Source organism: Eleutherodactylus coqui, chromosome 1 (genome assembly GCF_035609145.1).
Source record: "Eleutherodactylus coqui strain aEleCoq1 chromosome 1, aEleCoq1.hap1, whole genome shotgun sequence".
Classification (NCBI taxonomy): Eukaryota; Metazoa; Chordata; class Amphibia; order Anura; family Eleutherodactylidae; genus Eleutherodactylus; species Eleutherodactylus coqui.
The window spans coordinates 49,119,027-49,263,205 of record NC_089837.1 but is presented as its reverse complement, the minus strand read 5'-3'; the positions used below and the strand labels follow the sequence as shown (position 1 = coordinate 49,263,205).

The window sequence follows — 144,179 nt, the reverse complement described above, 5'->3', positions numbered from 1 at the left end:
CTAGATGATTAAATGGTTCAGCAGTAATACTGACCCAGGCGGATGAAACGAGCGGATGTTGTGTGATGGCATGGTGGTGGCAGATGGAGGCAGCTTGTTTTAACAACGACAAATTTTTGCTAAACAGAAAGAACAGTTGCATTATTTCACTCCATAGGAGGGTTCGGTATTAGAGATGAGCGAGCATACTCGGTTCGGGTATTTTTGCACTCTAGCACCGCTTTTTCCGAGTAACTGACCACTCGGACGAAAAGATTCGGGGGGTGCCGGGGGTTGCAGAGGGGAGTTGGGGGGGGTTGAGAGAAAAATGAGGAGAAAAAGGGTCCGCATCCCTAAGGGGGTAAAGTGACAGCAACTGAACATTCACTGGAATCCAGACTATTGTTCACAATACTCAGCATACTACATTAGGGCTCTTTCACATTAGCACAGGTGTTTTTACGTGTGCCCCCCACCGCCATAAAAACTTGTTAACAGGCGCACAAATCTGCCGTTTGTGCGCCCATTCCAATGGCCAGGGCCCGGTTCATAAACACCATGCCCGCAATGCCATCAGGCGGGGGGAGACAGTTTAGCTCTACTAAACTGCCTTCCAACCTTCCTCGCCGGCTCCTGGCAAGAGGAGGAGACGGGACGTGGTGGGAGCTAGTGTGCTAGGCCCCCGTCCCATCCTATTGCTGGCTGCGGACAGGCGGTGGAGAGTGGGCGCTTAGCACATTAACTCGGCCCCATCCCGCCCCCTCCCATTGCAAACAGCCGTCAAGGGGCAGAGAGGAGGAGAGAAGGGGGAGGGAGTTTAGCAGTCACGCTGCAAAACTCCCTCTCACCGCCCTTCTCTGGACACTGTCATTGCCTCCCATAGGAGTCTATGCAGCGGTCAACATATTCCTGCCAGGAAGATAGTTTCAGGACTATCTTTACTGTCCAGCGTAAAAGCACCCTGTGATATATTGGCCAGCCGGGGGCTTTTGCGTGTGAATAAAGCCTCACTCTGTACATCTGCTCTCGGCCTCAATGAAGTAGAGGCACAATTGCAGTCAGGGTGTATTCACACAGGCGATTTTCATGAGCGATTTCTGTGGACTGTAGATGTGAAGAATCAATAATTTTCAATGGGTGCATTTACACAAGAGATTTTTCACTTGCAACAATGCTGTGTGATAGAAAAATCACAGCATGTCCTATATTTGTGCAATTCTGTTCAAGTCTCTTCCATTATTCCCTATGGAAGTAAAAATTATTTGTATCGCACTCACATGTAAATGCCAGTTTCATGCGAGTGCAATGCAGTTCTTCTATTTTTACTTTTGAAAGAACATGTGATTTCCACGCATGTGCTGCAATGCAAGTTTTTTTCCGCAAAACACTGTCATGACAAATTGCTTGCTTGCAAATAGGATACCTGTTTGAGTTTCTCAGGCCAATATTGCACTCGTCTGTGTGAATACACCCTTAAGGACAGAAAACACAACACAGTAGAAGCCATGGTTACCCCAAAACAAACAGAGAATAGGCAAACAACTCATTCTGCCCATGTGGAAGATCCCTTGTAGTACGTAGAAGCCTCGTCAGGAATATAGCCAACCACGACTTTAGCACTGGCCACATATAACTCAGAACATGTCGTGCTGCTCATGATCTGACTTTACTTGAGCTTTACACCAGATGCCTCGCTGCATTATAACAAGTGTAAAGGCCCATTTACACGGAGCAATGATTGCTCAAAAATCGCTAAAAATAATAATTGTTGCATCAAAACATGCTGCCATCGCGTACTTTTCGTGCACTGCTAGCTGATCGTTAAATTCAGGTCAACCTAAAAATCATTTTGCGGTCTTATCAGGACCACACGCTGAGTTCTCTATGGGTAGTGCTGATAGCATTGTTTCCCATCGGTGAACAAAGGAGCTGAAAGCAGATAAGAGCCCTCCAGCTATTAACTGCATTCAGCTAATGGCTTCATTTGCATGCTAATAAGCATTTAGGTAGCTGAGTACCTACCTAAAAGTTTATGCAAAATGATCACTCAAAGCTGTCACTCAGGGTTTCCCACAGGCATATATCAGCTACCGTTTTCACGGCTGGCTTATATACGCTACGTTGGGAGAGATAAAACTGGTGAACGGGCGCACAAATCAAACGTTTGCGCATCCATTCAGACAGCATGGAGACTACCATGCTGTCGCCCCTTTACCCTCCCTCCCCATCGCAGGCTCACCTATGCTCTCCTCCCCACTCATTATTTGCAATGGGAGGGAGTGGGGCAGGGAGAAGAGCAGAGGTAAGCCTGCACAGGCAGAGGAGAGCAGAGAGAGGGAGTTTAGCAGCCACGCTACTAAACTCCCTCCCACCTCCGGCTGCTGCCATGGGCTCCCATAGGAGCCAATGCAGCGGCCGACATATTATGGCTCAAAAGATAGTTCCAGGACTATCTTTTGGGCCCAACGTAAAAACATCCAGTGCTATATTGGCCTGGCCGGGTGCTTTTACATCTCAGGAATACGGCCATGTAATCTGATGCACTGAAATCCAATGCATCAGATCACAGTGTATATCAGCCGGCCGATATACGCTCGTGGGAAAGAGCCCTTAAACTGTCATGTTGAGCGATCTTTGAGCAATCATCGCTCCGTGTAAATAGACCTTAACAAACAGAACATTACTAGAGATGAGCGAGCACCAAAATGCTCGGGTGCTCGTTACTCGGGACAAAATTTTCGCGATGCTCGAGGGTTCGTTTCGAGTAACGAACCCCATTGAAGTCAATGGGCGACCCGAGCATTTTTGTATTTCGCCGATGCTCGCTAAGGTTTCCATGTGTGAAAATCTGGGCAATTCAAGAAAGTGATGGGAACAACACAGCAACGGATAGGGCAGGCGAGGGGCTACATGTTGGGCTGCATCTCAAGTTCACAGGTCCCACTATTAAGCCACAATACCGGCAAGAGTGCCCCCCCCCCAACAACTTTTACTTCTGAAAAGCCCTCATTAGCAATGCATACTTTAGCTAAGCACCACACTACCTCCAACAAAGCACAATCACTGCCTGCATGACACTCCGCTGCCACTTCTCCTGGGTTACATGCTGACCAACCACCCCCCCCCCCACGACCCAGTGTCCACAACGCACACCAAACTGTCCCTGCCCAGCCTTCAGCTGCCCTCATGCCACGCCACACTCATGTCTATTTATAAGTGCGTCTGCCAGAGGAAAAGCAGGCACACACTGCAGAGGGTTGGCACGGCTAGGCAGCGACCCTCTTTAAAAGGGGCGGGGCGATAGCCCACAATGCTGTACAGAAGCAATGAAAAATATAATCCTGTGCCACCGCCATCAGGAGCTGCACACGTGGGCATAGCAATGGGGAACCTATGTGCCACACACTACTCATTCTGTCAAGGTGTCTGCATGCCCCAGTCAGACCGCGGTTTTTAATTCATAGACACAGGCAGGTACAACTCCCTATTGTGAAGTCCCTGTGGACCCACAGCATGGGTGGCTCCCTGGAACCCACCGGCGGTACATAAAAATATCCCATTGCATTGCCCAACACAGCTGAGGTAGTAATGTCGTGCTTAATGCAGGTGGGCTTCGGCCCACACTGCATGCCCCAGTCTGACTGGGGTTCTTTTGATGTGGAAACAGATGCATTTATAATTCTCTGTGGACCCACAGCATGGGTGGGTGCCAGGAAGCCACCGGCGGTACATAAATATATCCCATTGCATTGCCCAACACAGCGGATGTAACGTCAGCTGTAATGCAGGTGGGCTAACAATTCATTTGATTACACTGTAGGCGAGGGCCCACAAAAATTGCTGTATCAACAGTACTAATGTACATCCAAAAAATTGGCCATGGCCAACCAAGAGGGCAGGTGAAACCCATTAATCGCTTTGGTTAATGTGGCTTAAGTGGTAACTAGGCCAGGAGGCAGCCCAGTTTAACGAAAAATTGGTTCAAGTTAAAGTTTCAACGCTTTTAAGAGCATTGAAACGTATAAAAATTGTTTAGAAAAATTATATGAGTGAGCCTTGTGGCCCTAAGAAAAATTGCCCGTTCGGCGTGATTACGTGAGGTTTCAGGAGGAGGAGCAGGAGGAGGAGGAATATTATACACAGATTGATGAAGCAGAAATGTCCCCGTTTTGGATAGTAGGAGAGAACGATGCTTCCATCCGCGGGTGCAGCCTACGTATTGCTTAGGTATTGCTGCTGTCCGCTGGTGGAGAAGAGAAGTCTGGGGAAATCCAGGCTTTGTTCATCTTGATGAGTGTAAGCCTGTCGGCACTGTCGGTTGACAGGTGGGTACGCTTATCCGTGATGATTCCCCCAGCCACACTAAACACACTCTCTGACAAGACGCTAGCCGCAGGACAAGCAAGCACCTCCAGGGCATACAGCGCGAGTTCAGGCCACGTGTCCAGCTTCGACACCCAGTAGTTGTAGGTGGCAGAGGTGTCACGGAGGACGGTCGTGCGATCGGCTATGTACTCCCTCACCATCCTTTTACAGTGCTCCCGCCGACTCAGCCTTGACTGGGGAGCGGTGACACAGTCTTGCTGGGGAGCCATAAAGCTGGCAAAGGCCTTGGAGAATGTTCCCCTGCCTGCGCTGTACATGCTGCCTGATCTCTGTGCCTCCCCTGCTACCTGGCCCTCGGAACTGCGCCTTCTGCCACTAGCGCTGTCGGATGGGAAGTTTACCATCAGTTTGTCCACCAGCGCCCTGTGGTATAGCATCATTCTCGAACCCCTTTCCTCTTCGGGAATGAGAGTGCAAAGGCTCTCCTTATACCGTGGATCGAGCAGTGTGTACACCCAGTAATCCGTAGTGGCCAGAATGCGTGTAACGCGAGGGTCACGAGAAAGGCATCCTAACATGAAGTCAGCCATGTGTGCCAGGGTACCTGTACGCAACACATGGCTGTCTTCACTAGGAAGATCACTTTCAGGATCCTCCTCCTCCTCCTCTTCCTCCTCCTCAGGCCATACACGCTGAAAGGATGACAGGCAAGCAGCATGGGTACCGTCAGCAGTGGGCCAAGCTGTCTCTTCCCCCTCCTCCTCATCGTCCTCATGCTCCTCCTCCTCCTCCTGAACGCGCTGAGATATAGACAGGAGGGTGCTCTGACTATCCAGCGACATACTGTCTTCCCCCGACTCTGTTTCCGAGCGCAAAGCGTCTGCCTTTATGCTTTGCAGGGAACTTCTCAAGATGCATAGCAGAGGAATGCTGACGCTAATGATTGCAGCATCGCCGCTCACCACCTGAGTAGACTCCTCAAATTTTCCAAGGACCTGGCAGATGGCTGCCAACCAGGCCCACTCTTCTGTAAAGAATTGAGGAGGCTGACTCCCACTGCGCCGTGCAAGTTGGAGTTGGTATTTCACTATAGCTCTACGCTGCTCATAGAGTCTGGCCAACATGTGGAGCGTAGAGTTCCACTGTGTGGGAACGTCGCACAGCAGTCGGTGCACTGGCAGATTAAACCGATGTTGCAGGGTCCGCAGGGTGGCAGCGTGCGTGTGTGATTTGCGGAAATGTGCGCAGATCCGGCGCACCTTTCCGAGCAGGTATGACAAGTGGTGGTAGCTTTTCAGAAAGCGCTGAACCACCAAATTAAACACATGGGCCAGGCATGGCACGTGCGTGAGGCTGCCGAGCTGCAGAGCCGCCACCAGCTTACGGCCGTTGTCACACACGACCATGCCCGATTGGAGGCTCAGCGGCGCAAGCCAGCGGTCGGTCTGCTCTGTCAGACCCTGCAGCAGTTCGTGGGCCGTGTGCCTCTTCTCTCCTAAGCTGAGTAGTTTCAGCACGGCCTGCTGACGCTTGCCCACCGCTGTGCTGCCACGCCGCGTGACACCGACTGCTGGCGACGTGCTGCTGCTGACACATCTTGATTGCGAGACAGAGGTTGCGTAGGAGGAGGAGGAGGGTGGTTTAGTGGAGGAAGCATACACCCCCGCAGATACCACCACCGAGCTGGGGCACGCAATTTGGGGGGTGGGTAGGACGTGAGCGGTCCCAGGCTCTGACTCTGTCCCAGCCTCCACTAAATTCACCCAATGTGCCGTCAGGGAGATATAGTGGCCCTGCCCGCCTGTGCTTGTCCACGTGTCTGTTGTTAAGTGGACCTTGGCAGTAACCGCGTTGGTGAGGGCGCGTACAATGTTGCGGGAGACGTGGTCGTGCAGGCCTGGGACGGCACATCGGGAAAAGTAGTGGCGACTGGGAACCGAGTAGCGCGGGGCCGCTGCCGCCATTATGCTTTTGACAGCCTCCGTTTCCACAAGCCTATACGGCAGCATCTCTAGGCTGATCAATTTTGCAATGTGCACGTTTAACATTTGAGCGTGCGGGTGCGTGGCGTCGTACTTGCGCTTGCGCTCAAACTGTGGCGCTAGCGACGTCTGGACGCTACGCTGAGAGACATTGCTGGATGGGGCCGAGGACAGCGGAGGTGAGGTTGTGGGTGCAGGCCAGGAGACGGTACTGCCTGTGTCCTCAGAGGGGGGTTGGATCTCAGTGGCAGGTTGGGGCACAGGGGGAGAGGCAGTGGTGCAAACCGGAGGCGGTGAACGGGCATCGTCCCACCTTGTGGGGTGCTTGGCCATCATATGCCTGCACATGCTGTTGGTGGTGCCTCCCCAGCTGATCTTGGCGCGACAAAAGTTGCATACCACTGTTCGTCGGTCGTCAGGCGTCTCTATGAAAAACTGCCACACTGTAGAGCACCTTGACCTGTGCAGGGTGGCATGGCGCGAGGGGGCGCTTTAGGAAACAGTTGGTGGATTATTCGGTTCCTGACTTGGGCCTCCGCGTCCTCGCCCGCGCCCACGTCCTATAGGCCTACCCCTACCCCTCAGCATGGTGTATTAGCAGTGATTTGATTTCCCAGGCAGGAAATAAATTGGCGCAAGCCTGCTGTTAAACGTAACTGGCTGCGTATGATTTGTTTACTATCTCCACCCACCACACACGTACACAGAACGCTGAGGACTGACAGAGGCAGGGCACATAGAATGTTTCCCTTTTTTTAAAAAGAAAAGGCCCACTGACTATATTCAATCAGATAAGATATGTGTTGCACAGAAATGCAGTTATATGAAGTGCAGCACAGCGGTTACTTTTCCCAGGCAGGAAATAAATTGGCGCAAGCCTGCAGGACAAATAGAATGTTTCCCTTTTTGGGAAACGGAGGGCCCACTGACTATATTCAATCAGATAAGATATGTGTTGCACAGAAATGCAGTTATATGAAGTGCAGCACAGCGGTTACTTTTCCCAGGCAGGAAATAAATTGGCGCAAGCCTGCAGGACAAATAGAATGTTTCCCTTTTTGGGAAACCGTGGGCCCACTGACTATATTCAATCAGATAAGATATGTGTTGCACAGAAATGCAGTTATATGAAGTGCAGCACAGCGGTTACTTTTCCCAGGCAGGAAATAAATTGGCGCAAGCCTGCAGGACAAATACAATTTTTCCCTTTTTTGGAAACGGAGGGCCCACTGTCTATATTCAATCAATAATATATGTCTTCTGGCCCTGCCTACACAATTCTCTCCCTGTAGTATTACTGCAAGGCGCAATGCTCTGCAGACAGCCGATTTTGAAAAGAAAAAAATATGCAACACTGCTAACAGCAGCCTGCACAGTACTGCACACGGATAGATGTGGCCCTAAGAAGGACCGTTGGGGTTCTTGAAGCCTACACTCACTCCTAACACTCTCCCTGCCTAACCACCACTTCTGTCCCTGGACTATTACTGCAGGGCGCAATGCTCTGCAGACTGCCGATTTTGAAAAAAAAAAAATTTGTGCAACACTGCTAACAGCACCCTCCACAGTACTGCACACGGATAGATGTGGCCCTGAGAAGGACCGTTGGGGTTCTTGAAGCCTACACTAACTCCTAACACTCTCCCTATAGCAGCTCCGGCACCAACAGCACTTTCCCTCAGCTAACTCACAAGACATCTGAGGCGAGCCGTGGGAGGGGCCGACTTTTATACTCGGGTGACATCTGATCGCCCCAGCCACTCACAGCAGGGGGATGGTATAGGGCTTGAACGTCACAGGGGGAAGTTGTAATGCCTTCCCTGTCTTTCAATTGACCAGAAAAGCGCGCTAACGTCTCAGAGAGGAAACTGAAAGTAACCGGAACACCGCGTGGTGCTCGTTAAGAGTAACGAGCATCCTGAACACCCTAATATTCGCACGAATATCAAGCTCGGACGAGTACGTTCGCTCATCTCTAAACATTCCGTCATCCTATCACATATCTATGCTAGTAATTTACTAAACATAGCTAGTTTTACCCTTATGTAAGGCCTTGCACTAACTTTGACTAACACTGCTCAATACTACTCACCTCACCCTCACCAGGGATTTTATATGTAATAGCAATGGGCGAAAAATATACTTACGTCTCTCGTGAATGCTTGCATCCCACCATGGTTCACTCTTTTATTTGTTAATGCAGCTATCACTGCACAGACCTTTACACAGCCATTCCATATTTGTCATAGGTCAATGGCAGAGAGCAAGGGATTCACTCTTATTCATGCGCTGTGGGGTCCTCGGCCCCAATGCTCAAGCAACTTCTTCACCTGGTGGCATCTTTGCCTAGTGTAGTCTGCGCAGCAATTTGCAGTCCTAAATTATTAGAACGGTTCGTGGCATCCTCCTCTGACCTTTTTAGTAAAAGAGTTCTTTACATTCATAGGATCCCCTTTTGCCGGACGGTTTTGCACAATCACACCATTCTCTGTATACTCTTGTATAGACTTGGCTAGACTAGCATTGATGATCAGGCCTCGAAAGTAGCTCAGATTGATGGATTTTGCCATCTGATATGGATTCACACTGAAACTGATCCACAGAAATCTTGTCACTTGATTTTTATACTGCACTCCAGGGTCACTGGTACAATTTCTATACAAGGAAGCTTCAATCACGAAAAGGCAGAAATCTCTAATACAAGGGCCATTCAGTGTAAGATTGGCTTATGTCATCTGCTTCATTATTAAAGGAGTTAATCCATTAGAAAACCCATTCTCATATCCTATTAAGGAATGATGGGTTAATGGAGGAAGGGGGGGGGGGGGTCTCTGGTCAATATATGATGATCGAGAATAGAATGTAGTTACAAAGAGTGTAATGCTTCATTTACCCTGTAGGGGTGCTGCAGAAAAATTGGACACTACTGCCAAGTTTCTGGCAGATTACAGCTGATCACTGGAGGCCTCAGAAAGCGGGCATTGTGATCTGCTTATTGTCTTGTAAACCTTCTAATAGGTATGATTGCGTAAAGTAGATAACCACTTTAATTGATTTAATGGATACAAATAATAGGACACATTTACTTAGACCGTGCTTCTTACAGCATTAATTGCATCTACTAGTCCACCTAAATATGCCATTAACCCACTACATTTCACTGCATGGTGACCATTTGCGGCCCTTCATGGACTTCCTGCACCCCCACAATGATGGGATATTCCAGTAGGATAATGCATTGTACCATCAGCCCAGCTTGTTGAGGAGCATTCTGGAGAGCTCCTACAAATTGTGTGGCCTGCATGTTTGCCCAACATGAGCCCAATTAAGCATTTTGGGGATGTTGTGGAGAGGTCCATTCATACCTAATGTTCTGCATCTGCAGTACAAATGCCATAGAACTGTGGGCGGCTATCCAGATGCCATGGCTCAACATTCCTTCAGATGTCTTCTGTCCACTGGTGTAATTGATGCCACATCAATTTGCCGGGCAAGAGGAGGTCCTACACAATACTTGTCCTTGCCCATGACTTTTCACATGCTAATTTACGAAAAATAAGAGTGGCTGAGGTATAATTTACATAAATGGTTTCTCAAAATTTATGTTGCCATTAATATAAATAGAACATCTATATATATAAAGCTGAAAGCCCTCACTGACTCACTGACTGACTCGCCAAAAGTTCTCCAACTTCCCAATGTCGTAGAAACATGAAATTTGGCGCAAGCATAGATTATCTCCAAAATAGGAAAATAAATTGGGTCCCAACTCGATTATTCAATTCTAGCGCAAAAGAATTGGCGTCAAAATTTAACGTAGATAATCGAAATCACTCACTTACCAATGTCATAGAAACGGGAAATTTGGCACGAGCATTGATTATGTCATAAGTAGGAAAAGCTAATGGGTCCCAACTTGATTATTCAATTCTATGCGCAAAAGAATTAGCGTCCAAATTTTACGTGCGGAATGTAATTTCTTCACTTTCCGGTGTCATAGAAATGGGAAATTTGGCACGAGCATTGATTATGTCATATATAGGAAAAGCTAAGGGGTCCCAACTCGATTATTCAATTCTATGCGCAAAAGAATTAGCGTCCAAATTTTACGTACGGAATCTAATTTTCTCACTTTCTGGTGTCATAGAAACATGAAATTTGGCACGAGCATTGATTATGTCATAAATAGGAAAAGTTAATAGGTCCCAACTCCATTATGCAATTCTAACGCAAAAGAATTGGCGTCAAAATTTTACGTGCGGAATGTAATTTCTTCCCTTTCCAGTGTCATAGAAACAGGAAATTTGGCAGGAGCATTGATTATGTCATAAATAGTAAAAGCTAATGGGTCCCAATTCCATTATTTAATTCTAGCGCAAAAGAATTGGCGTCAAAATTTTACGTGCGGAATGTAATTTTTTCAATTTCCGGTTTCATAGAAACGGGAAATTTGGCACGAGCATTGATTATGTCATAAATAGTAAAAGCTAATGGGTCCCAACTCGATTATTCAATTCTATGCGCAAAAGAATTAGCGTCCAAATTTTACGTACGGAATCTAATTTTCTCACTTTTCGGTGTCATAGAAACGGGAAATTTGGCATGAGCATTGATTATGTCATAAATAGGAAAAGCTAATGGGTCCCAACTCGATTATTCAATTCTAGCGCAAAAGAATTAGCGCCCAAATTTTACTTGCAGAATGTAATTTTCTCACTTTCCGGTGTCATAGAAACAGGAAATTTGGCACGGGCATTGATTACATCATAAATAGTAAAAGCTAATGGGTCCCAACTCGATTATTCAATTCTATGCGCAAAAGAATTAGGGTCCAAATTTTACGTACGGAATGTAATTTTCTCACTTTCCTGTTTCATAGAAACGGGAAATTTGGCAAGAGCATTGATTATGTCATAAATAGGAAAAGCTAATGGGTCCCAACTCCATTATTCAATTCTATGCGCAAAAGAATTAGCGTCCAAATTTTACGTACATATTCTAAATCTCTCACTTCCCGGTGTCATAGAATCGGGAAATTTGGCACAAGCATTGATTGTGTCATAACTATGAAAAGTTAATGAGTCCCAACTCGATTATTCCATTCTAAGCACAAAAGAATTAGTGTCCAAATTTTATGTACGTAATCCAATTCTCTCACTTCCTGATGTCATTTTATATAAAGAAACGTTGCATGGTTGCCTCCAAGTGGTGTTTCCTAGGTAACGCAGAGAACTATGCAAAATGGTGAACATATGTTTTTCCTCAGTATCTCTAAAGTAACCACGACTTCATAAGATTTTCCGTGTGAACACCAGATAAACACCAGTACCAAATTAACTCGGGTGAAGCCGGGTATATCAGCTAGTTTATCATAAGGAACAGTAATCTTTGCATAGAGATGTTCCCTACGCAGGACCCATCCATAAGCTAGAATGGAGTACTGCTCTGCACAAGCAGATCCCACTCTGGTGGACTTAACCTGCCCTTGTACTGCAAGGACAGTTATTGATCCCAATGGAACACCATGTAATAGTACGTTTACTCTACAGAGGACACTTCACAGGAAATGGCCAGCTGGCCACTGTTATCCCCATCAACATTATCTGTTTGTCTTAGTGTCAAAAAACAAAAGGAGCTTCAGTTGTTAACCTGCTACTTGCTGAAAGAATGGAAGTTCACCATAGAAACTGAGTCCCTAGAGCACCAACCGGGAACAATCTCCTATGCTAGGATTTCTTCAACCACTTCCAGTCCCATCTGGGCCTTGGGGATCAATATCAATGGATTTTTTTCAAGATAAATTGCTATGTATTTAAAGAGTCCGTTACTTTGTCCCACAAGGATTAGCTAATTACTTCGGGAGCTGCATTGTGAAAAAGGTTATCTGTAATGAGACAATTCCATTAATTTAACTAGTGCTGCAGGGTAATTGAACCCTCCAGGTTCCACCACTGAGGACAGCTGATTGATTGGGTCCAAACAACAGAATGCATATGATTATCTTAACTCTGAAAAAACCATCAACAAAGGGATTGATCGAAGTGGAACTGTCTGATGGCCTTTACGATCTATCTACTGACCATAAGATATGGTTATTGAATACATAATATAGAGATGAGCGAGCATACTTGATAAGGCAAACTACTCCAGCGAATAGTGCCTTATTCGAGTACCTGCCTGCTCGTCCCTAAAGATTCGGTTGCGGGTGAGAGGTGAGTTGCGACGGTGAGCAGGAGGGAGCGGGGGGGGGGGGGGGAGAGGGAGAGAGAGATCTCCCCTCCATTCCTCCCCGCTCTCTCCTGCCGCTCCCTGCCCCCTGCCGGCACCCGAATCTTTAGAGACAAGCGGGCAGGTACTACTCGCTCCAGTAGTTTGCCTTATCGAGTATGCTCGCTCATCTCTAATAGAGATGTTTCTCTGATTCTGTAACTTGACAACTTCAAAGTGGCATTCATACCTAGATAAACATATTAAAGAAAAAATATAAGAAAATTACCAGCTGTCTCTACAAGGATGAGAGTAAATGGTTGTTTCAAGATGCTGCAAAATGGTTATTACCTGTACAGTCATCAAGAAGTACTACATTTGGAAATTAAAGCTGTAGTTGATTGGCCCACTCAGAGAAATCTAAAAGACGTGCAACGCTTTATAGGATTTGCAAATTTCTACCAAGCATTCATAAAATTCTAAAATCATCTTACCAATCAGTTAACTGAAAAAGAAAGCCAAAACAATTTTATGGTCTTCAGAAGCGCAGAGCACTGTTGAAAAAAAACTAAGAACTCTGTTCACTTCTGCACTAGTACTGGTCGATCCAAATCCAGAACTACCTTTTGTTGTGGAAGTAGATGCTCCAATTTTATTTGGGAGCTGTCTTGTCTCAACGAATCAGAAATAAAATCCAACTGCATCCGTGTGCATTTCTGTCTTGTATCATGTCAACTGCAGAAAGAAACTATGACATAGCAAATAAAGAATTGTTAGCCAATAAAGTTGCCCTTTCCAAATGGAGGATTTTTGCTGAACCAGAGCAGGGGGTCTAATACAGACCGTGCAATTTTGTCCCCCCTAAAATGTCCTGGGAATAATTGACTCAAAAGAATTCTTAACAAAGTTCAGAGATGGATACGAGTCCCACAAAAATGATCCCTTTCTCAATCATCCTTCAAAGGATGTGGACCCCTCTTTTATGAAGGGGTTTGGGATGCAGGAAAACAGACTATGTGTTCCCGACCCTGTCTGACTCGAAGTCTCTAAACTGGTGCATGATTCTAAACTTGCAGGCCATCATGGAGTCAGGAAAACTCCTGAACTACTGCTTTGTTCTTTTTGGTGGCCTTATTGTAAGAAATATGTTGCCTCTTGTGTAACGTGCGCAAAATGAGACACCACAATCTTCTATGCTAGGATTTCTTCAACCAATTCCAGTCCCATCTAGGCCTTGAGAATCAATATCAATGGACTTTTTTCAAAATAAATGACTATCATTAGAGATGAGCGAGCACCAAAATGCTCGGGTGCTCGTTACTCGGGACGAAATTATCGCGATGCTCGAGGGTTCGTTTCGAGTAACGAACCCCATTGAAGTCAATGGGCGACCCGAGCATTTTTGTATTTCGCCGATGCTCGCTAAGGTTTTCATGTGTGAAAATCTGGGCAATTCAAGAAAGTGATGGGAACGACACAGCAACGGATAGGGCAGGCGAGGGGGTAACTTGTTGGGTTGCATCTCAAGTTCACAGGTCCCACTATTAAGCCACAATAGCGGCAAGAGTGGGCCCCCCCCCCCCAACAACTTTTACTTCTGAAAAGCCCTCATTAGCAATGGATACCTTAGCTAAGCACCACACTACCTCCAACAAAGCACAATCACTGCCTGCATGACACTCCGGTGCCACTTCTTCTGGGTTACATGCTGCCCAACCCCCCCCTGCACGACCCAGTGTCCACAGCGCACACAAAAGTGTCCCTGCGCAGCCTTCAGCTGCCCTCATGCCACACCACCCTCATGTCTATTTATAAGTGCGTCTGCCATGACGAGGAACCGCAGGCACACACTGCAGAGGGTTGGCACGGCTAGGCAGCGACCCTCTTTAAAAGGGGCGGGGCGATAGCCCACAATGCTGTACAGAAGCAATGAGAAATATAATTCTGTGCCACCGCCATCAGGAGCTGCACACGTGGGCATAGCAATGGGGAACCTATGTGCCACACACTATTCATTCTGTCAAGGTGTCTGCATGCCCCAGTCAGACCGCGGTTTTTAATTCATAGACACAGGCAGGTACAACTCCCTATTGTGAAGTCCCTGTGGACCCACAGCATGGGTGGCTCCCTGGAACCCACCGGCGGTACATAAAAATATCCCATTGCATTGCCCAACATAGCTGAGGTAGTAATGTCCTGCTTAATGCAGGTGGGCTTCGGCCCACACTGCATGCCCCAGTGTGACTGGGGTTCTTTAGATGTGGAAACAGATGCATTTATAATTCTCTGTGGACCCACAGCATGGGTGGGTGCCAGGAAGCCACCGGCGGTACATAAATATATCCCATTGCATTGCCCAACACAGCGGATGTAACGTCAGCTGTAATGCAGGTGGGCTAAAAATTCATTTGATTACACTGTAGGCGAGGGCCCACAAAAATTGCTGTATCAACAGTACTAATGTACATCCAAAAAATTGGCCATGGCCAACCAATAGGGCAGGTGAAACCCATTAATCGCTTTGGTTAATGTGGCTTAAGTGGTAACTAGGCCTGGAGGCAACCCAGTTTAACGAAAAATTGGTTCAAGTTAAAGTTTCAACGCTTTTAAGAGCATTGAAACGTATAAAAATTGTTTAGAAAAATTATATGAGTGAGCCTTGTGGCCCTAAGAAAAATTGCCCGTTCGGCGTGATTACGTGAGGTTTCAGGAGGAGGAGCAGCAGGAGGAGGAATATTATACACAGATTGATGAAGCAGAAATGTCCCCGTTTTGGATGGTGATAGAGAACGATGCTTCCATCCGCGGGTGCAGCCTACGTATTGCTTAGGTATCGCTGCTGTCCGCTGGTGGAGAAGAGAAGTCTGGGGAAATCCAGGCTTTGTTCATCTTGATGAGTGTAAACCTGTCGGCACTGTCGGTTGACAGGTGGGTACGCTTATCCGTGATGATTCCCCCAGCCACACTAAACACACTCTCTGATAAGACGCTAGCCGCAGGACAAGCAAGCACCTCCAGGGCATACAGCGCGAGTTCAGGCCACGTGTCCAGCTTCGACACCCAGTAGTTGTAGGTGGCAGAGGCGTCACGGAGGACGGTCGTGCGATCGGCTACGTACTCCCTCACCATCCTTTCACAGTGCTCCCACCGACTCAGCCTTGACTGGGGAGAGGTGACACAGTCTTGCTGGGGAGCCATAAAGCTGGCAAAGGCCTTGGAGAATGTTCCCCTGCCTGCGCTGTACATGCTGCCTGATCTCTGCGCCTCCCCTGCTACCTGGCCCTCGGAACTGCGCCTTCTGCCACTAGCGCTGTCGGATGGGAAGTTTACCATCAGTTTGTCCACCAGCGCCCTGTGGTATAGCATCATTCTCGAACCCCTTTCCTCTTCGGGAATGAGAGTGCAAAGGCTCTCCTTATACCGTGGATCGAGCAGTGTGTACACCCAGTAATCCGTAGTGGCCAGAATGCGTGTAACGCGAGGGTCACGAGAAAGGCATCCTAACATGAAGTCAGCCATGTGTGCCAGGGTACCTGTACGCAACACATGGCTGTCTTCACTAGGAAGATCACTTTCAGGATCCTCCTCCTCTTCCTCCTCTTCCTCCTCCTCAGGCCATACACGCTGAAAGGATGACAGGCAAGCAGCATGGGTACCGTCAGCAGTGGGCCAAGCTGTCTCTTCCCCCTCCTCCTCATCCTCCTCATGCTCCTCCTCCTCCTCCTGAATGCGCGGAGATATAGACAGGAGGGTGCTCTGACTATCCAGCGACATACTGTCTTCCCCCGACTCTGTTTCCGAGCGCAAAGCGTCTGCCTTTATGCTTTGCAGGGAACTTCTCAAGATGCATAGCAGAGGAATGGTGACGCTAATGATTGCAGCATCGCCGCTCACCACCTGGGTAGACTCCTCAAATTTTCCAAGGACCTGGTAGATGGCTGCCAACCAGGCCCACTCTTCTGTAAATAATTGAGGAGGCTGACTCCCACTGCGCCGCGTAAGTTGGAGTTGGTATTCCACTATAGCTCTACGCTGCTCATAGAGTCTGGCCAACATGTGGAGCGTAGAGTTCCACTGTGTGGGCACGTCGCACAGCAGTCGGTGCACTGGCAGATTAAACCGATGTTGCAGGGTCCGCAGGGTGGCAGCGTGCATGTGTGATTTGCGGAAATGTGCGCAGATCCGGCGCACCTTTCCGAGCAGGTATGACAAGTGGGGGTAGCTTTTCAGAAAGCGCTGAACCACCACATTAAACACATGGGCCAGGCATGGCACGTGCGTGAGGCTGCCGAGCTGCAGAGCCGCCACCAGCTTACGGCCGTTGTCACACACAACCATGCCCGGTTGGAGGCTCAGCGGCGCAAGCCAGCGGTCGGTCTGCTCTGTCAGACCCTGCAGCAGTTCGTGGGCCGTGTGCCTCTTCTCTCCTAAGCTGAGTAGTTTCAGCACGGCCTGCTGACGCTTGTCCACCGCTGTGCTGCCACGCCGCGTGACACCGACTGCTGGCGACGTGCTGCTGCTGACACATCTTGATTGCGAGACAGAGGTTGCGTAGGAGGAGGAGGAGGGTGGTTTAGTGGAGGAAGCATACACCCCCGCAGATACCACCACCGAGCTGGGGCAGGCAATTCGGGGGGTGGGTAGGACGTGAGCGGTCCCAGGCTCTGACTCTGTCCCAGCCTCCACTAAATTCACCCAATGTGCCGTCAGGGAGATATAGTGGCCCTGCCCGCCTGTGTTTGTCCACGTGTCTGTTGTTAAGTGGACCTTGGCAGTAACCGCGTTGGTGAGGGCGCGTACAATGTTGCGGGAGACGTGGTCGTGCAGGCCTGGGACGGCACATCGGGAAAAGTAGTGGCGACTGGGAACCGAGTAGCGCGGGGCCGCCGCCGCCATCATGCTTTTGAAAGCCTCCGTTTCCACAAGCCTTTACGGCAGCATCTCTAGGCTGATCAATTTTGAAATGTGCACGTTTAACGCTTGAGCGTGCGGGTGCGTGGCGTCGTACTTGCGCTTGCGCTCAAACTGTGGCGCTAGCGACGTCTGGACGCTACTCTGAGAGACATTGCTGGATGGGGCCGAGGACAGCGGAGGTGAGGGTGTGGGTGCAGGCCAGGAGACGGTAGTGCCTGTGTCCTCAGAGGGGGGTTGGATCTCAGTGACAGGTTGGGGCACAGGGGGAGAGGCAGTGGTGCAAACCGGAGGCGGTGAACGGGCATCGTCCCACCTTGTGGGGTGCTTGGCCATCATATGCCTGCGCATGCTGTTGGTGGTGCCTCCCCAGCTGATCTTGGCGCGACAAAGGTTGCACACCACTGTTCATCGGTCGTCAGGCGTCTCTGTGAAAAACTGCCACACCGTAGAGCACCTTGACCTGTGCAGGGTGGCATGGCGCGAGGCGGCGCTTTGTGAAACAGTTGGTGGATTATTCGGTCTGGCCCTGCCTCTACCCCTGGCCACCGCACTGGCTCGGCCTGTGCCCACACCCTGACTTGGGCCTCCGCGTCCTCGCCCGCGTCCATGTCCTATAGGCCTACCCCTACCCCTCAGCATGGTGTATTACCAGTGATTTGATTTCCCAGGCAGGAAATAAATTGGCGCAAGCCTGCTTTTAAACGTAGCTGGCTGCGTATGATTTGTTTACTATCTCCACCCACCACACACGTACACAGAACGCTGAGGACTGACAGAGGCAGGGCACATAGAATTTTTCCCTTTTTTTAAAAAGAAAAGGCCCACTGACTATATTCAATCAGATAAGAAATCTGTTCCACAGAAATGCAGTTATATGAAGTGCAGCAGAGCGGTGATTTTTCCCAGGAAGGCAGGAAATAAATTGGCGCAAGCCTGCTGTTAAACGTAGCTGGCTGCGTATGATTTGTTTACTATCTCCACCCACCACACACGTACACAGAACGCTGAGGATTGACAGAGGCAGGGCATATAGAATTTTTCCCTTTTTTTAAAAAGAAAAGGCCCACTGACTATATTCAATCAGATAAGAAATCTGTTCCACAGAAATGCAGTTATATGAAGTGCAGCAGAGCGGTGATTTTTCCCAGGAAGGCAGGAAATAAATTGGCGCAAGCCTGCTGTTAAACGTAGCTGGCTGCGTATGAATTTTTTACTATCTCCACCCACCACACACGTACACAGAACGCTGAGGACTGACAGAGGCAGGGCACATAGAATTTTTCCCTTTTTTTAAAAAGAAAAGGCCCACTGCGTATATTCAATCAATAATATATGTCTTCTGGCCCTGCCTACACAATTCTGTCCCTGTAGTATTACTGCAGGGCGCAATGCTCTGCACAGCCGATTTTGGAAAAAAAAAATGCAACACTGCTAACAGCAGCCTGCACAGTACTGCACACGGTTAAATGTGGCCCTAAGAAGGACCGTTGGGGTTCTTGAAGCCTACACTCACTCCAAACACTCTCCCTGCCTAACCACCACTTCTGTCCCTGGACTATTACTGCAGGGCGCAATGCTCTGCAGACAGCCAATTTTGAAAAAAAAAAATTGTGCAACACTGCTAACAGCACCTTCCACAGTACTGCACACGGATAGATGTGGCCCTGAGAAGGACCGTTGGGGTTCTTGAAGCCTACACTCACTCCTAACACTCTCACTACAGCAGCACCAGCAGCAGCACTTTCCCTCAGCTAACTCAGTCACCAGGCATCTGAGGCGAGCCGCGGGAGGGGCCGACTTTTATACTCGGGTGACATCTGATCTCCCCAGCCACTCACAGCAGGGGGGTGGTATAGGGCTTGAACGTCACAGGGGGAAGTTGTAATGCCTTCCCTGTCTTTCAATTGGCCAGAAAAGCGCGCTAACGTCTCAGAGAGGAAACTGAAAGTAACCGGAACATCGCGTGGTACTCGTTACGAGTAACGAGCATCCCGAACACGCTAATATTCGCCCGAGCATCAAGCTCGGACGAGTACGTTCGCTCATCTCTAACTATCATCCTTGTTGTGGGGGAGCAAATCAAAAAAATGGCCCATTTTGTTCCCAGCAAAGAGATTCCCACTGCTAAACAAACTGCGAAATTGATGATAAAGGAGATATTTAGACTATACAGCATTACTGATAATGTAGTTTCTGATAAAGATGTGCAGTTTACCTCAAGATTTTGGAAAAGCTTCTGTACTGCCTTAGGGATTACTATCAATTTACCTTCTACCTTCCATCGCCAGTTCCATGGCCAGACTGAAACAACCCACCAGACTCTTGAACAGCACCTCTGCTATTTCATTTCCTATCTCCAAGATGATTGAGTGGACTCCTTGTCAACAGCAGAATTTGCCTATAATAACTCTAAACATAGTTCTATGTCTCAAAGTCCCTTTTTTGCCAACTCTGGTCTACATCCTGTGTTCATTCCCTACCTCCCGGTGAATATTACCACTCCTACAGTTGCTCACAGGCTAACTATGTTACAGTAAACCCAGGAGAAGGTAAAAGAGAAGCTAGGTTTAGGCCAGGAACTTTATAAGGGGGATAGAAACTGCAAGCGACCCTACCTTTCAGGTCGGTGATCAGGTTTTGCTATCTACCAGAAACCAGTATTTACTCTCTCCCAAATAGAGCCAAAAGTTTATCTGGCCTTTTTGGGTTACTCTGAAGGTTAGTCAGATATTTATATTGCATTTAGACTGGCCGACAGGTCAAGCTGACATGTTCCTAGCTGTTCACATATGTTTCTAAACATTCTCTCTAAACAACTTGTTTAGATTTACTGTTCCAAGAAGATAATCATGTATGATTATTTCTGCGCGTGTGTGTTTTTCCCCAGCATTTGGTGGCACAGTCTCATGTGCCAGTAAAATCATTTTTAACCATGTAATTAAAAAGTTATTTAGTTTTAAGAAGATTTTGGTACTGGAGAATCACCATGTTTCTGTGGAGTGTCCATATACCCAGCCATCTAGCGGTAGATATGCACCTTTCTAACTCCAAACACTCGGACTCTAGAAACACAAAATGGATTTCACTTCCAAGTGAGCTAACCTTACACTTTATTTTTTGGATATTAACCCCTTCCCGCTCGAGGACGCACATTTATGTCCTGGAGCGTCGGGGTATGTATGCAGAGAGGTCGTGGGGCGACCTCTTTGCATACAGCGCGGGCATCAGCTGTTTATTACAGCTGACAACCGCGGGCAATAGCCGCGATCAGCCGAACGGCCGATCGCGGCTATTGACCCTTTAAATGCTGCTGTCAATCCTGACAGCGGCATTTAAATCCCCGAACAATGTTCGGGGGTCCTGCCCCCCTCGCGGAGAGATCGGGGGAGCCGTGCAGGTGCCATGGCAGCCGGGGGCCTTTAGAAAGGCCCCAGGGATGCCTTAGCAGACTGCCTATCAAGCCATCCCCGTGGGGTGGCTTGATAGACTGCCTGTCAAATGGCAGTATAACGTAATGCTGTAGCATTACATCATACTGCAAATGTAATTAAAGCATCGCTGGTTGTAGTCCTCCAGGGGGATTTTAAAGTAAAGTAAAAAAAAAAAATCAATAAAGGTTTATTAATTGTAAAAAAAAAAAAAAGTTATAAAAGTTTGAATCACCCCCCTTTTGCCATATTGATTATTAAAATATCTAAGTCATAAAATAAAAATACATGTTTGGTATTGCCGCATCCATTAAAGTCCAATCTATCAAAGTAGCACATTATTTTTCCCGCACGGTGAACGTCGTCCGAAAAAAAAAAAAAAAAAAAGAACGCCAGAAATGCACTTTTTTAGTTACCCTGTCTCCCAGAAAAAATGACATTAAAAAGGGATCAAAAAGTCGTATATATTCCAAATTGGTACTATCGGAAACTACAGGACATCCTGCAAAAAATGAGCCCTTGCTCAACTACGTTGACGGAAAAATAAAAAAGTTATTGCGCGGACAAAATGACAGCAAAAGAAAAAAAAATTAAATGTCTTAATAATTGATAAAAAAAAAAAGTGTAGTATAGTGAAAAAAAAAACTATACAAGTTTGATATCGTAGCAATCGTACTGACCCATAGAATAAAGTTATTATGTCGCTTTTGTTGCAGTTTGTGCGCCGTAAAAACAAGACGCACTGAAAGATGGCGGAATGTCGGGTTTTTTTTCCATTTTACTTCACTTATAGTTTTTTTAAAAGTTTTTCACTACATTATATGGTACTTTAAATAGCACCATTAAAAACTACAACTCATTCCACAAAAAACAAGCCCTCATACAGCGACGTCGATGGATAAAAAAAGGAGTTATGATTTTTTTAAAGGGGGAGGAAAAAACGAAAATGGGAAAAAAAAGGGCTGCGTCATGAAGGGGTTAACTGGAACACCTGAAGTTTGGTCTGGACTGACTATGGCACAATCAGTGGGCGTCAGGGTTTTTACAGAGCACATTGCTTTTGGCTGAACTCAAACTCTAATTTCAGTCTTCACAGTTTCTCCTGTGGTTCACCAATACAGGTCACTTCTAATCTTTCTTTAGAAATCTCACACTTGCTTGTACACCTCACCACAGTGGCATCATACCCTTATCCAGTCCCTGTTTCCTTGATTACTTCACATTGTTTCTCTGATTGCACACCCTGTATAGCCTGACCTAGTACCTCCTAGCATTGCATAATTATTGTGCTCTCAGCCCTTAGTCAAGCTCAGCTACCAATTGCTCCTCTCATTACAATTGCTGCTTCTGTGTACTGACCTCTGTTTTTTCCCTGACTATGCTACCTGCCTGCTCCTATTGTACTGCAACTGATATTACCCATGTACTGATCTTTGGCTTTCCCTGACCACTCTATCGGTACACGCTGGTTGCAAAAAGAGACTATCAACCTGCACCTGATCATGACAGCCACATACAGGCACCACCCTGTGGGGCTTGTCATGCCATAAAATTTGTCGACTCACAAGTCCCCCCAAGAATGGTAAATGGTAATACAATCTTAGAATTGCCACCAAACAGTGATGGAGGCTATATAGCTTATATCCACATGACAATGTCTGTTGTATCACTCAGAATATACATCCAAAAAGTCAAGCCCAATAGTAAAAATGATCAATAATGCAGTAATCCACAGCAGCTACAACATTTACCCTAATAAACATCAGCATCTTATGTTATATCACTAACGAAAGACTAGCAGTAGAGATGAGCGAGCACCAAAATGCTCGGGTGCTCGTTACTCGGGACGAAATTTTCGCGATGCTCGAGGGTTCGTTTTGAGTAACGAACCCCATTGAAGTCAATGGGCGATCTGAGCATTTTTGTATATCGCCGATGCTCGCTAAGGTTTTCATTTGTGAAAATCGGGGCAATTCAAGAATGTGATGGGAACGACACAGCAACGGATAGGGCAGGCGAGGGGCTACATGTTGGGCTGCATCTCAAGTTCACAGGTCCCACTATTAAGCCACAATAGCGGCAAGAGTGCCCCCCCCCCCCCGCACTGTCAGCATAAAGATCGTTCTTTTCTGCCACAGCAGTAACAGCTGTGGCAGAGAAGAACGATGTTAGCCCATTTAATTCAATGGAGCCGGCAATACAGCATTGTCATTGGCTGTGATTGGTTGAAGGCCCGTGTGTTTCTGGAGGCGGGGATTTAAAGCCCTTCGTAGAGAAAGCAATGCTTTGTCGGGGACCAGGAGGGAGCGACAGCCTGCAGGAGCACCGCAGAACACCAGGAGAAGTGAGTAATGATTTTTATTGTAACACATTTCTGGATGAATTGCAGGGAAGGGCTTATATATTTAAGCCCTTCCCGAGAATTCATCCCGCGATCGTCGGCAGCCCATTGCTTTCAATGGAGTCGGCTGTATTGCTGGCTTCATTGAATTCAATGGGCTAACATCGTTCTTCTCTGCCACAGCTATTACAGCTGTGGCAGAGAAGAATGATTTGTCTTCTATATGTTCTCAATGGGGTCGGCGCTGCTGCCGCTGGCCCCATTGAGCGCATATAGAGAAGAAGGACCGTTGGGGTTCTTGAAGCCTAAAATCACTCCTAACGCTCTCCCTATAGCAACTCCGGCACCAACAGCACTTTCCCTGAACTATGTCTGAATGCATCTGTGGCGAGCCGCAGGAGGGGCAGATTTTAATACTCGGGTGACACCTAATCTCGCCAGCCACTCACTGCAGGGGGGTGGTATAGGGCTTGAACGTCGCAGGGGGAAGTTGTAGTGCCTTCCCTGTCTTTCTATTGGCCAGAAAAGTGCGCAAATTTCTCAGGGAAGAAAATGAAAGTAACTCGAACATCGCGTGGTACTCGTTACGAGTAACGAGCATCTCGAACACCCTAATACTCGAACGAGTATCAAGCTCGGACGAGTATGCTCGCTCATCTCTAACTAGCAGTTATAGCATTCATGCAACTACACAAAATTAACTTTGTGATTCCCCTTAGACATTTTCCTTTACCATTATTGATGTATAGTGGTGGTGCTGGTGAGGTTGACGTTTTTGCTTATTGAAGCACGTTCACTCACACTGCATAAATTGGTACACTATGTAGTAAAGAAAAATAGCACAATTTAGACTTGAGGCTCGCATAAGCAAAATATTAATAATTATTTTTATTTTAGGCTCAGATTTGCAATTTGACAGCCAAATATCTCTTGAGGTGGAGTTTTTTTCTGATTTTCTGAGCTACGAGGTGAATGGTAAATCCATTCGAAGGTTTCACAAATAAATCTGTATCTTTGTATAAGAACGAAGGGAAATTTTTTGGATAAGGCTGGTGCAGAATAGAAACAACTCCATCCTTGCGAGTGTTTCCCCAACACGAGCTCTTCTTCCCAGAGTGTATTACAAAAAGAGAGATATTTTCCTATAATATAGCTCCACTAACATTTTTGGATTTTCTTCTACTTTACAGTTTGTTTCCCTTGTGTATTGTTTGTGATTCAGTTAATCTGCATATTTTGCCTCACAACTGTAGCAGATTGGCTCCAGGCAAAACCGGGCAGATTCCAAGTTTCACTTTATTCACAGTTATATCCTGTGAGTGGTTTTATGTTGGGCACAATTTATGTAATTTTGGTGTGGCGATCCAGGGATATGGGTAGAAAGTAATTACATTTGCCGAAAACACAAAGCTAGAAAGGATAGCTAACATTAGAGAAGAGAGGGAAAAGATTCAAAAGATCTAGACAAGCTTGAACAGTGGGTATTGACTAACAGAATGGTACTTAGGGAGAAATGCAAAGTCCTACATCTAGGGCAAGAAAAATGGAAAAAAAAACACACACACATAAAATGGGAGAAACTGGGCTAAGCAGCAGCACATGTAAAAAAGATTTGGGTATACTAATAGATCACAGGCTGAACATAAGTCAACAGTGTGATGCAGCAACAAAAAAGCCAAACACAAATCTGTCACGTATCAATAGAAGCATATAGTCTACATCACATGCGGTAATTATCACCTCTCATTTGGAATACTGTGTCCAGTTTTGGGCACCCCACTTCAAAAAAGATATCGACAAACTGGAGCAAGTTCAGAGAAGAGTTACCTAGATGGCGAGCGGTCTGCAAATCATGTCCTATGAGGAACGGTTAAAGGATCTGGGAATGTTTAGCTTGCAAAAAGAAGACTGAGAGGAGACTTAATAGCTGTCTACAAATATCTGAAGGGTTGTCACAGTGCAGAGGGATCAGCCCTATTCCCATTTGCACAAGGAAAATAGATATTTTAGATACAACGCTTTGACTATGCACATAAAAAAGTATACATATATGTTGATACGTACTGAGATGTAATATTACCCAAATCCACCACAAGGAGGGAAAGCACAAACCAGATCAAGGTAACACCGGACAGCACAAAAATAGGCAATCCAGTAGGAAACAGTGAAACTGTGGAAAAAGTGATCAGGTGCTCACACGGTAAGGTGCAGAGAAATATAGGAGGAAGAGCACTTACTCAATACCAGAGGTCTCTCATCAGGAAACCTCCCAGTATAACAATACTCAGCAGAAAGAAAAGTCCTTATCTTCAATTTATAAAAGGTTTTAAAATTCCAAAGTTGAGGTACAGAAGTAACAAAAAAGGGAGGATGAAATTCAAAGTATATAGTTTGCGACATGTTTTGGAGCTTCTGCAGCTGCTTTATCAAGCAAATCCTAATGGTTTTCTGTTCCAGGAAATGGTCCCTTCCAACTCTATCATCACTATCCCTACCCTACAATGCCGGTGGGAAAAAATACAGATTCCTGAATATATGGGAATCTGGCCTCATATGTCAATTGGCTCCCTATGAACCTTCAGCTCTACATACACATTTGTGAATGTCAGCCGATTTCCTCAGCTCTTCTCTAGTCCTCCACTGCCCTATGTAACCATCACTCTTAAAGGGGTTGTCCCGCGCCTAAAGTGAATTTTTTTTGCCCAGTCCCCCAGTACCTGTAAAAGAATACCGCTGCCAGGTGTTATTAAAAAAAAAAAAATTCCCTTACCTGAATCCCCGTTCAGCAACTTTAATAAATCTTCTTTCCAAGATGGCTGCCGCTGGTCTTCTCCCACGATGCACCACGGGTCTTCTCCCATGGTGCACTGTGGATGTTCTTCTGCTGTCTGAGCTCCATTGCCGATTCCAGCCACCTCATTGGCTGATCGGCACCATGTGATGGCGGCGGAGCTACGTGATGATGCTGAGAAGGGGGAGGAGCCAGGACACAGCTCGTGAGCAAGGACCTTCCAGAAGGGGATTCCTCTCTGCGCAAGCGCGACTGTTTCGGCGACCAGAGAAGCAGTTTGCTCGTCGCCATGGAGACGGGGACGCCAGCACCAGGACGGGGTAAGTGTATAACGTCTGTATGGCCAATATTTAATGCACAATGTATATTACAAAGTGCATAATTATGGCCATACAGAAGTGCATAACCCCACTTGCTTCTGCGGGACAACCCCTTTCAATGCCTATTTCGGGGTGTAATGCGCACCAAGATAGGACATGGTACCGTTTTTTTCATGCGACTGAAAGTCATGTGAAAATTATGCAGCTGTGAATGAACCCATAGAAATTAATGGTTTCTACTCACTGTACATTAGCCATGTAAATAATATGTGCATAATACGTTGCATATTTCCGCTTATGTGAAAGAGCCCTTACTCTCTGTATGTTACAGCATCTTTTGTGTGGATTGAAATTCAATCTATTTAGGTTTTCTTACAAGACGCTCAATATGACTCTCATAGGAATATATAAAGAAACTGACTTCCTGTCTACACATAGCAGCCTATAGGGATTTGGGGGACCCCATCATATTTATAGTAGGATGAGCTCAGAATCTCCATCGTGTATTTAATAGGTTCATCATACTTACCTCTAAGATTCTTGAGGCTTCTCTAAGTCCATAAGATGTAAATTCCCAATCAACAGCTACCATTTGGGTACAGGAGGACAATTTTGTGATATGAATTTAATTCCAAGGCTTTAAGATACTTAGAATGTATAAAAGAGTAAAAACTATCACGAAATAAGAAGTTAAAGAAAACCCCAAATCCATAGGTGTGACTGGAACGGATACTGGTGCAGAAATCTAAAAGTTGAGGAACAGAGAAACTCAGTCCAATATTGAGCTCGCTAACGTGCATTTTTAAGGCAAAAGGGGTTTTCATGGCCCCCATGATTTCAGGCAAGCTTTCAGCCGTCGGAGGATCGGCGAGTGTTTCCCATTGTTTTCAATGGGAAACCTTGCGTCACACTCACTCATATATATGACTCCATTCCAAAAAATACTGTTTAGATTTGTGCATGCAGGCTTACTGAAAATGTTTAGAAACCTCCCCATCTATTGTGAGACAAGAAGTAAAAGACTGAGAAGGAGACAAGGGGGGTGCAGCTACAGAGGTTTAACCCCTTTTCCATTTTCGTTCTTTCCTGCCTCCTTTAAAAGACTTGTAACTCCTTTGTTTATCCATTGATGTCGCTGTATGAGGGCTTGTTTTTCGCAGGATGAGTTATACCTTTCAATGGTGCTATTTAATGTACCATTTAATGTACTGAAAAACTTTTAAAAAATTCTAAGTGGAGTAAAATGAAAAAAAAACGCCATTCCACCATCTTTCTGTGCGTCTTGTTTCTACGCTGCACAAACTGCTACAAAAACAGCATGATATCTTTATTCTATGGGTCAGTACTAGAGATGAGCGAGTATACTCTTTTCGAGTAATTACTCGATCGAGCACTGAGATTTTCGAGTACTTACGTACTCGGGTGAAAGGATTCGCGGGGCGCCGAGGGGCGGGGGAGGGGTGGTGGAGCGGGGAACAGGGGGGAGCCCTCTTTCTCTCCCTATCCCCCCCACTCCCCGCTGCAACCCCCCACTCACCCATGGCACCCCCCGAATCTTTTCGCCCGAGTACGGAAGTACTCGAAAATCGTGGCGCTCGGGCGAAAAAGGGGCATGGCCGAGTAGGTTCGCTTATCTCTAGTCAGTACGATTGCTACGATACCAAACTTGTTTTTTTTTTTTTCTGTGCTACTCTTTTTTTTCAAAGGCATTTAATTTTTTTCAATTATTTTCTGCTGCCATCTCCTTCGCGCAATAACTTTTTTATTTTTCCATCGACATAGTTGTGCGAGGGCTCATTTTTTGCAGGATATACTGTAGTTTACGTTAGTACTAAGGGTGGGTTCACACAAGCGTGTTTTGGTGTGTACTTAGGTGCGTACATAAGCCCTTCCCTGAAAAGCCTTTTAAAATAGTAAAAAAAATAAAAATACTCACCTGCCAGGGCTCAGCGATGACTTCTGCCGCTGTCACCGGCTCTGTAGCTCTCAGGTATCAGCAGCCGGGGATTAAAGTCCCGGTCTGCTGGTAGCTCTGATTGTGATTGGCTGAAGCACTTCAGCTAATCACAATTAGAGCTATCAGCAGGCGGGGATTTTAAATCCCAGGCTGCTGATAGCTGAGAGCTACAGAGCCGGTGACAGCGGCAGAAGTCAACGCTGAGCCCCGGCAGCTGAGGGGAGGTGAGTATTGGTTTTTTTTTTGCACTATTTCAAATAGCTTTTCAGGGAATGGCTTATGAAGCCCTTCCCTGAAAATCCATAGACAGGATGCCAGCAGCAGGATTCTCTACCGCAGCTGTTATATGTGACAGCTGCGGTGGAGAATTGAAGAATTCCCTTTGCTGCATCTGCTACAGTTGTGGCAGATGTAGCAGCAGGAAATTCTTTTAACTAGCGGGGGTATATTTCCTATACAGGTTGTTCCCCTTGCGACTGCTGCAGCCAATAGAACCCCTGACAGGGATGTCACTGAAGATGTCCTATAAACCTACCGGGGGCTTGTACATTTGCAGGACGTCACCAGGCCTTTTGGCCTGGTGAGGTCAATTGTCAGATGCCGCAGTATCAGACTACCAGAACGACAGGCCAGCGGAACAGTGAGTATATTAATTTTGTGACGTTTTGGGCATAGGGCACCTCAAACTATATCAAACAACTAACTCAGAATACCCTTTTTAAGACTGGTGTACAAATGCTGCTGTTAATAGTTCAGCCCAATGAAACTGAAGGAAAAAATTTTGATCCGCTGTACAGATAAAGCGGGTGCCAAAACTATTGTACGTTTCACACAACATCTTATGCAAGTAAATGAGCAGAGGGTTAAAATAAGCCTGTTACGTTTGTACATAGCAGTTAAGTGGTTACACATTTCCAATGTGGATTTATTGTATACACAATCACTCTTTATAGGGAATACAAGGTCCAGTTATTTGGTTCAAAGCATTCTGACACAAGCTCAAAGTTCAGAGAACACAGATTTTTTTTTTTTAGGAAATTTCCATGGCAAAAAATTTGCCATGTGAACATACTCTTATTGGTCCAAGAATTTGGTTAGCATCAGGTAAATCTAAAGTTAAAGATTACTGTTTGCTTGTTATTATAACATTACTCATTTCCATTCCTTTGTTTTTAAATATTGCAGATTTTTAAAACTCCTTCTGCTGCATCATATTCTGAATCTGCGTCATGACACCACACCTGTGACAAATGGTTTATCAATATATATCATATCTGTGATAGGGACTACAGCCTGCTGTCTTTTGGGTCAGTGTCATCCTAGCAGGCTTAGAGCTGGCCTGATCACTTAGCAGGGATCGCCAGTCAATGCTCCATGAACAAAGTCATTGCTCTTTTCTCTTCATGTGTGCGCAGTGGGGACATAAGGGTCTCATTACCCAATTCTGTGCATGCTGGTTCAAGTGAGGACTGGGTCCTAAAATGGCCCAGTCAGTGGCCATATGCTAAAAAAAAATCTGATGTGTAGGCGCAACTCTCCGGAGGTTTCAACAAAGGTACCAGAACAATTTGATGAATATCCAACAGTGGATGTCCATTTCTCTCTTGGACATCCCCTATGCTCCAGCTCATGACTCTGTTCCCCAGTTTTTTGAATTATGAACTCACACCCCTGAGAGTGAAGTCATCCCAGCCCTACTGATGAAGGGGTTTACCCTGAAGCACACTTATTAGCTGGATTTTAATTTTAATGTTCTAAATAAAATGAAAAGTTGGATATTCATCTAATCTAATCTAAGCACTTTAAGACAAGGGTATCTTCCCCGGCCTTTAGGTTGCATTCCCACGAACGTATATCGGCTCCTTTTTCACGCCGAGCCGATATACGTCGTCCTCATCTGCGGAGGGGGGTAGGATGGAAAAGCCAGGAGCAGGGACTGAGCTCCCGCCCCCTCTCTACCTCCTCTCCACCCCTCTGCACTGTTTGCTATGAAAGGAGGTAGGGTGGGGGCGGGGCTAAGTTCAGAGAATTAGCCCCGCCTCTCCCCATTGCAAATAGTGCAGAGGGGCGGAGAGGAGGCAGAGAGGGGGCAGGAGCTCAGTTCCTACTCCTGGCTCTTCATTCTTCCCCCCCTCCTGCACATGAGGACGACATATATCGGCTCGGCATGAAAACCGAGCCGATATACGTTCGTGGGAATGCAGCCTTAGTCTCAGTCTTCACGGCGGGTTTGCTCCACTTCTCTCTCCACCTATTTCTCAGTCAGTGGCCATGGCCTGGAGGGTCTGGGGAAAGCTGACATACTGCACAGAATTCATCAATGCTGAACAGATACTGGGTGTATTAACATCTGAAGCATTGAACAGAGAACAAATAACTTTTGACCCGGTAGTCTGGAACAGCAAAGTCTCTTGGTCCATGTAAATTGGTTAGCAGAAAAATTAGCAATCAAAATTCTGTGTAGATGGTTTATTAACTAAGTAAACAATCTAAGTTCCTTACAAATGGATTATTAACAGTCCTGCATCCAGTTGACCAGGCGTTAACTTACTCAGAGCCCTTCAGCATGGGTTAAAGTAGTCAGGGAGAAGGAAACATGGAAACATGGGTCTTCAGGCTTCCAAACGTGACTCTCCCCTGTTCTCCAGGGAAAGGTGGACTGACTGTAGTACTGGGAGGTCCTCGGGGAGAAAAAGACCAAAATCCTGTATGGTTACCTTGGGTTCCTGATTTATATACATAGGAACAGGTGCCAGCAGGGACTTGTGGAACTATTCCAATAACAAGTTAATTAGAGGGCCTGGATCGAAAGCGGGTTTGTAGGCAGTGTGGAAAATTACAGTATTCCCGGGACTCCATCTTGTATGCTGCAGAACTTTTTAATATAAATGATTAACTGAAAAACACCTTGCCGATTACCAGGCTACTCTGCACTAACAGACCATTTTCTGGGGGCTGCAACTGCAACGAGCCACTTAACTCATGGAAGTATCCCCTGCTCCATCCACTGCAGCACAGCTGCACTGCACTGACTAACTCCTCTGACTACCTGTACTGTTCCTGCTCAGAGAGCTGCTCCTCAGTCCTTACTCTTCTTAAAAGGAACAGAGTAGGTTTTCCTCTGCAAACATACTGACAAGACATTCCTATTAGAAACAGCCAGAAAGCAGCAAACCAATACTATACCTCCCTCCATTATGATTACGATACTGACACATTTGGAAATACATTTGTATGAGCTCCCAGGGAGGCAGGTAGATTATGAAACATTACATACACACCTTGAAGTAAACAGTACGCAAAGCAAACTTTTTCACCCCCTTACACATTTTTCTTTATCATGATGGATGCATAGTGGTGGTTGTCACGTAGCAGGGCAAGGCAAAGGGGGAAGGCTTTAGATTATGGAGTGGCTGATACCCAACTTTCCGAGACTCTGGACAAGCGACCAAGAGCCACAGCCACAACTCTACAGCAATCTGCCTGGCCCTGCACTGTAAAACAATTTGTCCTTTACTGGACAAGAGGAAAGAGGAGAAGGGACGATACCTATCGCTCTCACCTCTGTCCTCAAACACTCTGCAGTATTGCAAGCTGGCAGTTGTAAAAATACAGGCTGATTTCTACCCAGCTTTCCAAAGCTTCTGCACGCATGCGAAGCAAAAGCTCAAATCACCCACCTGATCCATTCTCATGCACTCCAGAGCTCTACAATATGCATACAAAATGCTGCCACCACCAATTTCGGAACAGTAAATTGGAACCCGATTTATTAATTATTTATATAATCTTCGGAAAATATGGTTTCGAGGCACAGACGAGGCTCACTAATTAATTTAAAGTTTAATTCTCAAAGAAAAGAGCAGTGCTTATTTACAAAAAAAATACAAAAAAGATGTTACAAGATAATCGGCAAGAGACTTACATATGATATTACAGACATTATAATAACAGGGATTAAAGTAAGAGTGTTACCATTCTTATGAGTGAAGGCTCGCGGGTTACTATGGGGTAGTCATCACGACATAGTGACGTCCAAGTGGATGACCCCGAGCACACGTCCGTGTACATTTTTTAATCTCACTGGGGTAACTCCATTTAGTTCCTTCCAGCCCCCGTAGGGGCTAGCTTATCTTGGAACACATAATCCCTGGAATATATATTTTCTTCATAACTCCGTGTGGGTGTGACCCACCATGAAAATATGAGGATGACGTCTCAGACATATCTGGTCCGAGATATGCAATTCTCGATTCCTGAGCATTGTGCAAATATCCTTGTCAGCGGGCTGCGACGTACAGATCTATCATGATTTCTAAAATTACATTTTTTTTCTTTGTCTTGAAGCAACATCCTTTTGTTAACTTTGCCTACAAATGTTATCAGGTCTGGTTACGACCATCTGCACTAGTGTGTGTGTGGGGGGGGGAGGGATTAAGCACATTTCCTCTCCTTATCTCCTACTATAAACATTTTCTGGTTCTGGCTTTAACAGGGCTCTAGGACATCAGAGACCCCCTTGAGGGAGTGTAACAGCCTTTGCTGAAGTCTACTTCAAAGGCATTTCAGCACCCAGCTTTTCTGGAGGCTGAGAAGCATTTAACTCTTTTATCTATTGATATATCTATCAATCTAATGTATATGTATCTGGTATCTATCTACCCGTTTGATATCTACCTAGTAGGGGTAAGGGATGACAACTCAACTTTACTAGGGTCCTGAATGGCAGCTGATTGATACTGGACAGCTGGGGCGGGACACTTTATTTGTCACCTTATATTACAGTAATGGGGTGATTTTTACATCTATTGAATCATGTTCACTCACACTGCATACATTGGTATAAGAATATAGCATTAAAACGGCACCATTTAAACTTGAGTTTCGCATATGGAAAATATTATGTTATTTTTATTTCAGGATCAGGTTTGCAATTTGACAGCCAAATATCTCGAGGGAGCGTTTTTGACCCTTAAATCCGAGGCACACAGCAGATTTTCTGTCCCATGGGGGAAATTGTAAAACCAGTCAAAGGTTTCACAAAGAAGTCGGACATCTCTGTAGAAGAATGGAAGGAAAATTTTTGCATGAGGCTGGTGAAGAACAGGAACAACTCCATCCTTGCAAGTGTTTCCCCAAGACAAACTCTTCTTCCTAGAGTAGATTACAAAAAATAGATATCTTATAAAATAAAGAACCCAGGATACGAGTTTTGATGCTGCAAGTTATAATTACTGTACACTTTCAAAGACCCAATCTCATTATTCATACACTGTGTATTCTATACTGTTATTTATATATAAATGATGTAAATATAATATTTGTTTAATAAAAAGTCTACTGTAGCCAATGTATCCAAATGACACATCATTTGTCCTTATTAGAGATAATTTGATTTGGGTTACCTAAGCTGTTAATGGACAATCCTTTAAAAGAGTCATCACACCTACTGAGATTCACATTCCAGTGATTCTTCTTGATGACAAATTTTTATCTGACCATGTAAGGTCCAATAGATGTAGGCTACTCCTACTCCTAATGTCATAGTATAAAAACTAGGTTACCTGCTGAAAAGGGCATAAAAGCAGATCTCTTGACAAACTGTCCATCTGAATCAAGGAAATGCTCAGGGTGGAAGGATTCAGATTTCTCAAACTCTGTTTCTTGTAAAACTGACTCCAGAAGCGGAATGATGTATGTGCCCTAAAAAAATATACATAAATTTTAACAGATCAAGAATATATTCTGCAAATCTAATTATTCATCTTTTCTTATCGATAATTCCCTTTCTTGAAGGCATCATGATATCATACGCTGGAGGTTGCTCCCCTGCTGACCGGAAGGGACAGGAAGAGGCAGAGCCTAGAACAAACCTCCCCTCCACCAACACCAGTGTGTTCCAAATAACTACAGTTACAGTATACCTAACCAGAAGGTGTGTTTGTATTAACTTCACACACCTCAAACAATGAAATTATATACATATACATTACCTCATGTGAGAATTAAACATGTCGGTATGGTGGGGAGGGGGGGGGGGGAGCCGGTGTGCTGTCATGATGCCTTCAAGAAAGGGAATTATTGGTAAGAAAAATTTCTGTTTTCCTTATGACATCATGACAGCATATGCTGGAGGAATACCAAATAATGACATGGGCTTTTTAGGGAGGGACTATCACTTGCAGTGCCTTCCTCCCAAAGGTTGCATCCTGACAAGATTTAAAATCCAGTCTGTAATGTTTAATAAAGGTTTGACTAGAGGCCCATGTGTCCGCACCATAAATTTGCTCAATGGAGGTGTGTGCTCTTTCTGTTCAGCAGCATGCCACCGTGCGGCTAGAATGGGCTTTCAGTCCTTCAGGTTGAGGGATGCCCTTGGCCTTGTAAGCCTTCTGGATGACTCGCCTAAGCCAACGGGTGACCAAGTCTCTAGAAGCAGCCCTTCCTTTGGCCTGCCCCTGAAATTGAACAAAAAGTTTGTCAGTCTTACTGAAACCTTTTGTCGCCTCTAGCTACGCTAGTATTGCTATTTTTACATCTAAATTATGGAGCTTTTGATCCTTCTAATTTTTAAAATCCAGACAGAAGGATGGAATAGCAATTGTCTGACCACTATGGAAATCTGACATGACCTTGCGTTGGAAGGATAGGTCCAAAGTAAATGAGATTTACATGTGGCCCTCTATCATAGGGCCTGAATTTCACCCACCCGCCTAACTGACGTAACTCCCACAAGAATGGTACGTCAGCATGGCGATTGATAGGCTCCTAAGATGTTCAAATAGGGGTTCACCAAAAGACTGGAGGACTATAGTCAAATCCCAGGGAGGAGCGGTAAGCCTAGTAAATGGATGGAGTCTACTCACCCCTCTAAGAAATTTTTAACCCATCTGTGTTCAGCAAGAGTGAGGTCAAAGAATGCCCCCGAGGCCACCACCTGGACCTTGAGAGTATTTTGGCTCAACCCTTTATCCAGGCTCTCCTGGAGAAAATCTTGGATTCTGTGGATATCTGGTTGTTCTACATGCTTTATACTCTGACCCATCCACTCTGAGAATTTCTTCCAGATTCTTGAATAAATCTTTTTGGTTGAAGGCTTAAGGCTCTCACAAATAGTGGAAACCACATTGCTGGATAGACCCTTCCCTAAAAATGTTATCCGTTCAATATCCAGGCCGCATCCTGAATTTGTGAACCTCTGGGTAAAGAAGAGGGCCCTGCTAAAGTAGATTTGGTCTTGGAGGGAGGCGGATGGGATTTCTCACTGAGAGGGATCTTAGGAGAGAGAATCAGGTTCTTTTGGGCCAGTAAAGAGCTACCAGAATTACAGGCAAACTCAACTTCTGTAACTGCCTTAGGAGGAATGGGATCAGAGGCAAAGAGGGGAATGCGTATGCTAGGTCCCAAACCCATGGGTGAGAGAGGGCGTCCACGCCTAAAGCTTGTTTTTCTGTCTCTGGAAAAAAAGAGATGGTGCTTGACGCAAACAGGTCTATCTAGGGTGCCCCTCATTTTGTCACGAGTAAACCGAACACCTCGGGATGAAGCTCCCACTCTCCTGGATCCACTTTCTTCCTGCTGAAAAAGTCTACAGCTGTATTCTCAGCGCCTTTTAGATGTCCGAGAGAGGTTGTCTGAGGACAACCAACAGCGAAGGGAGGACCTAGCCTTGGAGGAAATAAGGATTGTTTTATCAAGTGAAGTGACTTATCCTATTCCCGTAGGATAAGCGCCTGAAGATCATGGCTGCAGAACTGGGCCCAGGGAACCACATTAACGCATGAAGCCATTAACCCCAGGATCCACATAGATTCTCTGATTGACACTCCAGATTAGGGGAGGTAGGGACGAACATTGGAGACAAGAATCCAAAATAACTCCCAATTACTTTTTCTGAGTTTCTGGCTGGATGTTGGATTTCACATCATTAATGATCTGGCCCAGGTCCCACAGTAACTGAAGTGTGGTGCTTAAGTGCAAACAATTGCTGGAGAATCCGCTATTAAAAAGAAGTCATTCCCAGGTTACGTAAATAGGCTGTCATTTCAATAACAACCTTGGAAAAAAACCTGTGGAGTGGAGGAAAGGCAAATAAACAGATAGTGGCAGATTACCCCTTCAGTTTCCAGTGCAAATCTTAGGAACGTTTGAGAGTTAGCATAAATGGCGGTTTGATGATACGCACCCTTAAGATCGATAGTGGCCATCACGCTATCCAGACTAATTAGGGGGGCTAAGAGTTCTGATTGCCTCCATTTTAAATTTCCTGCACTCTATGAAATTATTTAGGTCTTTGAGGTTAATTATGGTGCAGTAAGACCCGTCCAGTTTAGGAACCAGAAATAATGGTGAGTAAAACCCCTTCCCCTATTCCCATATGGGGACAGGAGTGACAGCACCAAGGTCCAACAGATTCTGGACTCCCTTAAGGAGAGCTTGTTCTAGAATCAGAGACTGCAAAGAGGTTAACATGAACCTATCCGGGGGGACGAGACTCTAGCTTAATCTTGTAACCCTCCACTATCAGGTGTAGAACCCATTAATTGGTTGTTATATTCTGCCAAATGGTATGGAAATAGGCTAATCTTCTGCCTACCAGACACAGATGCAGAATCAGGGACAACGGTAAGGACCTTACACCTTTCTCCCTTCGGATAAGACCATCTCCCAGTCTTTCCTTTCCCTACATAAACCCGAACCAAGGGACATGGAGTGAAGGGTCTTTTAGGAAGCCTGTTAGTTGGAAGACCTTGGCTTTTGTCCGCTGCCTTTACTAGAAGGCGATCCAGGTCTGGTCCAAAAATGCGTAGGCCCCGAAAGGGTAAAGTACACAGCTTTTTTAGAGGTAACGTCCCCTGACCACTCTTTTACTCAAACTGCCCTTTTGGCCGTGTTGGATAAGGCTGTCATACGGGCCCCAAAGCGGACTGACTCCATGGAAGCATCCATCAGGAATCCCGTGGCCATCTGAAGTAAAGGAATGCCACTAGCAATTTCCTATCAAGGCTTTTTGATCAATTAATGAGGTAAGCTGATCCAGCCAGACCGCCATAGAGTGTGCAACTGAATTGGCTGCGGTGTTGGTTTTTGTGATCAAACTTGATGTGGAGCAGGCCTTTCGCAGGGTCATATCCACCTTGTCGTCCATCAGATATTTCAGTTGGAACATATCATCAAAAGGTAACCCTGATTTTTTTGTCACCATGGAAATGGCTGTATCTATTTTCAGTGTTTTGTCAAAGGTAGCAATGTCTTCCTCCCAAAATAAGAGCCGATCTTAGAAATCAAAGGACTTTGAGCAACACACTTCCACTCATTTAGAATTAGTTGTTTAAGTGTGGCGTTCACAGGAAACATGGATCAACATTGAGGTAAAAGCTCCTGCAAACATGTTATCTTGTGCTGTGCAAGGTTCTTGTAGTTTCTCCTCAACTTGCATGGTATTACGGACTGCTTTTAATAATTGAGCCATTAAGAATAGATTTTTCTTCTCCTTCTGCGCCCCTTCGCTTGATACCCCCAAAGCGAATTCTTCAGCCATGTCAGAGTCAGACTCTAACACCACCATAGCCGATCTTCTTGTGGCCCACTGAGGGCCCTGGCTGGAGCTCAGAGAGGGAGGATTGTACTTCTTTACGGATGACTGTCCGGATATCAGATATAAGGGAAGATTTTTCTTCCTGCTTAATTTTTGCTAAGCACGCAACGCAAAGCGTTTTAGTATAGGTGTCATGCAGTTTCCCCAAGCATACTGGGCACTTTTTCTTCCTCCTCCTAGCCCCCCTAGGTTTTTGAGTATCCCTGTCCGGAAATGACAAGGGAAAACTCCATTAATAAAGGGAGAGTAGTGTTAGTAGGTTGGTTCACAGGACCACTTACAGTTTGGAGATTGTCTGGGTCCTCCCTGGCTGACATCCTGCACTGTGAGCCCGGATTCCTATCCTTAGGATCTGATCCCCGCTTGTAGTAGCCACCTGCAGCGTTCTCCTGCGTTCTCCATTTTTCAATTTGGCACCAAGCCATGCCCCTCGTGCACTCCATCTGGCACCCCACCCCCTTGCGGAGCGTCTGACGTCAGACGCTAGCGCCGGGGAGCAAATGCAGTAGCTGCTGCCTGAATGATAGCCGAGGTGGTGCTGGAAAGCCCGTACTTAGACCCAGACCCACGTAGTCCCTGGTTAGGACCCAGATGAGGTACTTTTCACTGGGGTAACTGGGGCTGCCAGAAACAATGCTGCCCATTGCCTGGTGAGTCCTGAATCTGGTGGCATGTGACAGCACATGCTGGAACTCTGACGCTGCTGTCCTGAAGGGACAGGAAAAACACTGGTGTTGGTGGAGGGGTGGTTTCTTTTATGCTCTGCCTCTTCCTGTCCCTTCAGGTCAGCAGGTAAACAGTAGTGCATCAATTTTTGTATTACGCATCTAGGCCTGTTTTCAGCCTTTCAGTAATAACCTTCTCAGCCTGCAGTGCCGTACAACCAGCTCTCACCGTGAAACTGCACTCAAACATTTCCTAACCTACTGCAAATTACTTCAGTTATACCGTTCTGTGTCTGCAGTGCATTAGACAGAGGTCTCACCGGTAAACAGTACTGTAATATTTCCTGGGCCACTGCAAAGTATTTCAGCTCTGCCACTGTGCAGAGCGTCTCGCAAAACCCTTTCCTTGGTGGGGTTGAGATAGCCGCAGTTACCAGCACTATCCACTGGCTTTAGAGTCTTCTCCCACTCCATACAGCCTCTCTTATCTACAAGCCTCTGTGAGTGGTAAATTACTCCTAGGTATCAGCACAAGACAGCGGGTTTCTTTTTTCAACTCACAGCATAGAGCCTCCACTATCTCTGTGTGCAGTGAATTAAGCCACAGTTAACAGTGCTGTACAGTGGGGTAATTTATTTGGGCCCTGTTCTATTCTTAATCCGCCATGATGAGAAATAGGGGTAAGAGTCGAGGACGCGGGCGTACAAGTGAGGGTGTGGGCACAGGCTGAGTTCCTGGGCATGGTGAATCACAGCCGGCTGCTGCGGGATTAGGAGAGAGGCAAGTTTCTGGGCTCCCCAGCTTCATATCACAATTTACGGGTCCGCGTGGTAGACTTTTATTGCAAACAGAGCAGTAGATGGCATAAAACCAGCAATGTATCAACCACCCAGTCTTCTATGCAGTCCACTATTCCCGGCCTAGGGACTGCAACTCTGAATCCTCATTCCTCCGAGCCTCCTCACTCCATGAAAATGACATTCTGAGCAGGCAGACTCCCAGGAACTGTTCTCGGGTCCCTGCCATGAGTGGGAAAAAACGGTTCCTCTCTCAACTAAGGAGTTTGTCGCGACCAATGCCCAACCTTTGGAAAGTTCCCGGAGTCCGGGTGATGAGTCTGGGGACTTCCAGCAACTGTTTCAAGAGCTTTTTGTGGGTGTGGAGGATGATGATGATGAGACACAGTTGTCTGTCAGAGAGGTAGTAGTAAGGGCAGGAAGTCCGAGGGAGGAGCGCACAGAGGATTCGGAGGAAGAGCAGCTGGACGACCTCTGACTGACCTCACCTGGTTTGCTAAGCCAACTGAGGACAGGGCTTCAGAGTGGGAGGCAAGTGCAGCAGCAGGACAGGTTGGAAGAGGCAGTGGAGTGGCCAGGGGTAGAGGCAGGGCCAGAGCAAAGAATCCCCAAACTGGTTCCCAAAGCACACCCTCGCGGCAGGCCTCCGTGCAGAGGGCTAGGTGTTCAAAGGTGTGGATGTTTTTAGTGAGAGTGTGGAAGACCGACGAACAGTGGTGTGCAACCTGTGTCACACCAAGATCAGCCGGGGAGTCATCACTACCAGCCTCACCACCACCAGGATGCGCAGGCATATGATGGCCAAGCACCCCACAAAGTGGGGCGAAGGCCGTTCACCGCCTCCGGGTCACATCACTGCCTCTTTCCCTGTGCCCCAACCTGCCACACAGATCCAATCCCCCTCACAGGACACAGGCACGAGCGCCTCCTGGCCTGCACCCACACCCTCACCTCCCCCATCCTCCACTGCATCCAGCAATGTCTCAGCGCAGCGTTCAGCTGTCGCTAACACAAGTGTTAGAGCAAAAGCACAAATATGCCGCCACCCACCCGCATGCATAAGCTTTAAATGTGCACGTTGCCAAATTAATCAGCCTGGAGATGTTGCCGTACAGGCTTGTGAAAACAGAGGCTTTCAAAAACATGATTGCAGCGGCGGTCCCACTCTACACGGTCCCCAGTCGTCACTATTTTTCCTGGTGTGCCGTCCCAGCCCTACACCAGCACGTCTCTATCAACATAAATCGTGCCCTCACCAACGCGGTTACTGGGAAGGTCCACTTAACCAAGGACACGTGGACAAGTACTGGCGGGCAGGGCCACTATATCTCCCTGACGGCACATTGGGTGAACTTGGTGGAGGCTGGGACCGAGTCACAGCATGGGACCACTCACGTCCTACCCATACCCAGAATAGCGAGTCCTACCTCGGTGCTAGTATCTGCGGCGTTTTATGCTACCTCTTCCAAACCCTCCCTCTCCTTCTGCTCCGCCACGCCTACATCTCAATTAAGAAGTGGGAGCACTTCGACAGCAGTCGGTAGGAGGTGGACAAGCGTCTGCAAGCCATGCTGAAACTACTCAGCTTAGGTGACAAGAGGCACACGGCCCTCGAGCTGCTGCAGAGTCTGACAGAACAAACCAATCTCTGGCTTTCGCCGCTGAGCCTCCAACCAGTCATGGTCGTGTGTGACAATGTCCGTAACCTGGTGGTGGCTCTGCAGCTCGGCAGCCTCACTCACGTGCCATGCCTGGTCCACGTCTTTAATCTGGTGGTTTAGCAGTTTCTGAAAAGCTACTCCCACTTGTCTGACCTGCTCAGCAAGGTGCGCCGTGTCTGTGCACATTTCCGTAAGTCCACCACGGATGCTGCCACCCTGAGGACCCTGTCACCCTGAGGACCCTGCAACATTGGTTTAATCTGCCGGTGCACTGACTGCTGTGCGACGTGCCCACACGGTGGAACTCTACGCTCCACATGTTGGCCAGGCTGTAGTAGCAGCGTAGAGCAATAGTGGAATACCAGATGCAACATGGGAAGCGGAGTGGTAGTCAACTTCCGCAATTCTTTACTGAGGAGTGGGCATGGATGGCAGATATCTGCCAGGTCCTTGGAAACTTTGAGGAGTCTACCCAGATGGTGAGCGGCGATGCTGCAATCATTAGCGTCACCATTCCTCTGCTATGCCTCTTGAGAAGTTCCCTGCAAATCATAAAGGCAGATGCTTTGAAATCGGAAACGGAGGAGGGGGGGAGACAGTGTGTCACTGGATAGTCAGAGCACCCTCATGTCTATATCTCAGCGCGTTGAGGAGGAGGAGGAGGAGGAGGGGGAGGAGCATGAGAAGGAGGGGGAAAAGACAGCTTGGCCCAATACTGTGGGTACCCATGCTGCTTGCCTGTCATCCTTTCAGCGTGTATGACCTGAGGAGGAGGAGGAGGAGGAGGATCCTGAAAGTGATCTTCCTAGTGAGGACAGCCATGTGTTGCGTACAGGTACCCTGGCACACATGGCTGACTTCATGTTAGGATGCCTTTCTCGTGACCCTCGCGTTACACGCATTCTGGCCACTACGGATTACTGGGTGTACACACTGCTCGACCCACGGTATAAGGAGAACCTTTCCACTCTCATACCCGAAGAGGAAAGGGGTTCGAGAGTGTTGCTATACCACAGGACCCTGGCGGACCCTCCGTGACGCCTCTGCTCCCTACAACTACTGGGTGTCGAAGCTGGACACGTGGCCTGAACTCGCGCTGTATGCCCTGGAGGTGCTTGCTTGTCCTGCGGCTAGCATCTTGTCAGAGAGGGTGTTTAGTGCGGCTGGGGGAATCATCACGGATAAGCGTACCCGCCCGTCAACTGACAGTGCCGACAAGCTTACACTCATTAAGATGAACAAAGCCTGGGTTTCCCCAGACTTCTCTTCTCCACTAGCGGACAGCAGCGATACCTAAGCAATACGTAGACTGCACCTGCGGATGGAAGCATCGTTCTCTATCACCATAAAAAAACGGGGACCTTTTAGCTTCATTAATCTGTGTATTATATTCATCCTCCTCCTCCTGCTCCTCCACCTGAAACCTCACGTAATCACGCCGAACAGGCAATTTTTCTTAGGCCCACAAGGCTCAGTCATATTACTTTTGTAAACAATGTTTATACGTTTCAATTCTCATTAAAGCGTTGAAACTTGCACCTGAACCAATTTTTATTTTAACTGGGCTGCCTCCAGGCCTAGTTATAAATTAAGCCACAGTAACCAAAGCGATTAATGGGTTTCACCTGCCCTCTTGGTTGGGCATGGGCAATTTTTCTGAGGTACATTTGTACTGTTGGTACACCAATTTTTTTGGGCCCTCGCCTACAGTTTAATCCTAGTAATTTTTATGGGCTTCGCCTGCACTCATGCTACAGCAAGGTGTGTGGGGTTGGCCCACACTTTTGCTACATGTAAATGTAACTGGGGCCTTGTCTATACTGCAACTACTGAAATGTGAAAGAGACTGTTATCTCCCTAAACTGCTGCAACGGGAATGTTACTGTGGCCTGTCTTGGCTGCTACTACTAGTGAAATGGAACTAATACTGTGCTCCCCCTGTACTGCTGCTTCGGAATTGTTACTGGGGCCTGTCTTGACTGCTACTACTACTGAAATGGAACTAAGACTGTGCTCCTCCTATACTGTCGCTTTGGAATTGTTACTGGGGCCTGTCTGGACTGCTACTACTACTGAAATGGAACTAATACTGTGCTCCCCCTATAATGCTGCTAGTGATATGTTACTGGGGCCTGTCCCTAATGCTACCGCTGAAATGTTACTAATTCTGGGCTCTGCCTATACCGCTGCTAATGCTATGTCACTGGGGTGTGGAAACAGAGGCTTCCCAAAGCCATGATGGCGGCGAGGCCATTTCCCACCAACGCGGTTACTGTTAAGGTGCATATAACCACGGACACGTGGAGAGGACACGTAGTGCATCAAAAACATCCCCCTCCTCCAACAATGAAAACATTCTTGGCAAATACCTTTGCATTGGTCCGTCTGGTGGCAGTCCAAGAATTTCACCTTTAACGACACAACAAGAAAGCCCCCTCCCCTCCCCACCATCCCCCCACCACGGCCCACTTAATCCTGGCCACATTCCAAAAACCAACTAAATAAAACCGCGCTACTAGGTCCGCAGTCGCCACCACATTCCCACCAACGCGGTTACCGTTAAGGTACATATTACCAGTCTGACTGGGGCATGCACTGTGGGCCGAAGCCCACCTGTATTGTATCTGACGTTAGCTCTGCTGAGCAGGGCACTGCAATGGGATACATTTATGTACCACCGGTGGGTTCCAGGGAGCCACCCATGCTTTGGGTCCACACGGACTTCACATTAGGGATTTGTACCTGCCTGTGTCTATGTATTAAAAACCCCGGTCAGACTGGGGCATGCACTGTGGGCCGAAGCCCACCTGCATTTAACCCCTTAACGACCAGCCCATAGTGTTTTTACGTCCTCCCGAAGTGGGCTTTATTCTCTGAGGACGTAAAAACATGTGTCTTGCAGAGAATAATGCCCCTCGGGCTGTGGACGTGACAGCTCCAGGCTGTCGGTGTCCGCAGGTAGCTGACAGCATCTAGCTGTCATCCCGGGCTGTTCGGAGCCCCCCCCCCCCCCGGCATTGTTATCGGCGCTATGCAACGGATAGCGCCGATAGCAAAAAAGTAAATAAAAGTGCAATAAAAGTTAAAGATTCAGCTGCTCTGATGGATCGGATCCATCGGAGCAGCTGAAATTACTCACCGAGGTCCGCCGCACAACTCCCCGCTGTCCCGATGCTCCGGGCGCCGTAGCCGTCCTTCTGCGCATGCGCGCCAGGCGGCATTACGTCAGCCGCATGCGCAGAAGGCCCGGCGGCGCGGGAGACTTAAAATCTCCTGGCTCCCGGCTCGTGTAGGTAGCAGGGAGGCAGGAGATGTCAGCGGGGACCGCGGTGAGCGCTCCCTGGTACCGCGATCGTCTTTATCCAATGCATAACGACGATCGCGGAAAAGTGAAAAAAAGTGTAAAAAAATTAAAGTTTCACCTCCCCTCATGGATCGGATCCATGAGGGGAGGTGAAAATACTCACCTCAGGTCCGCCGATGTCCTCCGGCCGGTGTCGGGACCCCCCGCTGGCTTCTGCGATGTGCCGATGTGGCGCGCATGCGCAGAAGCCGGCGAGCCCGGCAAATTCAAAATCTCCCTGCACCCGGCTGTCACAGATAGCTGAGTGCAGGGAGATATGACTGGGGACCGCTGTATGTGGTTTCCAGTCATATGATCACCTTTATCCATCGGAAAACGGTGATCATATAAAGTTAAAAAGTTAAAAAAAAAAAAAAAAAGTTAAAAGTAAAAAAAAGTTTAAAAAGTTAAAGTTTCATCTCCCCTTATGGATCGTATCCGTAAGGGGGGATGAAATTACGTACCCAAGGTCCCGGATTTGTTCCCTGATGGGATGTTGATCCGCGGACCTTACCCCCGCTTCGGCGCATGCGCCCGTCAGCATGATGGCGGACACATGCGCAAAAGTGAAATATTGCCCAAGAAATATAAAATCTCCCTGCTGCTGGCTATCCACTCGCAGAAACAGAACGCGGCATGCTATATTTTACCGCGGATATCTGCGACCTAGAGCCCTTTGTGCTCTATGACCGTGGATATACTCGCACCCCATATGCAAACACATTGTGTACGGGCTGCGGGTACCCGGGTCATCTCTAAGCGACGGCGCGAGAAATGCAAACAAAAACCCGCCTGTGTGAGTAGGCAGTTATGCGCAGTACATTACGCAACCGTACGCAGGGTCACAGCCGGGCTCACAGCTGGAATCCGCTGCAGGCCTCCGCAAGCGGATTCCGCCTATGGCTACGTGAGTCCGGCGTTATTCAGACCGCTACCAGTAATCCGTAATTTACAAGAAGCCCCTGGAACGCTCGCCTTCCTGCAGTTCCAGGAGCACCTTGTTGAGCGCCTTCTCTGTGAGACCGCTGCACCGCAGCATGATTACAAAGCCTCACAGCGCCACTTTCTACACCCCATCCCCGCCGCTGAGGTTACGAAATACCCCCCAAAATACATGAGAGGAGGGGGGGATACCCGGTTTTCTTGCCCCATGTGCCCAACCCAACCAGCCTCCGTAATTACCCCTGTCTTCGGACATAAAAGCAGTTTATATTATTACCTTTATTTAATATTTAGGGACTGCCAAAAAATGGAGATGGCGGGTGGGGTGGGGGGGGGGGGGATTATTTTTAGGAAGTCAAATTTTTTTCCGTATAAGTGGGCAATGGGGCCTGGAATTTATTCAGTTCTGCCCTGAAATCCAGCGGGCATTCTCTCCATTATAGGCCTAGCCATGTGTCCTGTAAGTAGATTAGGGCCACAATGGGTATGTTTCTGAACACGGGACAAACAGGGGTATCCATTTTGGGGTGAAAGTCTTCATTCCTATGTACACTGTACAAAAAAAACAGTTTTTAAATTGACAAAATTGCCAAACAAATGAAAATCGTAATTTTTTCCTTTTGCTTTGCTTAGATTCATTCAAATACTTTGGGGTCAAAATATGCAGTACACCCCTAGATGAATTTGTTAAGGGGTCTAGTTTTTAAAATGGGGTCATTTGTGGGGGTTCTCTATCGTTTTGGATGCTCAATGGCTCTACAAGTGGGCAATGGGGACTGGAATTTATTCTGTTGTACCCTGAAATCCAACGGGTGCTCTTTCCATTATAGGCACTGATATGTTTCCTTTAAGTAGATTAAGGCCACAATGGGTATGTTTCTGAACACGGGACAAACAGGGGTATCCATTTTGGGGTGAATGTCTTCATTTCTATGTACACTTTCCAAAAAAAAACAGTTTTTAAATTGACACAATTGCCAAAAAAATGAAAATCATAATTTTTCCTTCTGCTTGGCTTAGATTCATTCAAAAACTGTGAAGTCAAAAAAGTCATCATACCCCTAGATAAATTCGGTAGGGGGTCTACTTTTCAAAATAGGGTCACTTGTGGGGGTTCTCCATCGTTTTGGTCACTCAATGGCTCTACAAGTGGGCAATGGGGACTAAATCTCCTTCAAGCAAAATTTCTGTTCCGAAAGCCACCGGTTGCTCCTTTCATTTTGGGCCCCATTGTGCATCCAGACATATGATTAGGGCCACAATGGGTATGTTTCTGAGCACGGGAGAAACAGGGGTATCCATTTTGGGGTGCAAGTCGTCATTCATATATGTGCTGTACAAAAAAACTGCTTTTAAAATGACAGAATTACCAAAAAAAATGAAAATCGTAATTTTTTTCCTTCGGCCTGGCTTAGATTCATTCAAAAACTGTGAAGTCAAAAAAGTCATCGTACCCCTAGATAAATTCGTTAAGGGGTCTACTTTTTAAAATTGGGTCACTTGTGGGCGTTCTCCATCGTTTTGGTCACTCAAGGGCTCTACAAGTGGGCAATGGGGACTAAATCTCCTTCAAGCAAAATTTCTGTTCCGAAAGCCACCGGTTGCTCCTTTCATTTTGGGCCCCATTGTGCATCCAGACATATGATTAGGGCCACAATGGATATGTTTCTGAGCACGGGAGAAACAGGGGTATCCATTTTGGGGTGCAAGTCTTCATTCATATATGTGCTGTACAAAAAAACTGCTTTTAAAATGACAGAATTACCAAAAAAATGAAAATCGTAATTTTTTTCCTTCGGCTTGGCTTAGATTTATTCAAAAACTGTGAAGTCAAAAAAGTCATTGTACCCCTAGATAAATTCGTTAAGGGGTCTACTTTTCAAAATGGGGTCACTTGTGGGCGTTCTCCATAGTTTTGGTCACTCAATGGCTCTACAAGTGGGCAATGGGGCCTAAATCTCCTTCAAGCAAAATTTCTGTTCCGAAAGCCACCGGTTGCTCCTTTCATTTTGGGCCCCATTGTGCATCCAAACGTAAGATTAGGGCCACAATGGGTATATTTTTGAGCATGGGACAAACAGGGGTATCCATTCTGGGGTGCAAATCCTAATTTTCATGTGTACTATAGAAAAAAGTCCTGTCTTTAAAATGACATATTTGCAAAAATATGAAATTTTTGTTTTTCTCTTCTAAATTGCATTGACTCCTGAAAAAAAAACTGTGGGGTTAAAATACTCATGACACCCCACAGTGAATACGTTAAAGGGTGTAGTTTTTAAAATGGGGTCACTTGTGGCGGTATCTATCATTTTGACTCCTATGAGCCTTTCCAATCTTGGATTGGTGTAGGAAAACAAAGTCCTCCCCAAAATGCTGAAAAGTAATGTTACATTTGTACGTCTCCTAAATGGTTAAAAAAAAACGAAAGTTTTTCCAATGTGCACCCAAAATAAAGTAAACGGATGGAAATATAAATCTTAGCAAAAATTTCTATATTATGTTTGCACATATTTGAGGTATTGCAGTTGGAAATGTGAAAAAATGACGATTTTTTCAAAATTTTCCCAATTTTGGCGCTTTTAATAAATAAACACAAATTCTATTGGTCTTTTTTTTCCACCTAAATGAAGTACAATATGTGGCGAAAAAACAATTTCAGAATCGCTTGGATATGCAAAACCTTTCTGGTCTTTTTCCATGCTAAAGTGACACGTGTCAGATTTGCAAAATTTGGCCTGGTCATTAAGGCGCAAACAGGCTTGGTCACTAAGGGGTTAATCTGACGTTACCTCAGCTGTGCTGGGCAATGCAATGGGATTTATTAATGTAACGCCGGTGGCTTCCTGGGACCCACCCATGCTGTCGGTCCACACGGAGTTGTACCTGTCTGTGTCTACTTATAAAGAACCCCGGTCGGACTGGGGCATGCAGTGTGGGCCAAAGCCCAGCTGTATTTAATCTGACATTAGCTCTACTATCCGGGGCACTGCATTGGGACAAACTACAGGAGCAATACAGCGCTAATGAGACGTGCACAGCTACGCTAGCATTGGAGTCCGCTGTAGGCACGCGATTACTGAGGGTTTGTGCAGAGGCCTATGTCCTGGGTGCAGTGAAAGTCCACTTCCAGCCTAGGATTGCTGAATCTGTGGGCCGAGGCCTATGCCGTGGGCGCGGTACAAGTCTGCCATGTTTGGCCGCTCAGATCAATTTTTGGTTCATCTCTTGGGTTTCCTAGGACCCACCTATGCTGTTGGTGCAAACTTAGTTCCCACTGCGGTGTTTGACCTGTCTGGCACAAAGGCACTGACTGACTTGGGTAGGGGGCAGAGCGCTGACGGCTTTCCCCTTGCAGTGCGGATTGAGCTATGCGACACCTTGACAGAATGAATACTGTGTGGCACATGGATTCCCCATTGCTATGCCCACGTTTGCAGCTCCTGACGGAGGTGGCACAGGATTGGAGTTCTCATTACTTCTGTACAGCATTGTGGGCTATCGCCCTGCCCCTTTTAAAGAGGGGCGCTGCCTGGCCCTGCCAACCCTCTGCAGTGTGTGCCTCCGGTTCCTCCTCATGGCAGACGCACTTATAAATAGACATGAGGGTGGTGTGGCTATGAGGCCAGCGTGTGGCATGAGGGCAGCTGAAGGCTGCGCAGGGACACTTTGGTGTGCGCTGTGGACACTGGGTCGTGCGGGGGAGTTGGGCAGCATGTAACCCAGGAGAAGTGGCAGCGGAGTGTCATACAGGCAGTGATTGTGCTTTGTTGGAGGTAGTGTGGTGCTTAGCTAAGGTATGCCTTGCTAATGAGCGTTTATCAGAAGTAAAAATTGTTGGGAGGGGGGGCACTCTTGCCGCTATTGTGGCTTAATAGTGGGACCTGGGAACTTGAGATGCAGCCCAACATGTAGCCCCTCGCCTGCCCTATCCGTTGCTGTGTCGTTCCCATCACTTTCTTGAATTTCCCAGATTTTCACAAGTCTGACTGGGACATGCAGTGTGGGCCGAAGCCCACCTGCATTAAGCACGACATTACCTCAGCTGTGATGGGCAATGCAATGGGATACATTTATGTACCCCTGGTGGGTTCCAGGGAGCCACCCATGCTGTGGGTGCACACGGAATTCCCATTGCGGAGTTGTACCTGCCTGTGACTATTTATAAAAAACCGCGGTCTGACTGGGGCATGCAGACACCTTGACAGAATGAATAGTGTGTGGCACATAGGTTCCCCATTGCTATGCGCACGTGTGCAGCTCCTGATAGAGGTGGCACAGGATTAGATTTCTCATTGCTTCTGTACAGCATTGTGGACTATCGCCCCGCCCCTTTTAAAGAGGGTCGCTACCTAGCCGTGCCAACCCTCTGCAGTGTGTGCCTGCGGTTCCTTCTCATGTCAGACGCACTTATAAATAGACATGAGTGTGGCGTGGCATGAGGGCAGCTGAAGGCTGGGCAGGGACAGTTTGGTGTGCGCTGTGGACACTGGGTCGTGCGGGGGGGGGGGGGGGGTTGGTTAGCATGTAACCCAGGAGAAGTGGCAGCGGAGTGTCATGCAGGCAGTGATTGTGCTTTGTTGGAGGTAGTGTGGTGCTTAGCTAAGGTATGCATTGCTAATGAGGGCTTTTCAGAAGTAAAAATTGTTGGGAGGGGGGGGGGCCACTCTTGCCGCTATTATGGCTTAATAGTGGGACCTGGGAACTTGAGATGCAGCCCAACATGTAGCCCCTCGCCTGCCCTATCAGTTGCTGTGTCGTTCCCATCACTTTCTGGAATTGCCCCGATTTTTACAAATGAAAACCTTAGCGAGCATCGGCGATATACAAAAATGCTCGAGTCGCCCATTGACTTCAATGGGGTTCGTTACTTGAAACGAACCCTCGAGCATCGCGGAAAGTTTGACTCGAGTAACGAGCGCCCGAGCATTTTTGTGCTCGCTCATCTCTAGTCATAAACATAAACTAATTGAACTGGAAGGTAATGAGAAGCCTTTTAATATTAAACATTTTTAAACTGTGGGACATGCTATTTGGTTTATCTAATCGAATGTCCCCGCCATATATAGTATATTGGCCGAATCAGTCAACCAGCATTGTTTTAATATTAGGAATGGATATACGAATCATAGTGTTTCGAAACATTTCCTTTCTCATCACAATTCTGACCCATCCTTAATGAAGATTACCCCTATAGAAAAAAAATCCAAGGCCAGTTAACATGTCTTAAAACTAAGGAAATTTTTTATATATTCCACTTTAACACCCTGCATCCTTTTCAAATTAATGAGGTTTTGGAGAAGGTTTGCATTCTAATTACACACACACACATATATATATATATATATATATATATATATATATATATATATATATATATATATATATATATATATATATATATATATATATATATATATATCAGTTTATTTTTTAAGTTAATTTAAATTATTTATACCTCTCTTCTAGATGACTTAGTAATTTTAATTATTTCTAGTATTTTGCAGGTTTAATTCACACTATTATTTCTATTTTGATTCAATATGCTTCCCTGTATATTCCATCTTATCCAAACCTGTTTTTTCAGGGTGTCTAATTTAATCTAGTAATTTACTAATAATATAGCACTTTGCTCATTTCCTATTGTGTAAATATATTGTAATATTTCTGCCAGTCTTTTAATTTGTTATTTAAATCATAATGTGTGGTTTTTTTTGTATGAAGCGCAAGTGGATCGCGTAATGCTCTTTTACTAATAGACATTCAGACCACATGATGACACACACTATGCGTTCCAGTACAAGAGGCCATGTGACATATCAGGTCATTTGTCACCAAGAAGCTCTTTTCAGCTCTTCTGAATAGACGCTCTGTATGTCATTACTTTTTCCTTTTCCTGACATGCACATAAGCGTTTCACTAGTCGCACGCACTGTCACGTGTCCCAGTCACGCTCCACGTGACAATCACAACAAACGCCCTGTGAGAGGGCGCCGCTACACACATGGTCTGCCGTCTCTCCACAGGTAATTATATATTGCTACTTATGAGATGTTTCTATGCTTAAGAAAGGCCCCTGTATGTTGTTGCTGGGCCGAAACGCATTGGATCCTTTAATATATTTGGAATAAAACGTTTGCTGATGTACGACGTTGTCCTGAACCTCTAGACCTACTCATTTGCATGGTTGTGACGTGTGCTGATACCGCTGTGAAGTTATATGTTATACCCCTTTTGGAGCGCTAAGGTTTTTTAGGTTTTATCCACACTATTTAGGACCTAAAGAATGCTCCTGCCAAATTTCATATGTGTATGACACCGGGAAGTTAGAGAATTAGTGTCAGTCAGTGAAGGCTTTCATATATCTATATATATATAAAGCTGAAAGCCCTCACTGACTCACTGACTGACTGACTGACTTACTCACTCACTCACTCACTGACTGACTCACTCACTGACTTGCCAAAAGTTCTCCAACTTCCCGATGTTGTAGAAACATGAATTTTGGCACGAGCATAGATTATCTCCAAAATAGGAAAATAAATTGGGTCCCAAGTCGACTATTCAATTCTAGCGCAAAAGAATTGGCGTTGAAATTTAACGTACATAATCTAAATCTCTCACTTCCCAATGTCATAGAAACTTAAAACTTGGCATGGGCATTGATTATGTCATAAATAGGAAAAGCTAATGGGTCCCAACTTGATTATTCAATTCTATGCGCAAAAGAATTAGCGTGCAAATTTTACGTACGGAATGTAATTTTCTCACATAGAAACTTGAAATTTGGCACGAGCATTCATTATGTCATAAATAGGAAAAGCTAATGGGTAGAGATGAGCGAACATACTCGTCCGAGCTTGATGCTCGGGTGAATATTAGCGTGTTCGGGATGCTCGTTACTCGTAACGAGTACCACGCGATGTTCGGGTTACTTTCAGTTTCCTGTCTGAGACGTTAGCGCGCTTTTCTGGCCAATTGAAAGACAGGGAAGGCATTACAACTTCCCCCTGTGATGTTCCAGCCCTATACCACCCCCCTGCTGTGAGTGGCTGGGGAGATCAGATGTCACCCTAGTATAAAAGTCGGCCCCTCCCGCGGCTCGCCTCAGATGCCTTGTGAGATAGCTGAGGGAAAGTGCTGTTGTGTTGGAGCTGCTGTAGGGAGAGTGTTAGGAGTGAGTGTAGGCTTCAAGAACCCCAACGGTCCTTCTTAGGGCCACATCTATCCGTGTGCAGTAGTGTGGAGGCTGTTGTTAGCAGTGTTGCACCTTTTTTTTTTTTTTTTCAAAATCGGCTGTGCAGAGCATTGCGCCCTGCAGTAATACTACAGGGACAGAAGTGGTGGTTAGGCAGGGAGAGTGTTAGGAGTGAGTGTAGGCTTCAAGAACCCCAACGGTCCTTCTTAGGGCCACATTTAACCGTGTGCAGTACTGTGCAGGCTGCTGTTAGCAGTGTTGCTTTTTTTTTTTTTTTTTCAAAATCGGCTGTGCAGAGCATTGCGCCCTGCAGTAATACTACAGGGACAGAATTGTGTAGGCAGGGCCAGAAGACATATATTATTGATTGAATATAGTCAGTGGGCCTTTTCTTTTAAAAAAAAGGGAAGCATTCTATTTGGCCTGCCTCTGACAGTCCTCAGCGTTCTGGGTACGTGTGTGGTGGGCGGAGAACGTAAACAAAAATCATACGCAGCCAGCTAAGTTTAACAGCAGGCTTGCGCCAATTTATTTCCTGCCTGGGAAATCACCGCTCTGCTGTAGTTAATAACTCTGCAACCCTGCAGTTCTGTCACACATTTGCAGGGCCAGAAGACATATTTATTATTGATTGAATATACGCAGTGGGCCTTTCCTTGAAAAAAAAGGGAAAACATTCTATTTGGCCTGCAGGCTTGCGCCAATTTATTTCCTGCCTGGGAAATCACCGCTCTGCTGTAGTTAATAACTCTGCAACCCTGCAGTTCTGTGACACATTTGCAGGGCCATAAGACATTTATTATTGATTGAATATACGCAGTGGGCCTTTCCTTGAAAAAAAAGGGAAAACATTCTATTTGGCCTGCCTCTGACAGTCCTCAGCGTTCTGGGTACGTGTGTGGTGGGTGGAGAACGTAAAGAAAAATCATACGCAGCCAGCTAAGTTTAACAGCAGGCTTGCACCAATTTATTTCCTGGCTGGGAAATCAAATCACTGGTAATACACCATGCTGAGGGGTAGGGGTAGGCCTAAGTCAGGGTGTGGGCACAGGCTGAGCCAGTGCGGTGGCCAGGGGTAGAGGCAGGGCCAGACCGAATAATCCACCAACTGGTTCCCAAAGCTCCCCCTCGCGCCATGCCACCCTGCACAGGTCAAGGTGCTCTACGGTGTGGCAGTTTTTCACAGAGACGCCTGACGACCGACGAACAGTGGTGTGCAACCTTTGTCGCGCCAAGATCAGCTGGGGAGGCACCACCACCAGCATGCACAGGCATATGATGGCCAAGCACCCCACAAGGTGGGACGATGCCCGTTCACCGCCTCCCGTTTGCACCACTGCCTCTCCCCCTGTGCCCCAACCTGCCACTGAGATCTAACCCCCCTCTGAGGACACAGGCACGACCGTCTCCTGGCCTGCACCCACACCTTCACCTCCGCTGTCCTCGGCCCCATCCAGCAATGTCTCTCAGCGTAGCGTCCAGACGTCGCTAGCGCCACAGTTTGAGCGCAAGCGCAAGTACGACGCCACGCACCCGCACGCTCAAGCGCTAAACGTGCACATTGCAAAATTGATCAGCCTAGAGATGCTGCCGTATAGGCTTGTGGAAACGGAGGCTTTCAAAAGCATGATGGCGGCGGCGGCCCCGCGCTACTCGGTTCCCAGTCGCCACTACTTTTCCCGATGTGCCGTCCCAGGCCTGCACGACCACGTCTCCCGCAACATTGTACGCGCCCTCACCAACGCGGTTACTGCCAAGGTCCACTTAACAACAGACACGTGGACAAGCACAGGCGGGCAGGGCCACTATATCTCCCTGACGGCACATTGGGTGAATTTAGTGGAGGCTGGGACAGAGTCAGAGCCTGGGACCGCTCACGTCCTACCCACCCCCCGAATTGCGTGCCCCAGCTCGGTGGTGGTATCTGCGGGGGTGTATGCTTCCTCCACTAAACCACCCTCCTCCTCCTCCTACGCAACCTCTGTCTCACAATCAAGATGTGTCAGCAGCAGCACATCGGCAGCAGTCGGTGTCACGCGGCGTGGCAGCACAGCGGTGGGCAAGCGTCAGCAGGCCGTGCTGAAACTACTCAGCTTAGGTGATAAGAGGCACACGGCCCACGAACTGCTGCAGGGTCTGACAGAGCAGACCGACCGCTGGCTTGCGCCGCTGAGCCTCCAACCGGGCATGGTCATGTGTGACAACGGCCGTAACCTGGTGGCGGCTCTGCAGCTCGGCAGCCTCACGCACGTGCCATGCCTGGCCCATGTCTTTAATTTGGTGGTTCAGCGCTTTCTGAAAAGCTACCCCCACTTGTCATACCTGCTCGGAAAGGTGCGCCAGCTCTGCGCACATTTCCGCAAATCCCACACGCACGCTGCCACCCTGCGGACCCTGCAACATCGGTTTAATCTGCCAGTGCACCGACTGCTGTGCGATATGCCCACACAGTGGAACTCTACGCTCCACATGTTGTCCAGACTCTATGAGCAGCGTAGAACTATAGTGGAATACCAACTCCAACTTGTGCGGCGCAGTGGGAGTCAGCCTCCTCAATTATTTACAGAAGAGTGGGCCTGGTTGGCAGCCATCTGCCAGGTCCTTGGAAAATTTGAGGAGTCTACCCAGATGGTGAGCGGCGATGCTGCAATCATTAGCGTCACCATTCCTCTGCTATGCCTCTTGAGAAGTTCCCTGCAAAGCATAAAGGCAGACGCTTTGGAATCGGAAACGGAGGCGGGGGAAGACAGTATGTCGCTGGATAGTCAGAGTAAACCTCATGTCTATATCTCAGCGCGTTGAGGAGGAGGGGGAGGAGCATGAGGAGGAGGGGGAAGAGACAGCTTGGCCAACTGCTGAGGGGACAGATGCTGCTTGCCTGTCATCCTTTCAGCGTGTATGGCCAGAGGAGGAGGAGGAGGAGGAGGAGGATCCTGAAAGTGATCTTCCGAGTGAGGACAGCCATGTGTTGCATACAGGTACCCTGGCACACATGGCTGACTTCATGTTAGGATGCCTTTCTCGTGTTACTACGGATTACTGGGTGTACACACTGCTCGATCCACGGTATAAGGAGAGCCTTTGCACTCTCATTCCCGAAGAGGAAAGGGGTTCGAGAATGATGCTATACCACAGGGCGCTGGTGGACAAACTGATGGTAAACTTCCCATCCGACAGTGCTAGTGGCAGAAGGCGCAGTTCCGAGGGCCAGGTAGCAGGGGAGGCGCAGAGATCAGGCAGCATGTACAGCGCAGGCAGGGGAACATTCTCCAAGGCCTTTGCCAGCTTTATGGCTCCCCAGCAAGACTGTGTCACCGGTCCCCAGTCAAGGCTGAGTTGGCGGGAGCACTGTAAAAGGATGGTGAGGGAGTACGTAGCCGATTGCAGCACCGTCCTCGGTGACGCCTCTGCCCCCTACAACTACTGGGTGTTGAAGCTGGACACGTGGCCTGAACTCGCGCTGTATGCCCTGGAGGTGCTTGCTTGTCCTGCGGCTAGCGTCTTGTCAGAGAGGGTGTTTAGTGCGGCTGGGGGAATCATCACAGATAAGCGTACCCGCCTGTCAACCGACAGTGCCGACAGGCTTACACTCATCAAGATGAACAAAGCCTGGATTTCCCCAGACTTCTCTTCACCACCAGCGGACAGCAGCGATACCTAAGCAATACGTAGGCTGCACCCGCGGATGGAAGCATCGTTCTCTCTCACCATCCAAAACGGGGACATTTCTGCTTCATCAATCTGTGTCTAATATTCCTCCTCCTCCTCCTGCTCCTCCTCCTGAAACCTCACGTAATCACGCCGAACGGGCAATTTTTCTTAGGGCCACAAGGCTCACTCATATAATTTTTCTAAACAATTTTTATACGTTTCAATGCTCTTAAAAGTGTTGAAACTTTAACTTGAACCAATTTTTCGTTAAACTAGGCTGCCTCCAGGCCTAGTTACCACTTAAGCCACATTAACCAAAGCGATTAATGGGTTTCACCTGCCATCTTGGTTGGGCATGGCCAATTTTTTCTGAGGTACATTACTAGTGTTGGTACACCAATTTTTTGGGCCCTCACCTACAGTGTAATCATAGTAATTTCTATGTTCTTCGCCTGCACTCATGGTACAGAAAGGTGTGAGGGGTTGGCCTACACTTTAGCTACATAAATGTAACTGGGGCCTTGTCTATACTGCAGCTACTGAAATGTGAAAGAGACTGTTATCTCCCTAAGCTGCTGCAATGGGAATGTTACTGGGGCCTGTCTTGAGTGCTACTATTACTGAAATGGAACTAAGACTGCGCTCCCCCTATACTGCTGCTAGTGATATGTTAGTGGGGCCTGTCCCTAATGCTACCGCTGAAATGTTAATAATTGTGGGCTCTGCCTATACCGCTGCTAATGGTATGTCACTGGGGTGTGGAAACAGAGGCTTCACAGAGACATGATGGCGGCGACGCCATTTCCCACCAACGCTGTTACTGTTAAGGTGCATATAACCACGGACACGTGTAGAGGACACATAGTGCCTCCAAAACATCCCCCTCCTCCTCCAACAATGAAAACATTCTTGCCAAATACCTTTGCATTGGTCCGTCTGGTGGCAGTCCAAGAATTTCACCTTTAACGACACAACAAGAGAGCACCACCACCATCCCCCCGCCACGGCCCACTTAATCCTGGCCACATTCCGAAAACCAACTACATAAAACCGCGCTACCAGGTCCGCAGTCACCACCACATTACCACCAACGAGGTTACTGTTAAGGTACATATTACCAGTCTGACTGGGGCATGCAGTGTGGGCCGAAGCCCACCTGTATTAAGCACGACATTACTACCTCAGCTGTGTTGGGCAATGCAATGGGATATTTTTATGTACCGCCGGTGGCTTCCTGGCACCCACCCATGCTGTGGGTCCACAGGGAATTATAAATGCATCTGTTTCCACTTCTAAAGAACCCCAGTCTGACTGGGGCATGCAGACACCTTGACAGAATGAATAGTGTGTGGCACATAGGTTGCCCATTGCTATGCCCATGTGTGCAGCTCCCGATGGCGGTGGCACAGGATTATATTTCTCATTGCTTCTGTACAGCATTGTGGGCTATCGCCCCGCCCCTTTAAAAGAGGGTCGCTGCCTAGCCGTGCCAACCCTCTGCAGTGTGTGCCTGCGGTTCCTCCTCATGGCAGACGCACTTATAAATAGACATGAGGGTGGTGTGGCATGAGGGCAGCTGAAGGCTACGCAGGGACACTTTGGTGTGCGCTGTGGGGGGGGGGGGGGGGAGGGGGGTTGGGCAGCATGTAACCCAGAAGAAGTGGCAGCGGAGTGTCATGCAGGCAGTGATTGTGCTTTGTTGGAGGTAGTGTGGTGCTTAGCTAAGGTATGCATTGCTAATGAGGGCTTTTCAGAAGTAAAAGTTGTTGGGAGGGGGGGGCACTCTTGCCGCTATTGTGGCTTAATAGTGGGACCTGTGAACTTGAGATGCAGCCCAACATGTAGCCCCTCGCCTGCCCTATCCGTTGCTGTGTCGTTCCCATCACTTTCTTGAATTGCCCAGATTTTCACAAATGAAAACCTTAGCGAGCATCGGCGAAATACAAAAATGCTCGGGTCGCCCATTGACTTCAATGGGGTTCATTACTCGAAACGAACCCTCGAGCATCGCGATAATTTCGTCCCGAGTAACGACCACCCGAGCATTTTGGTGCTCGCTCATCTCTACTAATGGGTCCCAACTCGATTATTCAATTCTATGCACAAAAGAATTAGCGTCAAAAATTTACGTACGGAATGTATTTTTCTCACTTTCCAGTGTCATAGAAACGTGAAATTTGGCACGAGCATTGATTATGTCATAAATAGGAAAATCTAATGAGTCCCAACTCCATTATTCAATTCTATGCGCAAAAGAATTAGCGTCCAAATTTTACATACGGAATGTAATTTTCTCACTTTCCGGTGTCATAGAAATGTGAAATTTGGCACGAGCATTGATTATGTCATAAATAGGAAAAGCTAATGGGTCCCACCTTGATTGTTCAATTCTAAGCGCAAAAGAATTAGCGTCCACATTTTACGTATGGAATCTAATTCTCTTACTTCCCGATGTCATTTTATATAAAGGAAACGTTGCATGGTTACCTCCCATGGTGTTTCCTGGGTAACACAGAGAACTATGCAAAATGGTGAACATATGTTTTTCCGGTATCTCTATGTTTTTCCGGTATCTCTAAAGTAACCATGACTTCATAAGATTTTCGTGTGAACACCAGATAAACACCAGTACCAAATTAACTCGGGCGAAGCCGGGTATATCAGCTAGTATACATATATATCCTATGCTTGACTGTGTATATACATATATATATATATATAACAGTGAAGCATAGGATTATGGTAAGGCTATATAAACTCAAAGACAACAGCAACAACTCTTACCTTTGGTAGATAGTAGCCCTGAAAAACAATATCTGTGGTAGTTTCTCGAGGAAGATTCATTGGTACTATGTTGGCCAATCTCTGAGTCTCATGAATTACAGCGTTGGTGTAAGGCATATCCTTACGATGATCAGTTTTCGGCACAGCTGATCCAATCACTTTATCAACTTCATCGTGTACTCGCTCTAATATGTGGCATTATGAAAAATAAATATTTTAGTTCCATAATTTTTCTTGTTCTGTCCTTTACCTATAATGTGCTAGATTGACGTTACCAGACAGTTGGTCAAGTTTTGTAAAAGGTTACAAAAAGTAGTTCTCACTTTTTAGCCCCTGTCCTGTATTTCATAAACAACCCATTGATATGAATGGCCACTGTGCAATACTTAATTTTCGCCGTGGAGGTGATGCTGGTTAATTAAACACTTACTGTCAGATGTCCCCATATAGCTGATGGCTGGGTGTCCTGGCAGGGATCACTTTGTTGTCAGTCTGTTGTCTATAGACCCTTGTAACAAGTGGGAATTGTCCAAAATGGAAAGCTCTTTAAAATATCAAGAACTTACTCTGGATTTCGGAGTTCTGTATCATAAATAAGATGGCCCATCGTATAGTAGATGATGTGGTGTCTATTCCAGCCATAAATAAGGTTAATAAAACGCTCAGAAGATTCTTTGTATGGAAATACGTGTTGGGATCAGATTTTTCCTAAATAGAGATATAGAACATAGAATAAGTGAATTGTTTTAACCCCCAGCCGTTAATAGCGGGGTGCAGTACAAATGAAAAACAGGGGTTTAAATACATTACATAGAGAAAAAGACAGGAACAAGAAATATGGACTAATTGACTTACATACTGAGGGAGAGGAGTAAGAACCTTGCCCATGAGGGCTTAGAGTCTACAGCAACACCACAAGGTCAATACATCCAACAAATCAAATAAATGCATAGGTGCACGCAAAAAAATACCTGAAAGTTGACACTATACAAATAACAAGATTTTTTTTTTTTAAGACAGTGAGTTGAAAAGTAGGGATGAGCGAGTATACTCGCTAAAACACTGCTCGCTCGAGTAATGTGCTTTAGCCGAGTATCTCCCCGCTCGTCCCTGAAGATTCGGGGGCCGCCGCAGCTGACAGGTGAGTCGCAGCGGGGAGCGGGGGGGGGGGGGGGAGAGAGGGAGAGAGAGAGAGATCTCCCCTCCGTTCCTGCCCGCTCTCCCCCGCAGCTCCCCACCCCGCGCCGCCCCCCGAATCTTCAGGGACGAGCAGGGAGATACTCGGCTAAAGCACATTACTCGAGCGAGTAGTGCTTTAACGAGTATACTCGCTCATCCCTATTGAAAAGGGATTTGAAATCTATTTAAATTGACTTTCCAGTCCTAAGGACAAATTTTGGTGGAAAGAATTATATTACAGGCCAGTAGAGGTGTAACTTCAAGCTGTTGGGCCTTAAAGCAAAATCTTTAGCAGGACTTTAGAGCAGTGGAAATGTGTTCTTCAATGTGATGAATAACAGTTCAGTATTTGGCACTCTGTTAGATGAAGCTTAAAGTTTTACCGAATGCCTGAAGAACTCTACAGTACTGGAATGCATGGCACCTACAATTTGGTTGAAGAGGGGTCATGTGATGGGACTGTTTTTCAGGGCTTGGCCTTTTATTTCCAGTGCAGGGTAATGTTACTAATAGAGATGAGCGAGCATACTCGTCCGAGCTTGATGCTCGTTCGAGTATTAGGGTGCTCGAGATGCTCGTTACTCGAGACGAGCACCACGCGGTACTCGTCTCAATTAAACGAGCACAGACCATTGAATTCAATGGAGCGGGCAATACAGCCGGCTCCATTGAAAGCAATGGGCTGCCGGCGATCTTAGGATGAATTTTCGGGAAGGGCTTAAAAATATAAGCCCTTACCTGAAAATCATCCTAAAATGTGCTGTCTCTGATTGGCTCAGCGCAGGGACCAATCAGGGGCAGCTCCCAGCTGTCAATCAGAGGCAGTACTCACTCACTCAGAGCAGTTCAGGAAAACTGCCGGCCAGACGCGGCTGAACTCCGGCTTCAGCGGAAAGGTGAGTATACATTTTTTTTTTTAACATTTTAGGATGATTCTCAGGTAAGGGCTTATAGTTTTAAGCCCTTCCCAAAAATTCATCCCGCGCTCGCCGGTAGCCCATTGCTTTCAATGGAGCCGGCTGTATTGCCGGCTCCATTGAATTCAATGGGCTAACATCGTTCTTCTCTGCCACAGCTGTTACAGCTGTGGCAGAGGAGAACGATCTTTATGCTGACAGTGTGGGGGGGCACTCTTGCCGCTATTGTGGCTTAATAGTGGGACCTGGGAGCTTGAGATGCAGCCCAACATGTAGCCCCTCGCCTGCACTATCCGTTTCTGTGTCGTTCCCATCACTTTCGTGAATTTCCCAGATTTTCACAAATGAAAACCTTAGCGAGCATCGGCGATATACAAAAATGCTCGAGTGGCCCATTGACTTTAATGGGGTTCGTTACTCAAAACGAACCCTCGAGCATCGCGGGAAGTTTGACTCGAGTAACGAGCACCCGAGCATTTTGGTGCTCGCTCATCTCTAGTTACTAATACAGCATAGAGACATTTTACGTGATTTCTGCTTCCAACTTAGTGGCAAGATTTTGGAGAAGACCCTTTCCTCATGCAGCACGACACAAAGCAAGGTTCTTCAAGACATAAGGTGATGAGTTGGATGTGGAGAAACTCGAGTAGTTGCAGCAGACCAGAACTAACTCCAGTGTGATACACTGAATACAACTTCCACAAAAAAGATTAATATAAACAGCTGATCACCAGGAGTTAGGAAACCTGAACTTGCATGGATCAGTTGATCACCGGGGTAGAATCATTCTAAGAAGGGATTTTCCAATTAAGGATCAAAAACATTTACTGCTAAGTAAATCATGCATTACTTTCTTACCTCCTCCTGTTTGATAAGAAATGCATCTATGTATCCACGCTGGTCATTTTTGTCTAGTGTTTCAAGGTGTTCTGCAAACTTTTTCTTGAAGAAGGTATGTAACTCCTTAACATTCTTTTTTATTTTCATGTGCGAACCAGGCAGATATTGAAAGACAGGTAATACATTATAGATCTACAAAAGAAAAAACTGATGGTTAGGAGCATGGTAAACCATGGGTAGAAGTTTAAAAAGGTTGCCAAGTTGTAAACTATTTTTGATGGCCTATCTTTAGGTTAGGCAATTGAAAATAGGATCATAAGGGATCCACCACCTGGGATCCTTGCTGATCAGTTGTTTGCTGGGCTAGTACACACATGCACTTTGCTTCCTACAGAAATCGTCTGACAGCTTCATTCCAATCGCAGTGGCCAGAATTGGTATTGCAGGCCATTCACTTCAATGGGAATTCTACCTGTAACACCAAGCCGGGCCACTGCAATGAGATACCTGCAGAAAGCAGTTCAGTGTACAAGCACACTAACTTGGCAAACAGCTTATCAGTAGTGTTCTGGGCACCAAACTCCTGCTGATGTACTATTCATGGTCTACCCTGCCAACTGGACAACCTATTTAAGAACACTTATATACATAGCATCTGTAAAGCAGAAAACATGCTGGAAACAAATTTAAGATTAGTTGTCTACCAGGTAAGACAGCCAAAAACGAAGGTTAGTAATGTGATGGCAATGGAAGAAGTCCAAAAGAAGAGTGGCAGCATAAATGAGTGCAGAATAGTATACAGCTTTATTCTTCCATGCCAAAGACAAACAGCTACGTTTTGACCCTGTGGATCTTTGTCAAGCTCAAAGAACAATAAAACATCTGCATAGTAAATAGCAAATGACAAACTTCAGTACACCAATCACATTACCCATTTATGCTGCCACTCTTCTTCTTTTGGACTTATTGTGGGAACGGTGGTTCAAGTTCCCTGGTGGCTGTTGCATTACTACAGTCCCACCCAATTTGGGTATGGTTATATGCTGCTGGTAAGACTACTCTTTCAATACTACTTGTAATGTGACAGCAATGTTATATAATGAAAGTAGTGGAAGAAAAGTGTATGTTAGACCGCCTTCTCTTCAACTATGGCTGCCATACATATTATCTATGCAAATAGAACAATGAGAGCTATACTAGATCTCTGTATATGACAGAGGTTTCATTTTCAATGGGGCCTGTCAAACTCCCATTGGAGTTCCAGTGTTTTTGATGGTAAAAATAGTATCAAAAATTGCTTTTCTTCATGTCAAAAATCTAGTATGCCTGATGGACTAGTAAACAGGTACTTGGAGATATTAATTTTTTTCCCGTTTATGCTTCTCAGGGGAAACCTCTAGTAATATTAGCTTGCCTAATGCCCCCAATGTGTCCTATAGAGACAAAGGTATATACATTTTTCTGATTACATTTTGAACATTCTGGATATTTTGTTGCTGATGGTTGATTAATGGTGGCATGGTTAGACATGGTAGCTCGGGAGCTAGAATGGTAGACTTGTAGCACTGGGGGGTTTGTATATGCTACTTGTGTTTCCTGCAGCATTTCAAAAAGTTGCCTCTTATAACATTGTCCCATGTGTGCATAAGATATGAAGCTCTCCTCTAACAAAGATGGCAATTGCAGATCAGATCCAGTGAGGAGATTCAGTGCAACAGGCTTTGAGTTTATAATTGCTAACTTCTATTGTTGTTTTTCTTGCTTCATGCATATTCCCTCATTGGTGTGTTGCAATTAAAATACTAATGTGCACATTGAGTGGTGCCAGTCTATCTTTTATCATTATTTTAAAGATCAGGCATTGACTTATATGGAAGTCACAGGTAATGGTGTGGTGGAACTTTTCTATTCCTTCCTTGCATATCTTTCTTTCCAGGGAGCATTGCATGGTGTATACAGATTGAGTCACGAAAAAGTAGCCCACCTCCAATGCTGACACCACACCCTGGAGGAGCCCGTAACCCTTTCGTTTTACCTCAGCAGTATAAGGCATGAAAGCTGTGCTGTGATTGGCTGTGATAGGAACCAAAGACAGTTTTTTCTTTAAAGGAGATGTCCCGCGCCGAAACGGGTTTTTTTTTTTTTAAACCCCCCCCCCCCGTTCGGCGCGAGACAACCCCGATGCAGGGGTTAAAAAAACCACCCGCACAGCGCTTACCTGAATCCCGGCGGTCCGGCGTCTTCATACTCACCTGCTGAAGATGGCCGCCGGGATCCTCTGTCTTTATGGACCGCAGGGCTTCTGTGCGGTCCATTGCCGATTCCAGCCTCCTGATTGGCTGGAATCGGCACGTGACGGGGCGGAGCTACACGGAGCTACACGGAGCCCCATAGAGAAGAGGAGAAGACCCGGACTGCGCAAGCGCGGCTAATTTGGCCATCGGAGGGCGAAAATTAGTCGGCACCATGGAGACGAGGACGCTAGCAACGGAGCAGGTAAGTATAAAACTTTTTATAACTTCTGTATGGCTCATAATTAATGCACAATGTACATTACAAAGTGCATTATTATGGCCATGCAGAAGTGTATAGACCCACTTGCTACCTCGGGACATCTCCTTTAAGACATCTTTCATAAATCTGCCCCCCGGCGGTGTTCTTGCAATAGAGAATAGTTATTGTGGAAGACTATGTGAAATTAATAAAGCACAAGAGGCCTTCGCTGACAAGTATCCTGGTACAAAGTCCCCTGCTCTACATTGTGTTCAGAGTCTGGTTCTGAAATGGCACCAAGCGAGGTCTGTAGCAAGTTGGTGTATCACAAACAATGTTTTGGGGAGTGTTGATATCTGTGAACCTGAAACCATACTGAATAAGGTGTACAGGAACTGAAATAGCTCAACAGAGATACAGGTGTAAATTACTGTACATTGTTGCTGACTGATTGCTAGATGACCTTTGGACCCATTGCTGTACTTTATGGTGGACAAATTGTGGTTTTCTTTATTAGGTCACATGAATTTACAGAATACGAGGTACTATTCTACAAAACACCACTGCACGACCAGAATATTGGCGTTTGGTCCACAGTGTCAGGAACACAAATAGTGGGCCCAATTTTCGAAGTCAACTGTGAATACCGGGGTTTATCTGGCCATGTTTGAACAATTTTACAAGCAACACCAGAAGAATGTATTCTTTCTCCTAACAAAATGGGGCAACATGTCACACCTCCTATGGCTTACTGGCACCACAACATTCCCAGACATGTACACATGCAATTTTCATCTGTGCGGAAATCTAAAAACAGAAAGTGTATGCCAATAATCTGCATACACTGGATGAAAATATATTGCATCACTGTTGAAGAGCTGCAGCTAGTATCCACCAACATGTTGCAATATGCCCACAGATGCATAGAAGTGAATTGAGATCACCTCCAGCATCTGTTCCAATGTTGGTAAATGATTAAAGCTTTGGGGGGGGGGGGGGGGGACACTTGCTCATTCTTCCTTTTGCAGCAATACTGGAGGCAGGCTACTTTTTTGTGGCCCCCCTGTATAAGACTTTCTATACCAACTTAGTGCTCTTAACAAGGTGAACCTTTAATACCCCAGACCCACAACACAGTCCTCTGCTAACACCCTGTCTGCAGATGGCTGTCTTCTTATATGGTGAAGATTCTGATTTGACTTTCTCATGTGAAAAGGTCGGACATAGACTTATAGAGATGTGAACATCCAAAATGTGTTACTGTCAAAGTATATTTCCACCCCCTATTTGCATAATTTTAAAACAGTAATAATCAAAAAGATGTGAAAGATGTCTATTCTAGTTGAATAGAACACAATTACCGCAGTTGATGGGCTTCCAAGAAGTCTCATATTTTCATCTATAATTGTCAATATTTTGAACAGATCGGGATCCTGATAGTCTAATCGTTCTCCAAAGATAATAGACATGATTATGTTGCCTATTGCAAAACTTGTTTTTATAGTCAGATCAACAGGTTTGCCTACAATGCAAAAATAATTACAAAAATGGAATATCAATTTGCAGATTACATTTAATTTCATTAAACGTAAATAGTTAAAATATATTAAAAGTGTAAAATATGGTTTATTTAATCTTAAGCACTTTTTTTAAATTTTCTTTTTATTGACCCTCCCCCCCCTCCCTGTTTTTAAAATCTTATGACCTGACTAGCTGATACACCCGGCTTCACCTGAGTTAATTTGGTACAGGTGTTTTCCTGTTCCCATGGAAAATTTTATAAAGTCGTGGTTATTTCAGAGAAACCGAGGAATAAAATATGTATACACGTAGAGCATTAGATTCTCCTCAGACTGCATGTACCGATGTCCCTCTGCAGAATGTGCCACCCCTCCCACTCTCCTCACTTTTTTACTTTAAAGGTAACAACTAGAGATGAGCGAACGTGCTCGGCCACGCCCCTTTTTTGCCCGAATACCGCGATTTCCGAGTACTTCCGTACTCGGGCGAAAAAATTCGGGGGGCGCCGTGGTGGCACGGGGGGTAGCAGTGGGGAGTGGGGGGGAAAGGGAGAGAGGGCTCCCCCCTGTTCCCCGCTGCTACCCCCCGCACCGCCGCGCCTCTCCCCGCCCCCCGGCGCCCCCCCGAATCTTTACGCGCGAGTACTGCAGTACTCGAAAATGGCGGTACTCGGGTGCGTAAGTACTCGTAACGAGTACGTTCGCTCATCTCTAGTAACAACCCTTTTTATTCAAATTTACCCCTCAGACTGGAGGTTGCAGCCCCTTCTTAGCCTTAAAGGAATGCTCCATCCCTTTTTAGAATATTCTTAGAGTTGAGGCAGATTCTCCTCAGTATACAATATACAAATAATTTCCCTAGGCTTTAGGATTTTTGAGAAAAGAACCATGTCTTATATTGTGGATTTTCATGCTTAGAATTAAATATTGCCACAACCATATTGCAAACCTGCGATGGACCATGGAAAAAGCACGAGAATACCAAAAGAATATCTACATGTGCTTCTTCGACTACATCAAGGCCTTTGACCACTTCTACCATGACATGCTATGAGAGTCCCTACAAGAGCTGGTTATCGGCACATGAAGTCAAGCTAATAAAATATCACTTTATACCAATCAAGAAGCCACCATGAAAACACAGTATGGGGATACACATTGATTTGGTATCGGCAAAGGCATCCAACAGGTCTGCATCCTCTCACCCTTCTTGTTTAACATATATGTGGAAGAAATCATGCAGAAAATGGACCGAGATGAAATGGGAAAAAAAAGTGGTGAAAATAGGTGGAAGAAATATCAACAATCTCAGTTATGCAGACACAACTGTTTGCAAAAACAGAAGCAGGTCTGAAGATTAAAACTGAAAGTGAAAAAATGGGCCTCCAGCTGAATTTAAAAGAAAGACTAAAATTATGACAACTGCAAATAAAAGGGCCAATTTCAAATGAAAAAAAAAAACAATCTGTAGTAAGGTAATAAAATGTGTGCGAGACTTCATCTACCTTGGCTCAAAAATTGACCGGGCTGGAGAATCTATGCCAGAGATAAAACGTAGGATAGCATTGGGGCCAAGCGCGATGCTAAACATGGGCAAAATCTGGAAAAGTAGGAATATCGGTATAGCAACTAAACTCAGGATAGTGCAAACCACCGGTTTCCCCTTAGCCATGTATGAATGTGAAAGCTGGACAGTGAAAAAAGCTGATAGAAGGAGGATTGATGTATTTGAGCTGTGGTGCTGGCGAAAGCTGCTGCGTATACACTGTATGGCAAGAGCAACAAATAGAGAAGTCCAGAATCATATTTTGGCCATGTAATGTGAGCAGAGCCGCTAGAAAAAATATATATAATGCTTGGACAGATCAAATGGCAAAAAAAGACTTGGCCATCAAAGAACAGGATGGCTGATACTGGCATGGATATCACACAACTGAAGGAAGTAGTGCAATACCAGAAAACATGGAGGTATCTCGTCTTTAGGGCTCTTTCAAACTGCCGCAGGCGTTTTTACGTGCGCCCGTTGAAGCCGTAAACATGCGTTAACGGGCACACAAATTTGCCGTTTGTGCATCCGTTCAGATGGCCCGGCGCATATGCGCCGAGTTCGGATTGCCATCAGGCAGGGGAGGACAGTTTGCACCCCCTCGCCAGCTCTTGGCAAGGGGAGGAGGCAGAATGGGGCGGGAGCTAGTATGCTAAGCTACCGCCCCCTCTCCGCCCCTTGTCGGCAGCCAGCAATGGGAGGGGGCAGGAGCTTAACAACTACTTCCCGCCCCATACTGCCCATCCCATTGCAAACAGCTGGCAAGGGGAGGAGAGAAGGAGAGAAGGAGGAGGAAGTTTAGCAGTCAGGCTGCTAAACTCCCTTCCACCTTCCTTCTCTGGCAGCTGTCATATTCTCCTCAGTATAAACACAGAAATGAGGCAGAATCTCTTTAGTATATAAATCTTTTCCCATTTTTGCACAGTTTTTTTAAATAATTAGAATTAAATATTGACGTTTTTACCCCTTTTTTATTTCTATCTAGGACCTAAAGAATGGTTGCGCCCAAATTTTAAGTTTCTAGGACACCGGAAAGTTAGATAAATAGTGGCGAGTCAGTCAGTGAGGGCTTTCACCTATATATATGCAGAATATGTTATCTATGCTATGTAGCCATCTGAAGGATTTTTTCATCATGTTTTGCTACGACATATCATTAAGATATACCTTGAATCAGGGGCATAACTAAAGGCTCAGGGGCATAGGTGCAAAAGTTTAGCTCGGGCCCCCCACCCTCCCTAACGGAGGATTGCACGCAGCCAAGGTCAGGGCAGCGCTGGGCCTCTTCCGGATACCCCTAGGAAAGGGATGCCCAATAGATTGTTAAACAGGGAAAAAGTTTGTCACGGGTGCCGCCACCATTCCAGTACACACCAGAATGAACTTCTGGCAGAGAATAACCACACTGTCTTCGGCACCATCTGTTTTATGAGTTTGGAAATGCGTCCCAGCCTGACCGCGGGTCTCCAGAGCTGAACTCAGAGCATCATAAGCATGGCTGGTGCAGAAGACAGTGTTTTAGCCCTATAGACATCACAGGGGCAGAGGGAACTACTTTATAAAGCCCTAGTCACTGAAGAACCCTAAAATAATATTTATTGATATACGTTAAAAACGTTGGGCTTAGAAAATTCCACAATTAGTGAAGACAAGACGTACACAAACAGACAAGACACATGTGCTCTTCGTTAGCACAGTATTACGAAAAGGTGGTTCAAATGATGATTGCAGATGTACGTTATATCAGAAACTGATTTTTTTTGTAAGAACCTCCCACAAAGAATAAATAAAAATAGGAGATTGGAGGGTCTCCAGTATCTAAATTCGAACCTAGGAAATTTATGGGATATTGACTGTCATGATTCAGTACTGGTATAATATATTACAGTCTAATAGTTATTCCCCCTCTAGGTTAATTAACTGGATAGACTGCCTCCACTCCTATGAAGCGAATTAGCCTATATAAGCAAACAGGTTATGCCCTAACATTTATTGATGTCCATGTAGGATTGATGTCAATATAGTAGAATAGACAGTGGTCCCATAAATAAAGATCTACTGGTAAAGATAAATGGAGAGTATAATTTCCAAACAAGATAATTGTGGTTCAATGCATTTCAGTTGGACCTACAACTTTTCAAGAACCAGGTGGTCAGAGGTTTCAAAAATGACCAGGGGGGGGGGGTCTGGTGTATTGACACCCACTCCTAGATATTAGGGTGGAGATCTGATATATGTCTTCCCACCTAAATAGAGCCGTAAGTGACTAAATGATAATGGACATATGTTTTAGAGTCCAAATAGTTGCTTCCCAAGTCTCATATCTTGAGACTGGGTAGATGTTTCAGAGTGCAGTGAAAGGTAATGCTCAATTCTGATATATATTTATTTAGAGCATATTAAGTACCTTGCACTTACTCACATCTATAGCTCTCTCCAAACCAGTATGGAGACGGTTAATCTTAGACTAGACATACATGCCCTGTTACCAGACACCAGAACAGGGCCTAATCTGTTTGATATTATGTCTAGCCAAGACCTAGGTCAATTAATATGACCAGGTTAGTGCGCACTCGGAGAAAGCAACGTGTGGCATGAGGGCAGCTGAAGGCTGCGCAGGGACACTTTTGTGTGCGCTGCGGACGCAGGGTCGTGCGCGCGCGGGGGGTGGGTGGGTGGGGGGGTTGGGCAGCATGTAACCCAGGAGAAGAGGCAGCGGTGTGTCCCGCAGGCAGTGATTGTGCTTGGTTGGAGGTAGTGTGGTGCTTAGCTAAGGTGTGCCTTGCTAATGAGGGTTTGTCCGAAGTAAAAATTGTTAGGGGGGGGGCCCACTCTTGCCGCTATTGTGGCTTAATAGTGAGACCTGGGAACCTGAGATGCAGCCCAGCATGTTGCCCATCGCCTGCCCTATCCGTTTCTGTGTCGTTTCCATCACTTTCGTAGGTTTTCTAGATTTTCACAAATGAAAACCTTAGCGGAGCATGGGTCATATACAAAAATGTTTGGGTCGCCCATTGACTTCAATGGGGTTCGTTACTTGAAACGAACCCTCGAGCATTGCGGAAAGTTCGACTCGAGCAATGAGCACCCGAGCATTTTGGTGCTCGCTCATCTCTAATGATCGTGAATCGATAAAATAATGATAAAAATTGTGTGTGTGTATATGTATATACACAATGTATATATATATATAATTTTCTCTAAAATTTCATTCAATCCATTCGGCATCAATGTTTTAAGTTTAAAAATCCAGAACATTTCTCTATTCTTTAAAAGGGAAAACAAACCTGTTTTGATTTTTTCAAGAGGTGTAACCTACAAACCACAAAAATCTTTGTTGCGTTTTTCTAAAAAATGTCTGGACACACTGTGGTTTATAAAACCTTTCAGAATATTACAATGATGCTTGTTCAGGCATCGCCGCAATAAAGTCTTCTGTTCACTGTACATCTTGAAGTCCATGTGCATTGATATTCGTGGATGACACTCAGAGGAGGGGGCTTCTGTGCATCATATCCCCCTCCTTTTCAAGTAAGGGTCGATTTACTGTCTTTCGTGTGGGATTCACACACTTCCTTTGACTTTCTTCTCTCCATTTGAGCGCAGATCTTTTCTGACATTTTGCAAAGGAGGAGGGGGAGGGATGATCGGTGCCGGTGGTAAGTCTTCACATGTTCAAACGAAAACTTGCTGCTGGCCCCACCCCTAACCACGCCCCTAATCCAACCCTGACAACGCCCCCTATTCGCCTTCTGGTAACTGTTTACCGCTTTCACTAATGAAGCTCTGCTCCCTGCTAAGCAGCACAGGTTTCTCTTGCTTCCCCCGCTGCCTCATTGCTACCGCTCCCCTGAGCCACAAATGCGCGCCGACACTGTCGTGAGGGGGATCTTTGGGCCCCCACAACTAAGAGGTCGGGTTGCAACTGCGACTCCTGCTTCCCCTATAAATACTCCAATGCCTTGAATTACAGATAGATCATTGGAGGTTCAAACTTTGGGACACCTATTGATCACTAGAAATGCCTTCAGCCCTAAAAGCGTACAGCTGTCCCTTCATAGTAATAGGAACAAGATGAAGCAGCCACAGTGCATTAATTCCAGGGATGTAGTGAAATTCCAGCTGATGAGTAAATGATAGCATCTCCTAGTCATATACCATTTACTGTGATAAACCCATGCATTGAGCAATACACTTGAGAAGCAGTGAAATAAAGCTGAAACATTACTTTTACCTTCCAGAGATTCCAATAGTTTAATGAAATATCCACATTCCTCAATGATCCGATCCTCTATTGTCCTCTTGCCCATGCCAAAATCCCGTAGTTTAGACAATGTGAATCTTCTCATTGCTTTCCAGTTCTCACCATGAGAGAATGGGATGCCTGGAAATACAACACTTAGTGGTAGTAACAGTCAGTTAACTTCTCATCAGAACATGATTTATTGTTTGCATTAGCTGTTCATGTTAAACATATATTTTTAAGAAAAAAATTGTCACTAAGTGAAAACCAATATTCCAGTTTTCACAGTGTTTGTTGAGCCAAAAAATCCAGTCAAAGCCTCTCCTCTCGTTTCTTCTATTTCTTCTCGAATCCTCTCCTTCTCTTCCTCTTCTCTCCTGCTCCCCCCCCCCCCTTTCTTTTTGTCTCCTCCCCTCTTCTCCCTTCTTTTCATCTACTCTTTTCTCCTGGCTTTTCGTTCTTCTCCCCACCCCCCTGCTACTTTCTTCCCCTCACTTTCTTTTCATTCTTCTCTTCCTCCACTCCTTATGTTAAAATTTTATGTTTAATATATTTTAAACATTTTGATCACTGTCTGTCTAAATAAATATTCCAGTTTTCACAGTAATCAGTGAGTCAATAAATTTGACTTTTCTTCTTCTCCTCCCTCCCCCAACATCCTCCTCCTGGCCATGTATTTGCCGTGAAGCAGTCACAGCAAGGGAAATGTAATATTAAATAATCAGATTAAGGGCGCCCACCCACTGGCGTTTTTTTTTCCCTGCGAAATTCGCAGCATTTTTTTTCTCCTGGTGTCTATGGGACTTATAATGTTAAAATCGCGATCGCGCAAAATCGCGATCGCGCAAAATCGCGATTTTAACATTACAAGTCCCATAGACCCCTGCAGAAAAAAAATGCTGCGAATTTCGCAGGGAAAAAAAAACGCCAGTGGGTGGGCGCCCTAAGGGTGCCCACCCACTAGCGTTTTTTTACTGCGAAATTCGCAGCGTTTTTTTTTTTCTGCAGGGGTCTTTGGGCTATGGGACATGCAAAGCTAAAATCGCGATCGCGCAAAATCGCGATATCGCGGTAAATCGCGATTTTGCGCGATCACGATTTTTACATTACAAGTCCCATAGACCCCCTGCAGAAAAAAAAAAAAACCTGCGAATTTCGCAGTGAAAAAAAACGCCAGTGGGTGGGCACCCTAATAGTCGAACATGTAATGCATTCAGTGGCCAGATTTCAATGGAGTGATATTTGAAGTGATTCTTTTGGCACATAGGGGGGGTATACTCACCTCTCCCCGCTCCCGCTATGTCCCCAAGCTGCTCAGTCCTAGGTGCTGTGCTTGTGTACAGGTTTCATGCCCATCCAGAACATGATTTCATAGGAGAAACCCAAAGTAGCACTGCGGGATACAGCTGGAGTGGGGGGAGGCAAGTATATGCTTGTTACTTTACATAGGGGCTGGATTTACAGACGTTGTACAACTTGGAAAACCCCTTTAAATGGGTGACCATGATCTATCACGTGCAACTGACTTAATAGGCCCTACAAGACAGGACTGTCATAATGAGACAATGTGGATTATTTACCAAGACCAGCATTTCACAGGACAGTCTAAGTACACCCTGCTCCCGGATATGAGCAACAGCCTCTTAATAGATTTATCTCATCTGGAGCCACTTCCATGCTCTGGAATAGGTTTTTTCTTTATTCTACACAAGTTTCTTGTGCACTAAAATTTCAACTTTTAGAATCAAGAAAACTGGCATCTAGAGCTTTATAACTAGGTTCCAATCTTTTTAACCCTTTAGTGACCAATCCTGTTTGCGCCATAATGACCAGGCCAAATTTTGGAAATCTAACATGTCACTTTAACATAGAATAGCTCCGTAAAGGTTTTGCATGTCCAAGTGATTCTGACCTTGTTTCTTTTCCACATATTGTACTTCATTTAGGTTGTGAAAATAGTCCAATAGAATTTGTGTATATCTACTAAAAGCGCCAAAATTGGGAAAAATTAAAAAAATTATATTTTTCCACATTTTCAATTGTAATTAGAGATGAGCGAGCACCAAAATGCTCGGGTGCTCGTTACTCGGGACGAAATTTTCGCAATGCTCGAGGGTTCGTTTCGAGTAACGAACCCCATTGAAGTCAATGGGCGACCCGAGCATTTTTGTATATCGCCGATGCTCGCTAAGGTTTTCGTTTGTGAAAATCTGGGCAATTCAACAAAGTGATGGGAACGACACAGCAACGGATAGGGCAGGCGAGGGGCTACATGTTGGGCTGCATCTCAAGTTCACAGGTCCCACTATTAAGCCACAATAGCGGCAAGAGTGCCCCCCCCCCTGCACTGTCAGCGTAAAGATCGTTCTCCTCTGCCATAGCTGTAACAGCTGTGGCAGAGAAGAACGATGTTTGCCCATTGAATTCAATGGAGCCAGCAATACAGCAGGTTCCACTGAAAGCAATGGGCTGCCGGCGATCGCAGGATGAATTGTCGGGAAGGGCTTAAATATATAAGCCCTTCCCTGCAATTCATCCAGAAATGTGTTACAATAAAAATATATACCGGCGTATAAGGCGACGGGGCGTATAAGACGACCCCCCAACTGTCACCATATACGCCGGCAATACAGCGGAGCAAAGAATAAAAATCATTACTCACTTCTTCTGACGTTCTGCGGTGCTCCTGCAGGCTGTCGCTCCCTCCTGGTTCCCGGCAGCGCTGAGCCAATCAGGGGGCAGGTCTGACTCACACCCCCTTCACACCCACTGCAGGCCGGCTGCGCGGAATTCCGGCTGCCGGGAGCAGGTGAGCATATATATATATATATATTTTTTTTATTTTAACACTTTTCTGGATGAATTGCAGGGAAGGGCTTATATATTTAAGCCCTTCCCGACAATTCATAGCAGCTCCGGCATCAACACCACTTTCCCTCCTCTATGTCAGAACGCATCTGTGGCGAGCCGCGGGAGGGGCAGATTTTAATACTCGGGTGACACCTAATCTCGCCAGCCACTCACTGCAGGGGGGTGGTATAGGGCTTGAACGTCGCAGGGGGAAGCTGTAATGCCTTCCCTGTCTTTCTATTGGCCAGAAAAGCGCACAAATTTCTCAGGAAAGAAAATGAAAGTGACTCGAACATCGCGTGGTACTCGTTACGAGTAACGAGCATCTCAAACACGCTAATACTCGAACGAGTATCAAGCTCGGACGAGTATGCACGCTCATCTCTAATTGCTATATATCAAATATGTGCAAATATACTGTACAAATTTTTTATAAGATATATATTTCCATTTGTTTTCTTTATTTTGGACGCACATTGGAAAAGCTTTTGTTTTTTTTAACCATTTAGGAGACGTACAAACTTAACATTGATTATCAACATTTTGAGGAACACTACACCAAGCCAAGATTGCAAAAGCTCATAGGTGTCAGAATGATAGATACCCCCACAAATGACCCCATTTTAAAAATTACACCCCTTAATGTATTCACTGAGGGGGATCAGGAGGATTTTGAGCCCACATAGTAGTTAATGTAATTTAAAGAAGTTAATGCAATTTAATTCAGTAGTTAATGCAATTTAAAGGAGACAAAATAAAATTTCATATATTTGCAAATATGTCATTGCAAAGGCAGTTTTTTTTTCTATAGTACAAATTAAACGAGAATTTACACCACAAAATGGATACCCCTGTTTGTCTTGTGTACAGAAACATACCCATTGTGGCCCTAATATTATGTTCGTATGCACAATGGGGCCCAAACCGGTAGGAACAGCCGATGGGTTACAGAACAGACATTTTGCTTGAAGGTGTCTCAGGCCCCATTGCCCACTTGTAGAGCCCTTGAGCGGCCAAAACAATATAGAACCCCCACAAATGACCCCATTTTGAAAACTAGACCCTTTAATGAATTCATCTAGCGATGTATTGCTTATTTTTACCCCACAGTTTTTAAATGAATCTAAGCAAAGCAGAAGGGGAAAAAATCACGATTTTCATTTTTTTGGGAATTGTCATTTTAAAAACAGGTTTTTTTTTGTACAGCACACACATAAATTAAGACTTTCACCCCAAATTGGATACCCCTGTTTGTCCTGTCTTCAGAGACATACCCATTGTGGCTCTAATATTATGTCCGCATGCACAACGGGGCCCAAACCTTTCAGAATAGACATTTTGCTTGAAGGTGATTTAGGCCCCATTGCCCACTTGTAGAGCCCTTGAGCTACCAAAATGATGGAGAATCCTCACAAATGACCAGATTTTGAAAACTAGACCCCTTAAAGAATTCATCTAGGGGTGTATTGTGTATTCTGATACCATAGTTTCTGAATGAATCTAAGCATAGCAGAAGGGAAAAAAAATACGATTTTCATTTTTTTTGGCAATTGTGTCATTTTAAAACAGTTTTTTAAACTGATCCATGAGGGGAGGTGAAAATGTAACTTTTTTTCACTTTCCCGTAACGGCGATCACGGGATTGTGGACCGTTCACCGTGGTCCCCGGTTACATCTCCTGCCTCCCAGCTACCTTCAGGAGCCAGGGACCAGGAGATTTCAAATTTCCTGCAGCTCCGGGCCTTCTAGGCATGTGGCAGGCGTAATGCTGCCTGAGTATTCTCAACTGTCCCCATGGATCCAATCCACGAGAGCAGCTGAATCTTTAACTTTTTAAATATTTTTTGCACTTTAATGTGATCGGCGCTTTCCATTGGATTGCGCCGATCGCATTGCCAGGGGGCTCCTCTCAGTCCTGGATGACAGCCCCATGCTGTTGGCTACCTCCGGGCACGTGGCTTTAATCCCTGCAGCAAGTATGTTTCTACATCCTCAGGGATTAAAGCCCACTTTGGCAGGATGTAAAAACACTAAGGGCTGGTCACTAAGGGGTTAAGGATGGCTTAGCAGGAGGAAGTACATCGTCCATTTTTGAGCTTTTAAAAAAAGGTCTTTATAAGTACCGCACAATAGTATATAAAGTTTGATTACCAAATCCCTCATTAATGTCTTCAAATATTGGGATATGAGGTCTTTCTGCGAATTCATCAGCGTAGTCCACAAGAGCACTTTTCACCGTCTCGTACCCAGACAGCACCACCATTTTCACATTACCCATTTGAACGCTGTACACAGGGCCATATTTTTTTGAAAGCTGAAATAAAATACAAAATTTTTGTAAGGAGTTAAAATATTTTACTTTTACACAAAGAACAGAAAAATCATCTTTAAAAATGCTAATTCTCACCAGGGCTCCCACACACTTGCATTTTTTTAACGCGAATGTTAATGAGACTTTCTAATGTTAAAAACTTACCGCAAGTTGGTGCTTTGCAATTTTGTGCGATGAGTTTTTAACATTAGAAAGTCCCACTGACATTCGTGTTAAAAAAAAACACAAGTGTGTGGGAGCCCTAATAGTGTCATAGCTTCCATTTTAACCCCTTAGTGACGGTCCAATAGTCTCTTTACGTCCTGTCTCCCTCCATACAGGGCGGGCGTCAGCTGTTTATTACAGCTGACACCCTCGGGCAATAGCTGCAATCGGCTGCACGACTGATCACGGCTATTAACCCTTTAAATGCCAATGTCAATTCTGACAGCAGCATTTATATCCCCCGACATATGTTCAGGGGTCCCGTACAGCCCCCCTGCGGTGAGATCGGGAGAGCCATGTAGGTGTCATGGCAGCCGGGGGCCTTCTGAAAAGCCCCATGGCTGTCTTGGCAGGCTGCCCATCAAGCTGTCCCCGTGAGGTGGCTTGGTAGGCTGCCTGTCAGAATGCAGTATGATGTAATTATATGGCATTGCATCACACTGCAGAAGCAATCAAAGCATCACTGGTTGTGGTCCCCCTCGGGGACTAAAAGAAAGTGTAAAAATAAAAACACAGTTTTATTAATTAAAAAAAAAAAATTGCATATTTGCAATAAAAAATTTTAAATAATAAAGCAGAAATACGTGTTTGCTATCGCTGCGTCTATAAAAGGCCGATCTATCACACTAATGCATTATTTACCCCACATGGTGAACGTCGTCCAAAAAACAGAATGCCAGAAATGTGCTTTTTTGGTCACCCTATCTCCAAGAAAAAATGTAATAAAAAGTGATTAAAAAGTTGTTTGTATTCCAAAATAGTACCATCGGAAACGACAGGACATACCGCACAAAATGAGCCCTCAGACAACTAGGTCAACAGAAAAATAAAAAAAATATTATGCACAGAAAATGGAGACAGAAAATAATTTTAAAAAATTTAATATCTTTAAAAAAAATACAAGTAGTACAGCAAAAAAAACAACCTAAGTTTGGTATCGTAGTAATCGTACTGACCCATAGAATAAAGTTATCAGGTCATTTTTGTTGCAGTTTGTGCGCCGTAGAAACAGGACGCACTGAAAGATGGCAGAATGTCACTTTTTTCCATTTCTCTTTACTTAGATTTTTTTTAAAGTTTCTCAGTGCATTAAAAGGTACATTAAATAGCACCATTGAAAAATACAACTGGCGCCACAAAAAACAAGCCTTCATACAGCGATGTCGATGGATAAATAAAGGAGTTACGATTTTTTTAAAAGGGAGGAGGAAAGAAACGAAAATGGAAAAAAGCAAAAAAGCTCCATCACTAAGGGGTTAATGGGGACTGCCTGGTATGGTATACTACAATTGGATCAGTTATGCTGTTTTTTTCTCCATTTAGTTATCCGTCTGTCAGGCCTTCATCAGGACCTTTCTTACTGGATGAAGTAGCACAGGATGCTAGACTGCTCTAATGGTACAATCACACATCGGGAAGGAAATCTGCACCAAAAGTTGTATGCGGATTTTATGCAGATTTTCCCTGTGGAATTAACTCATTGCAATGAATGATTCCTGCAGTAAAATAAGCAGCATTTCCTCATCAGATAGAGCATGCTGATGATTTGTCTTTTTATAGTTTTAACAATGTAGAAAACTTTACGAGTTCCTCAGTTATTTTTCCAGTTCCCTGACTGACCACATGCATTTGCTGCCGGGCCAGTGTTGTGCTTACGGTCCAACACTCTTTGGTGAGTTTTCTTGGGTGTTCTGGAGCTACGAATGGCATAATATCTTATTTGTATAGACAAATGATTTCCCATTGACAACCATTCACAATAAAAGGTAAGAGAAAGAAAAAGATTTAGGCCATATTGTTGTTGTCGTCTTTTTAGTCATTTACGAACCTCGGCGACCATAACGGCTCCCTCCCTCCATGTTTTTCGGTTTTGTACTGCTTTCGTTTGGTTGAACTTAGAGATGAGCGAGCACCGAAATGCTCGGGTGCTCGTTACTCGAGACAAAATTTTCACGATGCTCGAGGGTTCGTTTCGAGTAACGAACCCCATTGAAGTCAATGGGCGACTTGAGCATTTTTGTATATCGCCGATGCTCGCTAAGGTTTCCATTTGTGAAAATCTGGGCAATTCAAAAAAGTGATGGGAACGACACAGCAACGGATAGGGCAGGCGAGGGGCTGCATGTTGGGGTGCATCTCAAGTTCCCAGGTCCCACTATTAAGCCACAATAGCGGCAAGAGTGCCCCCCCCCCCCTCCCAACAATTTTTACTTCTAAAAAACCCTCATTAGCAATGCATACCTTAACTAAGCACCACACTACCTCCAACAAAGCACAATCACTGCCTGCATGACACTCCGCTGCCACTTCTCCTGGGTTACATGCTGCCCAACCCCCCCCCCCACCGCACGACCCAGTGTCCACAGCGCACACCAAAGTGTCCCTGTGCAGCCTTCAGCTGCCCTCATGCCACACCACCCTCATGTCTATTTATAAGCGCGTCTGCCATGAGGAGGAACCGCAGGCACACACTGCAGAGGGTTGGCACGGCTAGGCAGCGACAATCTTTAAAAGGGGCGGGGTGATAGCCTATAATGCTGTACAGAAGCAATGAGAAATCCAATCCTGTGCCACCTCCATCCCGAGCTGCACACGTGGGCATAGCAATGGGGAACCCATGTGCCACACACTATTCATTCTGTCAAGGTGTCTGCAGGCCCAGTCAGACCGGGGTTTTTTATAAATAGTCACAGGCAGGTACAACTCCGCAATGGGAATTCCTTGTGCACCCACAGCATGGGTGGCTCCCTGGAACCCACCGGCTGTACATAAATAAATCCCATTGCATTGCCCATCACAGCTGAGGTAACGTCAGGTTTAATGCAGGTGGGCTTCGGCCCACAATGCATGCCCCAGTCAGACTGGGGTTCTTTAGAAGTGGACACATGCAGTTACAACTCTGTGTGGACCGACAGCATGGGTGGGTCCCAGGAAGCCACCGGCGGTACATAAATATATCCCAATGCAGTGCCCAGCACAGCTGAGGTAGCGTCAGGTTTAATGCAGGTGGTCTTCGGCCCACAGTGCATCCCCAGTCTGACCGGGGTTTTTAATACATAGACACTGGCAGGTACAAATCCCTAATGTGAAGTCCCTATGGACCCACAGCATGGGTGGCTCCCTGGAACCCACCGGCGGTACATAAATAAATCCCATTGCAGTGCCCATCACAGCTGAGGTAACGTCAGCTTTAATGCAGGTGGTCTTCGACCCACACTGCATGCCCCAGTCAGACTGGGGTTCTTTAGAAGTGGACACATGCAGTTACAACTCCGTGTGGACCGACAGCATGGGTGGCTCCCTGGAACCCACCGGCGGTACATAAATAAATCCCATTGCAGTGCCCATCACAGCTGAGGTAACGTCAGCTTTAATGCAGGTGGTCTTCGACCCACACTGCATGCCCCAGTCAGACTGGGGTTCTTTAGAAGTGAACACATGCAGTTACAACTCCGTGTGGACCGACAGCATGGGTGGCTCCCTGGAACCCACCGGCGGTACATAAATAAATCCCATTGCAGTGCCCATCACAGCTGAGGTAACGTCAGGTTTAATGCAGGTGGTCTTCGACCCACACTGCATGCCCCAGTCAGACTGGGGTTCTTTAGAAGTGGACACATGCAGTTACAACTCCGTGTGGACCGATAGCATGGGTGGGTCCCAGAAAGCCTCCGGCGGTACATAAATATATCCCATTGCAGTGCCCAGCACAGCTGAGGTAATGTCAGCTTTAATGCAGGTGGGCTAAAAATTACTAGGATTACAATGTAGGCGAGGGCCCGAAAAAATTGGTGTACCAACAGTACAAATGTACTTCAGAAAAATTGCCCATGCCCAACCAAGAGGGCAGGTGAAACCCATTAATCGTTTTGGTTAATGTGGCTTAATTTGTAACTAGGCCTGTAGGCGGCCCAGTTAAAATAAAAATTGGTTCAGGTGAAAGTTTCAACGCTTTATTGAATTGAGAATTGAAACGTATAAACATTGTTTACAAAAGTTATATGGCTGAGCCTTGTGGGCCTAAGAAAAATTGCCCACTCAGCGTGATTACGTGAGGTTTCAGGAGGAGGAGCAGGAGGAGGAGGATGAATATAATACACAGATTGATGAAGCTAAAAGGTCCCCGTTTTTTATGGTGATAGAGAATGATGCTTCCATCCGCGGGTGCAGCCTGCGTATTGTTTAGGTATCGCTGCTGTCCGCTGGTGGAGAAGAGAAGTCTGGGGAAATCCAGGCTTTGTTCATCTTTATGATTGTAAGCCTGTCGGCACTGTCGTTTGACAGGCGGGTACGCTTATCCGTGATGATTCCCCCAGCCGTACTAAACACCCTCTCTGACAAGACGCTAGCCGCAGGACAAGCAAGCACCTCCAGGGCATACAGCGCGTGTTCAGGCCACGTGTCCAGCTTCGGCACCCAGTAGTTGTAGGGGGCAGAGGCGTCACGGAGGACGGTCGTGCGATCGTCTACGTACTCCCTCACCATCCTTTTACAGTGCTCCCGCCGACTCAGCCTTGACTGGGGAGCGGTGACACAGTCTTGCTGGGGAGCCCTAAAGCTGTCAAAGGCCTTGGACAGTGTTCCCCTGCCTGTGTTGTACATGCTGGCTGATCTCCGTGCCTCCCCTGCTACCTGGCCCTCAGAACTGCGTCTTCTGCCACTAGCGCTGTCGGATGGGAATTTTACCATCAGTTTGTCCGCCGGGGTCCTGTGGTATAGCATCACTCTCGAACCCCTTTCCTCTTTGGGTATGAGAGTGGAAAGGTTCTCCTTATACCGTGGGTCGAGCAGTGTGTACACCCAGTAATCCGTAGTGGCCAGAATGCGTGTAACGCGAGGGTCACGAGAAAGGCATCCTAACATGAAGTCAGCCATGTGTGCCAGGGTACCTGTATGCAACACATAGCTGTCCTCACTAGGAAGATCACTTTCAGGATCCTCCTCCTCCTCCTCAGGCCATACACGCTGAAAGGATGACAGGCAAGCAGCATGGGTACCCTCAGCAGTGGGCCAAGCTGTCTCTTACCCCTCCTCCTCATGCTCCTCCCCCTCCTCCTCCTCCTCCTCAACGCGCTGAGATATAGACAGGAGGGTGCTCTGACTATCCAGTGACATACTGTCTTCCCCTGCCTCCGTTCCCAAGCGCAAAGCGTCTGCCTTTATGCTTTGCAGGGAACTTCTCAAAAGGCATAGCAGAGGAATGGTGACGCTAATGATTGCAGCATCGCCACTCACCATCTGGGTAGACTCCTCAAAGTTTCCAAGGACCTGGCAGCTGTCTGCCAACCAGGCCCACTCTTCTGTAAAGAATTGAGGAGGCTGACTCCCACTACGCTGCCCATGTTGGAGTTGGTATTCCACTATAGCTCTACGCTGCTCATAGAGCCTGGTCAACATGTGGAGCGTAGAGTTCCACCGTGTGGGCACGTCGCACAGCAGTCAGTGCACTGGCAGATTAAACTGATGTTGCAGGGTGCGCAGGGTGGCAGCGTCCGTGTTGGACTTGCGGAAATGTGCGCTGAGGCGGCGCACCTTTCCGAGCAGGTCTGACAAGCGTGGGTAGCTTTTCAGAAAGCGCTGAACCACCAAATTAAAGATGTGAGCCAGGCATGGCACGTGCGTGAGGCTGCCGAGCTGCAGAGCCGCCACCAGGTTACAGCCGTTGTCACACACATGCCCGGTTGGAGGCTCAGCGGTGAAAGCCAGCGGTCGGTCTGCTCTGTCAGACCCTGCAGCAGTTCGTGGGCTGTGGGCCTCTTCTCTCCTAAGCTGAGTAGTTTCAGCACGGCCTGCTGACGCTTGGCCACCTCTGTGCTGCCACGCCGTGCGACACCGACTGCTGGCGACGTGCTGCTGCTGCAACATCTTGATTGCGAGACAGAGGTTGCGTAGGAGGAGGAGGGTGGTTTAGTGGAGGAAGCATACACCGCCGCAGATACCAGCACCGAGCTGGGGCCCGCAATTCTGGGGGTGGGTAGGACGTGAGCGGTCCCAGGCTCTGACTCGGTCCCAGCCTCCACTAAATTCACCCAATGTGCCGTCAGGGAGATATAGTGGCCCTGCCCGCCTGTGCTTGTCCACGTGTCCGTTGTTAAGTGGACCTTGGCAGTAACCGCGTTGGTGGGGGCGCGTACAATGTTGCGGGAGACGTGGTCGTGCAGGGCTGGGACGGCACATCGGGAAAAGTAGTGGCGACTGGGAACCAAATAGCGCGGGGCCGCCGCCGCCATCATGTTTTGAAAGCTTCCCTTTCCACAAGCCTATACAGCAGCATCTCCAGGCTGATCAATTTGGCTATGTGCACGTTTAACGCTTGAGCGTGCGGGTGCATGGCAGCGTACTTGCGCTCAAACACTTGCGCTAGCGACGGCTGGACAATGTGCTGAGAGACAATGGTGGATGGGGCCGAGGACAGAGGAGGTGAGGGTGTGGGTCGAGGCCGGGGACGGTCATGTGTCCTGAGAGGGGGGTTGGATCTCAGTGGCAGGTTGGGGCACAGGGGGAGAGGCAGTGGTGCAAACCGGAGGCGGTGAACGGCCTTCGTCCCACCTTGTGTGGTGCTTGGCCATCATATGCCTGCGCATGCTGGTGGTGGTGAGGCTGGTGGTGGTGGCTCCCCGGCTGATCTTGGCGCGACAAAGGTTGTACACCACTGTTCGTCGGTCGTCTGCACTCTCAGTGAAAAACTGCCAGACCTTTGAGCACCTCGGCCTCTGCAGGGTGGCATGGCGCGTGGGGGCGCTTTGGGAAACAGTTGGTGGATTATTCGGTCTGGCCCTGCCTCTACCCCTGGCCACCGCACTGCCTCTTCCAACCTGTCCTGCTGCTGCACATGCATCCCCCTCTGAAGACAACTGTGTCTCATCGTCGTCGTCCTCCTCACCCACTGAAAGCTCTTGAGACAGTTGCCGGAAGTCCCCAGCCTCATCCCCCGGACCCCGGGAACTTTCCAAAGGTTGGGTATCGGTCACGACAAACTCCTCCGGTGGGAGAGGAACCAATGCTGCCCATTCTGGGCAGGGGCCCGAGAACAGTTCCTGGGAGTTTGCCTGCTCCTCAGAATGTGTCATTGTAATGGAGTGAGGAGACTGGGAGGAAGGAGGAGCAGCAGCCAGAGGATTCAGAGTTGCAGCAGTGGATGGCGCAGAACTCTGGGTGGTCGATAGATTGCTGGATGCCCTTTCTGCCATCCACGACAGGACCTGCTCACACTGCTCATTTTCTAATAAAGGTCTACTGCGTGGACCCATTAAGTGTGAGATGAATGTGGGGACGCCAGAAACGTGCCTCTCTCCTAATCCCGCAGCAGTCGGCTGCGATACACCTGGATCAGGAGCTCGGCCTGTGCCCACACCCTGACTTGGGCCTCTGCGTCCTCGCCCGCGTCCACGTCCTCTAGGCCTACCCCTACCCCTCAGCATGGTGTATTACCAGTAGTGCAGAAACAGAACGCTGTAATTAAATGTGCCGCTTATTGGCCTGTGGTTGGAGGCTGACTTTGCTTACGGAACGCACAGCAGAGCCAGGAAAGAATTTTGCGCAAGCCAGTAGTGAGACGTAGGTACGTATGACTGAGCTAGTGGAATTCACAGCGCAGAAGCAGTCAAGTGTCCAAAGGCCACTAGTAGGCCTTAAGTATTTTGCTTCTATTTTTTTAAAGGCTGAGCTGAAACAGCAGACAGATACTGTAGACAGCGTATATATGTATACTGTTTCCCTCCGGACGGGATGACGGTGGTGATGTAATGGGCAACGCAGAGCCAGGAAAGAATTTTGTGCAAGCCTGCTGTAACACTTAGCTGTGCATTAATTAGGACTACTACCCCCAGCAGAGACGCAGTACACTCAAGACGGTCACAGGCAGCCCAAAGATAGTATTTTTCCCAAATTTGTTTGAAAAAGCCCACTGCCTATATAGACAGTATATCTCTTTCACCTTTTCCACTGTCCCTGCCTCACCACTACTGGCCCTATACTATGTAAAATTACTGCAGACTGTTTCCCTCTGGACGGGATGACGGCGGTGATGTAACGGGCAACGCAGAGCCAGGAAAGAATTTTGCGCAAGCCTACTGTAACACTTAGCTGCATATTAATTAGGACTACTACCCCCAGCAGAGACGCAGTACACTCTAGACGGTCACAGGCAGCCCAAAGATAGTATTTTTCCCAAATTTTTTTGAAAAAGCCCACTGCCTATATAGACAGTATATCTCTTTCACCTTTCCCATTGTCCCTGCCTCACCACTACTGGCAATATACTATGTACAATGACTGCAGACTGTTTCCCTCTGGACGGGATGACGGCGGTGATGTAACGGGCAACGCAGGGCCAGGAAACACTTTTGCGCAAGCCTGCTGTAACACTTAGCTGCGTATTAATTATGACTACTACCCCCAGCAGAGACGCAGTACACTGAGGACGGTCACAGGCAGCCCAAATTTATATTTGTTTCCCCAAATTTGTTTGAAAAAGCCCACTGCCTATATAGACAGTATATCTCTTTCACCTTTCCCACTGTCCCTGCCTCACCAGTACTGGCCCTATACTATGTACAATGACTGCAGACTGAGGACGCAATGCTCTGCACGGCCGATATACAAAAAAAAAAAAAGTGCAACACTGCTAAAAGCAGCCTCAACAGTACTGCACACGGTCAGATGTGGCCCTAAGAAGGACCGTTGGGGTTCTTGCAGCCTAAAATAACTCCTAACACTCTCCCTATAGCAGCTCCAGCATCAGCAGCACTTTCCCTGATCTATGTCAGAATGCATCTGTGGCGAGCCGCGGGAGGGGCCGATTTAAATACTCCGGTGACACCTGATCTCGCCAGCCACTCACTGCAGGGAGGTGGTATAGGGCTTGAACGTCACAGGGGGAAGTTGTAATGCCTTCCCTTTCTTTCTATTGGCCAGAAAAGCGCGCTAGCGTCTCAGAGATGAAAGTAACTCGAACATCGCGTGGTGCTCACCTCAAGTAACAAGCATCTCGAACTCGCTAATACTCGAACGAGTATCAAGCTTGGACGAGTACGTTCGTTCATCTCTAGTTGAAATCTATGCCAGTATCAGCTCTGACAGTATTAGCCATTGAAGAGGAATGAAATAGATTATATTATGATCAAATGGACCAAAAAGGCAAGTTTTAGAACAATCAGTGACTATCATAACCCATCCAGATACGTGGTGAGCCAGTGAACCTCTCAATCTTACATGTCTATCGCTCAACAATGGATGCCAATGAAGAAATCATTGTAGGTTTTAATGCCAAAGTCCAGAAAACTCTAAAAGAAGTGCCAGAGGAGGATATCATTTACATTGTGGGCTATTTCAATTCCAAAGTCAGCAGCCAGTCAGAAGCAGCCATTACAGGAAGATTTGGACTTTGTGAAAAATGAAGCCCATGATCACCTGGTAGAGTTCACCAAGAAAAAAAATCATCTCAAGATAAGGCACACATGGTTTATGCAACCCAAACGCCGACTGTACACTTGGACATCTCCCGAAGGCCTTTATCGAAATCAGATTAATTACATCCTGTGTCATCATCGTTGGCGAAGTTCAGTCATTGCAATAAAACCCTTTTCTGGCGCCAACTGCAGCTCTGATCATGAACTCCTTGCAGCCAAGATCAAGATTGAATTCTTTACATTAACAAAGGTGCCCTATTGAGAAAATTTGACTCTTCTAAAATCCCCCAATCATACACCATTGAGGTAGCAAACAGATTTAAAATGCTTGACCCATCAGAAAAGCATCCAGAGGCACTATGCCATGATATATAGCCCGCAGTTATGGAAACAGCCAGTAAGCATCTCACCTATAAGAAGCAAGAAAAACTACGCTGTTGGTTGTCCGAGCAAACCCTCAGAATAGCCAATAAAAGAAGAGCAGCGAAGGCAGACGGCCATCAAAGACGAAGTATAGCAACTAAATGGCAATTTTCAGCAAGGCTATATTAGCGATAGTAAATATCTGAAAGTCAACGAGTATCACACTCTTTTGGGAAATCATAGAGTATTCTATTGGATGCAACCTGCCCTCACTCCATCCCCCCTTCCCAACAGCAGAAGGGTTTTGTTGCAAAGATTAGAGAGGCTATGTCTTCGGAAATGGATACTTCACATGGAGTGCTGGTTACACTGGGGTATTGTACAAAAGTTGATGGGATCTAGAAAAGGTGAGGGAGAGAGGTGAGAAGGTGGAGGGAAGGTATCCCCCTTTCCTTTTTGTGTGTCTAAATATATATATATATATATTTATTTTTTTATTTTTTTTTTTGGGGGGGGGGGGGGGGGGAATTAGGATTCTTTAACCCATTAATGCCATAGGACATAAGTTTACGACCTGGCTGGGGCGTGCTTAACTTAACAGCTTGTAAACTTGGATCCCGTAGCCAGCCTTCCTCTGCAATATAGGGGATCAATGAGAGTATTGAACCACACTCTTAACCCCTCCCACGCTGTGATCCAAGTACACTGCGGCATATAAAAAGTTCACAGAGGGAGCGTGCTCTCTCTGATGTCATCAGCACTCTGCAATGTAATCTCCGCGGGCGGTGGGTTGCCATCGCAAATGGATACAAGACACTGATGTCCAGACCCACCATGGGGAGGTTGCTATTTGGAACAATAATAATTGCAACACAGAAGTACTGCAATGCATTATCATAGCCATCAGAGCTATTATGATTCCATTCCCCTACAGATAAAAAAAATAAAATAAAATAAAATTTTTTTTGCCTATTTTCCCCAGTTTGTATAAAATTGTTTTAATGTATTTAATAACCCATATATTTGATATCATCATATCTGTAACGACCAGTACAATAAATTGAACACACCATTTATTCTGCATGGAAAAAGCCATAAAGAAAGACCCCTAAAAAAATGGAGGCAAAATGCTTATTTTGTTCCTTTTGCCTCCCAAAATTATACAAAAAAAATGTAACCCAGATGGTACCAATAAAAACTGAGATGAAGGGAAGTCCTGCAGAGAAGGAGGTTCCCCCAGGGCTTTCATTCACCTCTCTCCTCCAGAAGCAGCAGAGTTTTTTTAAAGCACCATCCAGCTCCCAATAGTGTGAATGGGCAATTTCACCACTAATTAGGCTTGTGGCTTGATAACGCAATTTGTTTAGGTCGCTAATAGAGATGAGGGAGCACCAAAATGCTTGGGTGCTCGTTACTTGAGCCAAACTTTTTGTAATGCTCGAGAGCTCATTTCGAGTAACGAACCCCATAGAAGTCAATAGGAGACTCGAGCATTTTTCAATGGAGCCGCGGCTGCTGTCGGCGGCTCCATTGGAAAATATGGTCTGCCAGCACCCCTGAACTGTTTTTCATGGAAGGGCTTTACATATAAGCCCTTCCCTCAAAAACAATAATTTTAGTGAAAAAAAATTAAAATAAAACTTACCTCTCCGCCACTGCCGTGTCCACCGCGGGGATGTTTCCTTCATCCCCGCTCGTAAAAAGAATTCCCTGCTGCTGCACCTGCCACATCTGTGACAGATGCAGCAGAGGAATTCTTCAATTCCCTACCTGAGGATCCTGCTGCCCGCTCCCTGTCATTGGATTTCATGGAAGGGCTTTAAATATAAGCCCCTCCCTGAAAAAATAGTAAAAGTAGTGTAAAAAAAAAAAAAAACATACTTACTTCCCTTCAGCTACCAGGGCTCAGCCGCGTCTTCTCTGCACTGCCCCTGCTCTGTAGTGCTGACTTATCAGCAGGTGGGGATTTAAAATCCCCGCCTGCTGAAAGAGCTGATTGTGATTGGCTGAGGCGCTCAGCCAATCACAGGCAGCTCTCGCCGAATGAATGACAGACTCCATTCAAAATAATTTAGTGTGTATCCTGTCCATCCGCACTGTATAACAAGTCTGTACTCATTTTACACTGTCTATTTTTTGCTAAAGTGTATGCAAAATACTATTTTGCATACATTTTAGCAAAAAATAAACATGTGGGGAGGAGAGGGTGAAATTTTCTCGAGCACCTGAGTACTGCGTGGTGCTCGCTCGAGTAACGAGTACTTTCAAGTATGCTAATGCTCCAACAAGCATGCTCGCTCATCTCTAGTGGCTACCTTTAGCATGAATTTCATGCTTGTGTGCATGAGCCCTTACTCAGACTAGCCAAAAGAACTGAATCACAAGACGGCATGGCTTATTTGTACCCGAGTGTTAGGGCAAAGATCCCTCCTAATAACAGTATATGTAATACCACAATTTGTGCAGTAGACACAACCACACGCCCCTATAGGCTCCATCTATTTAAACAATTGTGTCTGCCATCCCTTCACCCCAACTTGTTTGACCAACTCATTGTCACATTCATATTTAAAGGAGTATTCACAGAATTGACATTATTGCAGACATATTCTAACTACCAAATCTTCCAGTTTCGTTGGTATATAAGATCTACTACTTTCTGCACAGCTATACTAGGTCCACATAGTGACTTTTGGTGCGACATGGGTCTTGTGGCCAAAGATTGCATTATAGCCCTGCGACATTGCATCTGAGTACAAGTGACGTCATCAGGTTTGGATTTCTTGTGATTAACAGGTTGCAGTTACTTGCTAGTCATGACTTTATCGCATTTGCTTACATTAAGTTGTGATGCAGTAGGGCCATGGTGCTACCTTTGGCAGAATGGCAAGATGCAGTGTAGCCATAGCCTAAAAATGTCTCTTTACCTTTGACATGAATGAGGCTCCTGACCATTGATCAAAGATGAATGTGGCTCTCAAGGTACAAAAGGTTAGGGACCTCAAATCTATGGAATGAAATGTCAGTGTTTGGGATGATCATTTATCATATGGCATACCAGGTGTATAATACAGCTGGCACCTGTACGCAATGGCACGGACACAGCTCTTGATCCTAAGCCGTCACTGTGACATAACCATAAAATAACTTTCACCAAATGCCCCAGGTGCCGGAAAGGAGTTAAATAGGCTGACCAAGAAAACATGGCTACTTTCTTCCAGAAACAGCACCACACTTTTGCACAGGATGTATCTGGTATTGCAACTCAGCTCCGTTGAAGTAAATGGGGCTTTCCACCGTACCTTCCATAACTTGAGGATAGGGGTGGAGCTGTGTCTGGAACAAAGAAGCCATGCTTTTGTAACATTGGTTGACCCCTTTAAGTAGAATGAAATTAGTATGTAATGCATAATGTAATTACACATATGTTGTAGCACTCAATCCTATATATTGGAGACTTATCGTGAATTACCTTCATAAGACTTTCACTAGGCCTTCCGAGATTTATCATGTGTAGATTTCCAATCACCGGCAATCTCGGGGGTCCAGGAGGAAAATTTCCAGCAGAAGTGTCAGAGGTCCATAACTTCAGGCTTTTCAGAATGTATAGAACTAGCAGGAGTGGCAGTATATAGAGCGTCAGTGTAGAGAACGAGCAATCCATAGCGGCTCCCAATGTCAGCTGCACAATATTCCCTTCTTTCATAGCCTTTATCAAACAGGAGATGATTTACAGATCCGGCTAATCATTCTCCACGTGATAAACTTTGTCGCTTTCTTTATTTAATTTTTAGACTCCTTAAATAAACAACGATTGCAAATACAGACTGTAATTAAATTGCCAGATCCAGAGCCAGAGCTCCGCACCGGTGTGCTGTAGGGAAAGAGCTATAGTGTACTTCGCTAGATCGGCATGGATGTGCATTTTTAAAAGGTTGACATGAATAGCTTCCTAGATTTTACCAGCTGTCATGCAAATTTTTGAAAAAAAATATTGTATTTAAAAGAAATAAAACTCTAAAAAACATTCCGGCTCCCTCTGCTATGAAAAACAAACAATTATTTGGTAATGAATCAGGTGGATTGTTTAAATGTGGTAAAACAAGATGTCAATGTTGCTCACACATTACTCATAAAACAAGAGAGAATTATTCGGGTAATGAAACAATAATGTTAAAACAAAGATTAAATTGTGACAGTAAAAACAAAATTTATTTATTAGAATGTCCGTGTAAAAAACAATATATTGGTAGAGCAAATAATAAATAAAAAAATACGCCTCACACAACATAATTGTAACATTAAAAATGGCGTAAGAAATTCACAGGTGCAGAAGTCTAAATCTCGTAGTAAAGCCCTTCACAGTATAGACTTAATAAAATATAACGTTTAATAACTGTTTAACCCTTTCCAATCCACTGTCTGACCTCTGAAGACATTATGATTTAAGGCTGTACAGCTCTGATGTTGGAAGACATCCGTCGGGGTTCTTTTACTGTATATTGCCAGCCTCTCTGCTGTCGGAGCCTATCCAATGTGTCACCTCATGCAGTACTGGCTTTAGCCAGCAGATAGTGCCGTTGGATAACAGCAGAAAAAGAGTAAGCCCCTAGGAAAACCAGGATACTGTAGCACCGCGGAGGTTAAAGAGCACTCCAAACCGTCACTCACTTTTCTTTAGGTTTATTTACACAGTCTTTAACAGGCAACATAAAGTAACTGGGTCTCCAGATAAACAGTAAATGATAGCAACAACGAAAAAGTCTCTGTTCAGGATTAACCCTCCTCAGTCCGGAGGTAACGCAGGTAAACTCTCAGCTGAGGAGACCATACAAGTCCTTTAGAGGTGCACAGACCTGTGGATGTCCAGAGCGCAGCTGGTCCGTATGCCCTCGCTCTCTCAGGCTCTGGTCCCAGGGCAGGCGTAGCCATAGGGGTCCTGCTGGAAGCTTGCAGCGCCTCGTCCACAGCGTCTCTCTTTGTTCACCGTGGAGGTTACACCAAGCAACTGTAGCCTGTATCTCCCAGACACACACCTCTCTCTACCTTCCACCTGTCTCCTTAAATGGCCGGCTGGACAGGTGGCAAGATCTGGCCTTGAGTGGAAGAGGACCGGACTACCTCACAGAGGCTAATAACCTCTGTGACACATACCTTCCACTCCAGACCATTCCTCTTACCCTGTTAATACCTCCCCCCTCTGCCCCAAGCCATCCGGCTGGGCATCAATCGCAACTGCACAGTAAATCCTAGACAGGGCATCTGCATTACCATGTAATTGTGAGAGGGTGAGACAGCCTCCAATATGTGTACATTGTTCTTGTTACTGTAAATAGTCCACTACTGTGTGTTTATTATTTGTCCACAAGAGGTCACTGTTCTGCAGAAAAAAATTTGGTCAAGCTGTGAGGTGACAGGACCATGGTAGCCTGTGATTGGAGCACCCATTGCCTGGTTACAGCGTGCGCACGGGAGGAGAGAAAATAAAAAGTGTGCATACACTGCGAGGTGTCAGTTGGTTGAGGAAGCGATCTGAGTGGAGCTACAGCAGAGCGAAGGAGGTCGTTTCCTGAAGGGACCGGAGCTGCAGCGGATTCAGATTTGGACCAGATGCCCGCCGGATGGGAGAAGACTTGCTGCCGGGGATGTTGCTGAACAACCGGAGCAAGACTGGATATTGTGTGGACAATATTGGATCCTGCTGAGGAAGTGAGTAACGGCTCTCTGCGGTACCGCACACTTTTCTGGAGGAGCCTCTCATCCGTCTAGACTTTTTGGCTGATCAAACAGCAGACCGGTCTACGTGCATGCAAGACACCAAATTTTGGCGCCAAGTTACTTGGGACTGCATCTTGGCCTGTAGTTAGATTAGGTAGGGTTATGGACCGTGTCAGGCCACACTTCAGCCATCAGTAAGAAGCTTCTGGAGAACATTCACCTGGCTATATAGCCGCTGTTCTTTATACGTGTCCCTTATTGTATTGGGTTTGGGGGAATAGAGTCAGTGTTGTTAAGTTTGTAAGCTGTTGTGCTGCACCGCCGGTACTCAGATCACTCTCCCTTTCCTTTGTTCCTTAGTAGCGGTATTAATAGGTAACAAGGGGCCGGTTTATTTAGGCCTGCCCGTTAGGTAAAAGCATAGTTTATTACAGTAGCGCCCTTTGGGGAGTACAGCGCTGTACAGCACAAGGGCCTCAGCCATCTGGCTGAGTGTATGTGAGTTTTGTCGGGTTACCTATTGTTTGTGGTCACATGGGCCACAGTGCTTTAGTAAAATTCGGTTTGCACCTGAACTGGTGTCAGAGACGTTTTCCTTGTCTGTGACTTCGCTGTATCCTGGGGAGCCCACCCCGGTACACGGCTTACAACTTGGCGTAGTCGGCAGGATACAGCGACCGTTATGGACGGGAACACGGACCAGGGTTCAGCTCAGGGTGCCCCAGCACTGCCATTACAGCCCACGCCTGTCACTTTAGCCCAGGTAGGATACTTGTCAGTTGGGGTATTAATGCAGCAACTGCCCAAATTCAATGGGAAAAACATGGCGTTGCAGGACTGGGCCGAAAGGGTGCGAAGCGTGGTAAAAATGTGCAACCTGACCCCTGAGGTGCATGCGGAAATAGCATTGGGGGCCTTAGAGGGTGACGTAAGACGGACTGTAATGGTGCGGCCCGAGTCAGAGAGGGACACCTTAGACAAAATATTGTCCCTACTGGAAGGAGCTCAAGGGGGACGCACCAAGGTAGCACAATTGCGAAGGCAGTTCTTCAATCGGTCACAACGGGAGGACGAGACTTTGATGCAATATTCTAATGCCCTACAGGAGATATTGAATGAAGTGCAGTGGCGGGACCCAGAGGCTATGGGACTGGCTATTACGCGACCAATTCATAATAGGGTTATCCAATAAGTTCTTGCAGGACAAGATGCAAGAGATAGCCTGGGCGACACCTGAACTAACGTTCTACCAGGTTTACCTGGCTGCAGTAGAGAGGGAAGAGGAGCCCATGCCTGTGGCTGTGAAAGCAGTAAGTAGTACCGGAGTGACCAGAGGTCGATCGGGTCCGGAAGACTCAGAGTCCCTGAAGGATATAGTGCAGGCCCTGCGGACAGAGTTGAGAGAACTCCGAGTAGAAGTGTCCCAGATGAAAGCGGGGTCACCTCAGGCTCCAAAAATGGTCCCACCACCGCACCTGGCTCCATCAAGGATAAGCCAGGTGCGTGGGCCCACCAACAGAGGTCCTTCTAGTGTTCGGAGATCGCGGGGACCCCTCTGCTGGTACTGCCGACAGTATGGCCATATCGCCAGAGAGTGCCCGATGCAGGTGGATCCCGAGCCGCCGTTAAACTCACAACCGCCGCAGTAACAGGGCGAACTGCGGCGGTTCATCAAGGCCTAAGTCCTGTATGCGATGATCGCGATCTGTATGCTAATAGCCCTGTTATGGAAGCGGAGATGGAAGGCAAGAAAGTACACTGCCTAGTTGATACTGGGTCGGAGTGCACCCTGATGCCTCTGGAGTTCTTTGAGAGACACTTCGGCCACATGATAGAGCTGGAAGATGGGAGTGTCATCAGATTGACGGCTGCAAATAACGGGGAGATGGATGTACGAGGCATAGTCTGGATGCGGGTCCGCCTATTTGGGCAGGATATTGGCAGGAAGGTGGTCGTACTGGTGGATCACCCCTCGAGGAAAGGGTTAGATGTAACGCTGGGAATGAACGTGCTGAGAGACCTAGACCAACATCTTTATGCCAAGGAAGGGCCTAAATACTGGCAGCGGGCCACCTCACATCGGCCGACTCAGAAGGTTTTGCAGCATATGGTTAGGTGCTATAGTTTGCAAAAGAGCACCATGTCCGATAAGGCTATTGGGCGCGTGAAGGTACCACTGAGGGCCCCGATGAAGATCCCTCCACGACGGGAACAAATCTTGATGCTGCCGGTAGGAGCTGGGAGGAAGTTGAATGGGCTGGAGGTTTTAATCGAGCCCGCCCCCCAAGGGGGAAGGTCAGCCCGTCCCCTGGTAGCTCGGGCTCTTGCCACTGTTAAGGATGGATGTGTGCCAGTACGCTGCATCAATGTTTCGGACAGTGAGTTGACTGTTCCTGGAAATACCCTGTTGGCCGAAGTTTATGTGTCTGAGGGGGATACCCTTCGGCGGAGAGGCTTCACACTACAGCCAGATAGAAGGTCAGCCTGGACCTTTGCAGTAAAGGTCAAGCAAAAAGAGGCCCCGACATCGGAGTGGAACGGTCGAGTGATTATGGCCCTGAGTGGGGGTGGATCTCCGGGCCCTGACTCCGGGGCAACAGACGCTTCTGGAGGAGACTCTGTGGGAATTCCAGGAGGCATTCTCGAGGCATGATGAGGACTTTGGGTGTGCTTCTGGTATCGAACACGAAATCCCTACCGGCGATGCCACGCTAATCAGGGAGCTGTACAGACAGATCCCACCCAAGATTTACCAGGAAGTGAAAGAGATGGTGGCCAGCATGTTGGAAACCCGGGTGATACAGGAGAGTCAGAGCCCTTGGGCTGCCCCAGTGGTCCTGGTGCGGAAGAAAGACGGGGGTCTTCGGTTCTGTGTAGACTACCGGAAGCTAAATGCATAGACCATTCGGGATGCCTACCCTCTTCCGCGGATTGAAGAGTCGCTGTCCTCCCTAGGTCATGCCAAGTTCTTTTCAACTCTCGACCTGGCCAGCGGGTATTGGCAAGTGCCCGTGGCCGAAAAGGACAAGGCGAAAACAGCCTTCATCCTACCCATGGGACTCTATGAGTTTAACAGGATGCCGTTCGGCCTGACTAATGCCCCGGGGACATTTCAGCGGTTGATGGAGCATTGTCTGGGCGACCTCAACTTTGAGTCGGTATTGATCTACTTGGACGATGTGGTAGTGTTTGGGACCTCCTTTGAAGACCATCTTCAGAAGCTGCGACAGGTCCTAGGACGGCTGCGAGACCATGGGTTTAAAGTCAAGCCCAAAAAGTGCCAACTGTTCAAGCAGCAGATAGAGTTCCTTGGGCATGTGGTTACCCCAGAGGGGGGTGCAGCCGACTACCAGTAAGGTGGAGGCCGTCCAACAGTGGCCCCGACCAAAGACCCTACGGGAGGTGCAGGCTTTTCTGGGGTTGGCCGAGTATTACCGAAGGTTCATACCCAAGTTTGCTCACCTGGCTAGTCCGCTAAATGAGCTGCTGAGAGGCACGGCTGGAGGACCCAAAAATCGCCCCATTGAGTGGGGGTCACGGAAACAAGAGGCTTTCGAGGCGATAAAGAAGGTTCTAACCAGTGCCCCGATCCTGGCTTATGCACGGTTTGACACCCCGTTCTTGTTGTACACTGACGGAAGCCTCCATGGTCTGGGGGCCGTGCTGTCTCAAATTCAAGACGGACGTGAAAGAGTGATTGCTTATGGCAGCCGGTCTTTAAGGGAGTCAGAGCGCAATCCCGACAACTATAGCTCTTTTAAGTTGGAACTTTTGGCACTGGTGTGGGTCATGACCGAAATGTTTGCGGAGTACCTGACGGGTGCCGAAGTGACTGTGATGATGGACAATAACCCGTTAGCGCACTTGGAGAACGCCAAGCTAGGGGCTCTTGAACAGAGATGGATGGCTCGCCTCTCCAAGTACCAATATCGTATCCAGTTCCGGTTGGGGAGAGAAAATGGCAACGCGGATGCGCTTTCCCGAGTTCCCGTAGGATTGCCAACCCAGAGTGGTGATGAGGAGCTAGAGGACATCGAAATCCCAGATCTTGGCAGGGCGCCCACTTTCCAGAACATAACACATTCAAGTGGGGTGGCTTCGGGAATGCCGATGGTGTTGGGAAAGACGTTAGCAGATTGGGAGAGAGTCCAAAACAGCTGCCCGGACCTAAAGAAAGTGAAGCAGTGGGTCCAGAGCAAAATATGGCCTCGGCCTGAAGAGCGGGCCAGCTTAACTCCAGAGGGTCAAAGGCTGCTAAGACAGTGGGATAAATTGAGCATTGTCCAGGGGGTCCTGTGCAGGACCATATACCTACAGTCAGAGTTGCAGTACCGACAACAGATTATCATTCCCATGTTGCTGGGGCCGGCAGCAGCCCGGGAGGCCCATGACAGGGGTGCCCATTTTGGGAGCGATAAGACATACAAATGGCTCCAGCGATTGGTGTATTGCCCTGACTTGGTGACTGAGGTCGGTCTCAAGTGTCGGCCCTGTGGACTGAGTAAGGGTCCCGAGGAACGGGCTCCTATAAAAACTATCAGTATATCTGCCCCCCTAGAGATTTTGATGATTGACTATGTGCAGATTGGGTACTCTACCTCAGGACATTCCTACTGTTTAGTCATGTCAGACCATTTCACTAAATATGCGGTGGCCATACCCACCAGAGATCAATCTGCAGAATCAGCCGCAAAAGCAGTTTGTAAACATTTTATACAGGTGTTTGGGTGTCCACAGAGAATTCATTCTGATCAAGGGGCTTGTTTCCAGGGTACTCTGATGGGCGAGTTGTATCAGCTCTATGGGATTGAACGTTCCCGCACGACCCCATACCACCCCCAAGGGAATGGGGCATGTGAACGGTTTAACCGCACCTTGATCCAGATGCTACGAACTTTGGAGGATAGCCAAAAGGCTCGTTGGCCAGAGTATTTGCCCGAGCTGATGTGGGCTTATAACAACAGGGTACACAACACCACGGGTTACTCTCCACATATGCTGATGTTCGGGAGAGCAGGCCAGGAGATTGAGGATCTCCACATGCCCGACCTGATGGGGCCACCCCCGAGGAATACTACCGCATGGGTACAAGAACACCGCCATCGGTTGAGAGTGGTGCACAGGGTTGTGGGAGAATGCCTGAGGCAAGTGGTGCATCCAAACTCAAGACCAGTGCAGAGAGATGAGTTCACTCCGGGTGACCGAGTGTTAGTCAGGGCCAAGAGGCCATCTGGAAAGTTGGATGGGCGATGGGAGGCGGTTCCATATATGGTAAAGCGAAGGGTAGATCCTGACATACCAGTTTATGAAGTAGAGCCAGTAGGAACTGGGGGACCCTCGCGGAGTTTGCACCGTAATATGTTAAGACGTTGTAACTTTGAAGAGGCCGCAGCTGAGAAGGAGGTGTCTATCCCTGCCATGAGTACTAGGGAACCTGCCTTAGAAGAGGAAAGCTGGGTCATCTCAGTCCCTATCCCGGCGGAGGTTCCAGTTCAGACAAATCCGACACCCAGGGAAGGAGCTACACAATCAGCAGTGCATCCTTCAGTGACTGCGCCCAACTCCCTCGACTCTACGACTCTGCGTAGGACGACTAGGTCCAACGCTGGTGTACCTCCACTGCGCTATGCGCAGGACGAGTTTGTTTGGGGAAGGTTGCCGGGGGCGTCAACCTCTAGTGGGGTGGCATGTGAGAGGGTGAGCCAGCCTCCAATATGTGTACATTGTTCTTGTTACTGTAAATAGTCCACTACTGTGTGTTTATTATTTGTCCACAAGAGGTCGCTGTTCTGCAGAAAAGATTTTGGTCAAGCTGTGAGGTGACAGGACCATGGTAGCCTGTGATTGGAGCACCCGTTGCCTGGTTACAGCGTGTGCACGGGAGGAGAGAAAATTAAAAGTGTGCGTACACTGCGAGGTGTCAGTTGGTTGAGGAAGCGATCTGAGTGGAGCTACGGAAGAGGGAAGGAGGTCATATCCTGAAGGGACCGGAGCTGCAGCGGATTCAGATTTGGACCAGATGCCCGCCGGATGGGAGAAGACTTGCTGCCGGGGATGTTGCTGAACAACCGGAGCGAGACTGGATATTGTGTGGACAATATTGGATGCCGCTGAGGAAGTGAGTAACGGCTCTCTGCGGTACCGCACGCTGTTCTGGAGGGGCCCTCATCCATCTAGACTTTTTGGCTGATCAAACAGCAGACCGGTCTACGTGCACGCAAGACACCAAATTTTGGCGCCAAGTTACTTGGGACTGCATCTTGGCCTGTAGTTAGATTAGGTAGGGTTATGGACCGTGTCAGGCCACACTTCAGCCGTCAGTAAGAAGCTTCTGGAGAACATTCACCTGGCTATATAGCCGCTGTTCTTTATACATGTCCCTTCTTGTATTGGGTCTGGGGGGATAGAGTCAGTGTGGGTAAGTCTGTAAGCTGTTGTGCTGCACCGCCGGTACTCAGATCACTCTCCCTTTCCTTTGTTCCTTAGTAGCGGTATTAATAGGTAACAAGGGGCCGGTTTATTTAGGCCTGCCTGTTAGGTAAAAGCATAGTTTATTATAGTAGCGCCCTTTGGGGAGTACAACGCTGTACAGCACAAGGGCCTCAGCCATCTGGCTGAGTGTATGTGAGTTTTGTCGGGTTACCTTTCGTTTGTGGTCACATGGGCCACAGTGCTTTAGTAAAATTCGGTTTGCACCCGAACTGGTGTCAGAGACGTTTTCCTTGTCTGTGACTTCGCTGTATCCTGGGGAGCCCACCCCGGTACACGGCTTACATAATTTCCCCGGCCTATGTTCCACCTCAGAGTCAAATTCTTGTAACGTTAAGAACCATCTTGTCACCCTGGTATTATTCCCTTTATTTCTATACATCCACTTCAAGGGAGCATGGTCTGAGATTAGTTTAAACTTCCTTCCCAGGAGGTAGTACCTTAGGGAGTCTAATGCCCATTTTACTGCTAACCCTTCCTTCTCAACTATGGCGTAATTTGTTTCATACGGGGACATTTTCCTGCTTAAGAACAGCACGGGATGTTCTTCTCCATTAATCTCTTGGGACAATACGGCCCCCAGCCCTACTTCCGACGCGTCCGTCTGGACTATGAACTCTTTTGAGAAGTCGGCCGCTACCAATATGGGCTGTCGACACAATACCTGTTTTAGCTGTTCAAACGCATGTTCCGCTTCTGGTGTCCACTGCACCATTACCGACCTGTTCCCCTTGGTAAGCTCTGTCAGCGGGGCTGCAATCGTGGCAAATTTTGGGACGAAGCATTGGTAGTAGCCCACTATACCTAAAAACGCCCGCACCTGTTTTTTTGTTAGGGGTCGTGGCCAGTCCTGAATAGCTTCCACTTTATTAATTTGGGGTTTAACTAGCCCCCTACCCACTATGTAGCCCAGGTATTTGACCTCTTCCATTCCCACTGCACATTTTTTGGATTTATCGTGAACCCCACCCTCCTGAGGGAGTCTAATATTGCCTGAACCTTGCTGAGGTGGCTTTCCCAGTCCCGGCTAAATATTATGATGTTGTCTAAATACGCTGCTGCGTACTTCTTATGGGGAGCTAGGATTTTGTCCATCACCCTCTGGAATGTTGCGGGGGCTCCATTTAGTCCAAAAGGCATGATCACATACTGGAAATACCCTTCGACAGGGTTTCTGCTATAATCACGTCCTGGATATTACCCTCCGACTCCATGACCAAGCAGGGAGAACCCAGTGAATCCCACTCCTTCCAGGGTTTTAACAAATTTACATGGTTGATTTGAATGGGCTTTCTCCTACCTGGTTGGAGGACTTTGTAATTGACCGTCCCTACTTTTTCCACCACCTCGTATGATCTCTGCCACTTGGCAAGAAACTTACTTTCTACGGTGGGGACTAGCACCAGCACCCCATCCCCTGGGTTAAACTGTCTGACTCTGGCTGCCCGATTATAGACATTAGCCTGCCTTTCCTGCGCTTGGAGGAGCTGTTCTTTTACTAATGGCATTATCTTGGCAAGTCTCTCTTGCATTTGGGCCACATGTTCAATGACACTCTTATGTGGGGTGGCTTCACTCTCCCATGTCTCTTTTGCTATATCCAGTAATCCACGGGGTTGCCGTGCGTACAATAGCTCAAAAGGAGAGAACCCTGGGAGGCTTGTGGTACCTCTCGAATGGAAAATAATAAGTACGGAAGCAAACAGTCCCAATCTCGGCCATCCTTTTCTACCACCTTCTTTAGCATATTTTTTAACGTTTTATTGTACCTTTCCACCAACCCATCCGTCTGGGGGTGGTAGACGGAGGTGCGCAATTGCTTAATCCGCAGCAACTTGCACAGTTCCCTCATCACCTTCGACATGAATGGGGCCCCCTGGTCTGTTAGGAATTCCTTGGGAAGCCCCACCCGAGTGAACATCTGGAACAATTCTTTACCAATACATTTAGAGGAAGTGTTCCTCAGAGGTATTGCTTCTGGATACTTGGTGGCGTAGTCCACGATTACAAGGATATACTGGTGACCTTTGGCTGACTTCACCAGGGGTTCCACCAAATCCATATCGATTCGCTCAAATGGTATTTCTATTATTGGTAATGGTACCAACGGGCTTCTGAAGTGCGAGATAGGAGCAGATATCTGGCACTGGGGGCAGGATCTACAGAAATCCTCTATTTCTTTATGGCACCCCGGCCAGAAAAACCTCTGTAGAATGCGTTCCTGTGTTTTTTCTGCCCCTAAATGACCGCCCAGTATGTGAGTATGGGCTAGGTCAAGGACCGTACGCGTATATTCACCAGGTATCAGAAGTTGTTTTATCACTTCATTATTTACTTTCGTTACCCGGTATAACAATTCATTAATCAATTCAAAATGAGGAAATCACACCTCACCCCCTGCCTCTTGGGGTACACCATTAATCACAGAGATATTTTCTCGTGCATTCTTTAAAGTCAGATCATTAAGCTGTGCAGTCTCAAAATTATCCCTGTTCACCTCAAGGTCAGGTACCTGGGGTTCCGGAGTGGGTTCCCCAGAATCAGTCAGTCCTGCAAAGGGAAATTTGTTAAGCTGATGCTAAACACCTCCCGTGGTGCTCGACGCGCCGGCTCCGCAAGGCGATGGCTGAGTCCAGCAATGAAATCATGCTCCCTGAGTCCAGCAATGCTGACACTTCCGCACCATTCACTGTCACTTGACACATCTGTGGCTGGGTGTCTCTGTGCACCCCTGTAGCGCAGGTAGAATGTGCCACCAAAGAACAATCCCGGCTATAGGAGCATTCCATGAGTTCAACCAGAGCTGGACAATGGGCGGCGATATGCCCTGGACGTTGGCACTCCCAGCACGTAACGGGGTTGACCGGGTTTCTTTGTATGGGCTCCAAACCTCTCTGGTTCCTTTGCTTCCTTTCTGAAATGGATTTGGCGCTGTCTTTCCGAGCATCTGCAGGACGACCAGGAGGCCTCACAGCCGCCGCTGTCTCTTCCGCTACAACATACCGTTTGACCAAGCCCACCAGGTTGTCGATACTCTCGGGATTTCCCTGGGCCACCCATCATTGGATAGGCCTGGGCAGAGTCTGTATAAACCGGTCCATCACAACCTTCTCCACTATTTGTGTAGGCGAGGAGGTTTCCGGCTGTAGCCATTTTTGGGCTAGGTGCAATAGATCAAACATTTGTGACCTGGAAGGTTTGTCTTGGCTATACTTCCAGTGATGGACTCGCTGTGCACGGACTGCCATGCTCACTCCCAGGCGAGCCAAAATCTCAGTTTTTAGCTTATTATATTCCCCGGCATCCTGTTGGGGCAAGTCATAATATGCCTTTTGCGGCTCCCCAGTGAGATATGGGGCTATAACTTCCGCCCATTGTTCTGGTGGCAGTTTTTCCCTCACTACCACCCTTTCAAAGATGGCCAGGTAAGCTTCCACATCATCCTCCGGGTCATCTTTTGTAACGACCCCCTTACAGTTTTTAATATGTCCATGCTAGTGGATGACTTCTCTTTTCTTTTAGTCCCCATTAGCATCACCATCTGACGAATCAGCAATTGATTTGTTTCTTGCTGCTGTGTGCTAGTTACTACTAGCTGTTTGATTAACTCCTCCATGGCTATGGCCACCGTTTGTTTTTTTTTCTCGGGGAGTCTACTACTGTCAGTGCCTTGAGCTGTTTTATTAACTCCTCCAGAGCTATGGAAACAGTTCGTTTTTTCCCTTGGGGAGTCTCTTAATGCCAGCGCATCCTCCACCACTTGTAGCACTGCGGGGGTTAAAGAGCACTCCAAACCGTCACTTTTCTTTTCCTTAGGTTTATTTACACAGTCTTTAACAGGCAACATAAAGTAACTGGGTCTCCAGATAAACAGTAAATGATAGCAACAACGAAAAAGTCTCTGTTCAGGATTAACCCTCCTCAGTCCGGAGGTAACGCAGGTAAACTCTCAGCTGAGGAGACCATACAAGTCCTTTAGAGGTGCACAGACCTGTGGATGTCCAGAGCGCAGCTGGTCTGTATGCCCTCACTCTCTCAGGCTCTAGTCCCAGGGCAGGCGTAGCCATAGGGGTCCTGCTGGAAGCTTGCAGCGCCTCGTCCACAGCGCCTCTCTTTGTTCACCGTGGAGGTTACACCAAGCAACTGTAGCCTGTATCTCCCAGACACACACCTCTCTCTACCTTCCACCTGTCTCCTTAAATGGCCGGCTGGACAGGTGGCAAGATCTGGCCTGGAGTGGAAGAGGACCGGACTACCTCACAGAGGCTAATAACCTCTGTGACACATACCTTCCACTCCAGACCATTCCTCTTACCCTGTTACAATACATATTGGATTGGAAAGGGTTAAAAAACAAAAACCACCATAGGGCACACCTAACATACAGAACATAGAACAAACAATCGACGTGTGTGAAAGAAACTGAGAGATAACGTGCAATTCGTGTCCTAAAGAGGTTATCTCTCCGAACGAGCCGTGTAAGTTATATGAATGGCGCAATGGGGGTAAATACCATTCGTGTAAGATGCCCATATGCGCGTGATGAACTGATATGTTAGTGCTGTACAGCGGCCTAGGTTGCTAAATTTCTAGGCGCTTGCTGACATTCAGACAGAAATATGCGTCAGTAAATACGGCTTGCTCAATAGTATAGAATAGTCAGGACTTCGTCCACTGTATGTGGAACAAAGTCGGATAGACTAAATTGTAACAATGTTCTCTACTAATCAATAAGTAAATATAGGTCTTCGATGCGTTTCCCCGTATGATAAACGGTTCATCAGGAAGATTAGTATCAGTGAGAAAATGGATACAACGTCGATACGGCAGTTGGGGGTCAGTATTAATTACAAACTGGCACCTTAGAGTCTGCTCATAGATACATAGAGGGAGTAGGTAAAGTAGATAAAGTGGTGAGGAATCTTATCCTAGTGTTTCACATAGAACAGGTCTAAATGGTAGCGTGACCGTTTTGATTGCGAAACACTAGACAGTTGCTTCACCATCAGGTAGAGATGCAACTGAGTGAGGAGACTGGAGGGGCCTGTAGAATGAGTAGTTCAAGTCACCTCCAAAAGGGCTATAGAAAAATGCGCCCCAAAAGGGAAAGTGGTATATTTTTTGTCTCCTTTCCCTAATGTTCCTCACAAGGGGTCATTCCAAAAACCAGTAATATTTCAGATAGAATCACGGCTTGCCAATTACTGCATTTTAATTGCTCTTACTTGTGCATAAGCTGGGACTATAAATAAAATGAGCCTCAATAGGGAGAAAGGGGGGTTATATTTTTGTCTCCCTTCCCCTGCTATTCCTCACGGGGCATCATTACATATACTGGTAATGATTACGATGGACTAGCGGCTCGCCAAATTGCATCATAGATGCTGTGTGGCTTGTGCATAAACTATGGCTATAAGGTTACAGCGTAGTGAAGGCTATAACGATTGCAGCTGCGCCTAGGCTTCTATATTGCATTCACTCCTTATTCTCTGGAGAAAGCATCCGCTATATTGGCTAATAGCAATAGACCACTCCGTGCTCTAACTCCTCACAACAGAGTTTAACACTCATTCCTCAATTTCAAATGTCTCCCATGCACACAAAATAATAAAAGTACTCATAGTCCTGATGGTGGACGTTGAGCATTGATTAACATTAAACATTAAAAATGGCATTACTAATCATAGTATTCCGTGACACTTTTTAAGAATTTCATGGTGGGGATAGTAAACTTTTAACGATAACACCCATAGAGCAGGTTTTTATAAAATAATCAGAAGCATTACGTAAAAAAGAAGTGTTCAGGATTTTTCGTTTACAGTCATTGGTTCCACAGGGTCTCAATGAACAACTAGAGAAAATCAAAAAATTTATCAGTGATCGTTGTTTTTTTCCCTTTTAGGCCTCATGTCCATGGGGAAAATCAGGCCCACCGTGGATTCTTCATGCAGAATCCCGCAGCGGGTCTCTCCTTTCCCGCGGGCATGAGGCTAAAAAGTAAGCATTACTTACCTGTCCGGACACTGCGGATCTGCCCTCCATTGCGGCTGGATCTTCTTTCTTCGGCCAGACGGATGTGCTCGGCACGCCGACAGCGTGCCGCGCGCATGCGCCGTGAACGCCGTTTGTTTTTTTAACTCCTGCTGTCCCACGCTCCCACGCCGGAGAGCAGGAATTCAGCTGCGGGTGTCGCAGATCCGGAAGGCTTCCATAGGCTTCAATAGAAGCCTGTGGGAGCCGTCCCCGCGGGAGACCCGCACGAAAATGGAGCAAGGGAAAATGACATCCGCAGGTATTTAATTACCTGCAGGTGTCCAATGCATCCATATGGGGCACGGATCACGCGTGCGGGTGAACCGCTGGGGATCTGTCCACGTGGATATGAGGCCTTAATGTTATTAATGTAATTTATGATCTGTTTATAAAAAAAACTTTGTTCATATTTGGTTGCCATTAAGAAGCACCGGACATCTGATATATGGTTATGTTTTAATAATGTGTTTTTAGAATTATTTATGAATGAATTTTATGAATAGATAAGGTTCCTTAGTGATAGTAAAAACGGAGCGCAGGCTTTGCGCCCCGTATCTTTCAAAACTGGAGCGCAGTGATGCACGTTGTGATGTCATTGAACATGCTCCTCCCGCTGGATCACACATGGTGTTGGCGTCTAACGAGGTAGGAGCCTCTATTGTATATGGTATATACAAGGGGCTGCTGATAAGTCTTTGGCTTTAGAAAGAAACGAGAAAGGAAGATGAAACTTTACATTTATTCCACATACTCTCCACTGATGCCAACACACTTCTGACAATGTATTCCAAGTTTAGTAAGCCTTGTAAAAAGAAGGATTTCAGCTGTGTCTCAAACTAGTCATCCGTAGCAGCCATGGCATCAGATGTGGTGTGAAATTTGGTACCCTTGAGGTGTTGCTTCAGATTTGGAAGCGGATGATAGTTGGAGGTAGTAGATCTGGCGAATAAGCTGGATGGTCAACCAGCTGGAACTCTAGCTCCACCAGTTTTGCTGTTGTCGCTTGTGCAGTGTGAGTGGAGGCGTTGTCTTGCAGGAACAAGATTCCATTGGACAGCTTGCCACGCCTTTTGGCCTTCAGAGCTGCTTTCAATTGGTCCAAAAGTTCAATATAATACCTTGAATTGATGGTGGAACCATTTTGAAGATAGTCCACTAGTAGCACACCCTCCTTATCCCAGAACACAGACGCCATCACCTTTGTGGCTGATTTTTGCACTCTGAACTTCTTTGGGCGAGGAGAACCACTGTGCCTCCACTCTTTTGACTGCTCCTTGATTTCAGGGTCATACAAATAAATCCAGGTCACATCCATAGTGACCAGTCGATCCAGGAAGTTCTTATCAGTCCATAAACGCTGACAAATGGACCGAGAAGTTTTCACTTGCATGCTTTTCTGATCTGTCGTCAAACATTTGGGGACTCACTTTGCAGAGAGCTTCTTCATGTTCAAATGTTCATCGATAATGACACAAACACGTTCACGAGAAATCCCCATGATGTCTGCTATTCCTTTAGGTGAAATTGGACGATTCTCCAGTATGACGTTGTGCACAGCATCGATGATCCCCGGAACAACAACCTTTCTCAGTCATCCAGGACGTTCCTCATCATTCGTGTTGCAGTGGCCCATTTTAAATTTGGCAACCCAGTTCTTAACTGTAGAATATGAAGGGCACTGATCCCCCAATGTCTGCGACATATCAGCATAAATATCCTTTGCCGACTTTGCTTGCAGAAACAAGAAATTTATCACTCCTCTGCTCTCATTTGCTGTGAATATCACCTTAGACTCCGCCATTTTGTTTTCCCACATGCCTAGATCACTGTTGCCATAAGCTGCAAACACAACATTTTGAAAACATATCTTAGACACATAAGGCTTTTTATGTGGTGTAACATTTGTTACCATAGAATCAAAAAAGAACACACAGCCAAATACTTATCAGCAGCCTCTCGTATATGTGCACGTTTTTAATGTTTGTTTCACTTGAAAAAGGCTTTTGCCGAAACGCGTAGCAATAAAGACGGTATTAATATACCATTTCTTGTTTGAACTATCGGACCTCCTGTCCTGGATCCCATGAGCGCTGAATCTGTTTTTTAGATTTATTGGATCTTTTATTATGTGAAGATTTCTCTTCTGAGAAGTCTTAACTGATCTTAGCTGCTCTCCGGTCTTATGCTGGATTGTGGATTGGGATTATGATTATACGCCTACTTGGATACTAGGTGCCAGTGGATCCCCTTAAGATAAGGTGGGTCCCACTTTGCACCAGGTGAGCCTTCATTTTTACTCTTCATTGCGAAGTATAAAATAACGAAACGCTGTTTCCATTTTTAATTTACTTTCTGCTATGGGAATAAATCATATTCCAGAAGATTTCACTGGTTTGCTCCAGATTGGTTATAATTAGAGATGAGCTCGGGTGCTTGAGTCGAACTTTCCGCGATGCTCGAGAGTTCGTTTCGAGTAACGAACCCCATTGAAGTCAATGGGCGACTCGAGCATTTTTGTAAAATGACCGATGCTCCGCTTAGATTTTCACTTGTGAAAATCTGGAAAACATACAAAAGTGATGGAAACGCCACAGAAACAGATAGGGCAGGCGAGGGGCAGCATGCTGGGCTGCATCTCAGGCTCCCAGGTCTCACTATTAAGCCACAATAGCGGCAAGAGTGTGCCCCTCCCTAACAATTTTTACTTCGGACAAACCCTCATTAGCAAGGCACACCTTAGCTAAGCACCACACTACCTCCAACCAAGCACAATCACTGCCTGCGGGTCACACTGCTGCCTCTTCTCCTGGGTTACATGCTGCCCAACCCCCCGCATGACCCAGCGTTCACAGCGCACACAAAAGTGTCCCTGTGCAGCCTTCAGCTGCCCTCATGCCACACGCTCGCTTCATAGCCACACCACCCTCATGTCTATTTCCAAGTGCGTCTGCCATGAGGAGGAACCGGAGGCACACACTGCAGAGGGTTGGCAGGGCCAAGTATCGACCCTCTTTAAAAGGGGCGGGGCGACAGCCCACAATGCTGTTGAGAATCAATGAGAAATTGACGTTCGATCTTCATTCCAATATAGTGCCAACCTCCGTCAGGAGCTGCAAACATGGGCATGAGTTACATAGCTATGGGGAGTCCATGTGCCCACACAGTATTCATTCTGTCTAGGTGTCGGATAGCTCAATTGACAATGCAAGGGGAAAGCCATCTGCACTCTGCCCCCTACCCAAGTCAGTCAGTGGCTTTGTGCCCGACAGGTGAATCACCACAATGGGAAGTCTGTGTGCACCCACAGCATAAGTGGGTCCTAGGCGACCCAAGACATGAACCATGAAGAAATCAGAGTGCCCAAACAAGGCAGACTTTCACTGCGCCGAGGACATAGACCTCTGCACAAACCCTCAGCAATTGAGGGCATGAGGCGGACTTCGATGCTAGTTCATCTGCGACAGGCCCATTAAATCAGTCATGTTTTCTTTACCCCGGCAATGACTGGATTAGCCAGGAAAAAGTTCCACAGGCCCAACCTGGCGTACGTGCACTTCCCCCGGGACCTGGGCCTCGGCCAACAGCTTCAGCAATCGTAGGCATGAAGTGGACCTCGATGCTAGCACAGCATTGAACGTCTCATTAATGCAGTAACGCTCCTCTTCTTTTGCCCAAACCAGTGTATCAGACAACTGTAGTAACACAACAGCAAATACATGATGCCAAGTGCTGATCCCCTGACCCCAAGCAGGAGGAGGAGGTGGCCTTACAAGGCCAAGAAACCATGACCAGGACCCTCTGTAGCCTGTGTGGGAAGTATGTGAGCGGGCCCTTGGTCAGGCTCGGTCCCAGCAAACACACTTTGTGACCCAAGGTGCTACGAGTTACATAGCAATGGGCAATCCGGGTCCCCTCACATTATTCATTCTGTGTTGGTGTTGGATAGCTCAATCGACACCGCAAGGGAAAAGCCATCTGTACTCTGCACCCTACCCAAGTCAGTCAGTAACTTTCTGCCCAACAGGTAAAACATCGCAATGGGAAGTCTTTGTGCACCCACAGCATAGGCGGGCAGAAGGAACCCAAAAAAGTAATGAACATGAAGAAAATACAGTACTCAAACATGGCAGACTTTCACTGCGCCGAGGACCTAGGTCACTGCACACACCCTCAGCAAACGCTGGCATAGAGCGGACTCCGATGCTAATACAGCTATGAATGTCTCATTAAGCCAGTAACGCTCCTCTTCAGTGGCCCAAACAAGTTTCACAGATAACTCCTCTTCAGTGGCCCAAACAAGTTTCACAGATAACTCTGGTAACACGTGAGAAAATACATATTGGCCTTGGCCCACAATTCATGCCCTAGTCAGTGAGTGTTTTTGGGCCAGATAGGTAAAACACCGCGATGGGAAGTCTGTGTGCACCCATAGTCTAAACAGACCCCTGTAACATTGCAGTAGAAAAGGTATAGGCAGACCCCTGTAACATTTCGGTTGCAGTAGTATAGGCAGACCCCAGTACCATTTCTTTAGTAGACGTATAAGCAGACTCCTGTAACATTTAGGTGGCAGCAGTATAGGCAGACCCCTGTAACATTCTTGTAGCAGCAGTATAGGAATATCAGGGTTAAAATTCTAAGTGCAACACCAATCGGGCCCACCCCACTTGCCGGCCGTAAGAATAGACACCACACAGAGGTCTGGTATAGTTTCTCACACGGGACATGGCTCTCAGCTGACGTCGACGTGCTTTATTACAGATTACATGAGATCTTATACCCTTTGTCCCCTCACCAACACGGGGTGATGGGCTCATAACCATATATGGGCAGTCCGGATTTGCGGACTGAGACAGTGAAAATCATATAACAGTCATTATCTTGATACTGGCGCCTCTGGCTTACGTACAGAAAATCACGTATTTAATTAACTCCAGTACAAAGAATCACCCACTCAATTCTAAGAAGTCCGGATTTCGGCCTAAGACAGTGAAAGTTATGTACATTTGAACATCTTGATATCTTGTTCCAGCGCTTCTGGGAAATCGGCCAAGTACATGCGGCCTTCATGTCTGGTTCGGTGGTTTTCTCTGAATTTCTAGAACATCTCTCTCTCAGCCTTGCAAAGCCTCTTGAAATATCTGATGTAAGGCGACATTTAAGTTTTTTTCATTTGGAATTGAATATAACTTGCATATAGGTATAAAAGCATAAAAAACACATATGGCAATATATATATATACCCTCACAGGAAGACCCCTGTAAAATTTACGTGGCAGAAGTATAGGCAGACCCCTGTAACATTTACGTGGCAGAAGTATAGGCAGATCCCTGTAACATTTACGTGGCAGAAGTATAGGCAGACCCCTGTAACATTTTTGTAGCAGCAGTATAGGCAGACCCCTGTAACATTTTTGTAGCAGCAGTATAGGCAGACCCTTGTAACATTTCTGTAGCAGAAGCATACGCAGACCCCAGTAACATTTCTGTAGCAGCAGTATAAGCAGACCCCTGTAACATTTATGTAGCAGAAGCATAGGCAGACCCCAGTACCATTTTTGTAGCAGCAGTATAGGCTGACCCATGTAGCATTTTTGTAGCAGAAGTATAGGCAGACCCCTGTAACATTTACGTGGCAGAAGTATAGGCAAACTCCAGTAACATTTCAGTAGCAGAAGTATAGGCAGACCGAAGTAACATTTCTGTTGATGAAGTATAGGCAGACCCCTGTTACATTATTGGGGCAGAAGTATAGGCAGGCAGACCCGAGTTACATTTCTGTAGCAAGAGTGTAGGCCAACCCCTGACACATTGGTGTACCATGAGTGTAGGTGAAGGCCACTTGGATTACAGTATAGGCGAGGGCCTGAAAAATTAGTGTACCAACAGTACAAATGTACCCCTGAAAAATTGCTCAACCGAGAGGGCAGGTGAAACCCATTAATATTTTAGTTCGCTGTGGCTTAATTTGTAACAGAGCCTGGAGGCAGCCCTGTTAAAAAAAAATTGGTTCATGTAAACATTTCAATTCTTCAGTTAGAAACATTGAAAAATTGTTTAAAAATAGTTAGATGAGCCTTGTGGGCCGCAGAAAAATTGGCAGTTCAGCGTGATGACATGATGTTTCAGGAGGAGGAGCAGGAGGAGGAGGACTAATATCATACACAGATTGACAAAGGTAAATGTCCCTTTTTTGCGGTGATAGAGAAGAATGCTTGTATCCGCGGTTGCAGCGAAAAGAATCTTTAAGTTCTGCTGCTCTCCACTGGTGGAGAAGAGAAGTCTAGGGAAATCCAGCCTTTGTTCATCTTTATGAGTGTAAGCATGTCGGCACTGTCAGTTAACAGGCCGGTACGCTTATCCGTGATGATTCCCCCAGCTGCACTAAACACCCTCTCTGACAAGACGCTAGCGGCAGGGCAAGCAAGCACCTCCAGGGCATACAGCGCAAGTTCGTGCTACGTGTCCAGCTTTGACACCCAGTAGTTGTATGGAGAAGAAGCATCACGGAAGACGGTGGTACGATCGGCTACATACTCCCTCACCATCTTTTTACAGTGCTCCCTCCGACTCAGCCTTGACTGGGGAGTGGTGACACAGTCTTGCTGGGGAGCCATAAAGCTGGCAAAGGCCATGGAGAGTGTTCCCCTGCCTGCACTGAGCATGCTGCCTGATCTCCACGCCTCCCCTGCTACTTGGCCCTTGGAACTGCGCCTTCTGCAACTAGCGCTGTCAGATGGGAAGTTTACCATCAGTTTGTCCACCAGGCCCTGTGGTATAGCATCACTCTCGAACCCCTTTCCTCTTCGGGAATGAGAGTGGAAAGGTTCTCCTTATACCGTGGGTCGAGAAGGGTGTACACCCAGTAATCCATAGTGGCCAGAATGCGTCTAACGCGAGCGTCACGAGAAAGGCAGCCTAACATGAAGTCAGCCATGTGTGCCAGGGTACCAGTATGCAACATATCGCTGTCCTCACTAGGAAGATCACTTTGAGGATCCTCCTCCTCCTCTTCCTCTTCCTCTTCTCAGCAAGCATACAGAGGAATGGTGACGCTAATGATTGTAGCATCGCCATTCACTATCTGGGTAGACTCCTCAAAGTTTCCAAGGACCTGGCAGATATCTGCCATCCAGGCCCACTCCTCGGTAAAGAATTGAGGAGGCTGACTACCACTAGGCCGCCCATGTTGGAGTTGGTATTCCTCTATTGCTCTACGCTGCTCATAGAGCCTGGCCAACATGTGCAGCTTAGAATTCCACTGTGTGGGCACGTCAGACACGGCAGTTGGTGCTCTGGCAGATTAAACCGATGTTGCAGGGTCCTCAGGGTGGCAGCGTCTGTGGTGGACTTGCGGAAATGTGCGCAGACGCGGCGCACCTTGCCGAGCAGGTCAGACAAGTGCGGGTAGTTTTTCAGAAACCGCTGAACCACCAGATTGAAGACGTGGGCCAGGCATGGCATGTGTGTGAGGCTGGCGAGCTGCAAAGCCGCCACCAGGTTACGGCCGAGGTCACACATGACCATGCCCGGTTGGAGGCTCAGCGGCGAAAGCCAGAGGTCAGTCTGCTCTGTCAGACCCTGCAACAGTTCGGTGCCCCTGTCACCTAGGCTGAGAAGTTTCAGCATGGCCTGCTGACACTTGCCCACCGCTGTGCTGCCACGCCACGCCACGCCGACTGCTGGCGACATGCTGCTCACATTTCTTAATTGAGAGGTAGAGGTTGCGTAGGAGGAGGGGGAGAGTTTAGAGGAGGTGGCATAGACTGCCGCAGATACCAGAACCGAGGAAGGACCCGCTATTCTCGGTGTGAGTAGGATGTGTGCGGTCCCAGGCTCTGACTCGGTCCCAGCCTCCACCAAATTCACCCAATGTGCCGTCAGGGAGATATAGTGGCCCTGCCCGCCAATACATGTCCACATGTCCGTGGTTAAGTGGACCTTCCCAGTAACCGCGTTGGTGAGGGCACGATTGATGTTGCGGGAGAGACATTGCTGGATGGGGTTGAGGACAGCGGAGGTGAGGGTGTGGGTGCAGGCCTGGAGGCGCTCGTGCCTGTGTCCTGAGAGGGGGGTTGGATCTGAGTGGCAGGTTGGAGCACAGGGGAAGAGGCACTGGTGCGACCCGGAGACGGTGAACGGCCTTCGTCCCACCTTGTGGGGTGCTTGGCCATCACATGCCTGCGCATGTTGGTAGTGGCGAGGCTGGTAGTGGTGGCTCCCCGGCTGATCTTAGCGCGACACAGGTTGCGCACCACTGTTCGTCGGTCGTCGGCGCTCTCACTGAAGAACATCCACACCGTTGAACACCTTGGACTCTGCACGGTGGCTTGGCACGAGGGGATGCTTTGGGAAACAGTTGGGGGATTATTCGCTCTGGCCCTGCCTCTACCCTTGGCCACCCCACTGCCTCTTCCAACCTGTCCTGCTGCTGCACTTGCCTCCCCCTCTGAAGACCTGTCCTAAGTAGGCTTAGCAAACCAGGTGGGGTCAGTCACCTAATCGTCCAGCTGCTCTTCCTCCAAATCCTCTTTGCGCTCCTCCCTCAGACTTACTGCCCTTACTACTACCTCACTGATAGACAACTGTGTCTCATCATCATCGTCCTCCTCACCCACTGAAAGCTCTTGAGACAGTTGCCGTAAGTCCCCAGCCTCATCAACCGGACCCCGGGAACTTTCCAAAGGTTGGGCATCGGTCACGACAAACTCCTCAAGTGAGAGAGGAACCATTTTTTCCAAATCAAGGCAGGGGCCCGAGAACAGTTCCTGGGAGTCTGTCTGCTCATCAGAATGTGTTATTTTCATGGAGTGAGGAGGCTGGGAGGAAGGAGGAGCAGCAGCCAGAGGATTCAGAGTTGCAGCAGTGGACGGCGTAGAAGACAGGGTGGTCGATACATTGCTGGATGCATTTTCTGCCATCCACGACAAGACCTGCTCACACTGCTCTGTTTGTAATAAAGGTCTACCACGTGGACCCAAAAATTGTGATATGAAGCTGGGGACCCCAGAAACTTGCCTCTCTCCTAATCCCGCAGCAGCCGGCTGCGATTCACCTGGACCAGGAACTCGGCCTGTGCCCACACCCTCACTTGGACCTCCGCGTCCTCGTCTACGTCCGCGTCCTCTAGCCCTACCCCTACCCCTACCCCTCAGCATGGTGGATTACGAATAGAGCAGACACAGAGCGGAGTAAATAATTATGGAATTATTGGCATACAGATGGAGGCTGACAGCGGCATTGTAACGCTAACTCCAGGCAGAAACAAAACATACGGAAGCTGAAAACAGGCCTAGCCGTGCAATACTGATGCACTGCAACTCCCACCAGACACCTTGTAAATTTCAGACGGTCAAAGGTATCCTAACGAAGTAGCTTTTTTTTAAAAAAAAAAATAAAAATACAGGCTATATAGCGTGTTTATGACCTTTCCTCTATCAGGGGCTGGCGCCATACACTGTGCGTGAAGTTGACGACAGACACAGAGCTGTGTAAAAGATTTTGGAATTATTGGCATACAGTTGGAGGCTGACAGCGGTATTGTAACGCAAACTGCAGCCAGAAAAAAATTATACAGAAGGCTGCAAACAGGCCTAGCTGTGCAATAGTGATGCACTACAACTCCCAGTAGCAACGCAGTAAAATGCACACGGTCAGAGGTAGCCCTAAGAAGGACCATTGGAGTTCTTGTAGACAGGATTCTACACTACCACTGTCCCTGTCTCACCAGCACTGTCCCTATACTCTGCATAATAGACTGCAGACTGAGAACGCTATAGTTGTAATGGCCTGCACAGCCTGAGATGCAAAAAAATAAAAAATGTGCAAAACTGCTTCCAGCAGCCACAACAGTAATGCACACGGTCAGATGTGGCCCTAAGAAGGACCGTTGGGGTTCTTGAAGACGCTAACACTATCCCTGAATGAGCAACAGTACCTTCCCTAATCTCTGCCAGCGTGTATCTGAGGCGGGACCGCTTTATATACTCGGCGGTCACCTGATCTCGCCAGCCACTCACTGTACGGTGGTGGGATAGGGCTGGAACTTCACAGGAGGAAGTGGTAATGCCTTCCCTGCATGTCTATTGGCTAAACATGCAGGGAAGGAAATGGAATTGACTCGAGTACCGTGTGGTGCTCGTCTCGAGTAACGAGCATCTCGAGTACCCTAATACTCGAACGAGCATCAAGCTCGGACGAGTATGCTCGTTCATCTCTAACATCTGTCTGGTGGCTGCTCACATGTATTATCCTTGTCAGAAAGAAGAGAAGTGACACAATTCTCTTGAAAAACGGTATTTCTTGAAGTGAAACTGGCACCTGTCAGACATTTATGGTATATTATTTTGTTTTAAATGCTATTGTGGACCTCGGAAGTAGTTCAATCTGACAATTTAGCCCTTGGACCCAAAAAAAAGTTTGCATGTTCCTCCTACTTTAAAGGAATAGTCTAGTTTATGAAAGCCAAATATTTTCTATTAAGGAATAAAGCCTTTCTTCTGTGTTCAGGATCTACATCTATTGTGCGGGCTAAAGAGAGGTTACAGAAGTTATGTCTCCCTCTCTGGAGGACCGTCCTGTCCTGCTTTTATACAGAAAACACATTGTTTTGAATGGGCACTGCAAAAAACTTAATTTCCTCCGTAGTGGCAGCAGGGAAGTCAAATGCTTTCTGCCAAGTTTCCCCACTGATTCGAGCTGATCACTGGAGAGTCCTAACAAAAGGCCATTTTGTGATCAACTTAGACCCTTAAAACAAGTAGGAATTGTTGAAAGTGGAGAACTCCTTGAAAGTGTTATTTACATGAAGAACTCACTCTGAATTTCAGGGTTCTGTATCATATATGAGATGGCCCATCGTATTGTAGATGATGTGGTTTCTGTTCCAGCCATAAATAAGGTTAATAAGACACCAAGAAGATTCTTCGTGTGGAAATAAGTGTTGGGATCAGATTTTTCCTAAATAGAAATATTTAGCATATCAACTATCTTGTTTTCACATCCCAAATTTTAACTAAGAAGTTACTAAAAGAGAGATGACCTTCAAATCTGGGGCATACACTTTATTTTGCTATGCATTAGGCTGCTGACGTATCACTAGTGATCAGTGAATATTGGGAAAAATAAGCCATGGCCATGTTGGAAGAATGAAAATGGACTTCAAGATGAAGCAGATTAGTAGCCAAACTAGCAGAAAAGATGGCTGCAGGTAATATAACTTCCCTTCCCCTCGAGTGTTGGGACAACTTTTGTCCAGGGACTGCAGGATCATTTTAATTAAATAAAATAATTCTAAACATTTTTGGGGTGATCAATTTTGAATGGATCGTCCCTTCTGAGCAAACTGCTGGCTACTATGTTAATATCATAAAGGCGGTCTCATCTTATGAGCCCCCTTTACCAGCGATAGTTTTATGCTCTTGAACTCCAATGCCAGGTCTGTGACAGAGCTCCCACCTACACTATATAGCCAAACATATAAGGACACCTCTCAGAATAACTGAGTTCAGATGTTTCATCCACCTCCATTGGAAGCAAATACATGAAATCAAGCACACAGCTATGTAATCTCTGTAGACAAAGATTACTGATATGGGTCATACAGAAGAGCTCACTGACTTTAAATATGGCACTCACATAGGATGCCACATTTTCCACAAGTCAGTTTGTGTAATTGATGATCTTCCAGCTTCGCCCTGGTAATCTCTAAATTAACTTTTAAGCAATCGTTTTGCATAAACTACTACTTGGTACTAATGCCTATGTGAGCAGTGTGTGAGCTGCCGGGAGCTGTAATCAGGGAACTTACCTACCGTTGTTCCCTGATTGCTTCTGCTTTTATCTGTCGCGGGGCTGACAGCTGAAACAAAGCAATCAGTTGTAATCAGCTCTCCCCATGCAGAGCACAGCTTGCGGTCCTGCTTATCAGCTGTTCTGCCAAATGATGGTTTTTAGGCAGAACTGAATTCCATTGTTCGGCCGAACAGTGAAAGATGGGCACATTTACACACAATGATTATAGCTCTAAATATGGCTTTTGAGCAAATTTTGAGCGATAATCGTTGTCTAAATGGGCCTCAACAAAAAGGTGCTGCCGACTGCTGAAGCATGTGGTGAATAGAAATTCCATATCTTCAGTTCCATCACTTTAATAGAGAGTTCTAGACTGTTTAAGTATTAGTAGGCCAAAAGCTATGCATCAGGACCTTCATGAAATGTTCTCCATGATCTATTATCCATATACAAGCCTACAATCACTATGTTCAATGCCAAGCATTGGCTGGAGTGGTGTAAAGCACGTCGTCACTGGTATTCAGATCTGCAGTTCACTATCGTATCTGGCAATTTGGTAGATGAATGTGGGTTTGGGACCTACCAGAATGCAAAGTACCTCATTTAAAATTTGGTGCAGAAAGGATAATGGTAAGGGGCTGTTTTTCAGGGTTTCGCCCTTCATTTCCAGTGCAGAGTAATATTACAACTACCGCATACAAAATACATTTTACACAATTGCCATTTCCAGCTTTGTTTCAACAGTTTTGGGAAGACACTTTCTTGTTGCAGCATATCTCTTCTCACCTGCATACAACAAGCTTCATAAAGTCATGATGTGATGACTAGAGATGAGCGAGCACACTCATCCGAGCTTGATGCTCGTTCGAGCATTAGGGTGTTCGAGATGCTCGTTACCCAAGACGAACACCACGTGGTACTCGAGTCAATTCCATTTCCTTCCCTGCATGTTTAGCGCCATTTCCTAGCCAATAGACATGCAGGGAAGGCATTACCACTTCCTCCTGTGACGTGCCAGCCCTATCCCACCCCCTGCAGTGAGTGGCTGGTGAGATCAAGTGACCGCCGAGTATTTATAGCTGTCCCGCCAGCGGCTCGCCTCAGACACACACTGGGAGAGTATAGGGAAAATGCTGCTGAGATAGGGAAAGTGGTAGTGTAGGATTTCTGTCTTCAAGAACCCCAATGGTCCTTTTTAGGGTCACATCTGACCGTGTGCATTACTGTTGTGGCTGCTGAGAGCAGTTTTGCACAATTTATTTATTTTTTTTCTTAATTTCGGGCTGTGCAGGCTATTACAGCTATAGCGTTCTCAGTCTATTATACAGAGTATAGGGAAAGTGCTGCTGAGATAGGGACAGTGGTGGTGTATAATCCTGTCTACAAGAACCCCAACGGTCCTTCTTAGGGCTACCTCTGACCGTGTGCATTTTACTGGGTGTCTGCTGGGAGTTGTAGTGCACAGAGTTGTATTACACAGCTAGGCCTGTTTGCAGCCTTCCGTATAATTTTTTTCTGGCTGGAGTTTGCGTTACAATACCTCTGTCAGCTTGAAAGTGTACGCAAATAATTCCATAATTATTTACACCGGTCTTTGTCTGCAGTGAATTATACGCACAGCCCAGGGCCAACACAGCCACTTTTAGAGGAAAAGTGATATACACAGTATACAGCCTGTATTCTTTTTCAAACAAAAAAAAAACAGCTCCTTCGTTGGGCTGCATCTCAGCATCTCCATTTTGCTGGGTGCCTGCTGGGAGTTGTACTGCTTCACTTTTTCACAGCTAGGCCTGTTTGCAGCCTTCCATATAATTTTTTTCTGTCTGGAGTTTGCGTTACAATCCCGCTGTCAGCTTGGAAGTGTACGCAAATAATTCCATAATTATTTATACAGTTCTCTGTCTGAAGTGAATTACACCGCGGTCTCACCGCTAAACAGTACTGTAATATTACCGGGCCACTGCAAAGTATTTCAGCTCATCCGCTGTGCAGAGCGTCCCACAATACCATTTCCGTTGGTGGCGTTGAGATCGCCGCAGTTACCAGCACTATCCACTGGCTTTACAGTCTTCTCCCACTCCACACAGCCTCTATAAACTACAAGTCTCTGCGAGCAGTAAATTACCCCTAGGTATCAGCGCAAGACAGCGGTTTACTTTTTCCTAGTCACAGCATAGAGCCTCCGCTATCTACAAGGCTCTGTGTGCGGTGAATTAAGGCCCAGTTGTCAGTGCTGTAGAGTGAAGTAATTTATTTGGCCCCTGCTCTATTCGTAATCCCCCATGATGAGGGGTAGGGGTAGAGGACGTGGACGAGGACGCAGAGGTCCAAGTGAGGGTGTGGGCACAGGCCGAGTTCCTGGTCCAGATGAATCACAGCCGACTGCTGCGGGATTAGGAGAGAGGCAAGCTTCTGGGGTCCCCAGCTTCATATCACAATTTTTGGGTCCACGTGGTAGACCTTTATTAGAAACAGAGCAGTGTAAGCAGTTCCTGTTGTGGATGGCAGAAAATGCATCCAGCAATGTATCGGCCACCCAGTCTTCTACGCAGTCCACTGCTGCAACTCTGAATCCTCTGGCTGCTGCTCCTCCTTCCTCCCAGCCTCCTTACTCCATGAAAATGACATTCTGAGGAGCAGGCAGACTCCCTGGAACTGTTCTTAGGTCCCTGCCTTGAGTGGGAAAAAATGGTTCCTCTTTCACCTGAGGAGTTTGTCATGACCGATGCCCAACCTTGGAAAGTTCCCGGGGTCCAGGTGATTAGGCTGGGGACTTCCGGCAACTGTCTCAAGAGCTTTCAGTGGGTGAGGAGGATGATGATGATGAGACATAGTTGTCTGTCAGTGAGGTAGTAGTAAGGGCAGTAAGTCCGAGGGAGGAGCGCACAGAGGATTCGGAGGAAGAGCCGCTGGATGATGAGGTGACTGACCCCACCTGGTTTGCTAAGCCTACTCAGGACAGGTCTTCAGAGGGGGAGGCAAGTGCAGCAGCAGGACAGGTTGGAAAAGGCAGTGGGGTGGCCAAGGGTAGAGACAGTACCAGAGCGAATAATTCCCCAACTGTTTCCTAAAGCATACCCTCGCGCCAAGCCTCCGTGCAGAGGGCTAGGTGTTCAAAGGTGTGAATGTTTTTCAGTGTGAGCGCGGACGACCGACGAACAGTGGTGTGCAACCTGTGTTGCGCCAAGATCAGCCGGGGAGCCACCACTACCAGCCTCACCACCACCAGCATGCGCAGGCATATGATGGCCAAGCACCCCACAGGGTGGGACGAAGGCAGTTCACTGCATCCGGATCGCACCACTGCCTCTTCCCCTGTGCCCCAACCTGCCACTCAGATCCAACCCCCCTCTCAGGACACAGGCACGAGCGCCTCCCGGCCTGCACCTACACCCTCACCTCCACTGTCCTCAGCCCCATCCAGCAATGTCTCTCAGCACAGCGTTCAGCTGTCGCTAGCGCAAGCGTTTAAGCGAAAGCGCAAATACGCCGCCATGCACCCGAATGCACAAGCTTTAAACGTGCACATTGCCAAATTAATCAGCCTGGAGATGCTGCCATACAGGCTTGTGGAAACGGAGGTTTTCAAAAACATGATGGTGGCTACTCGGTCCCCAGTCGCCACTATTTTTCCCGGTGTGCCATCCCAGCCCTATACCAGCACGTCTCCTGCAACATTAATCGTGCCCTCAGCAACACGGTTACTGAGAAGGTCCACTAAACCACGGACACGCGGACAAGTGCTGGCGGGCAGGCCCACTATATCTCCCTGACAGCACATTGGGTGAATTTGGTGGAGGCTGGGACCGAGTCAGAGCCTGGGACCGCTCACGTCCTACCCACACCCAGAATAGCGGGTTCTACCTTGGTGCTGGTATCTGCTGCGTTTTATGCCACCTCCTCCAAACTCTCCCCCTCCTCCTCCTACGCCACCTCTACCTCTCAGTTAAGAAGTGTGATGTCGTCAGCAGTCAGTATCGGGCAGCACGGCAGCACAGCGGTAGGCAAGCGTCAGGAGGCTATGCTGAAACTAATCAGCTTAGGTGACAGGAGGCACACGGCCCCCGAACTGTTGCAGGGTCTGACAGAGCAGACCGACCTCTGTCTTTCTCCACTGAACCTCCAACCGGGCATGGTCGTATGTGACAACGGCCGTAACCTGGTAGCAGCTCTGTAGCTCGACAGCCTTACACACGTGCCATGCCTGGCCCACGTCTTCAATCTGGTGGTTCAGCGGTTTCTGAAAAACTACCCGCACTTGTCTGACCTGCTCGGCAAGGTGTGCCGCGTCTGCGCACATTTCCGCAAGTCCATCACGGACGCTGCCACCCTAAGGACACTTCAACATCGGTTTCAGCTGCCAGAGCACCGACTGCTGTGCGACATGCCCACACGGTGGAGTTCTATGCTGCACATGTTGGCCAGGCTGTATGAGCAGCGTAGAGCAATAGTGGAATATCAACTCCAACATGGGCGGCGTAGTGGGAGTCAACCTCCCCAATTCTTTACTGAGGAGTGGGCCTGGATGGCAGATATCTGCCAGGTCCTCGATAACTTTGAAGAGTCTACCCAGATGTTGAGCGGCGATGCGGCAAACTTTAGCGTTACCATCCCGCTGCTTTGCCAGCTGAGAAGTTCGCTGCAAAGCATAAAGGCCGATGCTTTGCGGTTGGAACAGGAGATGGGGATGACAGTATGTCGATAGCCAGACCACCCTCATGTCTATATCTCAGCGCGTTTTGGAGGAGGAGGAGGGGGGGAAGAGACAGCTGGGCACACTGCAGAGGGTACCCATGCTGCTTGCCTGTCATCTGTTCAGCGTGTATGGGCTGAAAAGGAGGAGGAGGATGATCCTGAAAGTGATCTTTCTAGTGAGGACAGCAATGTGTTGCGTACTGGTACCCTGGCACACATGGCTGACTTCATGTTAGGCTGCCTTTCTCGTGACCCTCGCGTTAGACGCATTCTGGCCACTATGGATTACTGGGTGTACACCCTTCTCAACCCACGGTATAAGGAGAACCTTTCCACTCTCATTCCCGTAGATGAAAGGGGTTCGAGAGTGATGCAATACCACAGGGCACTAGTAGAAAAAGTGATGCTAAACTTCCTATCTGACAGCGCTAGTAGCAGAAGACGCAGTTCCGAGGGCCAACTAGCAGGGGAGGCGCGGGGATCAGGCAGCATGTCCAGCGCAGGCAGGGGAACACTCTCCAAGGCCTTTGCCAGCTTTATGGATCCCCAGCAAGACCATGTTACCACTCCCCAGTCAAGGCTGAGTTGGAGGGAGCTCTGTAAAAAGATGGTGAGGGAGTACATAGCCGATTGTACCACCGTCCTCCGTGATGCCTTTGCTCCATACAACTATTGGGTTTCAAAGCTGGACACGTGGCACGAACTTGCGCTGTACGCCCTGGAAGTCCTGGCCTGCCCTGCCGCTAGCGTCTTGTCAGAGGGTGTTTGGTGCAGTTGGGGGAATCATCTCGGATAAGCGTACCCGCCTGTCAACTGCCAGTGCCGACATGCTTACACTCATAAAGATGAACAAAGCCTGGATTTCCCCAGACTTCTCTTCTCCACCGGAGGAGAGCAGTGGAAACTAAAGATTCTTTTCGCTGCAACCGGAAAAAAATGGGGAATTAGCTTTGTCAATCACTCTCGGATATTATTACTCCTCCTCCTACTACAGCATGTCATCACGCTGAACTGCTAATTTTTCTGAGGCCCAAAAGCCTCTGCTTATAATTTTTTAACAATTTTTCAAAGTTTCAAAAGTATTGATACTTTAACAGAAACCAATTTTTCACAGGGCTGCCTCCAGGCTCTGTTACAAATTAAGTAACGGCAAACTGTATCTTAAAAAAATGTTTCTGGGTTTCACCTGCCCTCGGGGTTGAGCAATTTTTCAGGGGTACACTTGTACTCTTAGTATAGGCGAGCGCCAGAAAAATTGGTGTACCATTATCTAACTAATTTTTGTGGCCTTCGCCTACACTCATGGTACACCAATGTTTCAGGGGTTCGCCTATACTCTTGCTACAGAAATGTTACAGGGGGCTGCTTATACTTCTGCTACAGAAATGTTACAGGGGTCAGCCTATACTTTTGCTACAGAAATGTTACTAGGGTCCGTCTATACCTTTGCTACAGAAATGTTACTGGGGTCCGTCTATACTTTTACTACAGAAATGTTACTGGGGTCCGCCTATACCTTTGCTACAGAAATGTTACTGGGGTCCACCTATACCTTTGCTACAGAAATGTTACTGGAGTTTGCCTATACTTCTGCTACAGAAATGTTACAGGGGTCTGCCTATACTTCTGCTACAGAAATGTTACAGGGGTCTGCCTATACTTCTGCTACAGAAATGTTACTGGGGTCTGCCTATACCTTTGCTACACAAATGTTACAGGGGTCCGTCTATACCTTTTCTACAGAAATGTTACAGGGGTCTGCCTATACATCTGCTACAGAAATGCTACTGGGGTCTGTTTATACCTTTGCCATAGGAATGTTACAGGGGTCTGTCTATGGGTGCACTAAGTCTTCCCATCGCGGTGTTTTACCTATCTGGCACAAATACACTAACTGACTAGGGCAGAAATGTGGGCCGAGGCCAAGGTCCTTGGCGGGGTGAAACTCTCCCATGGTTGGGCACTCTGATTTTCTTCCTGTGTAATACCAACTTTGTGCACTGACAGTATAGGCGTGCCCAAGGAACTCAAAGACTTCCCCTTGCAGTGTTGAGCTATCTGTGTAGGGACACATGGATTTCCCATTGCTATGTAACTCAGGGCACCTTGGGTCACACAAGGTGGAGGCTGGGACCGAGCCTGACCCTGGGCCCGCTCACGTGCTTCCCACACAGACTATAGCGGGTCCTGGTCAGGGTTTCCTGGCCTTGTAATGCCACCTCCTCCTCCTCCTGTTTGGGGTCATGGGATCAGCACTGGGCAGCATGTATTTTCTCCAGTGTTACCACAGTTATCTGAGACACTGGTTTGGGCCAAACAAGGAGCGTTACTACATTAATGAGACATTCAATGCTGTACTAGCATCGAAGTCCGCTTTATGCCCGCGATTGCTGAGGGTGTGGGCAGAGGCCTATGTCCTGGGGGAAATGCAACTGCGCCAGGTTGGGCCTGTGGAACTTCTTCCTGCTTAATCCAGTCTTTGGAGCGGTGAAAGCTACCGCAACTAATTAAATGAGACGTTCACAGCTGTACTAGCATCGAAGTCCGCTTTATGCCCACGATTGCTGAGGGTGTGGGCAGAGGCCGAGGTGCTTGGCGGAGTGAAAGTCTGCCATGTTTGGGCACTGTAATTGCTTCATGTTTAATACTTTCCTTGGGTTCCTTTGGATCACCTATGCTGTGAGTGCACAAAGACTTCCCATAGCGGTGTTTTACCTGTCTGGCACAAATACACTGACTGGCTAGGGTAGAAATGTGGGCCGAGGTCCTTGGCGAGGTGAAACTCTACCATGTTTGTGTGGTCTGATTTCTTCTTGTGTAATACCATCTTTGTGCACCGACAGCATAGGCAAGCCCAAGGAACTCAAAGACTTTCCTTTGTGGTGTTGAGCTATCTAACACCTACACAGAATGAATTGTGTGGGGACACATGGATTTCCCATTGCTATGCAACTCGTGGCACCTAAGGTCATACAAGATGGAGGCTGGGACCGAGCCTGACCCTGGGCCCACTCACTTGCTTCCCACACAGAGTATTGCTGCATTGTGGAGATGTGTAGAAGTGCTGGCACCTGAGTCCTCTTTAAGCCCACGTTTGCGGTTCCTGACAATTTTGCGACAGAGGTGGCACAGAATTGGAATGATGATCGAACGTCAATTTATCATCAATTCTCAACAGCATTGTGGGCTATCGCCCACACTTTTAGAGAGGGTCGCTGACTGGCCCTGCCAACCCTCTGCAGTGTGTGCCTCCGGTTCCTCCTCATCCAGTACGCGCTTATAAATAGACATAAGGGTGGTGTGGCTATGAAGCGAGCGTGTGGCATGAGGGCAGCGGATTGCTGTCCTGGGACACTTTTGTGTGCACTGCGGACGCAGGGTCGTGCGGGGGGTTGGACAGCATGTAACCCAGGAGAAGAGGCAGAGGTGTCACCCGCAGGCAGTGATTGTCCTTGGTTGCAGGTAGTGTGGTGCTTAGCTAAGGTGTACCTTCGTAATGAGGGTTTGTCCGAAGTAAAAATTGTTAGGGGGGGGGGGGGGGGTGACGCCAGACTCTTGCCCCCATTTTGGACTAATAGTGAGAACTGGGAGTCTGAGATGCAGCTATGCAGCCAGGATGGTTAATGGTAATAAAATCTTAGAATTGCCACCGGATTGGGATCGAGACCATACAACTAGCATCCACGGAGGCACACGGCAATGTCTGTTACATGACTTAGACTATACATCCACACAGTCAACCGCAGCAGTAAACATATAATGCAGTTATTCTCAACAACTACAATTAGCTTTGTTATCTCCCTTACACATGTTACTAGTTTTATAGTGGTGGTGGTGGTGGTAGGGGTGACATTTGTGCCTACTGAATCATGTTCACTCGCATTAGGCCTTAGTCAGACGGGCGTTTTTAGCCGCGATTTGCGCATGCGTCCGGCGATTTTTTAAAACCATTGCTTTGCAATGGTATCGGACACATGAGCGCTTTTTATGCGCTCGTCCGATAAATTATTGAACAAAAAATCGCAGATCGCACCTATCTGCGATCTGCGATTCCTGTTCTCTTCTGTATATGCGCTCAATGGGGCCGGCGGCAGCAGCGCCGACCCCATTGAGAACATATAGAAGACAAATCATTCTTCTCTGCCACAGCTGTAACAGCTGTGGCAGAGAAGAACGATGTTTGCCCATTGAATTCAATGGAGCGGCAATACAGCCGCTCCATTGAAAGCAATGGGCTGCCGGCGTGCGCGGGGTGAATTGTCGGGAAGGGGTTAAATATATAAACCCTTCCCTGCAATTCATCCTAAAATGTGTTAAAATAAAAAAAAATTGTATACTCACCTTTTCGCTGCAGCCAGAGTCCAGCCGCGGCCGCTGTCAGTTCTCCTGAACTGCTTCTCGGCACTATTCAGCCGGCGGGGCTTTAAAATCCCCGCCTGCTGAATGATCTGCCTCTGATTGGTCACAGCCTGACCAATCAGAGGCCAGTTTCACTCACACACCCATTCATGAATTCATGAATGGGTGAGTGACTGCTGCCTCTCAGCACTGAGCCAATCAGGGGCAGGTCTGACTCACATCCATTCATGAATTCATGAATGGGTGTGAGTGAGGCATGCCTCTGATTGGCTCAGCGCTGAACCAATCAGGGGGCAGGTCTGACTCACACCCCCTTCACACCCACTGCAGGACGGCCGCTCGGAGCTCCAGCTGCCGGGAGAAGGTAAGTACATATATATTTTTTTATTTTTACACATTTTAGGATGCATTGCAGGTAAGGGCTTATATATTTAAGCCTTTACCGACAATTCATCCCGGGCTCGCCCGCAGCGCATTGCTTTCAATGGAGACGGCTGTATTGCCGTCTCCATTGAATGCACTGCGCTGGACAGCTCCGGCCCGTTTCTAATGAAACGCGGCTAGGAGCAGATTTTCGGGCGATTTGCGGGCGACTTGCGCGCACCGGTCACGCGATTTGCGGATGCGCATCCGTCATGCGATCCGCAAATCGCGCGAAAAAACGCCCGTCTGACTGAGCCCTTACATTGATTGTTACACTATATAGTAGAAAAGAATTGCATAATTTAGACTTGAGTTTTGCATAAGCAAAATATTAATAATTTTATTTCAGGCTCAGATTTGTAATTTGACATCCAAATATATCTTGAGGTGGCATTTCTGATCCTTAAATCCGGGGCACACAGCAGATTTTCTGAGCAATGGGGGGAATGGTTAATCCAGTCGATGGTTTCACAAAAAAGGCACTCATCTCTGTAGCAGAATGATAGGAAAATTTTTGCATGAGGCTGGTGAAGAACAGAAACAACTCCATCCTTGCGAGTGTTTCCCCAGCACAAGCTCTTCTTCCTAAAGTGGATTACAAAAAGAGAGATATATTCTTATAAAATAGCTCCACTAATATTTTCTCCTACTTTTTCCATCTCACTTTTCCCTATAGTGTGTATTAGTGACATCCGTTTCTCCTGCCCATGTGCATAACTAGGGATGAGCGAGTATACTCGCTAAAGCACTACTCGTCCGAGTAATGTGCTTTAGACGAATATCTCCCTGCTCGTCCCTGAAGATTTGGGGGCCGCCGCAGCTGACAGGTGAGTTGCGGCGGGGAGCAGGGGAGAGCGGGCGGGAGAGAGAGATCTCCCCTCCGTTCCTCCCCGCTCTCCCCCGCAGCTCCCTGCTCCGCAGCGGCCCCCGAATCTTCAGGGACGAGCAGGGAGATACTCGTCTAAAGCACATTACTCGGACGAGTAGTGCTTTAGCGAGTATACTCGCTCATCCCTATGCATAACCTTACATTTATCAATATTGATAAATTAATTTGCCATTTTTCTACCCAGGCCCCCAGTTTATCTAGGGCCTTTTCTAGCCGTACATTGTCCTCAGGTGCATGAATTATCTTGTGTAATTTTGTATCATCTGCAAATATTGATATTTTACTGTGTACTCCTTCTATCAGGTCATTGATAAATAAAGCCTGATACTGAACCATGTGGCACCTCACTAGCAACGGTGGCCCAATCAAAGTACGAACCATTTATTACCACCCTCTGCTTTCTATCTCTGAGCCAATTCATTACCCAGATACACCTGTTTTCGCCCAGACCAAGCTGTCTCATGTTCTATATCAGCCTATTATCGGCACGGTGTCAAATGCTTTAGAGAAATCCAGATATATGAGATCAATAGACTCTCCCAGGTCCAGCCTAGATCTTGCTTCATTGTAGAAGCTGATCAGATTGGTCTGACATGATTGACCGTTCATGAACCCATGCTGGTGAGGAGTTATTCCATTGTTTTTTTTTAGATGTTCTTCGATGGCGTTTCTCAGAAATCCCTCGAATATTTTTCAGTTATTGAAGTGAGACTTACCGGCCTGTAGTTACCAGGCTCTCTTTTAAACTCCTTTTTGTATATTGAAACCACATTGGCAATGTGCCAATCCAGTGGTACAACCCCAGTCTCAATAGTGTCCGTAAATATAGGAAATAGCGGTCTAGCTATCACATCACTTAGTTCCCTTAGAGCCCTTACAGGATACAGCTGGCATGTCAGCAGGCAGGAATTGGATATTTGCAGAAGTTAATTTCTTTGGGGAATGGGAACCCATCACAGGTATGAGGAATCCTCCAAGTTATACATTTATATGATGAATTTCTTGGAGTCTGTTCTTCCTGGGATGAGATCTCAGGGAGATGGTAAATTTCAACTACATTCAGCTGGAGACTGAATTGGCATGGTGAGGCCAAGTGTTGTTGGGAAGGTGCTGATGTTTCAAGTTATGATTATGATGCACCCTTCATAATGTTCATATACTGTATACTCTATATGGTTATATATATATAGTATATTTATATTGGTAATATATATATTTTATAAAAAGTGGCTACTGTGGCCAATTTTTGTCAATAACACAGCATTTACCCTTATTGGTGTTAAGTGGATTCTTTGGCTTGTATAGGATGTTTATGGGCCTACTACAGTCAATCATTTCCAATTCCCCATGTCATGGTCCAAAGAGGACAACTCTTTTTTAAAGAGTCATCCCATCAGCTGAGATCAAAATGCAGTGCTTCTTCTTGACATGGAAGATCCAATAGATGTAGGCCACTCAAATTTCTAATCTCATAGTATAAAAAGTAGGTTACCTGCTGAAAATGGCATAAAAGCAGACCTCTTGACAAACTGTCCCTCTGAATCAAGGAAATGTTCAGGAAAGAAGGATTCTGGTTTCTTAAATTGTGTTTCGTCATGTAAAACTGACTCCAAAAGAGGAATGATGTATGTGCCCTAATAACAAAAATATCAATGTCAACAGATCTCATGAATTTGTACTGCAAATATAAATATTATTCATAATTAAAGATCATAATTAGAGATGAGCGAACGTACTCGTTTCGAGTAATTACTTGATCGAGCACCGCGATTTTCGAGTACTTCAGTACTCGGGTGAAAAGATTCGGGGGGCACCGGGGGGCGGGGGAGGCGTGGCGGCACGGGGGGTAGCAGCGGGGAACAGGGGGGAGCCCTCTCTTTCTCCCTCCCCCCCCCACTCCCCGCTGCAACCCCCCACTCACCCACGGCGCCCCCCTAATTTTTTCACCCGAGTTCGGAAGTACTCGAAAATCGCGATATTCGGGTGAAAAATGGGCGTGGCCGAGTACATTCTCTCATCTCTAATCATAATTAAAGACAATTATCCTGACCATAACTAGTCTCAAGAAGATCGACTGGGACTACAGCCTCAAAATAAAACAGATTCAATTAATGCACAAGAAAATGTGGACTCTTCCCATCTGAGACTTTCATTGCATATTCACAAAATATCCCACCTGTGGGACCCGAAAGTATCTCTAGCTGTCGTCCCCACTGTCCTCCCAGCTGAACACGATGGCCTACGTGGGTCTGGAGTTACAGAGACGGCCAAGTGTGCTGTGCTACACTTTTTTAAGTGAATCTCATAGAAGTGAATGGTAAATATAGAAACAGCATAACACAAGCAACTTGAGAGTTGAAATCAAATCATATTTTGCTTGAACACTGGATTTTTTTTCCTTTAAGTTGTAAGGAAACACATCAGTATTGCATATTTAATCCATATTTCCATATGCAAGTGTGAAGCAGCCCTAACACTTAATGTGTCCAAACCAGAGGCAGAACTGGAAGCTGCGGGTCCCCAGTGCAAAATCTGTAACATTGCTTCATTTACAGTGCTGATCCTCTCATATGAAGAAGAGTGACCTTATGGTGGTACTAGGGTTTCAGAACTCAGGTGTGACTTCACCCCTTGAACCGACTATAGTTGCCACCGGCCCTAACAACATGAGCATTGTACAGAAACCCCTGAGGTCCAGTCTACACCTAAGCCCCATAGTCCTCACTAGACGTTCTCCAATCCTCAACACAGTGATTTAAAAGGAAGATTCCTTTGAATATGCCTTGGTCACTCTTGACTGCACAAACAAAGGATTGAATGGTTAGAACAGAAGTTCTTCCAATGGAGCAGGAGGCAGGCTGCAATAAGGCAAGCTCCAAATGAATAGTGGCACATGACACATGCGCAAGACTTACTCTAAAGAGCTTAAAAGCCCAGTGCTATAGAATAAGGTCCCTTAAACACTGCATGCTGTAAAGATAACAGCAGCTCTGGCTTCATATATGGTTGCCCAGACAAACTGACTGCCTACTCTCCCCGCCATCCCTTTTAAGTATCTACAGTAGAAAGAAATGTGACAATGATTTCCCTGTTAGCGTCCAATGAGAAAACCTAACTATTCCAACCACAACAAGTTAAGAGTTATGGAGCGGTGAAGCATAGGATTATGGTAACACTTACCTTTGGTAGATAGTAGCCTTGAAAAACAATATCCGTGGTAGTTTCTCGAGGAAGATTCATTGGTAATATGTTAGCCAGTCTCTGAGTCTCATGAATTACAGCGTTGGTGTAAGGCATATCTTTACGATGGTCAATCCGCGGTACGGCTGATCCAATCACTTTATCAATTTCATCATGTACTCGCTCTAATGTCAGTCATTATAGAAAAAAAAGATTATTTTAGTTCAATCAATTTATACATTTTTTTGTTGTGTCTTTATCTAATGTGCTGACCACGGGTTTCCTGACCCGATTTAGGAGCATCATACATGCGTATGATGCTCCGAGTTCAGATCCTGAGCCCTGCGGTTAGGCTGGGACGCGCTTCAGCATTCCATATGTGAAAGAGATGGTACAGAAGACACTGTGTTCGGGCCCTTAGGGGAGAAAAGATGTGACTCAAAGACCAGGAGTAAAGCCTAACTAATCTTTATTAAATCAAGTAAGGACATGCATTTTTGGAAGAGATTTCTATCATAAAAATTACTTATGCACCCAACCATCTGGTCACAGACATGCTTATCTATGTCTGGTGGCTGCTCACATGTATTTCCCATGTCAGTAAGAAGAGAAGTGACACTATTCTGTTAAAAAGCGGTACTCCTGGAAGTGAAACCAGAACCTGTCAGACATTTATGGTATATTATTTTGTTTTAAATGCTATTGTGGACCTCGGAAGTAGTTCAATCTGATAATTTAGCCCTTGGACCCAAAACAAGTTTGAGTGTTCCTCTTACTTTAAAGCAGTGTTCCCCAACTCCAGTCCTCACCAGCAACAGGTCATGTTTTCAGGATTTCCTCAGTGTTGCACAGGTGATGTAATTATAATTAGTGCCTCAGACATTGCCACAGGGGTTCTTACTATAGGACATCCTGAAAACATGACCTGTTGGTGGTCCCTGAGGACTGGAGTTGGGGACCCCTGCTTTAAAGGAATAGTCTAGTTTATTTAAAAAAAGCCAAATATTTCCTATTAAGGAATAAAGCCCTTCTTCTGTGTTCAGGATCTACATCTATTGTGCGGGCTAAAGAGAGGTTACAGAAGTTATGTCTCCCTCTCTGGAGGACCGTCCTGTCCTGCTTTTATACAGAAAACACATTGTTTTGAATGGGCACTGCAAAAAACTTCATTTCCACCGTGGTGGCAGCAGGGAAGTCAAATGCTTTCTGCCAAGTTTCCCCACTAATTCGCACTGATCGCTGGAGAGTCCTAACAAAAGGCCATTTTGTGATCAACTTAGACCCTTAAAACAAGTAGGAATTGTTGAAAGTGGAGAACTCCTTGAAAGTGTTATATACATGAAGAACTCACTCTGAATTTCAGGGTTCTGTATCATATATGAGATGGCCCATCGTATTGTAGATGATGTGGTTTCTGTTCCAGCCATAAATAAGGTTAATAAGACACCAAGAAGATTCTTCGTGTGGAAATAAGTGTTGGGATCAGATTTTTCCTAAATAGAAATATTTAGCATATCAACTATCTTGTTTTCACATCCCAAATTTTAACTAAAAAGTTACTAAAAGAGAGAGAATCTTCAAATCAGGGGCAAACACTTTATTTTACTATGCATTAGGCTGCTGACGTATCACTAGTGATCAGTGAATATTGGGAAAAATAAGCCATGGCCATGTTGGAAGAATGAAAATGGACTTCAGGATGAAGCAGATCAGTAGCCAAACTAGCAGAAAAGATGGCTGTAAGTAATATAACTTCCCTTCCCCTCGAGTGTTGGGACAAATTTTGTCCAGGGAATGCAGGGTCACATAAAGTCAATAAAACAATTCTAAACATTTTTGGGGTGATCAATTTTGAATGGATTGTCCCATTTAAACAAACTGCTGGCTACTATACTGATATCATAAAGATGGTCTCATCTTATGAGCCCCCTTTACCTGTGATAGCTTTATGCTCTTGAATTCCAATGCCAGGTCTGTGACAGAGCTCCCACCTACACTATATAGCCAAGCGTATAAGGACACCTCTCAGAATAGTTCAGAAGTTTCATCCACCTCCATCGGAAACAAATACATGAAATCCAGCACACAGTTATGTAATCTCTGTAGACAAAGAGCAGTAGTATGGGTCATACAGAAGAGCTCACTGACTTTAAATATGGCACTTTCATAGGATGCCACATTTTCCACAAGTCAGTTTGTGTAATTAATGATCTTCTAGCTCCGCCCTGGTAATCTCTAAGGGCAATTATTGTAATGTGGAATTGTCTAGGAGTGACAATAGCTGAGCCATGAGCTGGTCGATCATACAAAGGAAAGATGCATTTACACTGCAAAGATGATTGCTCAAAAGTTAACTTTTGAGCAATCATTTTGTATAAACTACTACTTGGGACTAATGCCTATTAGCACCAAGTAGTAGCGTGTGAGCTGCCAGGAGCTGTACTCAGGGTACACACCTCCTGCTGTTCCCTTATTACTTTCGCTTTGATCTACCTTGGGGCTGACAGCTGAGACAAAGCAATCAGTTGTAATCTGATCCCCCCTACCCCCCCCCCCCCCCCGGCAGAGCACAGCATGCGGTCCTGATTATCAGCTGTTCTGCCGAATGATGGTTTTCAGGCAGAACTGAATTCCATTGTTTAGCCAAACAGTGAAAGATGGGCACATTTACACAAAATGATTATTGCTCAAAAGATGGCTTTTGAGCAAATTTTGAGCAATAATCGTTGTCTAAATGGGCCTTAACAAAAAGATGCTGCTGACTGCTGAAGCATGTGGTGAATAGAAATCCCATATCTTCAGTTACATCACTTTAATAGACAGTTCTAGACTGTTTAAGTATTAGTAGGCCAAAAGCTATGCATCGGGACCTTCATGAAATGTTTCTCATGGTCTATTATCCATATATAAGCCTACAATCACGATGTTCAATGCCAAGCATTGGCTGGAGTGGTGTAAAGCACGTTGTCACAGGACTTCACATCTGCAGTTCACTATCGTATCTAGCAGTTTGGTAGATGAATGTGGGTTTGGTACCTACCAAAAAGCAAAGTGCCTCATCTAAGATTTGGTGCAGTAAGGATAATGGTAAGGGTCTGTTTTTCAGGGTTTCGCCCTTCATTTCTGGTGCAGAGTAATATTACTACAACCGCATACAAAATACATTTTACACAATTGCCATTTCCAGCTTTGTTTCAACAGTTTTGGGCAGACACTTTCTTGTTGCAGCATATCTCTTTTCACCTGCATTAACATGATTTGTAAAGTCATGATGTGATAAGTTTAGTGTGGAGGAACTGAAGTGGCTGCACAGAGCCCAAACCACGGTTGATCGTATTCCTATAGACTCAACATAACCACTGGCATAAACAACTGATCATTGGAAGTTAGCAAACCGGGATCACTTGATCACTGGGGCAAAATCATTCTAACCAGGGATTTTCCAATTGTGACAACATTTTAAGGATCGAAAACATTTTCTTCTAAGTAAATCAAAGATTTTTTACATTTTTTATTACCTCCTCTTGTTTAATAAGAAATGCGTCCACATAGCCACGCTGGTCATCTTTGTCCAGTGTTTTATGATGTTCTGCAAACTTTTTCTTGAAGAAGGTATGTAACTCCTTAACGTTCTTTTTTATCTTCATATGCGAACCAGGCAGGTATTGAAAGACAGGTAATACATTATAGATCTACAAAAGAAAACACTGATGGTTAGGAGAATAGTAAACCATGGGTAGAAGATTCAGAACACTTATATAGTATCTGTACAGCCGGAGATCAATGACATAACAGTGGAAGAGTGGAAGAGGAGCAATATCGTCTACAGCTCTTCCAATGATTTTAAAGATTCACTGTCAGTTTCAAAGCTCCACATAAACTTAGAGCAGGTAATGTATTGTATTTCCATTTATAAAAGATGCAAATGGAAGACAATGGAAAAGCAAGGAAACATGGAGATTGGTGGCACACAGTCTTTAGATAAGCTGAAAATAGAATATGGTACTGAAGGTGGTCACAATCTTCTGCCTTTTATAATCTCTGCTTGTCTACCGATTATGACTGTACTCCATCTGCTTCAACCTATGTGTTTGACTATGATTACTTTCTGTGGCTTCAATAACAGAAATCAGTGTCTTCTGTCCATCCCTGCACCTGCTGTTAGTAATGGTGACTACACCGATGCTGGTGACCTGGGAATTTCATATGCATAATTTTGAAATTTCCTCTAAAATTAGCTCTCCTTAGATACAATATTGCTGGAAACAGAGGATATGGCTCCACTATGCCTCTTAGTGGTTTGGCTTCTGGCTAGATCTAGAAGCGACACCTGCGGAACCCCAGTCTTTAGCTTTTTACCCCACCAGTCAGGATCTGGAATTTGCTGTAGAATTCTTGAGCCTTTGCATAAGAAATGGTCCCAGTCACATGGCTGCTGACACAACTGCAGACCAAAAAGCCATAACTGAGCACGTGAAGAGAGGTATATTCAAAGTAGACAGTCAAGAGGTCAAGACACACAGAGGAGGTTCAGCACAGTACAAACAGGCCAGAAGTCATGGCAGGCAGCAGACAGAATGGTTAGAAATGCAAGTTGAGGTCAGGAGGGGAGAATGTAGTGTAGTCATGGTAAAGTTAGAGTTAGAAACTATGTAATTGGAAGAAACAAGAAGACCAAAAGCTTAGGCACCTTCTTTAGTAGAAAGGTGCTTCAAATAGCCAGAGGTGCTTAATGTTTGGTAAGGCACAAGTATCAGGATGCTCTGTGGTCCTTTAAGACTGCGGGTCTGTGTGTGCTCCCTTCAGGCAGCGGTGAGAGGCAAGAGGGACTGCATGACATCTTCTGCAGAACACGCAACACAACCGTCATCAGGTACAGGTGAGGCATGGTGACAGCTGTGGCCAAGAATCTTAACAATATCTGTGGTCCTCCTCAAAACTTTGAGATTGCCCATTATAGAACACTCTATAGTGTCATTTTAGTACAAAGTTAATGATAAAGAAGTATTATACTTATAAAATGAATGAAAATGAAAACTACCGCAACTGAGGGGCTCCCAAGAAGTCTCATATTTTCATCTATAATTGTCATTATTTTCAACAGAGCGGGGTCCTCATAGTCAAATCGGTAACCAAGGATAATGGATATAATTATATTCCCAATTGCAAAATTTGTTTTTATAGTCAGATCAGTAGGTTTGCCTAGAAAGTAAAAGGAAAAAAAGAAAAAGGTACAATTAATTTAAAATATATATTTAACTCATTAAACATAAATATTAAAACTATAGGCTTTTTATTTTGGCACATTTTCTTTATCTTAACATTTGCAATATTTTCAAATAAAATGATGAAATGATATGTAAAATATATTAAATGTTTTGCCTATCCCAATAATCACTTAGCTTATTGCCAGATTCACTGCTGCTATGCAACGTAAAAGCCTTCCTCAAACATTACACCAAATGTCACCATTAGATGTTATGTAGCCAGTATAGGGGTTTTCTCATTGTGTTTTGCTATTGTATAGCACTTGGATATACTTTGACGTATTGGTTCAACCTTTAGGACCCCATAGAATGAATAGTCTTGAAGTTAAGCGTAGGGTCTTTTCAGTAATCCAGCCCCTTTCCCTTTTTTGATTAATGTGGATGATGTTCCCTACATCACCTGTGAAAAGATCCATATTCCTGAAGTCAGAGAAGGATTGGGCATTCTCAGAGGGGCCTGCCTATTTGTAGTCAGACTCATTAGGCTCCTATGCAAATGCTTAAGTCTGCTTCTAAGTTCTCGGATATTGGAATCATCACAGGCCTGTAGATGATGTAGAGCATGTCATCTCCATCAATCAAAAAAGTGAGAGGGGCTGGGTTACAGAAGAGACCCTGAGCAGCTGGAATGGTCTGGGTATGCCAACCAGACTTTTTGGATTGAATTAGCATATGGTGTGGAAATTGAAAAAAAAAAAAACATCTATGCTGGAGTAACGGGCAGTAATAGAAATATGTTTAGAAAGCTTAATTACTGCTTGATATAGTGCTGCAAAGGGCTTACAAGGGTGAAACCTGGGGACATAATCTCTTTAAGGACCAGACATTTTATGCATTTTTGTTATTTGATCAAGCCATTCAAAAGCCATAACAATTTTATTTTCCCATCAGCTGTATGAGGGCATGTTGTTTGTTGGACAACTTGTATTTTTTTCATTAAAAAACCTTTTATAAGCACAGAGAAACAACGTACATATAGCAGTGAAATACAGCGACACATTTATGCATCAAGTAAGGGTATGTACCAATGGGGAAGTTGCCTCCCTTAAACTTTGCTTTACAATCATGAAGCTCTTATAAATAGATCATCTCTATCTGACTTTTCCAATTGAATTATAATTAACTTTCTTTATGGAAAACTTAAAAAAAATGGGAGGGGGAAAGGGAGGGGTGAGGGAAGGGATGACAGGGAAAGCGGTCGGGATTCCAATATGAAAATAAGTGATTATGTACTTGGACTAGTGGCCACCTCAGTCACCGGGTCATTAGGAGGAAGAGGAGTAATAATAAGCATTACCATGAGGAGTAATGAAAGCCGGGTATGTGTATGACAGGTAGAGGATGGGTCAAGAGGTCTGTGCCACAACTGACCCTTGGGTCAATCGTTCTCTAAGCTTGTATTTTTTAATGGTACCATTTATTGTAGCACATAATGCGTTAAAAAAAATAGTTTAAGTGTTTTTTTGATGAGGGGTATTCTCTATATGGTAAAAATAATATGATAACTTTTTTTCTGTAAGTCAGTAGAATTTCAGTGAAACCAAATTAATATAATCTTTACTATGTGACTACGTTTTCAAAATGAAAAGTCTTTAAAAAACATTCTAACTTTTACCTTTTTCCATCAATGAGGTTGCATGAAATCCTGTTTACTGTGGGGTGACCTATAGGTTTCATTGGTAACAATTTTGTGTACAGGAGTCTTTTTTGAGAACTTTTTTTCAACCATTTCTTGGAGACAGAGTGACCAAAGAACAGCAATTCTGGCATTGCCATATTTTAATATCTCAGAGATTTATAAATGCGACAATAACAATTGTGCTTATTTTTTTATTGTTTGCACTTTTTAAAATGAAAAATAGGAAATGTAGAGCTGCTTCTGAATTTTAAATATATATTTTATACTGTATATTGTGGGGTTTTTTGCCCCAATAGAGGACTTGAACATGCAATCACTTGATCACTCATATAATACACTGTAATATTTCTGAATTGTAGAGCATTGTACCTTTCGACATTAGCGTATTTAGTCTTGTCACTGACAAGTTTCTATACATGGCAGGTTTGGAGGTCATTGTTAGGCCTCAAGATGCCATGACAACCCGTTAGCACTCTATTATCCAGTTACAGAGGATGACAATAGAACAAGCCCTTTGAAGCATAATGGCATAGTAGCCATGGCCAGCATTGACAGCAGCATCCAAGAGGTTAAATACTCAAAAGTTGTCTCTGATTGCAACCATGGCAGGAAGGTGTCAACCATTTAATACAGCCGTGACCTGTTCTAAATGGAGCAGTCTTGGCTCCCGAGCACACTCAAAATGCTTGAGAAACAGTAAACTAAACCCACAACATTTATTACTGTTACCTTCCAGAGATTCCAATAGTTTAATGAAATATCCACATTCCTCAATGATCCGATCCTCTATTGTCCTCTTGCCCATGCCAAAATCCCGCAGTTTAGACAATGTTAATCTTCTCATTGCCTTCCAGTTCTCACCATGAGAGAATGGGATTCCTGGTAAAAGAGAGAAAAATAAATAATGATATTCAACAACAATTTTTCTGTATATATATATATAATACTAATATATAGGTACATTTGAAGTTTGGATGGGTTTTAATATGATAATTAACAGTTTTTATACACGCCTTCCAGAAAATGTAGATACATTTTTGAACAAGTGATAACACTAAACAGAAAAACCTTTTTCTTGCAATACTATTCCTAACCACTCGGTGTGCTATAAAAAGCAAACATGTCCCTAAGCGTAACAGCACTTGGTGATAGTTTTTCATTTTTTTTAATTAAAAAAGTAGTGTAAACTGCAGGGCTTTTTTCCTCTGAACAGATGCAAAGGACCTATCTGCTTTGTTTTCTACAGGTTGGCCCACTGCTGGGACCCCCAGCAAACAGCTGTAGTCTGTAGAACAATGTGACTGCAAATATTCAATTCGGTTGTAGCACGTCTACAAATGAAATTAACCCTTTGCAATAGAATTTTCGATCCAGGGTTTCCTAGGGGGCTTTCTCTTTCTGCCATTATACAATGGCACCATCTGCTGGCTAGAGTCAGTACTGCAGTATGGGACATGCTGGAGAGGCCCCCGACAACAGAGCTGCCAGTAACATACAGTAAGAATACCCTGCCTGACGTCTTCTGACATTAGAACTGTATAGCCTTCAATCAGAATGTCTTCAGATGCCAAACAGTGAATTGGAAAGGGTTAAGCATCGCATGGTTCCTATTCAAATCAATGAGCTGTCCTATTAGTTGGACATACTGGGTCCCCAGAGACATTCTTTAAAACCACTCATTACTTTGCAGTGAGCAGAACTATGAAGGCCCAGATACTGCAATTAAGAGAATTACAACCATGCAATCAAATGTTAAATATGAATTATTTTTCTAATGTTAATTTTCCATAACTCTTCATTGAGTCAGAGCTGGAGCTTCAGGAGGAATCTCACTCATGCATATAGCATATATGGAAGGTGGAAGTTTAAAAGCTTTGTCCCACCATGACAACCCCATCTTAGGGTGGACAGTGACTAGCGATATTTTCTTTCTTGCACTGCGAGAGCACGAGAAAACTCTCGCCTCGCAGCACAAGAAAGACGCCGGAATAGAACCGACATATCGCTAGTGCTTTCAATGGGGCCAGCGGCAGCAGCGCCAGCCCCATTGAAGACATAGTGAGAATGCTGCGGACTTCTGCCACAGCTGTGACAGCTGTGGCAGAAGTCCACGGCATTCTATCCCATTGTTTTCAATGGGATCGGCACTGCTGCCGATCCCGTTGAAAGCACTGGTTTTTGTCAAGCCCCGCAGTATGATTATCGGGGAAGGGCTTGACATATAAGCCACTTGACATATAAGTGGTAAAAAAAAGGTAAAAAAAAATTACTCACCACTCCGGCGCTCAGATGCGTCCTCCGGCTGGCTCCCCTGCACTGCTGTTAAGCTCTTTCAACAAGCTCATTCATTCATGAATAGCAATATCTTAGCTATTCATGAATGAATAGCTAAGGGCTATTTGTCATTGGCTGAGCGCTCAGCCAATAGCTAAGCACTAGCTGCTATTGGCTGATCCCTCAGCCAATCAGCATAGCCCTTTCAGGAGGTGGGGATTTTTAAATCCCCGCCTGCTGAAAGAGCTTAACAGCAGTGCAGGGTGGCCAGCCGTAGAACGCGTCTGAGTGCCGGAGAGGTGAGTAATTTAAAAAAAAATTTTTTTACCACTTATTGATGATTATCGGGGAAGGGCTTATATTTCAAGCCCTTCCCCGATAATCATACTGCGGGGCTTGACACAAACCAGTGCTTTCAATGTGATTGGCTGCAGTGCCGATCCCATTGAAAGCAATAGGATAGCATGCCGCGGACCTCTGCCACAGCTGTCACAGCAGATTCCTTCATCCCCGCGGTCCCCGCGGGGATGAAGGAAACTCCTGCCACAGCTGTCACAGCTGTGGCAGAAGTCAGTGGCATTCTCCATCTCTTTTCAATGGGGCTAGCGCTGCTGCCGCTGGCCCCATTGAAAAGACTGGTGATGTCCCGGCGTGATGCCGTTTTTTTCTCGCACTGCGCTGCGAGACTTTTCCTTTACTCTCGCAAGTCGGTGGAGAAAATATCGCCAGTGGGTGTCCACCCTTATACTGATCTGGCCTAGTGATCAACTGCTCACCACGATGCGCTAAAGGTTGTTCTGGTGAGGAAAGTCCAACTTTAGAGGTTTCTTCGGACCGTATATTTGGCTTGAAGCAGCCATAACGGGAAATGTGATACTATACAGATCTTGTTGAGATGAATAGTCAACCATGTAATACATTCAGGAGCCAGAACTGCACACATATATTCTCCCTGGATAAATCCTCTAAGTCCAAAAGGCTTAATAGGCCAAAGTTGTCCTAATGAGAAGGCCGCCTTTTTAAAGCGATTTTCCCAGATTCAAAGCTCATCAGCTACCCACAGCCTAGGTGATAATTGTCTAATCACTGGGGGTTTTCACTGCTGGTTATCTCCATCAGTCTTGTAGACTTTGACCTCGGCTCCATTCACATGGGGAACATGGAAGAATAGAAGCTATGCATTTATAAACATTAAAACAGCCCTTTACTAGTGAGTATAATAGTATAAAAAGTCATTTATAGTATGATTAGAGTACCGAATCCCTCATTAATGTCTTCAAATATGGGGATATGAGGTCTTTCTGCGAATTCATCAGCGTAGTCCACAAGAGCACTTTTCACCGTCTCGTACCCAGACAGCACCACCATTTTCACATTACCCATCTGAATACTGAACACGGGGCCGTACTGTTTTGAGAGCTGGAATGAGATAACATTTTTTGAAGGGACAAATATAATATTTTACACGGAAAAAACGGAGAAAATGCCATTATAATAGCAGCAATAATAATAATACATCTTCACACAATCTTTACTGCAACACACTGTAGTATGATCTGTTCTGCAGTATTTTTCATAGGTTGGTCAGATCTTCATCATGGTTTGTCTTTTTCTGGATCGAATAGAACAGAACATAGACAGTTATAGAGCCCTGCGTGGCACAGATTGTTAAGGCAGCAGAAATGAAGTTCTAAGCTCTTGCTCACGACCTGAAGGTTTGGGCGTTCAATCCCTGCATGGTTCAGGTAGCCGGCTCAAGATTGACTCAGACTTTTATCCTTCCAAGTTGGTGCTATACAAATAACAAGATTTATTTTATTTTATTTTTTAACCGTCAAGACCAAAACTAACAGAAAAGACATTTATTACTTCAGCAAATGTATATTATTACCCAAAAGAACTGGACCACAAATGGCATTGTTCAAGTAAATTTACATTAGCGGGTTGTCCAGTTGTAAACTATAGATGGTCTATCCTTCCAGGTTGGGGTCAGCCATGTGGAACTCCCGCTGATTAGCTGATCTCTGTGATGGAGTGCTCATGCATTGAGCTGATTTCTGCAGGCAGCAGACAGCTCCATTCTCATAGCAGTGGCCAGGCTTGGTATTACAGTTTACTTCTCTTCTACTAGCGCTATAACAGACCCAATCAATAGCATTGGCATTACTGGGATAGCAGCAAGTTTCTTCTCTATTACAAGCTCTTGAAAAGGTAGGCAGGGCTTAGCATTACAGGATGGAACTGCACAACGCCTGTCAAGATTTGTTTTAATTTATGCCAGAAATGGCATATATTGCAGCTGAGACCAATGCCAGCTTGTAGGTGGTGTAGAATTTAGTCTGGCATGTGGAGGAGCTACCAGATGCAACAAAAGTATATTTAACACATGTATGCTGGAACAAACGTTACTTAGACTGGCATATCAAATTCTGATCTAGCTATATATGCCCTAATGTATTTAAACAACTCTGTCCCCTTCCACCTCGGACATGTTTGGCCAACTCATTGGTGCCTTCATATTTGAAGGGATATTTCCAAAGTTATTTTAGGATAGGTGATAGGCATCTGATCAGTGGGATTCAATCGTTGGATCTTTGATGCTCCTATAGAGTTTGAATGGAACAGTGGTGCACATGTCCGACTGCTGTTCACATTGCAATGCAGCCGATAAACTAACAAAGGTGCTCCTATCTGTTAACCACTTGGATGCTGTGGTCATCATTAGCTGCGGCATCTGAAGGGTTAAATTTTGTGATTGCATTTATTTCCAATCTTGCAATTGGCAATCTTGGCCATTAGTGTGGAATGCCAACTGTGTAAGGGCTCAGTCGCGTTTGTATTGGGCGTTTTTCCGCACGTCAAAAAATTTGCACTAGGTAGAACCAATGCTTTTCAATAGCAGCGGTCACATGTGCGAATTTTAGATGAGCAAAAATGTGTAAAAAATTTTTAAAAATGTATACTCACCTCTCTGCAGCTGCCAGGGCTCAGCCGCGTCCAGCCAATTCTTCTCCTGCGCTGCTCTGAGGATTTTTTAGCAGGCAGGGATGAAAAATTCCGGCTTGCTGAATGGGCAGCCTTTGATTGGCTGAGCACTTTGACCAATCAGAGGCAGCTCTCAGCTATTGAATGACAGCTGAGAGCTGCCTATGATTGATCCCTGAGCTCAGCCAATCAGAGGCAGCACTCATCCATTCATGAATTCATAGATAGATACCAAAGATGATTTTTTGTTTTATAATTTAGATTTTTTTTTATTATAGGTATGGTAAAAGGAGAGTAATTCAAACTTGTACTGCTTTTTTTTTTATATTTAGTAAAATTTTATAGATCTGATTCTTACTTTTTTTTAGCCCCCCTAGGGGACCACATCTAGCGATGCTTTAATCGCTCCTGCAGTATGATGTAATGCTATAGCATTACATCCTACTGCGATCTGACAGGCCACTCCATGGGGATGGCTTGATAGGCAGTCTGTTAAGGCAGCCTTGGGGCCTTTCACAAGGCCTTTGGCTGCCATGACACCTGCACGGCTCCCTCGTTCGGAGGATTTAAATACCCCTGTCAGAATTGATAGGGTTAATAGTCGTGATCAGCCAGTGGATGATTGCAGCTATTGCCCCTGGGTGTCAGTTGTAATAAACAGCTGACGCCCGTGCTGTATGAAGAGAGGTCGCTCCACAATCTCTCTTCATACATACCTCAACACTGCATGACATAAACATTCATCATATAGCGGGAAGGGGTTAAAGGAGGTGTCCAGGAAAACATGGCTTCCATAAACAGTGCCACACTTGTGCATAGGATGTATTTGGTATTGCAACTCATCTCCATTGAAATTAATTGGGTTGATCTGCAATACCACATACAACCTTTGGAAAGGTGTGCTGCAGCTTCTAAAGAAAAGAAGCCATGCTTTACTAATTCTAGAAAATCCCTTTAAGTCAGTGCTCTATACATAGTGTAAGAAAGAATCCTTTACTGTAAATACACATATGTGGTACCACACAATATTATATATTGGAGACTAATATCTTAAATTACCTTCATAAAAGTTTCATTAGGCCTTCTGAGATTTATCATATGCAGATTTCCAATCACCGGAAATCTCGGGGGTCCAGGAGGAAAATTTCCAGCAGGAGCGTCAGAGGTCCATAACTTCAGGCTTTTCAGAATGTATAGAAGTAACAGGAGTGGCAGTATATAGAGCGTCAGTGTAGAGAACGAGCAATCCATAGCGGCTCCCAATGTCAACTGCACAATATTCCCTACACTATAGCACAACTGAATGGTTTAATGTTCTTGTAGGGCTTTTAAAGTTTTTATAAAAATATATGATGATTTACAAACCCAGATAATCATTCTCCACGTGATAAACTTTGTCTCTTTCTTTATTTTCTTTTAAGACAATTAAAATAAACAAAAGATTGCAAATATGTAAGAACATTTAGTGACAAAGCTGCTAAGGAAAAACATCCCGAGGAACTGCTTTCAGGTGAATACATACAAATGTCTTATGTCAGCAAAAAGCACAAATACACAGAGTTAAACCCCAAACACTGTAAAAGTTCATAGACATGCGTATGATAAATGCAGACCTGATATAATATAACTCATTCCCATATACCTAGAGTGCCGGTG

At 46.2% G+C, this 144,179-nt stretch overlaps 2 protein-coding genes across 2 annotated transcripts; both read right to left on the bottom strand.

The window, feature by feature from the left end:
• Positions 1-32,019: 32,019 nt before the first annotated feature.
• On the bottom strand, positions 32,020-90,477 carry LOC136620552 (cytochrome P450 2K6-like). The gene is made up of 9 exons (XM_066595404.1): positions 90,252-90,477; positions 76,622-76,784; positions 71,612-71,761; positions 65,673-65,833; positions 61,837-62,010; positions 59,449-59,590; positions 58,883-59,067; positions 33,810-33,948; positions 32,020-33,399 (listed from the first exon to the last, which is right to left on the bottom strand). The coding sequence occupies exons 1-9, from the start codon at positions 90,441-90,443 to the stop codon at positions 33,218-33,220; spliced, it is 1,488 nt and encodes a 495-aa protein (XP_066451501.1). The 5' UTR covers positions 90,444-90,477; the 3' UTR covers positions 32,020-33,217.
• Positions 90,478-126,609: 36,132 nt separating this feature from the next.
• On the bottom strand, positions 126,610-143,827 carry LOC136620578 (cytochrome P450 2K4-like). Its single transcript, XM_066595434.1, has 9 exons — positions 143,583-143,827; positions 140,795-140,957; positions 137,994-138,143; positions 135,400-135,560; positions 133,877-134,050; positions 131,710-131,851; positions 130,359-130,543; positions 128,671-128,812; positions 126,610-126,874 (listed from the first exon to the last, which is right to left on the bottom strand). Exons 1-9 carry the CDS (start codon positions 143,772-143,774, stop codon positions 126,693-126,695), a joined length of 1,491 nt encoding a protein of 496 aa, XP_066451531.1. The 5' UTR covers positions 143,775-143,827; the 3' UTR covers positions 126,610-126,692.
• Positions 143,828-144,179: the final 352 nt, after the last annotated feature.

Bases quoted from the DNA above. Each gene is read 5' to 3' on its own strand.
- LOC136620552 (XM_066595404.1), bottom strand. From the start codon at position 90,443: ATGGATTGCTCGTTCTCTACACTGACGCTCTATATACTGCCACTCCTG. The intron at 62,011-65,672 runs GTAATTGTGTTC...TTTCTTTTGTAG, and splicing joins TTGGAAGCCCATCAACTGCG to ATCTATAATGTATTACCTGT. The intron at 33,400-33,809 runs GTAACCTAGTTT...AATCTACTCTAG, and splicing joins TTTTATGCCCTTTTCAGCAG to GAAGAAGAGTTTGTCTTGGG.
- LOC136620578 (XM_066595434.1), bottom strand. From the start codon at position 143,774: ATGGATTGCTCGTTCTCTACACTGACGCTCTATATACTGCCACTCCTG. The intron at 134,051-135,399 runs GTAGTTTTCATT...TTTCTTTTGTAG, and splicing joins TTGGGAGCCCCTCAGTTGCG to ATCTATAATGTATTACCTGT. The intron at 130,544-131,709 runs GTGAGTTCTTCA...GACTGACATTAG, and splicing joins ACAGAACCCTGAAATTCAGA to AGCGAGTACATGATGAAATT.